This window comes from Chrysemys picta, chromosome 24 (genome assembly GCF_011386835.1).
Source record: "Chrysemys picta bellii isolate R12L10 chromosome 24, ASM1138683v2, whole genome shotgun sequence".
Lineage (NCBI taxonomy): Eukaryota > Metazoa > Chordata > Testudines > Emydidae > Chrysemys > Chrysemys picta.
The window spans coordinates 7,673,174-7,811,136 of NC_088814.1; the positions used below are offsets into that span (position 1 = coordinate 7,673,174).

The 137,963-nt window shown below is 58.0% G+C and overlaps 6 protein-coding genes across 18 annotated transcripts in view; 2 read left to right on the top strand and 4 right to left on the bottom strand.

Moving 5' to 3' along the window:
* Nucleotides 1-1,470: 1,470 nt before the first annotated feature.
* On the top strand, nt 1,471-9,621 carry NAGS (N-acetylglutamate synthase). Its single transcript, XM_065578055.1, is given in 8 exon segments — nt 1,471-1,866; nt 5,669-5,943; nt 6,022-6,226; nt 6,812-6,992; nt 7,180-7,313; nt 7,315-7,352; nt 7,993-8,175; nt 8,909-9,621. Coding segments are annotated over 8 exon segments (1,500 nt in total). The 5' UTR covers nt 1,471-1,518; the 3' UTR covers nt 9,045-9,621.
* Nucleotides 9,622-11,151: 1,530 nt separating this feature from the next.
* TMEM101 (transmembrane protein 101) lies at nt 11,152-19,220 on the bottom strand. 2 transcript variants are annotated; one of them, XM_005301946.4, is made up of 4 exons: nt 19,012-19,220; nt 16,693-16,873; nt 15,843-15,989; nt 11,152-13,027 (listed from the first exon to the last, which is right to left on the bottom strand). In XM_005301946.4, the coding sequence occupies exons 1-4, from the start codon at nt 19,146-19,148 to the stop codon at nt 12,719-12,721; spliced, it is 774 nt and encodes a 257-aa protein (XP_005302003.1). In that variant the 5' UTR covers nt 19,149-19,220; the 3' UTR covers nt 11,152-12,718. The 2 variants fall into 2 exon arrangements, with proteins under 2 accessions (XP_005302003.1, XP_065434128.1); XM_065578056.1 differs by lacking the exon at nt 19,012-19,220 and adding an exon at nt 18,288-18,310.
* A 3,073-nt stretch (nt 19,221-22,293) lies between these two features.
* Nucleotides 22,294-26,789, bottom strand: LOC112058847 (slit homolog 2 protein-like). Of its 2 annotated transcripts, none has more exons than XM_024100792.3 (2): nt 26,656-26,789; nt 22,294-25,446 (listed from the first exon to the last, which is right to left on the bottom strand). In XM_024100792.3, the coding sequence occupies exon 2, from the start codon at nt 25,086-25,088 to the stop codon at nt 24,030-24,032; it is 1,059 nt and encodes a 352-aa protein (XP_023956560.1). In that variant the 5' UTR covers nt 25,089-25,446; nt 26,656-26,789; the 3' UTR covers nt 22,294-24,029. The 2 variants fall into 2 exon arrangements, with proteins under 2 accessions (XP_023956560.1, XP_023956559.1); XM_024100791.3 differs by having other exon boundaries at nt 22,294-25,449; nt 26,656-26,752.
* Nucleotides 26,790-34,685: 7,896 nt separating this feature from the next.
* LSM12 (LSM12 homolog) lies at nt 34,686-52,392 on the bottom strand. Its single transcript, XM_005301948.5, has 5 exons — nt 52,173-52,392; nt 49,308-49,441; nt 39,044-39,153; nt 37,140-37,266; nt 34,686-36,340 (listed from the first exon to the last, which is right to left on the bottom strand). Exons 1-5 carry the CDS (start codon nt 52,291-52,293, stop codon nt 36,248-36,250), a joined length of 585 nt encoding a protein of 194 aa, XP_005302005.1. The 5' UTR covers nt 52,294-52,392; the 3' UTR covers nt 34,686-36,247.
* Nucleotides 52,393-56,878: 4,486 nt separating this feature from the next.
* G6PC3 (glucose-6-phosphatase catalytic subunit 3) lies at nt 56,879-68,501 on the top strand. Of its 3 annotated transcripts, none has more exons than XM_008162652.4 (7): nt 56,879-57,049; nt 57,687-57,914; nt 59,599-59,705; nt 61,763-61,853; nt 63,479-63,597; nt 64,309-64,450; nt 65,484-68,501. In XM_008162652.4, exons 2-7 carry the CDS (start codon nt 57,697-57,699, stop codon nt 65,842-65,844), a joined length of 1,038 nt encoding a protein of 345 aa, XP_008160874.2. In that variant the 5' UTR covers nt 56,879-57,049; nt 57,687-57,696; the 3' UTR covers nt 65,845-68,501. The 3 variants fall into 3 exon arrangements, with proteins under 3 accessions (XP_008160874.2, XP_023956504.2, XP_065433636.1); XM_024100736.3 differs by lacking the exon at nt 56,879-57,049 and adding an exon at nt 57,122-57,190; XM_065577564.1 differs by lacking the exon at nt 56,879-57,049 and having other exon boundaries at nt 57,550-57,914.
* Nucleotides 68,502-75,538: 7,037 nt separating this feature from the next.
* Nucleotides 75,539-137,963, bottom strand: part of HDAC5 (histone deacetylase 5) — a 101,070-nt gene continuing 38,645 nt past the window's right edge. For 6 of the 9 annotated variants that reach the window (XM_042857123.2, XM_008162650.4, XM_008162649.4 and 3 more), the window contains 24 exons: nt 113,201-113,472; nt 110,748-110,892; nt 110,049-110,163; nt 108,433-108,563; nt 107,278-107,409; nt 102,851-102,963; nt 101,211-101,342; nt 97,606-97,828; nt 96,411-96,625; nt 95,921-96,202; nt 93,776-93,941; nt 92,230-92,363; nt 90,838-90,958; nt 89,804-89,853; nt 89,600-89,707; nt 87,651-87,706; nt 86,189-86,276; nt 83,662-83,781; nt 82,967-83,064; nt 81,949-82,067; nt 80,734-80,867; nt 78,906-78,990; nt 78,172-78,325; nt 75,539-75,724 (listed from right to left, as the gene is read on the bottom strand). In XM_042857123.2, the coding sequence (XP_042713057.1) occupies nt 75,685-75,724; nt 78,172-78,325; nt 78,906-78,990; nt 80,734-80,867; nt 81,949-82,067; nt 82,967-83,064; nt 83,662-83,781; nt 86,189-86,276; nt 87,651-87,706; nt 89,600-89,707; nt 89,804-89,853; nt 90,838-90,958; nt 92,230-92,363; nt 93,776-93,941; nt 95,921-96,202; nt 96,411-96,625; nt 97,606-97,828; nt 101,211-101,342; nt 102,851-102,963; nt 107,278-107,409; nt 108,433-108,563; nt 110,049-110,163; nt 110,748-110,892; nt 113,201-113,440 (3,201 nt within the window). In that variant the 5' untranslated portion in view covers nt 113,441-113,472 and the 3' untranslated portion in view covers nt 75,539-75,684. Of the gene's footprint in view, nt 75,725-78,171; nt 78,326-78,905; nt 78,991-80,733; nt 80,868-81,948; nt 82,068-82,966; nt 83,065-83,661; nt 83,782-86,188; nt 86,277-87,650; nt 87,707-89,599; nt 89,708-89,803; nt 89,978-90,837; nt 90,959-92,229; nt 92,364-93,775; nt 93,942-95,920; nt 96,203-96,410; nt 96,626-97,605; nt 97,829-101,210; nt 101,343-102,850; nt 102,964-107,277; nt 107,410-108,432; nt 108,564-110,048; nt 110,164-110,747; nt 110,893-113,200; nt 113,473-137,963 lie in introns of all 9 variants that reach the window. The other 3 variants (XR_010594757.1, XR_010594756.1, XM_008162648.4) reach the window with 3 other exon arrangements.

Below are 137,963 nucleotides of genomic sequence, written 5' to 3' on the forward strand. Positions count from 1 at the left end.
TTAGAGAAGTTGGGAGGGGAGGTGGATTCAAGGAGACAACACAGGACTTGGCTTCAGGACTCCTGGGTTCTGTTCCTGACTTTGCTACCAGGACGCCCTGAGAACACTGCTCTGTACCTCAGTTTCCCATAATGAGTGAAGTAGACAAGATCTGCTGAAAAGCGTCCAGAGTATTGGCGGGGTGGAATCTCTCTCTTACAACGTGGACAGTTGGCAAAGCTCTGTAAAATGGCTGTGACCTTTTATTTTTTCCTTTTGTGGTTTGTTGCACATTCCTACGACCCCGGCTCGTTTGGGGTGGAAGAAAGACAGACGGACAGACCCAAAACTCCAACCCGCTCGTCTCTCAGCAATACAGCACGTTCGCTTTCTCGCAACGACACTTCAACATGGAACCGTTGCAGAAAGGCAGCAGAGATGGAAGTGATTTCGATCCTTTTCAATGCATATAACTAACGGCTTCACTTACCCAGGTTCACCTGGACAGACTCCAATTATCACTAATTACTAGCCGTGATTGTTATAAGACCATTTATCAAAGCTTCCAGAATCAGTCTCATGCATCAATGTCTACTGCTGTCTTTAGGACTAAGCACTACCATTTATAACACACACACCCCCGACAGTAACTGGCACGTTCCTCCCCACAACGGTCTTTGCTGCTGCTCGTGTGCCTGACCTCTTCACCAGTCTGGTCACAGCAAAGGACTGGTCCTGATTCCCAGTCACGCTCTAACCGCTGGACCCTATTCCAAGGTCTGGGGAAAGAGAAGATCCAATATTTAGAGCAGGACTGAGAATCAGAACTGCTAAGTGGGAGAGAATAGGGTCTAGCGGTTAGAGCAGGCGGACTGGGAGTCAGGACTCCTGGGTTCCATTCCCTGTTCGGCTACTGACTCCCTGTGCAACCTGGAGCAGGTTAGTGATTCAAGCCCAGATCCATTTCGGTGCCGAACTCCCACCCATTATGGCCTTAAACTGTAATTTTCAACAGCAGCCCCTGATTTGGGGGGTCCCAACTGGAGAGGCCTGCGGCCTGGCATCCCCACCCCCCACACGGCTCTCAGCCGCTCTCACTGCAGCCGGCAGGTCAGGCCCCCTCTGCCAAGCTGGCCCCGGGACTCTCAGGTCAGGCCTGGGGGAGGTTGGCACACACCAGCCCAGCCCGGGGCAGAAGCAGTGGAAAGGGAAAGCGCCCGGGCAGCCTTAGCAGGTGGGAGCTGGCACAAGCCCCCCCAGCCCCAGTAGGGGTGGGACAGGCTCTGATCTGTGCAGGGAGCGGGATGTCCCAACCCCCGGAGCACCTGGCTCCCAGCCCCCGGCCCGGCAGCACGCGCTGGGCTTGCTCAAGCCGCTGTTTGCACAGCCCCGGGTCGGCCAGGGGCCAGCGCCCAGGAGGGGAGGCACCTCGGGAGCTGGGCGCTGATTTGCTTGGAGGGGCCTGGAGTGAAGGGGCGGGGACCGGGGGAGGCCTCGGGTGTCGCCCTCGCCCCACTGCAGCCTGCCCGCAGCATCGCCATGGGCTCGCTCAGCGCCGGCTCCGCGGCGGCCTCAGCCGGCCGCCTGCTGTGCGCGCCCGTCCCGCGGGTGCTGAGCGGCCGCGGCCCCCAGCGCCCCGGCGCCGCCGAGCCCCGCAGCTGCGGCAGGGGCGGCCGGCGGCGGGAGAGCCCCAGCGGGCTGGCGGGCGCCCGGCTGGAGCTGGTCGGGGCGGCGGCCGGCGGCGGGGCGGTGCCCGCGCCCGTGGTGCGGCGGGACATCCAGGCCTTTCTCCGGGAGTGCGGCGGCAGCCCCGGCGAGGCGCGGCACTGGCTGGCGCAGTTCCAGGCGCTCGGCCACGCCGGCGGCCGCCCCTTCGCCGTCATCGAGGTGAGGGGGGCTCCGGGCCCACGGCTGGGGGGGGGGAGTCACGGCCCCAGGGGGCGCCGGACCCACAGCTCGGGGGGGGGGGGACACACAGCTGCGGTGGGACGGCCGGGGGGGGGGGGGGGTTGTGGCAGGGACGGCCGGGGGCACTGGACTCACAGCTTGGGGGGGGGGGTCACGGCCACGAGCACTGGACCCACAGCTGGGTAGGGAGCAGGCACTGCTGGGGGCTCTGGACCCACAGCTGGGCGGGGGGTCACCAGACCGACAGCTGCGGGGGGGGGGGGGAGTTACTGGACCCACAGCAGCGGTGGGATGGCCAACAGGGGGCGGGCACAGCCAGGGGCACTGGACTCACAGCTGGGGGGTGGGGGTCATGGCCAGGGGCACCGTACCCACAGCTGGGGGGTGGGGGGTCATGGCCAGGGGCACCGTACCCACAGCTGGGGGGGGGGAGTTATGGCCCAGGGGGCACCAGACCCACAGCTGCAATGGGGCGGCCATCGGGGGGGGGCAGGCACAGCTGGGTGGGGTGGACACAGCCAGGGGGCACCAGACTCAGGGGGGTTGTGGGTGGGAGGGGCAAGCGGTGGGTGGATACAGCCCCAAAGCCCCGGGGGGCTGCAGAGTGGGGGCAAAAGGGGTGGAAGCCTGGGAGATGCTGGGGATGGCACTGCAGCGATTGTAAAAATCTATGAATCTGGGCTGTCTCCATCATTTCTGACCCACCCAAGCACTTACACACAGTATTTTACAAGACAGATCAGGATTAAGGTTCTCTCCCCAACCCCCTCTCCCCCAAAAATGAATATGATACTTTAGGTTGAAAAAAAATGTGCTTCACAAGTAGCTGGTTATAAACCAGTTAATAACTAAAAGGGGAACCGGAATTAAAAAGGCAGTCAAGTCAAACGAGAGGAAAGAAAACAGAGTTGGAAGCACCATGGGATTAACCTGTGGAACTCTCTGCCTCAGGATGTTATCGAGCAGGGGTGGGCAAACTATGGCCCACAGGCCATATCCGGCCCATCAGACCATTTAATCTGGCCCTTAGCTCCCGCCGGGGAGCGGGGTCGGGGGTTTGCCCCGCTCCACGCGGCTCCCAGGAAGCAGCTGGCATGACCCCCCTCCATAATACGTGGAGGCATGGCCAGGCAGCTCTGCGTGCTGCCCCGTCCACAGGCACTGCCCCCGCAGCTCCCATTGGCTGCAGTTCCCAGCCAATGGGGGCTGCAGTTCCCAGCCAATGGGGGCTGCAGTTCCCAGCCAATGGGGGCTGCAGTTCCCAGCCAATGGGGGCTGCAGGGGTGGCGCCTGCGAACGGGGCAGCACGCAGAGCCGCCTGGCCGTGCCTCAGAGCCGGAGTGGGGACATGCTTCCGGGAGTTGCTTGCGGTAAGCCCCACCCAGAGCCTGCACCCCTGAGCCCCCCTGCACCCCAATCCCCTGCCACAGCCCTGATCCCCCTCCAAACCTCTCAATCCCAGCCCAGCCCCTCTTGTACCCCAAGCCCCTCATCCCCAGCTCCACCCCAGAGCCCACAACCCCAGCCAGAGCCCTCACACCCCTCCCCCATATCCCAACCCCCTGCCCCCATCCCTAATTCCCCCCCCCCCTCCAAACCCCTCGGTCCCAGCCTGGAGCCCCCCTCCTGCACCCCAAACCCCTCATTTCTGGCCCCACCCTGGAGCCCTCACCCCCTCCCGCACCCCTACCCCCAATTTCATGAGCATTCATGGCCCGCCATACAATTTCCATACCCCGATGTGGCCCTCGGGCCAAAAAGTTTGCCCTCCCCTGTTATAGAGGCAAACACCACAAGATGGGGTATTGAACTAGATTGTCCTGCTACAGGCAGGCTACCGCCCTCGCTAGACTAGTGGGCTAGGGAAGGGTGCCCCTGCCTAGGGCTGTAGCCTAGGACTTGGGAGATCTACATCCAATTATCTGCTCTGCCACAGACTTCCTATGTGACCCAGGGCATGTCACTTAGACACCGAAATAGCTTTGAGGATCTAACTCCTGTTGCTTTCAATGGGAGATAGGTCCCGAAAAGCCTTTGAGAAGCTGGATTTAGCCCCGCTGGGCCGTGGCTCCCTGCTAGGGTGCCCAGACAGCAAGTGTGAAAAATCGGGACGGGGATGGGGGGTAATAGGAGCCTATAGAAGAAAAAAAACCCAAAATTGGGACTGTCCCTATAAATTTGGGACATCTGGTCACCCTACTCCTGCCTGTGCTGTGGGATCACAGGCCTGCCTCACAGGTGCTGGGAGGAGAAATCTGTCAAAGCCGGGAGGGGGCCGGATCAGTACTGCGGCTAGATTTCACTGGGTCACATGGCTAGGGCCCATTTAAGGCTCCTAACTTCCACTAAAAGAACAGGACTTGTGACACCTTAGAGACTAACAAATTGATTTCAGCATAAGCTGTCGTGGGCTGCAGCCCACTTCATCAGATGCATCTCCTTCCACTGACATCGATGGGAGTTAGGAGCCTCAGGCTCTGGGTCCAGATGACCCCCTGGGTCTCCTTTGTGATGCCGGATTAGAGGGACCCGATAGCCGGGCCCAGATGGGCCCATTTGTCTGCTCCGATATCACAGGAGGGGAGCAGGTTGGGCTTTAGGGATGGATGGCTGACTGGCACACGGGGTCGGGGGTTAATGGCCCAGCCAGTACAGCGGGGCCCAGAGCGCAACCTCTGCTGGTTCTCCACCACTTCCTCCCTTCCCCGCCCCATACACACCTGGCGGGAGGGAGGGCAGCAGTCTTTGGCCAAGCCTTGGCCACAAGTCCTCGTAAACATTCCTCCAGTGAAGAGCAGGGCTGGATCAGCCCAGCTGTGCCTGATAGCAAGGGTCCAGATAAGGGCCGCTGATAACAGCGTTTGCTAGGGACAAAGGGCACCAAGCATTACAGGGATTGGGGTGGGGATGGGTTGATGGGGGAGGGGAGGGAATGGGTTGATAAGAGAGGAGAGGGGGTGATAGCTGTAGTGTGGCGGGGAGGGGCTGGGTGGCATGAGGAGGGGAGGGGCAATAGCTGTAGTGGGAGGGGCTGGGAGGGGCGGTGGTAGGGTGATAACTGTAGTGGGGAGGGGAGGAGTGATAGCTGTAATGGGGAGGGGTCGGGAGGGGAGGGGCAATAGCTGTAGTGTGGTGGGGAGGGGTGATAGCTGTAGTGCGGAGGGGAAGGACAATAGCTGTAGTGGGGAGGAGCTGGGAGGGGAGGGGTAGGGCGATAACTGTAGTGGGGAGGGGCTGGGAGGGGAGGGGAAGGGTGATAACTGTAGTGGGGAGGGGAGGAGTGATAGCTGTAATGGGGAGGGGTCGGGAGGGGAGGGGCAATAGCTGTAGTGTGGTGGGGAGGGGTGATAGCTGTAGTGGGGAGGGGAAGGACAATAGCTGTAGTGGGGAGGAGCTGGGAGGGGAGGGGTAGGGCGATAACTGTAGTGGGGAGGGGAGTGATAGTTGTAGTGGGGAGAGGCTGGTAGGGAAGGGCAATAGCTGTAGTGGGGGAGGGGAGAGAACAGTCTATTAGGGGAGGCAGGGAGGGGAATTTTTGGCTGCAGCAGGGCCCTGATCTCCCCAGCCACATCACCCCCCACCCCAGGGCTCTGCATGGCCCTGCCAGGCCCCGAGCTCACAGCCACCCAGCGCCCGCAGGTGCTCGCAGGGCAATAGGCGCGGCTCTGCCACGGGCTAACGCGGAGCCCGGGCTGCCCCCCAGGCTCTCGGTGCCCCAGGGCAGCGCCTGCCCAGCCTCCCGGGGCCCTGACACGCGGCTCCCTTGTTCTCCCCTGGGCAGGTGGACGAGGCCGTCTCCCGCTGCAAGGAGACCGTGACCAGCCTGGCCTTCAGCTTGGCCTTCCTGCAGCGCATGGACATGAAGCCCCTGCTGGTGCTGGGGTTGCCGTCCCGGAGCTCCCTGAGTGACACCCTCACCTTCCGGGATACCAAGGCGCTGCTGACCCAGAACTGCAAGGCCCTGACGGACGCCCTGCGCCAGAACTCCGCTGCCACCATGCCCTTCTTCGGGGCCGGCGCCGTGCTAGGAGCGGAGCAGTCGCCCGCCAACTCCAGGTCAGCCGCTGAGCCTGCAGGCCTGGCTCTCCTTACCGGCCCGAGGGCTCCCGTTAACGCCCCTCTCTCTGTTCCCAGCGGGATCTCCGTGGACAGCGACCTGCTGCAGTGGTGCCTGGAGTCCGGGAACATCCCCATCATCTGCCCCGTCGGGGAGACCCGCGGCCGCCAGTCCCTGCTGCTGGACTCCGTCGAGGTCACCGCCGCCATTTCCAGGACGCTGCTGCCCACCAAGATCATCTTCCTGAACATGACGGGGGGGATCAGGAACTCCGGGCAGAAGGTGGGTAAGGGCAGCGCAGGGTCTGGCACAGGAGACGCCGACTCACGCACCCTCTGCTGCTAATGCTGGGCTAGACACGTGCCTCCCGCTCCGCGTGCCGGGACATGGGCTCCCATCCCGCCCCTTCCAGGATACACTCCCACACCCCGACTGCCTCCTGGGGCCCCCCACCCTTCTCTTCACCCCTCCCCAGCTCCTGGTCACCTCCTCCCATGCATGGACCAGGGAGCCAGGAGACGGCGCTGAGGAGCGTTGTACACAAGTGGGGCGAGGCTGGAGGGCAGGCACGTACACGTGGGGAGGGGCCGCAGAGGCCTACAGCTGCTACTGGGTTTGCCCATCAGCTGGGAGAAGGTCAAAGCAGCCCCCTGCACTGCGCCCCTCTACCGGGGCTGACCACGGCGGGAGCAAGAGCTAACCTTCCCTACCACGCCCCATGCTTGCATTGTTCTCCTTCACTTGGGCTCAGCAGCTGGGCTGGGCCCATTCCAGGAGGCAGCCGGCATGGAGCAGGGGACGGGCAGAAGGGCCTAACCCATGGAGACCTCGCCCATCCCCTTGCTGAGCCCCCCCCCGGCCTTGCAGGTGCTGGGGAACGTGAACCTGCCCGCCGACCTGGACCTAGTGACCAAAGCCCAGTGGATGGGCCACAAGGAGCAGCAGCAGGTCAGGCTGATCATCGACCTGCTGAGCCGCTTGCCCTACGAGGCCTCCGCCGTCATCGCCTCTGCCGGCACGCTGCTCGCCGAGATCTTCAGCAACAAAGGTGAGCGTGGCCTCCCGGGGCCTGCCCCTGCCCCGATGGGCTCAGCCGCTGCCTCGCTCTCTCGGGACGGGGGAGCTGAGTTCGGCTGGAGAATTAGCGCCGGCGAGTGGAGCAGGAAGCAAAGCGCTGCTGCTCTGCGGGAGACCGTCCGAGTGAGCAAAGCCCTGGCTCTTCCCTTTGGCTCCAGGCTCGGGGACCCTGTTCAGGAACGCTGAGCGTATGCTGCGGGCCGAGAGGCTGGAGGAGCTGGACCAGCAGCGCCTGGTCTCCTTGATCAACACGTCCTTCGGGAAGACCCTCCGAGGGGACTATCTGGCTTCCCCTACGGCCCAGGCTGCACTCGATCTACTTCTCAGAGGGGTAAGGAGGCCCCCGGCGCGTCTCTGCTGGGCCCAGGAGCTCTAGGAGCAGGCAGGCAGCGGGATATTTAAGAAGGGGAGAGATCCCTATTCAGCCACTTCTAGGGGCAGCCCCTGGGGTACAGAGTGACCCTAACATCTGGCTGAAGGCCGTTAGTTCTGGGGATTGTCTTGTATCCCAGAGATCTGAAAACCTTCCCTGCCCCCCTTTCTCCGCCTGGTCTGTTTAGACAGGAAACTCTTGGGGGCAGGGGTTGTCTCTCCTTACGTGCAGCACCTCACACCGGGGGCCAGCGAAGGCCTCTAGCCTCACACGCAACAGGAGACAGGCCTGCAAAGGGCACGCTCCAGCCTTCCCAACTGGCTCCTGTTGTAGAGTACGGACCCAAACCCCAGAGCCTCTGAACCGGGGGCCATGCAAAAGCCAGGCACAAAGTGATTATTTCCTGTAGTGCCTGAGAGCTACCACAAGCGAACAGCTGGGGTAACCCTTGTCGTAGCTGCATGGGCCCAGGGGAGCGAGGGAGGGAGAACAGAAGGTGCAAAATCTCCTCCCTTCCTCTTGGAAGCCTTCCCTGCCAAGCAGAGTCTGCTCGTGCCGCTCCCAGGCCATGCCGCTCACCCTACCCTTTGTCACCCAGCTACAACGCAGCAGCCATCATCACGAAGGAGCCGGTCCTGGGCGGCATGCCGTACTTGGACAAGTTTGTGGTCAGCTCCACCAAGAAAAGCCAAGGCTCCGGCCAGATGCTGTGGGAGTGCATACGGCAGGACCTCAGGACCCTCTTCTGGAGGTCTCGCGTCACCAACCCCATTAACCCCTGGTAGGTGGAAAGGAGACCATTGGGAATGCCACCCTCCTGGTGGACACCGACACAGATGCACATCTGTTCTGGGCTCAAGTTTTAAACGCACTAATGGTTCTCCTGCTATTCCAGCCTGGGCTCCCCACACACAGCTCTGCCAATTCCCCGCAACCCTGCCCTGCAGCCCCCCAGCTAATCCAGCCCTGGCTACCCACACACAGCTCTGCCAATGCCTCTTACCCTTACCTGTGCCCCCCGGCTATTCCAGCCCTGGGCTCCCCACACACAGCTCTGCCAATGCCTCTTACCCTTACCTGCGGCTCTGCTCCCCACACACACCCAGCTCTGGCAGTGCATCTCAATCCTGAGTGCAACACCCCTGCTACACCAGGGCTGGGCCCCTCCACCGCTCTGCTGGTGCGTCTGTACTCTGATCCACGCCACCCCTTACTATACCAGGCCTAGGTTTCCCACGCCACCCTGCTAATGCCCCTTAACCCTGACCTGTAACCCCCTCCCACTCACTCTGGACCTCCCCATCAGTAAAACAGAATTACCACTACGATGCTACTTACAGAGGTGCTGCAAGGATGCAACCACTGATATCTAGGAGGGACTCAGATACTCTTAGATACAGCGGGTGGCAAGTCTGACCCAGTATTATCCCTGTAATTGTATCCATTGACGCTCTTGTTGCTCTATGGGATGCAGATACTGCTCTGGGAGTAAGCGTTCGTTTTGTTCCCATCAGGTATTTCAAGCACAGTGATGGCAGCTTCACCAACCACCAATGGATCTTCTTCTGGTTTGGCCTGTCCGACATCCGGGATTCCTACGAGCTGGTGAACCACGCAATATCCATTCCAGACTCGTTCTGCAAACCATAGGGTGATCTTTCTAGGGCAGAGTGAGAGCGGAGCAGGTTGGGCTTGGGAGGAGTCAGGCCTTCGTACATCAAGACCGGATAAGAAGAACCAGAGCTCAGAACGGCCAGCCATGCACAGAGCCCCAGGGGTATTTCCTGCACCCAGAGGAATGATCGGCACAAAGAACCCTCTTCGCCAATTCAGCACCCAGCTTTTCCCTAATAAAGTGCTAGCGAAGCCTGTGTTGTGCGGACTGTTGTCAAGAGAAGTTAGAGCGAGGAGGTCGGGACTCTTGGGTTCAAGTCTCATCTCTGCCACTGACTCACCGTGGAACCTCGGCAAAGTCACTTCCCCTCTCTGTGCCTCACTTTCCCGACCTATAAAATGGGACCGCTATTAACGAACGTGTAAAAAGAGCAGCGGCATCTTTCCTTACAATCCTGTGGAACAGCAAGTAGGAGTCACACACACACAAAGCTTATATTTATAGGAGCCGGCAGCCTGGCTGTGGAGTTCCACATACAACGTGTACAGCAGAAACCAGACAAGAGTAGCTGGAAAGCGTCGACTTTTAATGTGATTTTGGCTTCTTTTTCAAGGTGTCTCGCCTTTCTTTAGCTATCCCAACAGTGCGATGTTAGGGTCTTACTGCTTTCTCCTTAACCAGTGCATAACCAGAACTGATTGACAAATGTCAGCTGGGAACTTCAGAGCAGCCAAAGGGCCGCAGACACCAAACCACCAGTGAAATTCTAGCTAGTGCCTTTGAAAACCCCCACACGTAAACGGGGTAAAATTGTCAAAGTCCCACATTTGTAAAAGTCTTTAGGCGTTGATGCACTCGGCATTGCGACACCTAACTGATTTAGGAACCTAAACCTCATTTTAAGAGCCTAAATCCTACTGACGCTCAATGGGATTTTGGCACCTAAATCCCTTTTGAAAATGATGTTGGTTCCTAAATCAATTAGGTTTCACTGAGCACGGCAATGCCTAAATACTTTTCCAAATCTGGGCCTAAGTGACTTAGCAGCCTATGGCCCATTTTCAAAAGTGACTTAGAAATCTAAATCTTATTGGCAGTGGGACTTAGGCGCCCGAGCAACTTTTGAAAACGACAGGTTCCTAAGTCCCCCGGGCACTTTTGAACATTTCACCCTGATCACAAACCTACTCGTCGTCCATCACCAGCATCCCTGGCAGTGAAACATTTAAACGTCCAATTGCGAGATAGTTGCCATGAATCTACCGTGAACGCTTGCTAGTCAGCCAGGAAAGCACCAGGAAGTCTGAAATGATCTGTTTAAGAACTGGCATCACCAATGGCAGGGTTAAAGGAGAGCCTGTCTGGTTAAGTGCCATGAACCTGCAATGAACTCTTAACATGCCAGCACTACCCACGTAGAAGCCAGAATTTTTTAACCTAAAGATGGGAGACATTGTTCAGGCAGGAGAGGAACTGGGCAGCAGGACTCAAGACTTCGGCTCTGTTCCCAACTCTGCCACAGATTTCTTGCATGACTTTGGGCAAGGCAGTTCATCCTCAGTTCCCCATCTGTACAATGGGGATAACAACACTGCTGTGCCTCAGAGGGGTGGTGGAGGACAAATCCGTAAGTATCTGGGAGGTACTATGTACTCCAATGACGCCCAACACCTCTCAAAGTCGGCCTGCTTATTTAGGTGTCTAACTTTAGGTTAAAAAATTCTGGCTTATACGTCTCTCCTGCCAGCATCTCTGTTGGTGGCTTAAGTAAGATCTGACTTGGCTCTGGAGCAGAAAGGCAGCTGAAGTTTCCTCTGTTCACGTGCCTGTGATTAGGGGGAAGACAGGAAGGATGGCCCAGTGGTTAGGGCACAAGCCTGGATTCGGAAGACACAGGGGCTGTTCCCTGCATAGCCACCGACACCCTGGATTACTGTGGGCCTCTGAGTCTCAGTTCCCCATCTGTAACATGGGGTTAATAGACATGGCTCGGGGCAGGGGGGAAGAGATGTGTGTGGGATGAACATAGTAAAGCTTGTGAGGTGCTCAGATAACAGTAACGAGGACGGAGAAGTACCGTAGGGTTTGGCTTGACTTGATTAAAGCCAAACAATGTTCCGGTAAGAAATAAAACTCAAGGGGTGGAGTTAAAAGCCTTTTCTCATTTAATCATCAGAAATACATGATGGGGAAAGTGGTTTAGAAAATAGGGAAGACGCAACAGCAGCTCCAAGTGGACGGCTTGATCTAGGCAGTTGAGACAATGACCGTGTTTGAGAGCTCTCCTTAGGCGGGCAGGGCACTAGAGCTGGAGAGATCCTGCATGCCAGCTGGCCCCGCAGCAAAGGGCAAACCAAACCTGGGGGCAGGAGGCCCTCAGGGGGCAAAGGAAAGTTGTCTCTGGGCAGCATGTCACCTTATAACATGGAGCGCAGTCTCCCAACCCATCCCTGTCTCTGACAACCCTGACCAGAGTTGTAAGACATGGGATCCTCAGAGGGTTGGGAACTGGACTTTTCCCCCCTTTCAAGCTTCCCTTCCTCACTCAGTCACTCCAACCCAGCACTCTGGAAATTCCACCTCTCTTGGGGGGACGGGTAGCGGCTCCCCTCTCTACTGTTCATTTCTCCAGGCTTTGGCAGGCAGGATTGTCCGGTTGTAAAGCAGTTTCCATCTGCTCCCTCCATCGGGCTGTGCTAGGAGACAAGCCAATGCACAACTGATTCACATGCATGCTCCATTGATGGATGGGAGGCAGCATGGACGGATGCACACAGAGCGGGAGCGGGGCAAGAGGCAAAATTATTCCCTTCTCATCTCCGAAGCAGCTTCCTTTTCCCTCTCAAGAGCATTGAGGGCTGTTCCCCTTTGAAATCGCTCCTCTCCACAGCACTGCATCCTTTCGGGGAGCAGGGTTCCTTTGTAACCCCCATGAAATTCCGCAGGCAGTAGTTAGAAGCACAGTGAGAACCAGCTTAAGTAACGAATGGAGGACGGTTACTCTGGCTTGGACATTGGCCTGCTGGGTGATCTTGGGCAAGTCACGTCCCCGCTCTGTGCCTCGGTTTCCCCATCTGTACAATGGGGATGATGACACTGACCTCCTTTGTAAAGCGCTTTGAGATCTACTGATGCAAAGCACTAAATAAGAGCTAGATTATTACTACCGTTGTCCCCACCCACCACACACACACACAATGGTCCCCACACACCACACATTGCAACCAATGTGCAGAGCTCACCACAGACGATGAAGGGGTGGCTTTGAAGTCCCCCATTCAGTTCATTGTTGGCGTCTTTCCAGTAACCCATCATCTGGCTCCCCAAGGGGGACTCCCAAGCTTCCAGGATCCACTCCTCCTTTCAGCAGCGGAATTACGCTGCTCACACACCCACTGAGCTAGTCTGACCCTGTGGGCAGCTGTTCTACAATGTCCCCTTTGCTGCTACACAGAGCCAGAAGAGTGAGGTGCTATAGGGCTGTGCTTAAAACACCCGTCAAAGTGCAATGAAGGACTAACGTGCTCAAGAAAGGCAGCCACTGAGTCCCCTGGCCCGTCAATGGGAAAAAATCAACTAGGAATTTTTTAAAAGTAGTAAAAAAAGAATAAATAATGGTGATTTAAAAAAAAAAACCTACTCCCATCCCCTCCCCCGAACTGCAGAGCCCTCCCCCAGGCCTGTCCTATCTGCCCCCACTTGTCCCATCTCAACCATCCGTGGCCAAGATGATGACAGCCCCGAAGATACCAACGTTCTGCCCGATGAGTTTCATCTGGTTCCAGAACTCGACGCGCCGGGAGTCATGCCAGTAGCCGAGGTTCCCATCAATGAACAGGATGACCAGGGGCAGGATCACCGAGAGGATCTGGGCGGCCGTGCTGATGTAATAACCGGACAGGAATGACAGGGCCAGCACCCCATAGAGGATGAAGAGTAGCTGCAGGGTGATCTCGCCACCTAGGATGTGGTTGAGGTAAGCCAGACGATCCTCTTTGCTGTGCTGGAGGGAATAGGCCTGTAGGGCACAGTGGAACAGTAAACCAAGAGGTAGGAGCAAATTCATACACACTGAATATGTCTGTACTGCAATCAGGATGTGTGACTACAGCACGGCTAGACATACCCACGCTAGCTTTGATCTAGCCCTGCCCGGCCAGGACCCTGGGTACATACACCAGGGGCCCCCTGCCCAGTTGCATACATACAAAATGGGACATGACCGCCTAGGAAGGAGTACTGCGAAAAGGGATCTGGGGGGTCATAGTGGATCACAAACTAAATATGAGTCAATAGTGTAGCCCTGTTGCAAAAAAAGCAAACATCATTCTGGGATATATTAGCAGGAGTATTGTACGCAAGACACAAGAAGTCATTCTTCCGCTCTACTCGGGCTTCAACTGGAGTATTGTGTCCAGTTCTGGGCGCCACATTTCAGGAAAGACGTGGACAAATTGGAGAAATAAATAAATAAAATTAATGGAGATATCCCATCTCCTAGAACTGGAAGGGACCTTGAAAGGTCATTGAGTCCAGCCTCCTGCCTTCACTAGCAAGTACTGATTTTGCCCCAGATCCCTAAGTGGCCCTCTCAAGGATTGAACTCACAACCCTGGGTTTAGCAGGCCAATGCTCAAACCACTGAGCTATCCCCCCCCCCCCCCCCCAAAGTCCAGAAAGTCCAGAGAAGAGCAACAAAAATGATTAAAGGTCCAGAACACATGACCTATGAGGGAAGATTGAAAAAATTGGCTTTGTTTAGTCTGGAGAAGAGAAGACTGAGAGGGGACATGATAACAGTTTTCAAGTACATAAAAGGTTGTTACAAGGAGGAGGGAGAAGAATTGTTCTTCTTAACCTCTGAGGATAGGACGAGAAGCAATGGGCTTAAATTGCAGCAAGGGAGGTTTAGGTTGGACATTAGGAAAAATTTCCTAACTGTCAGGGTGGTTAAGCACTGGAATAAATTGTCTAGGGAGGTTGTGGAATCTCCATCACTGGAGATTTTTAAGAGCAGGTTGGACAAACACCTGTCAGGGATGGTCTAGACAATACTTAGTCCTGCCTTGAGTGCAGGGGACTGGACTAGATGACCTCTCGAGGTCCCTTCCAGTTCTATGATTCTATGTTGCTGCAGCTTCACTGCTGTCATTACTGAAGCTAGCTCAGGTATGTCGACATGTAGTGCAATCACCCCCCCCAAATGCAGTGTAGACGTAGCCACAGCCTTTCCTCCCAAAAGGCTTTGGGGATTGTGTGCGCGACGGCAGCTGCTTCACTGCACGCACCCAATCACTACACAGCAGCGTAGGGGTGCAGGAGACCAGCTGAAACGGACGGAGGCCCAATGCAATTCAGAGAGCGTAGGCCAAAAGGGACCATCAGGATCATCTAGTCCGACCTCCGGCATAGCCTATCAGGACGTCCCGGAATTAATTCCTGCTTTGAGTCGGCTGGTGGTTGACCTAGAGTGGATCTTTTAGAAAAAACAGCCAACCTTGATTGAAAAATTTTCTAGCGATGGAGAATCCGCCACAACCTTCAGCAAATTGTTCCAGTGGTTAATTACCCTCGCTGTTAAAAATTCATGGCTTATTTCCAGTCTGAATTTGTCCAGCTTCAACTTCCAGACACTGAATCTTTGTCTGCTAGATTGAAGAGCCCATTATCAAGTGTTTGTTCCCCTTGTAGGTACTTCCAGACTGTGGTCAGGTACCCCCTTAATCTTCTCTTTGTTAAGCTAAATAGACTGAACTCCTTGAGTCTCTCACCATAAGGCAGGTTTTCTAACCCTTTAATCATTCTCATGGCTCTTCTCTGACCCCGCTCCAATTTATCAACATCCTTCTTGCATTGTGGGCACCAGAACTGGACACAGTATTCCAGCAGCGGTCACATCAGTGCCAAATACCGAGGTCAAATAACCTCCCAACTCCTACTCGAGATTTGCCAGTTTATTACTAGTCTGAATGTATCTAGCGTCAACTTCTAGCCGTTGGATCTCATTATAGTTTAATCATCAGGCTGGAATTTGGCCAGGAGACTAAGGTTAATAGCTGACTTTTGCACGAAGCCCCATGGGATCAGGATGCCAGTTTTCCATCCCCTCTGAAAGGCAGTGGCACAGTGCCCCCTGCTGTCATGCTGGGGGTTCTGGTTTAATACAGCCTCAGCAGGAAGGAACAGCGCCTGCTACTCAATCACATAATAGCCACAAAGACTAAGGGTATAACTGGTACCAAAATACTATCTTCATTTCTCTGCCTCCTCCACCCTGCAGGGCTGGTCTTAGGGGATCATGGAAGCTGATGCTCCTCCCACCGATCCAATCCACTGCCTCTGTTTCTGTCCAGCCATATGCAAATAGTGCTATGGCTTTCTAAACGCCCCAGAATCCTTTGCAGTAGGCTGCAGGGGTGTCCAAAGGAGGTGCAAAGAATTCTAGAACCAATGTGACACCCAAAGGCACCTTCAGGCAGAGTAAGTAGGTCAGGGCTGGCCAGTAACCATGGCAGCTGGGGTGTTCCTCTGGCAACAACCCCTTTTAGTCCAAGGAGCACCCTAAGTGGCCATCTGTGCCCCACAGAGAATCCCCCCCTTGTCTGATCTCTCCCCAGCTGTGATACAAGCTGCTCCAACACCCGCACTTTCCCCAATTGCGGCCACAGCCACATGACAAAGTGCTGAATCCCAGTTTCTTTCTGATCACCCCCGCTTAGTCCCCGTGCTCTGGTGATTTCATTGCAAGCCAACGCACGCTGGCTAGCAACGGCAGAGCTGTGCATGGAAGTCCACCATGGCACCAGCCCGCTCCTGCCCCGCTGGGTACATACCACGCAGATGAGGTAGATGCCGAGGAAGACCTGCCCGGTGGACTGCAGAGACCTGCTCCGTGGCTTCTGACGATAGATCTCACCAGCCCCACTCGCCAAGATCAGGAACCCACCAATGATAGCTATGGTTCGTGAGTACATCCTCACCTGCAGGGGGAATCACACAGTGTGTACATCAGTTAGGGACTGGGAAATAAAAAGGAGCCCCATAAACTTAAAAGAAATAAAAGCACGAGGCATTTAGATACACGCAAACAACATCTGCAGGGGCATTACACTGGATACAGACCTCTCATCTTCACATTTCAGGGCACAAGCTGATCATCAGCTGAGGTCAGGAAGAAAGTGTGTAGGCTTGTAGCCAGGTGCGCGATGCAATCTCGCTGAAGCAGCTGCTTTGGCCATGAGATAGCGGACTAGCAGGATCAAAATGGGGGCGGAGGTGGAGAGGGAAGAGAAGGGGAAGGAAAGGGCGATGGGGATAATTCTTGCTCTCACTGAAATACTAACATGGAGACTGAAGCCTTCTTCTAGTCACAAAGCAGATGCAACCCAGGCATTACAGGGCAAGTTTCCCCTTACATCGTCCTGATCTCAAGGAGCGAGGGAGCGATTCAGTCTCTATGGCCTCTTAATTCCTTGCCCTCTCTGCTGAAAGAGCGAATAAGGAGGCTCAATGAGGATACTAGCTTCACTTGGATGTTAGTGCCAGGGGGCCTGGACCGAGATCTACACTCATTTCAGATAGGCCAAACAGTCCAGGGTTACTAAGCGAGGCTGGCATGGGAACGGACGAGGCAGCTGCCCCCTAGCCGATCAGCCACCCAGGGAACTCCAATGAACCCCTCACCTTCAACCAGTCACCGTAGTGCACATAGCCCCCGATATACGCCGCGTACGTGCTGACTGCTAGCTGAAGAGCAGCTCCCAGTGCAAACCACCTGCGCTTCACCCCGAAGGACATGAAGCTGGCACACAATACCGCTGCCCCCATGTCCAAGTACAGATACGGGACGGGGATGTCAGGTTTCCTAGGGGGAGACAAGGAAGGAGTTTCAATCCAGTTGGACATCTGAGGAACCGAGTCATACCACGTAAGCAGGACAAAGCAGCCACATGTGAGCCCAGGGTGCCCAACTATGTTCGGGCACTGCCTTAGGAAGAACTCTGCTTTCAGGCTGGAGATATTACAAACCTGAGCTCTCTCGCTCACATAACCTGTGAATAAGTGTCCAAGGGACAGCCCTGGACACGGAGGTCCTGTATTTATCCTGGAGTATGTAAGGGCCAAATAGTGGCAAGGCAAGTTTCCCCAGGTCATCCCATCAGCATGCCTCAACCGCAGCCTTCTCCAACAATAATCCCTAGCTTTTATACAGCCCTTTTCTTCCACAGATCTCAAAGCACTTTCCAAAGGGCAGTATCATTATCCCCATATTACAGAAGGGGAAAACTGAGGCACAGAGAGGGGAAGCAAATCCACTCAAAAAATAAGATATAGTAAGTTCTCCAAGGCAAGGACTGTCTATTATTGTATTTGTACAGCACCTAGCACAACAGAGGCCCATCTTGGTTGGCCCGTAGGCACTACCATAATAAACATGAGTAATAATAATAAGCAAAATACCCAAGGTCACCCAGCAGGGCACTGGCAAAGCCAGGAATAGAACACACATCTCCTGAGCCCTAGTCTAGTGATCTATCCACTAGGCAACACTGCCTCCCCAATGCCTACTATGAATGGAGAGGGAGGCCACTCAAATTATCCAAGCTTGCCGTTCCACGTGTTATGAAAATAAGCTAAAGGCCACTCACAGTGCCTCTCTGGGTGACCCAGCACCATCAGAAAAGCTCCACCTCTAACTCCCCAAAGGCACATGCAGTGCTACAGGGTTTCCAATCCAGCATTAGCTGCATCTAGGTATTGCAATCCAAATAGGGTTGCCACCTTTCTAATTGCCGGTAATGGGCCCTGCCCCACCTTTTTCCCCTAAGGCCCCACCCCTGCTCCACCTCTTCCCTTGAGTTCCCTCCCCCTTCTCCACCTCTTCCCTAGGCTCCACTCCCTTTTCCGCCTCTTCCCCCAAGGATCCACCCCGTCACACACGCCTCTCCCTTCCTTGCTGGCTGGATCCACTCCACCTTTTCCGCCCCCAGCTGGGTTCCCTCTGCTGTTCCAGGGCTGGGACAGGAGCTGCTGCAGGCTAACAAGGAGCCTGTGGGCAGGTAGGAGGCGGCCCCCAGCTGAGCAGGGGCTGGGTTAATGACCAGGCACCTCCTCCCACCTCACAGTAACTGAACTTTAGAAAACCGGACACTTGGCAACTCTAACCACCACCAGTCTGGCACCTCGCGTAAGCAAGAGCTAAGCACCATGAGATATGGTAAGAAGGAGTTAAAGCCTGAGCTAGGGTCCCCGGGCTTAAGGCAGAGCCTTGATGTTACCTTAGCACCAGCAGAAACAAGGCCATTAACCAGCCCCTGCCTAGGAACAGCGTGTAGCACAGGCAGCTGCTGGCCTCAGGGGACCAATTCTCATCCTGCCCTTAACTCTGCCCTTCCCCATGACCCCAAACACTCCCCCCCCCAGCCATCCTCACTCCCACCCCCAACCCTCTCCTCCTCCCCCACCACCCATGATCCTGACTCCATCGATCCTAATGTCTACTCCCTCCTCCCCATTCCTCTCCTCCCCTTCTAACCCCTTCTCCTGCCCCTGCCCATCCCTCCTGACTCCTCCCCATCCCTGACTGCTCCCCCTCCCCCTCTCTCTTGGCCCCTCCCCAACACTCCTGACTCCACCCCACCCCCGACTCCCCCCCTCCTTCTTGGCCCCTCCCCCACCCCCCCCTGACTCTACCCTACCCCCGACTCCTCCTCTCTCTTGGCCCCTCCCCCATCCCGCCTGACTCCACCCCACCCCCGACTCCTCCCCCTCTCTCTTGGCCCCTCCCCCATCCCTTCTGGTTCCTCCCCACCCTTGACTGCTCCCCTCCCCCATCCCTCCTGCCTCCACCCCACCCGTCTCCTCTGCACCCCTGACTGCTCCCCCAAATCCTCCTGGCTCCTCCCCACCCCCGACTCCTCCCCTGCCCCTCCCCCATCCCTCCTGACTCCTCCTCTGACTGCCCCTCCCCCATCCATGCTGCCCCGCCCCGCCCCGCCCCACCTGCGGGCGTCGGCCCGCTCCGCGAAGAGCATGAGGGCGCTGAGGCAGTTCCAGAAGGGGAAGCGCGTGAGCAGCACCGAGCCGAGCTGCATCAGCAGCCGCAGCAACCGCCGCCGCCGAGCCCCGGCCGCCGCCATCTTAGTGCGGGGCAGCCCGGCCGGTCCGGTAGCGCGCTTCCGCTGGCGTCCGTCCCCACACCTGCCCGGCCGGAAACGCGCCCCGCCAGCAGGGGGGTTCCGGCCACGGGAGGTTCCTCTGGGAGATGAGCGGGCGGGCGCAGGCTCCTTCCAGCCCCGCTGGAGTCGATGGGCTTCCCCTCGCCCAGCACTGCCCTGCGGGGGGGGGGGGGTGTCCTCGCTACAGGCCCCCCCCCCGTACCAGCCAGCCGCCTCAGGACGGGGGGAGAGAACCCAGGAGTTCTGCTCCCCTCCTCCCCCCCGCTGGGAACAGAACCCAGGAGTCCTGCCTCCCCTCCCCCCCCCGCCCATCCCTCCTGGTTCCAACCCTGTACCCCTTTCCCTGCCAAGGGCTGGGAACAGAACCCAGGAGTCCTGCATCCCCTCCCCCCCCCCATCCCTCCTGGTTCCAACTCTGTACCCCTTTCCCTGCCAAGGGCTGGGAACAGAACCCAGGAGTCCTGCCTCCCCTCCACCCCCCATCCCTCCTGGTTCCAACCCTGTACCCCTTTCCCTGCCAAGGGCTGGGAACAGAACCCAGGAGTCCTGCCTCCCCTCCCCCCCCCCCCATCCCTCCTGGTTCCAACTCTGTACCCCTTTCCCTGCCAAGGGCTGGGAACAGAACCCAGGAGTCCTGCCTCCCACTCCCCACCCCCTAGACCCCAGCCCCTTCCAAGAGGGGCTCAGACGCCAGGAGTCACAGCTCTCAGTCCCCCACCCAGCTGTAACGCTCCTCTCCCCGTCCTTCAGTGCTGCCCTGGAGCGCTCCCCGTATTTCTAGCTGATAGTCGGTTAATAAAACCCGGCCCTGGGCTCTCACGTGTCAGCCTGGTGCCTGCAGCTTTGACCATCATTTTAGATGGTTCCGTGGGAGAATTCACCTCTCTGTCTCCCTTCGCAGTCTGGGGGACCCCAGAGGGACCGAAACAGAGCAGAGGCCTGCCAAGAACACGTTACATTTTGCTCCTACAGCTGGTGAATGCCAGAGTGATGGGGATTAATTAAAAAGGGGGATTATGGGATGCTGGCTTCCTGCCCTTAGTGTGTGGTTTCTGCAAACGCAGTAAATCCACCTTTAGGACACAGAGTTTGCTGCGATGCCAGCCGATAATATCTGAGCTCGCTTAGATTGGGGATGAGGGGGTAGAGGGATGGGGGAACCAATGATCTTCTGTTCAGTCCTCCTGGGGCTGGTCCACGTAACAGCCCTCACCTGGGCACCGAAATAAGCATTAGATTTGCAGAAGGGAGGCTTACAGCTGGGTTTTCCAAGCAGCCCAGCGCGCAACACGTACGGCTCTTTGGAAAAACCTAGCTACTTACCTTGCGGCCTGAGCCGCAAGCGCGCGTACGCAGGCGCGTAACTTTACACGCAGGAGTAGTTCTGCTGAGTTCAATACTCTCCTTGCTAACAAGTGGAGTCCCCCAGGGGCTCCATACGGAGCCTGTTCTTACGGCCCAAGCTCCAGCCAGGACATTTTCAAAGGGCAGATGGTTTAGAGAATTAGGGTTGCCTAACTTTGACTTGTACTTGAACTCATTCTGGGTGTCTTACCAGTTCTCAGTTCCCGTTGCCATTGGGGGCGGGGGGTGCCCTGTGCAGGGCATTCAGACTGTACTCCACAAAGGACAGGGGTGTCCCAACAAGGAGCGAACCGGCGAGGGACTGGCTAGAGCAGGGGTGAGAAAACTTTTTGGCCCAAGGGCCACACTGGGGTTGCGCAACTGTATGGAGGGCCAGGTAGGGAAGGCTGTGCCTCCCCAAACAGCCTGGTCCCCACCCCACTTCCCACCTCCTGACTGCCCCCTCAGAGCCCCCGACCCTTGTCCCCTGACCGCCCCTTCCTGGGACCCCCGCCCCCATCCAACCCCCCTGCTCCCTGTCTGCCCTGACCCCTATCCACACCCCCAACTCCTGACAGCCCCCCTGGGACTCCCACCCCCTATCCAACTGCCCTCTGCTCCTCGTCCCCCACCCATAACGTCCCCTTGGAGCCCACCCCCTTATCCAACCCACCTGCTCCGTCTGCCCTCCCGACCCCATCCACGTCCCGCCCCCCCTAACAGGCCCCCTCGGGACTCCATTCCCAACCCTCCCTGTTCCCCATCCCCTTGACTGCCCCCCAGAAGCTCCACCTTGACTGCCCCCCAGGACTCCCCGCTCCCTTACCCAACCCCCCACTCCCCACCCCCTTACCAGCAGCAGGAGCTCACAGCCGCGACCCCCAGCCAGAGCCAGCTGCGCTCCCCACGCTGCCCAGGGGGAGCAGCGGACCAGAGGGCAGCCCCATGCAGCGGGGTGGCTGTGGGGTAGGGGGGACAGCAGGGGATGGGCCTGGGAGGGGCCTGGGACTAGGCTCCCTGGCCGAGCAGGATGGTCCCGCGGGCCATAGTTTGCCCACGTCTGTGCTAGAGGAAGGCTGGGCTTGTGGAGATGGCGCTGGGCTGGAAAATCTGGGTTCACAGCCCAGCTGGGTCACAAATTTCCTGCATGACCTTGGTCAGGCTTTCAAGAGGTCACCACCCATAACTGTGGTCAGGTTTTTAGAAGCACAGAGGCATGGGGACGCGTGTGTCCAACACCCATCCTGTTGAGTGCGTTGGAAAATGTGGCCCTTGCCTTCAGTTTCCTGTCTGTAAAATGGGGATAAGATTTCACCTGGCCATGCTGGAGATAATCCCAAACCACTTAAGAGGTGCTCAGATAACAATACCTAGACCTTTCCAAAAATAGGTCTCACAGCCTTTTAGAAAGGAAGCCAGGGCCATTACCCCCATTTTACAGATAGGGAAACTGAGCAAGAGAGGGAAAGTGCCCCAATAGGCCAGAAGCAGAGCAGGGAACAGAACGCAGGTCTCAGTCACCACGCTGCATGCTGAGCCATGCTGCCTTTCTGTTCCTACCCTGGTGGGGGACCAAGAGGCAAGAGAGTTTGGCGAGACCAGTGGAAAACGCTGCCAACCAACGTCCCTGAGCCTGGAAGCTCCCTGGGGCAGGGCTGTCTTTCCGTGCTCGGTGCTGTACACACAGAACGAGGGGGCCCTGCTCCAGCATTGGGGGGCCTTGGCCTAGTGCGATACACACAGTAAATAACGCACACGCACTCAGGAAAACCAGATTTTATTTCTTTTCCACGACAGGATTCTGCAGCCTGGCGGCCGTACAAGGCTGCCATCGGGAGAGCAGCGTTAATTATCTTAGCAGCCAGGAAACCCTTGACACACAGGTTTCCCAGTAGATGACTTCACAGGGGATTTGCCCCTGCCCCAGCTCGAAGAGCTGCTGGCAGACATGAGCTTTGGGACCGGATCAAAACACAGCACTGCTCTCTGGTTGTGTTTAATAGGGGCCTGACGGGAAAGCGATTCAGGGCCTGATCCTGTAAGATGCAGAGGCCCCCTCATTGCGGGAAGCCCCAGGCAGGCAGCACCTCGCAGGATCGGGCCCTTAGCTGGGATAAACCACTGAACGTTCTCAGGTCTCACAATCCCTCCTCCAGCCTGCCTCCCCATCCTGTCCTGCTGCTCCCACGTTCCCTGCCAAATCATTCATGCCCCACAAATTGTAAAATCCCGTGGCCAAAGGACCTGCCCCCCCCAGGAGAGCCGCCTGGCCCATCTGTGACACCAAACCTGACCTAATCCCCACTCTCCTTCTCCCTCCAAAAGGCGCTCGGGCCTCCTGGCGGGCTGGACGCAGCCCCACTCTCCAGGCGCTCGCCCCCCGGCTGGTTAATCCAGAGCTGCGGCCTTTTCCGGAGCTGCGCGGCTGGGTGCGGGACTGGCCGAGGGGGTGAATGCACAGCGAGGGCCTCGTGTTTGGGAGCGTGGCTCGTAGCACCGCTGGGCCAGGTGGGAGGAGGGCTGAGGGCTAGGCAGAGCAGCTTCCCCCAGGCCGCCCTGGCCTCTGGATCCATGTGGAGCAGGCGGGTGGAATCTTATGGTTCCTCGCGGCCACTGAGTCAAGGGCCCCCCACCAGCCCAAGAGGTTTCACTCACGGAGCAGACAACCAGCTCCGCCTAGCAGCTCCCCACCCACTGCACTGGCCTCTGGAGGGAGCAGCCACGGAAAGCCCCAGCCGCCCCTAAACCAGCTCTTCCCACAAGGCAACACTGCCCCCAAACTCCAACAGGCCAGCTCAGAGCAAAGGAGGGGCTGAGAACGGCGGGATCGAGCGTCAGGACCCCCACCTTCCATTCCCAGCTCGCTGCACTGACCTTGACTGAAGCGCCGTGCCTCAGTTTCCCCAGCTGTAAGGGAGGGGTAATCCCTGCCTCGTAGGGGAGGGCTGCGAGGGCTCACGGAGCCAGAACTGCTGAGTTGAGGGGCAAAACCAGAGCACTGTTCCCTTTTCCCTCCCATCAGCGGAGGGGGGGTGGTGGTTGAGATTCCCTCCCTCCCCATCTTCACCACGTTCCAGTTGGCTACATCTGTGCAATCACCCCACAGGCCAGCAGGGGGCAGGAGAGGCGTCCCTGAGGGCAGCTGTTAAAGGCCCGCCTGTGTGGGGCGGGGGTGGGCCCGAGGGAGGGTTTGAAGGCCGGGGAGGTGGGTGCAGGGGCGTGGCAGGGCAGCCGTTGGCTCACAGAACCTGGTGGCGATGAGCAGGTGAAAGGAAAGGGGACCTGGCCCAAGATGGGACCGAGCGGGAGCCCCCTGGGGTCAGTGCAGCAGCACGTCTCTGGGCACGGCCACTCTGGTCCCCACCCCAGGCATCCGGGCTTGGGTCCCGAGGAGCTAGGAATAGGGCCAGTCAGCGCGGATCCAGGAGAGCTCAAAGGCAGAGGGAAAGGAAGCGGCTGCTTCTCACGCACCAGACGCCAGCTTTCCCACCCCTCGTCTCACTTCTCCTGCGGGTCGAAGGGGCCGTCCGACTCGTTCCAGTTCTTCTCCTGGCTCCTCTTCCTGTTCCTCTCCGCCATGACGATGGCGGCAACGACCGTCACCAGGACGGTGACCGTGATCACCAGGACGGTGGCCGTCTCGGCCACACACAGCTGGGCATCCACAGAAACCAGAGGCAAGCCGGCCAGCTGCCAGGGACTGGCACAGGTGATATTGGCGTAGTCTTCCACGTGGAGGTGGCGGACGCTCAGGATCTTGCTGAAGACCCGCTGGAGGTCACAGTCGCAGGCCCAGGGGTTGCCGGCGAGCTGGAGGTGGGTGCTAGGCGTCTGGATGTTCAGGAAGGTCTTGAATTTGAGGTGGAGGAGCTGGTTGCCGGTCAAAGCCAGGAGGTTCACGTTGTGCAGGGAGGTGAAGGCCTCCAGCTCGATGGCGCTGATGTTGTTGGTGCCAAGGAAGAGGACTTCCAGGTTCTGGAGCATGGAGAAGAAGCCGTTGTGGACAATCCCCAGACGGTTGGACTGGAGGTAGAGGTAGCGAAGCCTAGACAGGCCCCGAAAGGCCCCCTTCTCAATGGAAGCCACTTGGTTGTAGCTCAGGTCCAGCTTCTCCAGGCTCTCCAGGTGCTGCAGGCTCTCATAGCCCACGGCCGACAGCCGGTTGTAGGCCGCCTTGAGCTCCTTCAGGGAGGCCAGTTCATCGGAGAAGTCAGGAGGCAACTGGGCCAGGAGGTTGTGGCTGAGGTCTATCTTCTCCAGGAAGCCCAGGCACGCGAAGGCCTTGGGCCAGAGCTGGCCGATGGAGTTGTGGGCCAGGAGCAAGATCTTCATAGACCACAGGGCGTCGAAGGAGCCCGCCTCCAGGCTGGTCAGGTTGTTGTGCCTCAGATCCAAGAGCCACGTGCTGTGCGGGACGCTGCGGGGGACGTGGGCCAGGCGCCGGCCACGGCAGTCCACGAAATCTGAGGATTCGTAGCAGACGCACAGGTGAGGACAGGCCTTGGCGGCTCCTGCCGCCTGCCCCCAAAGCAGGAGAGCCAGGAAGAAGGGCGGCATCACGGAGGCAGACTGGCCCACATAGAGCAGAGCCCCGGCGCCGACGGAAGGAGAGAGGGCCCAGCCGAGCCAGTGGCCCCGTCCGGATCGCTTTCCACCCCAGGGACGGGGAGGGAGGTCAGGTTTCCTTGGAGGAGGCTGTAACAAAGAGTCCTTTGTTGAGTGACGAGTCCAGAGCTTTCTTGGCCTCTCTCCTTCCAGGACAAAGCAGGAGACGGACCCTGAACGATCCAGCGGGGAGGGAACGGCTCGGATAGGTGCTCGGGCTGGGGGAGGACCTCCCGGGCTCTTCTTTCCAGCACTGCCGGCCAGCCCCTCGCTTCGCCCGCGGGGCCGCAGCTTTTGCCTTGCGCTAGATCTGCTGGGCAGAGGAGGGGCAAGAGCAGCTGTTAAGGGGTTACCCAAGCTGCCCCCAGGGCTCCCGTTCCAGCCAGCAGAGAGACAGACAGACAGACAGACATGCTCCTGTCTCGGGACAGCGGCAGGTGCGGGGCCGTGGCAGGAAGGGGGCAGGAGCGTGAAGGCCACCTGTGCCCTGGCTGAATTCAGGGGTGAAGCAGATCCCGGTGTCAATCAGACTGCTCCCCAGCATGCCCCAGCCTGAAATCTCGGTGTGGAGTGCTCCCTCCTGCCCCCACCGCCCCGGCATGCCCCCTACACTGGGGCTTGCAGTGGGGGCAGTTTAGGGCTGGTGGCATCAGCTGCTGCCCTGGGGAAATGCCCGTGTGCGCTGGCAGCAGCGGGGGCGCAGGGTGACCAGATAGCAACTGTGAAATAACGGGACAGCGGGTGGGGGGTAATAGGCGCCTATATAAGAAAAAATCCCCAAAAACGTGACTGTCCCTATAAAAACGGGACATCTGGTCGCCCTAGCGGGGCAGGGGATGAGCATGCCAGGATCTGGGGGTGGAAATCTGGTCTGCACTGGTGGGGGGGGGCACTTCCCACCCCAGCTCCGGTTCACAACCAACTTCCCATCCGGCCTGTGTCCTCCTCTTGACAGGTGTTCTCCCCACGGCTCGGCACTGCCCCCTGGCCCCTGCCCACCAGGAGGTCTCACAGCCAGGCCAGTTGCCCTAGGGCAGCCCAGCCCTCCTGCTTTTAGCAGCAGCAGATAGGCAGCAATTACACCCAGCCAGCCAGCTGCCGGTTCAAAGCGTTACCCTGTTTGGGACACATCCCAGAGACTGGGGGAAGACGGACTGGTCCCCCATCGGCAGGGGCTGGAGTCCTAGTCCCTGAGTGCCGTGCAGGCTGGGGACGGGACCAGGCCCTACTCCGGGCTGGGTTCTAGACCCCTGGGTTCCAGGTCTGCAAGGCTAGAGAGGCATGCTCCGGGCAGAGCCACAGACGTGTTTCATGGGGATGGAGGTGGCTAGCTCTCCCCTGGCACCCAGAGGCAGCAAGGAGGGTGCCCAAAGCCCTGCATCTGCACAGCCTGCCTGGGGGCTTGTGGGGAGGGACAAAAAACTAGCCCTGCCCCCATCCCTCTAGCCACACGGAGGAATAACCCTCCCCTGCCACCTTCCGTCTACCCCTGTGGCCAACTAGCGTAATTAATCCTTACCTCAAGCGGCAGAGTTCTGTGGTCCTGGATTCAAATCCTGCAGCCAGTGCTGGAGAACGTGCATTATAGAGGCCCACACTTTGGTTTTTCCTTCTTAAAAAACAAGGAAATTACATACCAAAAAAAACAAAAAATCCTACATTATGGGAATGTCATTCAGGTCGCAAAGTCAAGCACTCGGACCGTTTGGCAAAAGCAGCATTAAGGTTCCCCTTGCAACCGTCCACCCTGTGCACTGAATGGTCCAGTGGGGAAAAAAGTAACCACGTGGTCCTGTAGCTATAGCCCGTGTCATAACTAGAGCTGGGGCAAAAATTTTGGGCCAAGACTTCTGCCGAAAAAGGCAGATTCAGGGCGACTGAAACATTTCACGAATTTGGGGCAAGGTGGAACGGTTTCAGCCAAAACGAAAACAGATGTTTCCACAGGTCCAAAGGGTTCGTTTCGACGTCATCAAAACGAAACGTTTCCGTTCGTCAGCCTAGATTCGCCAGACAGGAGCTGGGGCGGTGCCACCACCCTAGGGTGACCAGACAGCAAATGTGAAAAATCAGGATGGGGGTGGGGGGCAATAGGAGCCTATATAAGAAAAAGACCCAAAAATCGGCACTGTCCCTATAAAATCGGGACATCTGGTCACCCTACACCGCCCCCATTTTAATCCTTAGCCCAGCAGCTGGGGCACTCACTCAGGGCACAGGAGACCCAGGTTTGAATCCCCAAGGTGGAGCTGGGGCTGGAACTCAGAGAACACCCACGTCTGAGAGGGAGGCCACAAGCCCTGGGCTAGAGAATCGCACCCCATCGCTATTTTGATTGCCAGGAATAATGGAGGCAGGGGGGGTGGGGGGGGTGTCAGACAGTCCTTATGTAATGACAACAGACCTTGAGATTCCAGCTTTGTAACCCTTCAAACACAAACTAGCAGCAGCACACAGCAATAGACCAGGGGAATAGCCGGAAAAGCAAACTCTAAGGCGGCCCCAAGCCGCATTTTTCTCACTCTGCCTCTCTGGGCGTTTTGATTCTTAGCCATAGAAATAGATTTCCGCCGGCTTGTGCGCGCCCAGCGAAACGGACATTTATCCACGTTTCCTGGTTTAAAAAAACAAAAATCAAACCCTCCCCAGCCTGGTCCTAAGGAAGGTGGTGGCAGCAGAGCAGCGGGTGTGAATCTACCGCTTCCTTCCCTTGGCTTTGATTACAAACACCCCCATGAGATGTCTCACTGTGTTTTCCGTCCCCCCCACTCCCCCCCCCATTTTTCAGTGCTGCCAGCAACTGAAAAATTCCTTATTTGCCATCTCGACTCAAAACCACCTGCCCGAGGGTCCAGAGCAACCTCAATTCTAGCCCGGCCTCCCTTGGAAGCACACTCCCCCTGCGTCGCTCAGAGGTGCCCCAGCCCCCCGCAGTCCGTGGGGTGAGGGACAGTCCCAGCTGATCCTATCACACGGATCCCTGCTCCATGGCGTTCACCTGCTAAGCATGAGCCAAAGAAGGTGGGGCATTGAGATCCACACTTCTAACCCAGCTGTACCCCCAGCATGGCCTTTGGGGGTTCACAGTGAGGGGCAGCCCCTCCCTAGAGGAAGCAAAGATCGGTCTGTCCAGGCAGCCCCGGGGAGGCGGGGAAGGGGACACGGACACACACACACACACACCCCAATCGCTACAGCCTGGACAGGGCAGACAGAGTGAAGGGGTGAGCAGCTGGCCGACTCGAAAGGCAGCAAATGCCAGAGACGCTCGCCCCCAGCCGCCCCGACGGCCAGGGACCTCGACGTACCTTGGAAGTCAGGCCCGACCCGACCGCAGCCTGGGGCCCAGCCCCCCGCGTCCTGGTCCCTTGGGCAGGCAGAGCGCTGGCTGACAGCTGCCGGGGCTGGCAGGAGGGGATTGCCTTCCCAGGAGCGAGCGGAATCTAATCTGGGCTCGGGATTACTGACAGTGCCTGGCTCGGTGCCACCCCGCCCGCATCCTCACCCTGCCCCTAGCGCATCGCCATACCCCGCAGGAGCCGCCACGGCGGGAGAGCCCAGGATATCAGAAGCCAGCCGGGTGTGTGTAGGGGGCACCGCTGGCTTATGCCCTTAGGCAGGCTGGAAAGACGGGGGGTTCATCCTGCCACTCTCCTCTGGCCTCTTCAATTGGGGGGCTGGCTCGGCCCCTCCCCAAAGTCCCCTCTACCCCCCACCCCCAAGAGGGGCCCTGTCTCCATGCCTATAGGAGCCCCCAGGGTCTGCCCTTCTTACCCTAGAGGGAGCATGAGCTAGTGGTTAGAGAAGCACGCCGCAGGGGGCCTGGATTCTGTTCCTGGCTCTGGGAAGGGACTATGGGACTGGCCCGTGGAGCAGTGGACGGGGAGTCAGGGGGCCTGGGGCCCTGCCACCCACTTGCCGTGCAAGCTAGGACAAGTCACCGACAGTATCAAAAGCCGTCCCAGGTTTTAGGAGCTTCCATTGTTGGGTGCAAAGCGCCAGGCACCCAGGTGCCTGCTGGCTTCACCTGGCACTTTCAGGGGCCACCCCGAGGCATCCCCCACCCCAGACAGCCAAATGGCAGGAGCCGCTTTTAGACAATGGTGGCCTCTGCGTCTCTGGGGAGCGGCGTCACAGCCCAGCTGTTGAAGGAGGAGAACGCCACTGAGCAACCCGACCCCTGGGGCGGGAGAGCGCCTGGGGGTCAGCCCAAAGTCAGGCACAGGATTGGAACCAGCATCACTGGGACCCAGCACCCCTGCTCAGAACAAGTGACAGGGCCTGCCGGGTGCCCGGGGGTTCTCTTTACATCCCCACCTCCCTCAATCTCCCCCTTTGTCCTGGCAGTTGGATCCTTCTTTGCCCCTTGTCCTAAATGCCTGCAGTACGTTGCTGTGTGCTGTGAAACACCTGCTGCACTCCACCCCAGAGCTGGCTGCCTTTCAGTGGCAAGCAGAGCGCTCCAGGTCTGCATGAAGACGTTTTGGGCGAGACACACAGGGACAATCAGGCTGCTCCTTTGCATGGTCCTGGACTCTTAGCATAGGTCCTTCTTCTCCCCACCCCCCCCCAAACCCACTTCCCTTTCTCCCCCTGCAGTGAGATTTCAGCTCTCCAGCCAGGAGCCCCAGCAAAGCCCCAGGGCCTGGTAGCGCGGAGTCTCCCGTTTCACTCCCTCAGCACCCAAGCACCTGAGCCGGCCATGCAAAATTTATCACCCTCACGTCTCATCCATAATTCAACGGCCATCCCCATGCGCAGCAGCTAATCAAGGCTAGTGTCCAATAAACACATACAAACCCAGCGCTCCCGGCCTGGCCGGATACCTGACACGGTGGGACGGGAGGGTATGTTCCATCTGTTGCCCACACACCTGGGGGAGGGATGGCCACTGGTATCCCAGCTCCCTCCGCACAGCCACCGCCCCCCTCCCTTCGGACAGCTGTAGCTAATCTACCCCCGACTCCTCCTGGAGAGAAGCTAGGACTGCACTCCCCCCTACGGCACCTCCTGCTGGGAGAGGCTGGGACTGGAGTGGCTGGGAGCTCCCCCACAGCCAGCCCTCCTGCCCTGCTCTCTACAGCGCCCCCTGCTGGGAGTGGCTGGGAGCTCCTCCTACAGCCAATGCTCCTGCCCCATTCCATATAGCGCCCCCTGCTGGGAGCTCCCCCACAGCCAGCCCTCCTGCCCTGCTCTCTACAGCGCCCCCTGCTGGGAGTAGCTGGGAGCTCCTCCTACAGCCAGCGCTCCTGCCCCATTCCATATAGCGCCCCCTGCTGGGAGCTCCCCCACAGCCAGCCCTCCTGCCCTGCTCTCTACAGCGCCCCCTGCTGGGAGTAGCTGGGAGCTCCTCCTACAGCCAGCGCTCCTGCCCCATTCCATATAGCGCCCCCTGCTGGGAGCTCCCCCACAGCCAGCCCTCCTGCCCTGCTCTCTACAGCGCCCCCTGCTGGGAGTAGCTGGGAGCTCCTCCTACAGCCAGCGCTCCTGCCCCATTCCATATAGCGCCCCCTGCTGGGAGCTCCCCCACAGCCAGCCCTCCTGCCCTGCTCTCTACAGCGCCCCCTGCTGAGAGTGGCTGGGAGCTCCTCCTACAGCCAGCGCTCCTGCCCCATTCCATTCAGCGCCCCCTGCTGGGTGCTCCCCCTCACAGCCAGTGCTCCTGCCCCATTCCATTCAGCGCCCCCTGCTGGGAGAGGCTGGGACTGCAGTAGCTGGGAGCTCCCCCCAACAGCTAATGCTCCCGCCCACTTTAAGGCCTGTGGCAGAGACACACTCAGCCGACTCTGCCACAAGGAGCAGACCGTCTAACAGCAAATGACGCCCCAACCCCTTCCCGCATCCCACAGCTTTTGCCAAGCAACGATGCCAACACAACCCCAGCAGGTGGCGCTCTCAGACCATGCAACATGCCGAAGGCGTTGTGCTCAGCTCTAGGGCAGGACTGCACCGAAAAGGGAAGTGGCCCCTGCTCCATCGCTGAGGGGGGTGTGCAAAACCCACCCCCGTGAGCCAGGTAGTGACTAGGGTGACCAGACAGCAAATGTGAAAAATCAGGACGGGGGTGGGGGGGTAATAGGAGCCTATATAAGAAAAAGTCCCAAAAATTGGGACTGTCCCTATAAAATCAGGACATTTGGTCACCCTAGTAGTGACACCCACCGAACCCCGGGAAGGTGGATTAACTCCCGTCGCGATGGTGAGCGTCTCCACTCAAACGCTGCAGCTGGCCCACCACAGTGCTACGGGCAGCCGTAGCCCCAGAGGTCCAGCAAGAGGAGCGGGACTCGCTGGGCACGAACCTACCGCTCCTGGGCCCTTCACAAACAAGGCCACGCGTGTCTTTTGCTAAGCGCTGGCCCGCCTGGCTGGGGGCCCGAGATCTGCTGCACTCTCCCCACCAGTTGCTCCTGGTGGGTGAGGCTGCGGCTGCCAGGGAAGAGCTCCCAAGCCAACGTGACACCCATGGAAAGGCCCAGGGAGGCCAATGCTCCAGGGCTGGCCTGGAACGTTCAAGACGCAAGAGGAGACGTACCGGAGCCCCAGGTATCAGATCAGAGCAGGGGCTGGCCCACATGGGACACAGATCCAGGACACTGCCTGGACCACCAAGCAAAGGGAGTCTGTAGGCCCCAGTAGATAGGAATGGGCGACAGGGGATGGATCATTTGCTGATTACCTGTTCTGTTCATTCCCTCTGGGGCACCTGGCATTGGCCACTGCCGGAAGACAGGACACTGGGCCAGATGGACCTTGGTCTGACCCGGTCTGGCCGTTCTTATATAGGCCCTTGCAGATGGCACGATTTGCTAAGTCACATCCTTGGGGCGGCATGATTAGAATCTTCCTGCCAAGCAGCCAACAATTCCCAGAGGCAACAAGAACCCTAACCCCCGTCACACTGCATGCAAGGGGAGGGGGCATTGCTCTGTGCCAGCCACCCCCGCAAGCATGCACTCCCCCCCGCCCCAAGTGACATCTGCCTCCACACAAGTTGGCATTGAAGGAGGCTGACAAGCTTAGGACAGGGCTCTGAGTTCAATGCTGCTTGCAGAGCGCTTGGAGATCCTGGAGCAGAACACACACTTCTCTTGCACTTTAACAGTCTCTTTCCGCAGCTTGGCCACAGTGCACGTGCTGTATTAATCGCAAGAACGTGGGGCTCCAGCCAGTCCGAGGAAGGGGCAAGAAACCCCAGGTCAGGAAATTCTGGGCTAGCCTATCCCAGAGAAGTTTCTACCAAACCCCGCTCATCAATCAGCCTGGAAGCATCCGTTTACAGCCCATGTTAATGCAACTGTGGCTGCCCTGAGCCATCTAAATCCTTTTCTGAATCCTACCAAGCTCTTGGCTTCGAGGCTATCTTGTGGCAGTGAGTTCCACCGGTTAATGCTCTGGCCCGAATGGAGCCCGCCGTTACATATCACTCCTACAGACCGTTTATCTCAGACACCCTTCTTGCAGTTACAGTAGTTTTCCATCTAGCGTCGGAAGCATAATTCCCCTGTATTCCAGCAGAGGCCAGCTGTGCACAGCTAGGGAGAGCAACGTTTCTCCAAGCAGCTGGGAGGAGCGAAATCCCCCCTTGGGAATGATTTTGATTTCAGTGCCAACCCCGCAGAAGGCAGCCATGAGCCTCGCAGAGCACGAGGGAAGTCTCCCCCTCAGCCCGCAGCTTCAAGCCACCAGGGCGGAGCCTTTTAAGCAGCTCTGATCTTTGCCAAGAGACAAGCTCGTCAGGTGCTTTGGCCTTAGGGGAGTTTGTCCCACTCCCCCCATCCACGTCGGAACTGCTCACAGCAGCCAGAACAGGCATGTGACCCTGCTGGACAGAAAACCGAGACAGCAAAGCTGCGTTTAAGCCCATGGGAGAACGCGCTGCCCTGCTCGCCATGGCACGTTAACGGAAGCCCTGCCACATAGGCTCAGGGTCGACTTCCGTAAGCAGCCAGCGCTGGAGGTGGGACCCCCGGGAACACGAGAGGGGGTCCCACATCTCCCACACCTGAGGAGCTGCTCGAAAGCTTCTCTCTCACCTGCGGTTGGGCCAATACAAGGTATCATCCTCCCCCACCGTGCGCCCCTAGCACATGTTCATGTGTTAGCCTGTGCCCGAGATCCTCAGCACTTTCCAGATCTCCGCTTCCCTCGGGGAGGCTGGTCACCACCAGGGCCCAGAGAAGGGAGACAGCCTTGTTATGGGGCAGGGTCAGGAAGAGAGCCCGGGACCCCACCGATGCTTCAGCCACTGTGCCCTTGCCCTGTGCAGCATTATCCGGGGGGGTGGGGTGGGAAGAAGGGTGTCTTATTGACGGTGTGTAACCTGGAGAACATTAACCAACAGCGAAAGGGCTGGAGCATTGGGTGTGAGCTCAGCACAGTCCCTGTACTACTCTCCCCCGGGGCACATGAAGGCAGAGTACTTCTGAGAGTAACAGCCCCCTTCCATGCAGGCTACACGAAGGAACAATCCCAGGCCCCTTTGTTTGGAGACAGCCAGACCCATGGAAAACTACCCCCCAAGACCAGTCCGGGCAGCGGCTGGGCCAAGCGGGGGGCGGATGCAGTTCTCTCCCTAGACCCAAAGGGGATGGATCTGAGAGAGCTTCTGGGCCAAACAGCACCATGGCTTTCCAAGCATCGCCCTCACCAGCAGCCTCTGCTCTCGAGCGCCCGGCAGAGAGGTGGGAAGTGTCCACACGGCTGCAGGGGAGCCCAAGGGCTCAAAGCACAGTTAGCCAGCCAGGGGGACAGGTTGCTAGGTCTCTGTGGGACAATTCCCCTCTCCTCTCCCTGCTGGAGACGGGGTCAAGCACCATCAATTGGTTCAGTAACAGGATCCTGGAGCCTCTCACCTCTAGGCTGAACCTGATCGGTTCTGGCAAAACTCCCACCGAGCCATGGCTGGCCAGTGGCCTGGAGTGAGCTCAGGGAAGGTCTCCATTCAGAACCCACAGCACCTGCTTCCCAATAGCAGCAGCCCTGCACTGGTTAAGAGCTGGATGGGTCCGGCTGAGGTTTGCATTGGGCCCCACATGCTGTACGTGGTCTGCGGCCTGATGCCGTTCTCCTCCAGGGCTGTTTTTTTCCATCTGCGCTACAGTTAGTTCATTAAGAAAGTTGTGGCCGCTGGGGATCAAGGAGGTGTGACCCCCTCCTACCCACTGGGCACATAGAGGCAGAGCCCATCTCTGTCACCTGCCCGAGACTGCACAAATGTGCCCATTCAACGCAGTGCCAAGCCGTTACCCCCCCATCCCTCCCCACAGTCTCTGCTCTGTGCTTCACCTGGCCCTGCGTCAGTACCTACGCCGGGGACACTGTTCAAGTCCTGCGCCCCGTTCTCCGGAGGCCTAGTCCCCTCCCCACAGGCTGCTGCGGGGGGGGGCTTGCCTTTCCAACAGAACAGCAAGGCAAGGCAGTCAATCGAAGGCCAGGGCAGTCCAACCCACAGAGGAGGGTCCTGTATGCTCGAGCCTGCACGCGCCCCTGCTCCGGCTCATTGCCGGGCACGAGGCTGCAGGCAAAGAAACCCACCACTGCAGACGCTTTGGATGGTTAAAAAATTTTTGGGTTTTATTGTTTTGCTAAACAATACTAAAAAAATTTCCATTTTTATTTTTTAAAGGCAGGGCTTGAATTATTTAATTTTGATCCATTTATTTAAAAAAAAGGGGAAGGGGGAAGATCATGGCAAAAAAAAAAAGGATAATAATAAGAGACACTCCTGTAGCTTAGCCGCACCCCTGCCTAGCTTGGGAGGAAGCCAGTTTCACAGGCTCCATAATCTGGCTTGCCACAGAGCCGATGGCTGCAGTCACCCATGCAGCGTGGATCACCGCGGGACTGCCAGCTGGGTGGGGTACAGGACAGGGGAAGGGTTGGGTTTGACAGAAGCCCACGTGCTCTCTTAGCAAACGGAGCACAGTACAGCACTGCTGGGCCAGACCCCAGAGCTCTCTGCACGGGCACTCGGACGTATACAAACGGTGTCCCAGCTTGTAATGATCCCAGGCGCACGCATCTCTGGAGCGGAAAGGGGATGAAGCACAAACGGGCTGCTATCCAAGATCATTTGGATAATTTTAACCTTGAAAAAGACAGAAGCCTACACACGATCTAACACGCACGGTACTCGGTGGCGTGAGCCAACGCGACGCAAGAGAAAGCCACCGTGTCGCCGGATCGGCCAGCCCACCGCGGACGAGAGACGGCTGTGCGGTACCGTCCCGTGGGAGGCAGGGAAGAGTAAATTAGCAGCACCATCCTGTGTTATTCCTAGCGCCTGTGTCTTCCCAGAGCGGGCCAGCTGGCCTTCAGCACAGGACAGTAAGAAAGCAGTCAGAAGAGGTTTACGATTTAGGGAGCACCACCACCTCCTGGGGCTCTCCTGCCCTCCCAAATCCCCAGTCTTAACGGGTGCGAACTCTCCCGAATGTCACCTGCAAAGCCACCAACTCTACCAGGGCTGATTAGGGGTGGGGAGGGTGGTTTGCTTTTTCTTTTTTTGCCATGATCCCGGGGAAGAGAACTGCTAGAAGCAGAAAATATTTAAAGAACATTTTAATATATATATTCATATATATATTTAAAGATAAGAAAAATAAGACTAATTCAAGCCTTGCCCTGTGCAAACAAAATTAAAACGGGACCATGCCGGTGGCAGAAAGGCCCCGATTCAGTTAACACAGTCAGATTGTTATTTTTATTTTTATCAGGGTGTTGGGGGAAGAGCAGATTCTCCTACGTCAAAGGAGGGAGGGGAGAATGGTGGATCCCCCCCTTTACAAAAATAAAAGGGGGGGGTGTTGTGTGGGGTGGCGGAAGAAGAAAGGAAGTCAAAAATAAAACTAACAAAGTCTGACTGTCCTAGGAGAAAACATGGCGGACAAAAAGAAAGGTTGTTAGTCAAGTAATGGATGATCTTTTAAATTATTCTCTTTTTTTGTTTTAAAGTCTAAAGTTTGGAAGTGGTGAGCTCCCCGTTAAAGAGCCCCCGGGAAATAAAATATAACCCTGGCCCTCCCCCGCCCCGGTCTCCTTTGAAGAAATCATGTCGGCTTCTGCTGGATCTTGGAAGAGTGCCCCTGGTGATCAGAAGGGGGCAGGGCTCAGGATGACAGGGTGGCGTCCTTCTGTGTTTGCTGTGCTTGTGAACCTTGCATTACCTTTTGGCTTTCCACATCTCTAAAATGTTTCTCAACCTGGCCAAGGGGAAGAGAAAAAAGGAAAAGATGGCTCAACGTTGCTGGGTTTTAACTGTACAATTTCACATGGCGTATAAAAAGGGGTGATCGGGTCTCGTGAGTGCCACCAGACGGGGAGGGTGCAGGGCACATGCGCGAAAGTGGTCCCTGGTGACCAGAAGCAATCGTTGTGACCAGCATTGTGGGATTTGCAACAGCTGGGATGGGGATTATGGGCACGTGCTCCATCTCCTCCAGCCTGGTAGATGGAGACGGCCAAACTCAATAGCTGCATTTGTCCTACACGTTGGTCTGCAAGGAGACAGACTCAGGCACAGGCAGTATGGGAGGGCAAGGCCAAGTCTTAGACTCTTCCCCAGAGAATGGTCTATGGGGCCTGGGGACAAGTGCCAGGGAGATCACATCTCCCCAGTGGCTAAAACTTTAATATCAAACCCTTAATTCCTTCCCCAGCCTGACTGCTCCGGCAGTAAAACCGGGACGGGGACCGGAGAGCAGAGTCCAGCCTTGGAAGCGGCTTGGCTCCATAGTGAGGGGTTCCACAGGAAGTGGGAACAGGAGACACCAGGCCCCGTCAGTGGACCATAAGGAGTCACCTTTTAAACGATTGCCTGCTTGATTCAAAACCCCACTGCAGGCACTGACGAGAACAGTAGTTGCAACTACTGTTCGGCCATAATGCACCATTCCTCGTTGGGAGCGGACAGCGCGGAGCGGGGGAAAGGGGCCTTCCACGGGACCATAGTGGGGTCCCACAGGTACCTACGTCCCACAGGTACACCCTCCCTCTACTCACTATTTTGCGTACGTGACTCAGGGCACTTCCCTCCTTGCCTTTACAGTTTTCCACTTGGTACGGAGGAGCGATAACGACGTCTTCCATCACCACTATGTTCTTCTCTTGCCATTTACAGTCTTTAATGCTGCGAGAGGCAGAAACAGGGCAGGATTTTACTAATACACCTCTACCCAGACAAAAAAAGTCTCACCGCGTTATAGGTGAGACAGCGTTATATCGAACTTGCTTTGGCCCCCCCTGTTCCTTGTTCCCTGACTGCCCCCTCCAGAGAGCCCTGTCCCTAATCACCCCCAGGATCCCACCCCCTACCCAGCCCCCCTGCTCCCTGTCCCCTAACTGCTCCCACCCCTATCCACACACCCCGCCCCCTGACAGACACTCACCGGCAGCGGCGGGAAACGGAGCAACGCGGCCCCAGCCTGCTCCACTCCGCCACATCCCAGCCGCGGTGCTCCACTTCCCGCCGCCGGCGAGTGCGGGGAGGTTGGGGAAAAGGATGCCCCCCATACTCACCTGCGGTGGGAAGCGGAGCGCCGCGGCTGGGAGCTGGCGGAGTGGAGCGGGCTGGGGCTGCGTTGCTCCGTTTCCCGCCGCCGGTGAGTGCGGGGGGATCCCTTCCCCCAAGCCTCCTCCCCAGAGCGACACGGCTGGGGCCGGGGAAGCAGAGTGGGCTGCTCCCGGCCCCCCGCTAATCCCTCGGGCCACTCTGGGACTGCGGGGCCCCCAAAATTGCCCCTCCACAGCTCCTGCCTCCTAGACCCGGGGGGGGGCCCTGACCGCCCCTGAGACCCTCTGCTCCTTATCCAACCCCTGAGCCCCGGCCCGGCACCCTTAACACGCTGCTCAGAGCTTTACTGCGTTGTATGCGAACCCATGTTCTATCGGGTCGCGTTATATCAGGGCAGAGGTGCACTGCCGTGCACTCACCCCATCCACTACTGCCCAGCAGCTCCAGAGCCCTAAGTCGCCCCCTCCCACCGCCAACCTCCCATCTCACGTGGGTTTCAAAAGGGCCCTGTCAGTTCCCAACACTGGTTGTAGCAGCTCTGAAACCAGATCACTGCAGACAGGAGTGAGCCACTGCCCTGCCCCAATAAACCAGCCTTGGGGGCGTGGTTGGGCCAGCAGCCAGGACATCACTGAAGGCACAGCCGGCACCTCCAGGGAAGGATTACGGGAAGTGGCGTCCTGATGAGAGATCCGTCTAGCGGCAAGAGGCGTACATCACTCAGAGCCGTTGTTGTGGGCTTGGAGTTACAACGTCGCCTCTCAGTGACAAGTCGCTCTGCCGGGTTGATGTGCAAAGCCCTCCCGGAAGGGAGCGCGCACTGAGGAACTGCAGATCCGATTGCGTTCCGAAGCGCGGGAGCTCTCCCATGTACCTGTAACACTAGACTGGGCTTTGGGCTGGCACATCGGCGACTCAAACCCCTTGCACTGCAGCCCAATCGCTCACAAGGCCACAGGCTGCCAGCGTGAGGGTTGAAATGGCACAGCTCCAAGCGGTTATCAGCTCCAGCTGTAATTTAAGGAGGCTAGGCAGGGTTGAGACTCTCAGTCCCACGGGGCCATTTCCACCTACACTACATAGTGAGATGACGTGCAGCCTAGAAGAGCAGTTGGCAGCTTGGCCAGTCCATCGGCAGCAGACCAGAGTCCATGGAAGGCCAGACAGCACACAGGGCAATGGGAGAGGGCAGCAACCGCAGACGTGGGGCCAGCCCAGAGGAGCCTGGAGGTCCTGTTACACGACTAGACGGAGACCACCAGCGAGAGGGAGGCTCTCGGAATCCGTCCTGGGAAGAGTTACCCCGCCCGCTAGAGAACACAGGCGCATGCACGTACCCGAGGGTGAAGGAAACAACAAAGACCTCCCAGCCACCCCCCAGCAGCCAACTTACGTCTTATGTATAGTCTGGAAAAGCTGCTGTCCCTCCAGAGAGACACCAGCACTAATTGCATATGCCTGGCTCATCTTCTCTTCCTTCTCCGTCCGCGCTTTGTTGGCAAGCTGGAGGGAGGGAAACAAAGACCCGGAGCGTTATTGATTTTTGACCACAAACAGCAGAGTCCCGAGTGGGAGAGGCAAAGCGAAATTAAGACTGGCCGGCCTGCATTTGACAGAGGTGAATCCTGCCGGTGAAACTGTTTGCATAAAGGCAACCAGTCACAGAAATAAAACCTGGTACATGCCTTACCGAAGTAAACACAGGGGAAATTAAATGCAGTAACAGCAGGGCTCCAGCAGAAAGACTTCAGGACCATGCTAGTGCAAGCAACAATGCTCTAGCCCAGAGTTCAGATAGGCACTGGGCTCCTGACTGGTCCAAGTATAAAGCTCCCTTAGATTGTAAGCTCTCTGGGGCAGGGACCGTCTCCTCTCATGTGGCTGGCACATCTGAAGCTCCATGCATTCCTCCCTGGATTCAGCCCCACTACACATAGTTCTGACTATTCAAAGGAGATGTAGTCCTAGTCTCATCGCTTACATTCTGTTTTACAGCTCACATTATCCACTCCGCCACGGCAGCCGTAAATCCAATCAGCTGCAGTCAGGGAGCTATAAACAAGCTTTATGCTGCCCGACCTTAGATCATTTAAGTAACTGCCAGGTTTGTGAGACGGTGCCACGCGGGCATCTCTGAAGAATCAAGACCTCTGGCCACCTTCGACTGTCACCTTTATGGGGCAAGGCCCATCTTTTGTTGCGTGTTCGCACGGCGTGTTGGGGGCCTGGTCCAGGACTGTCCCTTCCAGGCACGACAGTAACACAGATAATACACACTTGCCCGCTCCCTGAGCCAAGCTGGGCTTTTTGGGGGCAGATGAGTAAGATACAAGTTATTTTCACTGTGAGTTGTCCTGGTAACAGCAAGATGAGTTTTATTATCATAGTGCCCGGAGGCTGCAGCCAGGATCGGGGTCCCATTGGGCCGGGCACTATGCAGAGCTAATGTAAGAGTCCCTGCCTCACGGTGCTCACAGTCTAGTAGCTTCTGTGCTGGGGAAAAAAAACATTTTCATGATCATTTTGCAAGCCCGAGTTACAGGTTCCCAGACACTGCCGGCCATCAGTACCTCTCAGGCCTGACGGGGAACCTCCAAGGGCAAGTCTTCCAGCCCATTCAGTGCTTGGCCTCTCAGAGGAGATGGCCAACAAGCCCCACCCAAAACCGTGACACAGATGTCTACCAACTAGGTATGGGACAGACTGCCAACTCGCTTGATGCAAGTCACAGAACAGCCAGGTGGTAGCAGCTTGTTTGATCAGGGCTGGATTTGGACTAGTGAGACAAGCAAGAGGCCGTTTCCATCACACAGAGAAAGCCTCCTGGGAAAAAGTGTATGATGCCCGCTTGCATCAGGTACTGCACTGGACGTTAAGTACTTTAAATGCTCCTGCTATGCATGTTTCCCACACGTTAAAAATGCATCTCTGCACTTTATGGTTTAGATCACAGGTTAAGTTAGTTTGATGGTAGCAAAAAGGAGAGGATGCAAACAGGCCTTTGCCCTTCTCATCCAAAGATCTTAAAGACCCTTATGTAGCTGTGTATCTGCTTACCCTGCACTAGCCCAGACAGGGTTAAGCCCATGTTATTGACAGCGGAAGTCCCGCCTCCCTGACAAGACTGGGCATGCTCCAAGTGCTCTAGTAGTATAAAGGGAGGGAGCCCAGCTCATTCTGGGCTGGCAGCCGCAGGGGAAGGACCTGCCTGGGAAGCTCCTGCAGAGGGCCAGGTGGATGGCTTCAATTCCCGGTGCAATCTGCACCCCAGCGACTGGAGAAACCCTTGGAGACGACTGGCCCAGCCAAACACAGAGGACCAGACATCTCATGGGAAACCCCAGCACAGACTCTGGTAGGAAGTGAGCCAGGGAGGGTGACGGAGTGGTATCTCCCACCCGGGGAAACTCAGCGTGTTTTGGTAGGACCCCCCGCTGAGTCAGTGGCAAGCCGTTACGCCACTGTTAGGGCCCTGGGTCAGGGTCCAGTGGAGTCGGGTGGGCCCGGGCCCCCCTACCAGGGCTGCCACACCCCATAAGGGGCTCCCCAATGCTATAGACTCTGGCCATTAGGCAGCGCTGCCCTGCGCCAAAGGGTTGCTTTATGGACTCCAGCCGTTAGGCCCCGCCGCCCTGCATCAAAGGATGGCTCTATAGACTAACCGCTAGGCCATGCTGACCTGAACGGAAGGGCTGCTTTATAGACTGTGACCGATAGGCCACGCTGCCCTGACCCTAGGGGCGTGGACCATCACATGATGTAAGTTTTTAAAACAAAAGTCAGTCTAGTGTTTTTAAGGTGGTTTTTAGTAACCCCTCTGCCCTGGAGTCCCCCGACAACTTTAGGGCTTTACAGTCACGTTTTCCTATTTTGTGCCCCTCACTTCTGTGCAAAGCGCACACACGCAGGAGAAATAGATTATATATATACACTGTGCTGTCAAATACACAGCAGCAGAACTGCCCGTCTCCTAATCTCAGAATCGTGGTCATTTCAGGGACAGGTCTGTCGCATCTTAGGCGCATTTAACATGTGCGATTTCAGCTTTACACAGTCGGCAAAAACAAAAAGAAAAATAATTGAAATACTGTTTCTGTAGTGCGGGCGATTCCGCCCGCCATTACACTCAATGTAATTTTGACTATACGCGATTTTCGCTTTAGGCGCTGACTGCGGAATGTAACCCCAGCGTAAGAAGAGACAGACCTGTATTAACAGCAGGTGAGTTATTGGGGTTATGAGGGCTTGTCTACACAGGGAACCAGACCAGTAACTATTCCAACATAGCTACTTCAGGACTCACAACCCCCCACACCCTCTGTGGACTCTATTCTAGAATAAGAGCAATTTCATTCTGGAATAGTTACGCCACTCGCAAGGCAGAGTAATTATTCCAGAATACAGTGCCCACGTAGGGGGGTTTACTCCAGAGGAGCTAAGTTATACCAGAATAGTTATGGACGAATAGTTTTTCCCACAATAATTCTGCTGGTCAATTTCCCCATGTAGACAAGGCCTTAATGCTTGTGGAGAGATGGAAACCATCAAGTATTTCCTGCACTCTCTGCTCAGAAGTGGGGAGCTGGTCACAAAGCAGGACTATCCTCCCTCCGCTCAGGGTCATTCCCTTTTTTTAAAAAAAGGGAAACTGACCTCCAGCCCCATAGTCAACCCATGGGACCCTAACCAATCAGAGGTTACTTTGATACAAGGCCTTTTACAATGGCCAACTGCAATCAGCAATAACCCACTGCTATACTACCCAACTGTGTAGGGCATCGGCGTAGTGTAAGCCCTGCAAAACTCAAAGCCAACAGCTCTGACTAGAAGAGATCACTGCAGCGTTAGATGTGTGACCTAAAAGCTGCTCAATGTTTCTATGGAAAATGTGGTCATGGGGGGGTATTTTAAGAAACAAACAGCAATGCAGTTTTAATCAGTTATGAGGAAAAAAAAACTGACAAGAGGAAGTTTCCTTCCCTCTACGTCAAACTTCAGTTTCAGAGTCAGAGGAGATCTGCAGAGCACAAAGCAGGCCACCCACCCACCCCCGCTCATCCTAGGGCTTGAATGAGTCCCTTTATCAGGTCCAGTTAAACCAGTAAACTAGGATACTTATGAAAGGTTTCAGAGTAGCAGCCGTATATGCATCCGAAGAAGTGGGCTATAGTCCACGAAAGCTTATGCTCTAATAAATTTGTTAGTCTCTAAGGTGCCACAAGTCCTCCTGTTCTTCTTTTTAGGATACTTATGACCTCTCTAAAGCACGCTACAGCAGTGGTTCTCAACCAGGGGTCTGGGGCCCGTGGGGGTCCACCAAGCAGGGCCAGTGTTAGACTCGCTGCAGCCCAGGGCAGAAAGCTGAATCCCTATCGCATGGGGCTGATGCCCAGGGTCCTGAGCAACTTAGTTCTGCGCGCGCCCCTGTGGCATGGGGCCCCAGGCAATTGCCCTGTTTGCTACCCCTAATGCCAGTCCTGGCTTTTATATGCCAAAAACTAGTTGTGGCACAGGTGGGCCATGGAGTTTTTATAGCATGGGGGGGGGGCCTGAAAGAAAAAGGTTGAGAACCCCTGTGCTACAGCACAACACATGCGGATAAAGCAAGTCAACAGCCCGCTGAGAGGGATCCATGGAGGGATTCCCAACGCATAGAAGAGGGATGAAAGGGGGAAAGTTAACAGACTGTCAGCAGAATGCAGTTGCTTCTTTGCCATAAAGGAGAAAGCATCTCATGCCAGCTGATCCCTAGAAAGCATCTTCTATAGATACAAAGCCAACTTGCAAACCAGCCCGTCTTCCCAAAGGCTCACCCCCACTATCCCAAGGAAAGTCACCGCGGAGGAGCTAGAAATGGCACATTTCACACAGCTATGAGATGCATCATCAAGATTCTCTGCCCCCCTCTTCCCAGTGTGAAAATCCTAAGCCCCACACAGCAGGGGAACTTTGCTCCAATTCTCAACACTAGCAAATGATCGATTTTTTCCCCCCTCCCACCCACGGAGGGAGAAAATATCTAGCCAAAAGATAGCCGGTTGTGTCTTGTTTTGGTGCTTAGATGAATGAGACTCATGGGGACAGTGTTCAGATTCCTTCTCATGTGCCCCTAATGCCTTTTACTGAAGAACTGTGAAGCTGTAACACCAAGAGAGGGTGGGGGGAATCCTCTTGCTCATTAGCAATCCTTCTGGCTGCTGATTGGTGGTTTAGTTGATCACTCAGAATCAGGCTACCAAGCGAGATTAGTTAAGAGACTCATTTCAACCTAGTTTTCCCGTAACTTACATCTAAGCAACAACCACGTTTCTATATGGCTGCTGGAAAACAGTTTCCCTGACTAGTGGAAGCAGAGATTTTTTGCCTGAGAAGTGTTGCTTTAATGAGTTTCTTTAGCAAAGTGTGGTTGGTTCACCTCATAGTCAGCAGAGAGAATGCCCCGGCGATCGTGGTTCTAGAAGCCGCTTACCCGCCTCATTTAAACAGGATGGTAGCTTGCATGGCCTCGCTCCAGGTGAAGGCTGGACCTGTAATACATCCCCCTCTGTAGCGGAGAGACTGGGCAGCCAACGAAGAGTTCGTTCTTATTGCACACAAGCAGCAGTTTATTCCCGGCTTCTTGTGTTCGACAAGACACTGCGAAGCATTTAGCAGAAGAATCCTCTGCACTGAGAGAGCTGGATGCTCAGACAGGCTCTTTGTCCATTCGGGAGCTGACAGCTCAAAACAATGGCTACGTTGGATAAACGTTCCCTGTCCATTGGCCTGGCATGCAAGAGCACATGCAGGAGAGACCAGTCAGGTCTTAGCGGGGACCCTGCCTTTGCAAGAAAGGTAGCAACAATTACGCTGTAGGGAGCAAATCTCCTCAGTGAGGGACTGCTACAATGCATCCTACACAGCAGCACGCAGCGTCAGAACCCAGTGGCCAGTCACACGCACTGCCAGACTGATTGAGGGAATGCCTCTGCTGGCGGAGAGCTCATATCCCTGTCTTCACACAACTAGACCCCCAGCCTGGAACACAAACACGGTGAATCAAAGCAAAGCACGTCTGAGACTTGTAGACAACATCCAAAGAATGCTTCAGGGATTCCTCCCCGCTGACTTAAACAGCGCTTTAGTCCACCTACAAATAAGGAGGGATCAAGGGGAAACACCTAGAACTCCAGCCCTCAGCTTGACCAGAACAATGGACTTAGTCACCCGCCGAAGAATGAAACTAAGGGCAACAAACTCATTTACTGGTGTTCATTAATCCCACATATCAAGCGCCTAATCTGAAGGGCCCTTACAGAACAAGCATACGAGCTCATAGGATGTGCTTCATTACTTATCACTGCTAGCGACGGAAGAGAAAAATGAATTGCATCTGCAAAAGCCTCATTTACACGGTTTCCAATTCAAGCATTCAAAGCGGTTTCACTGTCAAATATGCTCTGCTGTTCCAGCTCCCCCAGTCTCCAAAGAGCATCTGAACTTGCTACTATGAGCCTATTCAGCTATACACCTTGTGCAATAATTCTGTGAATGGATGAGTCACTTCCCTTCCCTAGTCACGTATGTATGAATGATACGAATACGTGCAAGACTAGAAGAAAGCCACTGAGTTCCAATAAGCTGCCTGGTCACATTCCTCAGTCGTTGTCCCCCGAGACTCCTCCTCCCCCCCCAGTACTAAATGGCAACTAAGTTAATTAGACAAACAGACCTGTTGCCGTCTTCTCTCAAGAGGACCACTCCCAGTTCAGAGCTATACAGATGCAGAGTGACATCTCATTGCACAGGCTGACCAAGCTCACGTTAGTAATGGTGTCAGTATAAACCAGCGGTCTAGTTACAACAGGCGAGGCTAGCCTTTCACGGAAACGGACTTCGCTGTTTGCAGCCACGTCTCGGCCCCAGGAGCACGCTGAGCCACTGCGCCAGTCCCTGGGGCATCCGCTCTGCAGAGCTGTGCGGCCAGGGAAAAGGATTCTAGGAGGCATCTGAGGTTATACTGGTTGTATGCGGCTGAACACAGGAATCACAACAACAAAGTCCCAAACCATCTATTTTAAAGCCTCCCTTCACACCACTGTGTTAGTTTCTAGTGGAAATGCTACCTCCAATAAGTCTCCATCCAGGCCATGCACAGCCCATCTTGTGGCTACCTTCAAGCGTTATTCTAGCTCAGGGGTAGGCAACCTATGGCACGCGTGCCAAAGGCAGCACGTGAGCTGATTTTCAGTGGCACTCATGCTGCCGGGGTCCTGGCCACCGGTCCAGGGGGGCTCTGCATTTAAATTTAATTTTAAAATGTTTAAGAAGCTTCATTTCAAAACCTTATTTACTTTACATACAACAATAGTTTAGTTATATATTATAGACTTATAGAAAGAGACCTTCTAAAAACGTTAAAATGTGTGACTGGCACGCGAAACCTTACATTAGAGTGAATAAATGAAGACTCGGCACACCACTTCTGAAAGGTTGCCGACCCCTGTTCTAGCTCTTTAAACTCATTCCTCAAGCCTTCAGCTTCCCAAGTGGACTGCCACCTCCTGGCTTGAACACACCAGCGAAATTAACACTAAATCAGTCAAAGGACGACATCGCACCCGGAGTAATAATGTTTTGTTTCACAGTTCTCCTTTCTCTAGTTCCTTTTCTTTGCTCCCAAGGCCATAGATTGAAGAGTCCTCAATTCAGATCCCTTCCAGAACATCTCCCTGGTTTGCCCACCACTGCAACCACAAAATTGTCTTTGTTCAGCCACATCTTGACCAAACATCCTCATCATCTACCCATCTTAATTCCTGGCAATTCCCTTTTATAATATTTTACAGGCCAGTCCTGTGGGCATCCCAAACACCACAGCTAGACTTTCACTGCAGGAAGCATAAGCATATCACCCTCTCTCCATCCTGCCTTCTAGCAGCATATCCATTTACCAATCCTATTCACAGTTCCTGCCTGGTTTTCAAGTTTCATCTTAAAGTTTTTTCTCCACTTTCCCTGCCTGCTCATCTCAGCTCCCCTTCCCAGAGCAGAGCTCTTTCATTTGTGCTGTATCCAGGATTTCTTCTCCACGCTGCCTTAGACTTCCCCCTGCAACTGATACTCCAACATCCATTCCCCTGTCCCTCATTCTTCCATTCACACCTGGGCCTGGTGTAGACGAATACTTTCTTTGCTGTTTTAAATGGCAGCTCTCTATTTCCATCTTCATACATCATTCCCCCTCTTCCTATATGAAATCTGTACTCAGTTGAGATCTTCTAGTAGCAGGATTTCCTTCCTCTGACACTACAGCTATCAGTTTGCACTATTTTCCAGTCCTGAAGCATCCAGACAACACCCTACACACCATCCTTTGGAAGAGGAGTTTTGTAAATGCAAGAGGTATGAAATGCTGCAGTTGTCTCAATCAGGCAAAGTTTTTTTATTATTATTATTATGGGAATACAGACAGATTTCTGGGTACTTGAAATGGCCAGTGGAAGTACAATTTGATTTGGGTTTCTTGCACTGAAGAATGATACACCTTCCCCACACCGCTCTGTTTTCCCAGCCCAGTTGGCTGGGGCATTTAGCACAAGACATCCAACTCATTTGACTGCACAAGATAATTTCCCTTTCCGTTTCTCAGACAGCACCTCCCAAAAGCCAGAAATGATCTATTTTAGAGGGGAAGTTACATTCAAGCTACACAGAGATCCCTGAAATACAACTGACCACTCCATGTCTTCCAAGGCTTCGGTGTCTTCCCACCATAGGAACTCTGACCTGCTCACAAGAGCAGGATGGGAATCCATTGGAGACGGACTAAAGCAAGGGCACACGGCAAACATGGGCTGGAAGGGTGACAGCTTAAGTGTTAACCTGCCTGTAGCCACTTCTATCCATTAGCATCACCTCCAAAATAAGAAGCAAATACAAGCTGTTTTGACCTGTGATTTTGTAGCCAATATCAGTTCTTGATTACACCGCCTGCCAAAGAAAACCTGGGTGCTGCAGGGAGCAGTGATGGGAGACTCAGCGGATGGCAAGCTCTGTGAGCAATGAATGCACAACCCTATATTAGCACTGCAAGGAGACAGCACTATCAAGCAAGTTATTTTTTGGCTGAGAGATCCTGACTGCTTGTGGTCACTGGAGAGCCTGTTGCACTTTATATAAGACTATAGGTGTTAGCCCTAGTGTCCTGGCTAAATTCCAGCTCAGGTGATTGTAATCTAGCTACCTAGATTTCCACTGCACTTAAGACACAGGAAAGTTACTCTTCACTTCCTGCTTTGTTGCAAGGGCAGCATTGTGTCATTTTCTACTGCTGAAATACCAGGGCTTCATCAGGAAGCAGAGGGATCTACACAGCTGCAGTTTTTCTAGAAGAGATGCTAACAGAACAGTAAAACATTAGTCACTGAGGTACTGAATGCAGGAAGCCTTCGCTCACTGCCACTTCACACACCTTTAATATTCAGATGCCATCTTGCCGTTATTAGGTCTGGTCTACACTTAAAAGTTACGTAGATGTAGTTCCAGCACTCAGGATCTGAAAAATCCACACCCAAACACCGTAGCTATGCAGACCTAACCCCCAGCATAGATGCAGCTAGGTGGATGGTAAGAATGCTTCTGTCAACATAGCTACAATTGCTCAGGGAGGTGGCACTCCTACAGCAACAGAAAAACCTCTTCCGCACAGTTGGAAAGGTCTACACCATAGGTGGTACAGTGCTGCAGCTATGCCCCTGTGGTATCCATAATGTAGACAGGGCTTTAGGATCATAGGTCCGTGTAGCCTATAAGCCATGCTTGAGTCCAGTCACAACACAGTAAAACCCTGACAGAGTGGGGTCTTATGGTGCAGAGTGGCCTACACCGTGGTCCCAAATTGCACCTACAGCACTTTAGACGCCAAGGCTGTGGCACACTTCAGGATGATTAAGCCACAGAGCCAGTCTCCATGACAAGGCCATGTTGAAATCAGGTCCAAAAGCCCCCTGGATTTTGACAACGTCAACAGGACCAAAAAGTGTACACCTCTACAGTACTAACAGTCAACTACCGTCCAGCAACCTAGACAAGCCTGGTGATCAGCACTAAAATCATGGATGCCTTGGCTGAACAGCAAGTTGGACCCAAGACTTAAAAGAAGTTGGTCTCATCAGTTTCCTTGTAAAATACATTAAGCAGAAGAAATGGACAAGAATACATTCCTCCTCTAGCTCCATTCAGCCAGGTTTGCTCCATACTATGCTTTGGCAAAACACATGCAGCTAATTAAGCATGGCCACAAGATTCCAGACCATCACATTTTCATCTGCACAATGAAGAACTCACTTGTCCATGGACTAGTTAACTTGGAAAAAAAACCCTCCACATTCTCTACTTTAGGCCTGAATGATGATCACTAAGTATAAAGATGGCCAGACTGCCCATTAACATAGAAACTTAAATGCACATCTAAGTGCTTCACAGTATACGGGGAACCAGAATAGCACCATGCACATGAATATTCTGATTTAAATTCATAAAAGCAATGTCAGCTAAGCAAACATCGTGCAAAGCAGGGTATTTTAACAGTAAGAAATGCAACTGATTTTCAGCTCTTCCTGTCAATCAAATCAAGTGTAAACCCATGAGCACACAAAAGGATAAAGGGTCCTTACCTTGCTAACATTGAGTGAAGCTAAAGGAGGAGGGGTTTCCGTGCGGTCATTAATTATTTCCACTTCTGAAACATACTGTAAGTTTACGAGCAGGATATCTGCGTGGTTGGGCTTTCCACTGGAAGAGGGACATTCTGGAGGAAAACAGCATTAAGGAAAACAAATCCAGGCAGACATACTTAACAAGTCTAAAAAGACGACGGGTAAGGAGGGCTATTTGATGGAGTTTAGAGAACAAGTCAATAGAAGAGTTAGATTTTCAGCAGATAAGTTCTTCTACCACACTAAACCCTATAACAATGAAACGATTGGTCAGCAGTAAAAACCAGAAACAGTGCTAGCAACAACTATTTAAACTCAGCTGCTGCTAGCATGGTTTCCCTGACCATGGGACAGGATCTACATTGTAGACAACCTAGGATGCTGTGTGATCTACAGCATGCTTTTCAGGGGTACATACAACCTTGCCCATTCTAGTCAAGGAAACTTAGAGGGGTTCATGTCATGGTTTCGACTGTGATGGGGACAAGGCTTTGCTGATCAGCATGGATATCAGTCAATAAACCTTTGCTTATCTACATGGAGAAGCTGACCAAAATAAGGCTGTGGCTACACTTGAAACTCCAAAGCGCTCCCGCGGCAGCGCTTTGAAGTGCGAGTGTGGTCGCGCGCAAGCGCTGGGAGAGCGCTCTCCCAGCGCTGCAGGTACTCCACCTCCACGAGGGGATTAGCTCCCAGCGCTGGGGCACTATTTACACTGGCGCTTTATAGCGCTGTAACTTGCTGCGCTCGGGGGGGTGTTTTTTCACCCCCCGAGCGAGAAAGTTGCAGCGCTGTAAAACACCAGTGTAGCCCTAGCAGAATAAACTACTCCAGAACAGCTCTGTGTGGGCACTCGTTCTGGAATAAGAAAGTGGGCACGGATAGTTATTGCAGGATAGCTATTGCCCTTTAATTTCATACCCTACCTTATTCCAGAATTACTTCCTCATGTAGACAAACCTTAACAGACACATACTAGGTTTAGAGTCTCTACCAAGAGCATTCCCTTACTGCAAATGCCACCTGATGCAACCTGAACATAAGTTACTCTATTAATGCTTTCACCTAGATAATAATCGGGTGACAAGCTCTCCAGATTCATATAAGAGACTTTCCCATTCATTACCACATTTTCAATAACATAAACCTTACATGCATTTGAGGTACTCTGACACTTCTAGAATGACAGAAAAGTGTAAATTAGACACCAGTTTACCACCCCCAGAAAAACCTTTATAGAACTGACATTAATTCCTGCGCAATCTGTTCCTGATGAAGAGGGATAGTTAGTCCTCCTCTCCTTCATCTGTCTGCTGGAGTAAGCAGAGAAGCACATATCAAGGCAGAGAGAGATGGTGGGTTTATTAGTGTGAGGAGACTGCATTAGACATATGGCTCTCCACTGCCTCTCCACTCCTAGGAGGGGAGGGAGACTGGCCTCATCCATATAAATGAGACACCTGCAGCTTAAGAGCAAAGAACAATCAGATCTCCCTCCCACCAGACTAAGTTAATACTACAGCTGATATGAAACCCTCACCTGCAGAAACTCACCTAAAAAGGGGAGAAACTTAGGAGAGAGAAAACTGGGGAAAGTACATCACTCCCCAGAGCACTGTGTCCAGATCACATCCTTTTCTCTGGAAAAGGATCAAAACCTGGCCCACAAGCTAGAGCATCTGACCCTACTTCTCAACCTCCCTTTGCTGTTCAAATCCACATTCTCATCAAACCCGGATAGCACTGCCTCCTCCATAAAACCAGAAAGGGAGAAACCATTGTAACATCCCACAAAGCAATCTACTCAGACTGCCTGCTCTTCCTTTTGAAGGGTTCAACACAGCACTCCCAAGGCCAGCTCAGACGCTGTCCTGACATTGGCTAGCAGCACCCAAAGGTGGGGAGGTTGGAGACAGAGCTCGCACAGGCAGTGATATGGACTTTGATTCTGGAGTTTCTCTCTCTCTCCCAGACCTGAGGAGCCTGAGCACACCGACCTTTGGGGCAGCTTGCAAAGCCTTTCCTAAGCATGTGGCGAGAGGCCTGCCTGGCCTGTTTTAGGCTAACTTTTTAAGTGTGTCCAGAGCCGAACGACGGGCTCACGTATTGCCAGGGTCTCCATTCCCCGCTTCTACCTCTACATAGCCAGCAGTGGGCCACACAGAGAAGCAAGCACATATCCCTCTTTCTCCAAGCAATCTACCCAGAGCATCTACCTCTTGCCCTTAAATCTCCCCCCCACACACACACACAAACACGTGTCCCAAGGCAAGATCAGACTCAACCTCCCCCACCCAGCAGCTCCATTTTCCCTCCAAAGCCGGCCAGCATTGCCCCCCCCCCAGCCTCTTCTCTCCCCCCACTAGAGTGCCCCAGGTAGATCAGACACAACACCCCCCCCATGCAATCCCATGGGTAGATCACAGCCCCCTCCCCCACCCCAAAAAATCAGACACCCCCCTCCCCACACACCAGCCCCCCCACGCTGCTCTCCCCGCTCCGCCAGGCAACTCCCAGGCCGCAGCAGAGCCACGGGGGCCCCCACCTGAGCAGGTCCCCCCCCTCCCCGCCCCCATCTAGGCCCGCTCCCAGCCGCGGGCTCTCCCCTCCCCACCCCGGCCCGGCCCCCCTGGGCGCCGCAGGGCACCTGGCCCGGCAGCCCCGCTCCAGCTCCCCCCGGCCCGGTTCTCCCCTCCGGGCCTCGCTCCCCCCAGCCCGGTTCTCCTCTCCGGGCCTTCCCCGGCCCCGCTCGGCCCGGTTCTCCCCCGGCCCCGCTCCGGCTTCCCCCCGGCCCGGCTCTCCCCTCCAGGCCCGGTCGGATACTGAGCGCCAGCATCTTGCTGGGGTAGTCGAAGGCCACCACCTCGCCCTGCAGCCGCTGCTCCTGGCAGGTCCGGCACGACACCTGGCTGCCCACACTGAAGTACTCGCCCGGGGCCGCCATCTTGTCTCAGCAGCGGCCGCCGCGGCTCGGCTCGGCTCAGCCACCCAGCCACAGGGAGCCCCACGCCAGGCACGAGGGGGCGGGGCCACGGCCGGGGAAGGGAGGGGGGGGCGCTGCCGCGTCGCCCCGCGCAGGCGTCTGGCGTCACGACGCAAGGAGGCGGGGCCGGGGATAGGAAGAGGGTGGGGCCTGAGCGGCAGGGGAGGGGGAGGGGCGGAGCCGGCTAGGCGAGGTGGAAATGTGACCTGTGGAGGGCGCGGCCAGGATAAGTGGGTGGGGCCATCTGGAGGGAGGAGGCGTGGCCAGCCATGCAAGGTGGGATTGTGTGACCTTGGGAAGGGATTTCTCTGTAGGCTGCAGCAAAGGTTCCATACTCATCCACCCTATATATACACACACACACACACACACACACATACCTCTCTTACAGAAATGCATATATTATATATATACACACACACACCCTTACAGAAATGCATGTATATTATACACACACACACACCCTTACAGAAATGCATGTATATTATACACACACACACACACACCCTTACAGAAATGCATGTATATTATACACACACACACCCCCTTACAGAAATGCATGTATATTATACACACACACACACACACCCTTACAGAAATGCATGTATATTATACACACACACACACCCTTACAGAAATGCATGTATATTATACACACACACACACACCCTTACAGAAATGCATGTATATTATACACACACACACACACACACCCTTACAGAAATGCATGTATATTATACACACACACACCCCCTTACAGAAATGCATGTATATTATACACACACACACACACATCTTACAGAAATGCATGTATATTATACACACACACACCCTTACAGAAATGCATGTATATTATATATATACACACACCCTTACAGAAATGCATGTATATTATACACACACACACACACACACTTACAGAAACTTCTTCGGATGTAGCCCATGAAAGCTTATGCTCAAATAAATTTGTAAAAAGCAACAGAGGGTCCTGTGGCACCTTTGAGACTAGCAGAAGTATTGGGAGCATAAGCTTTCGTGGGTAAGAACCTCACTTCTTCAGATGCAAGAAGTGAGGTTCTTACCCACGAAAGCTTATGCTCCCAATACTTCTATTAGTCTCAAAGGTGCCACAGGACCCTCTGTTGCTTTTTACAGATTCAGACTAACACGGCTACCCCTCTGATACTCAAATAAATTTGTTAGTTTCTAAGGTGCCACAAGTAGTCCTGTTCTTTTTGCGGATACAGACTAACACGGCTGCTACTCCGAAACTCCCACACAGTTTCCTTATCCCTGGTGAAGCACTTTGTACGTCATCATTCCAAAGTAGCCAAGTCTGCAGAAATCTGGGAGAAGCATGACAGGATGGATCCCAAACTCAATTGTTTTCTAGATTCTTGTGAAAGTCCCTTGAGGAAACACCAGGCATCTTCCTTACTTTTCCGTAAAGGGTCAAGAAAGGGTTTTATATTCTCCCTTTGTATGCAGCAGTTTAGCAAAAAGAGGATTAGTTTGTTAACACCGATGAAATTAAAGATGACCTACAAAGAATGTTTTGTTTTAAATCGGGTGTGTGCTCCTTTTTGCTTCTTAATCATGGAGAAAGGCAGCCAAAAAGGGTGGAAGGTTTACTCCCCTACCACCCCCCTCCCCGTTTCGCGATATCAAATCTTGTCTAGTTCTTCAGTCATCCACTTACATTTTTAACATAAAGAAGCAGCTGGGAGGACTTTTTTTGTGTGTGTGTAAAAAGAGGTGGATCTCCCCCCGCCCCATAAAAACTTCTTAAACATCCCAGTCCAGAGCAGCAAACAATGGCATAAACCTACTTCCCTCCCACCCCTTTGCAGGTCACCTTTAAGAGTAAACTTCCCATTGGGGCTACTATGCAGTATAGCGATACATAAATAAGAGCATAGACATTCACTTCACACAAGGTTTCTAGGATCTCCCAGCGGTTTTACAGGTTTCAGAGTGGTAGCCATGTTAGTCTGTATCAGCAAAAACAACGGAGTCGTCCTTGGGGCACCTCAGAGACTAACAAATTTATTTGGAACAAGAACAGGAGTACTTGTGGCACCTTAGAGACTAACACATTTATTTCAGCATAAGCTTTCGTGGGCTACAGCTCACTTCATCAGACGCATAGAGTGAAACACACAGACAGAAGATATTTATACATACAGAGAACATGAAAAGGTGGAAGTACGCATACCAATTGTAAGAGGCCAATCGATTGAGATGAGCTATCAGTAGCAGCAGAAGAAAAAACTTTGAAGTGATAATCGAGATGACCCATAGAAGGTGTGAGGAGAACTTAACATGTGGGGAAAAAAATTCAATTAGTGTAATGACCCAACCATTCCCAGTCGCTGTTTAGGCCTAAGTTAATTGTGTCTAATTTGCATATTAATTCGAGTTCAGCAGTCTCTCTTTGGAGTCTGTTTTTGAAGTATTCTTGTTGCAAAACTGACATCTTCAAGTCTGTCACTGAGTGATTAGAGAGGTTGAAGTGTTCTCCCACTGTTTTTTGAATGTTATGATTCCTGATGTGTCCATTTATTCTTTTGCATAGAGACTGTCCAGTTTGGCCAATATACATGGCAGAGGGGCATTGCTGGCACATGATGGCATATATCACGTTGGTAGATGTGCAGGTGAATGAGTCCCTGATGGTATGGCTGATGTGGTTAGGTCCTATGATGGTGTCACTTTAATAGATATGTGGACATAGCTGGCATCGGGCTTTGTTGCAAGGATAGGTTCCTGGGTTAGTGTTTTTGTTGTATGGTGTGCGGTTGCTGGTGAGTATTTGCTTAAGGTTGGGAGGCTGTCTGTAAGCGAGGACTGGTCTGTCTCCCAAGATCTGTGAGAGTGAGAGATCGTCTTTCAGGATAGGTTGTAGATCTTTGATGATGCGAAGGAGAGGTTTCAGTTGGGGGCTGAAGGTGGCGGCTAGTGTAGGGTTACCATATCTAGCAAATAAAAAAAGAGGACCCTCCACGGGCCTTGGCCCCGCCCATTTCCCCACCCCCACCCCACCCCACCTCCGCCCCTTCCCCGCCCTAACTCCGCCCCTCCTCCCTCCCACTCCCAGCCACGCGGAAAGGGCTGCCCGAGCGCTACCAGCGTCACGGTTTGCCGGGCAGCCCCCAGACCCTGCGCCCCCGGCTGGCGCTTCCCCAGCACAGCTGGAGCACGGGAGGGGAAGCGCCCAGCCCGGGGCGCAGGGTCTGGAGGCTGCCCGGCAAACCGTGAAGCCGGTAGCGCTTGGGCTTCGGGCAGCCCCCTTGCCTCCGGACCCTGCGCCCCCAGCCGGGCACTTCCCCTCCCGGGCTCCGGTGGCGCAGGGTCTGGAGGCATGGGGGCTGCCCGAAGCCGGTAGCGCTCGGGCAGCCCGGCTCTTAAACAGAGCCGAAGAGTCAGGGGAGGAGCAGAGCCGCCATTTTCCCGGACATGTTCGGCTTTTTGGCAATTCCCCCCTGACGGGGGTTTGAGTGCCGAAAAGCCGGACATGTCCGGGAAAAAGAGGACGTATGGTAACCCTAGGCTAGTGGCGTTCTGTTATTTTCTTTGTTGGGCATGTCCTAGTAGGTGGCTTCTGGGTACTCTTCTGGCTTTGTCAATCTGTTTTTTCACTTCAGCAAGTGGGTATTGTCGTTTTAAGAATGCTTGATAGAGATCTTGCAGGTGTTTATCTCTGTCCGAGGGATTGGAGCAAATGCGGTTGTATCTTAGAGCTTGGCTGTAGACAATGGATCGTGTGGTGTGTCCTGGATGGAAGTGTGGTGTGTCTTGTTTAGATTTAATCTACTGTTTTACTGGGTTTGAACCAGGGGTCAGCAATGTGTCCGTGGTAATGTTTCAAGAAACGCTGAATAACATAACCCCCCCTCCCCCCGCAATGTCCGTCTCTAAGTATGGTAATTTTGTCAAGATGCCGACCCCTGGTTTGAACAAGGTGAAACTGAAGGCACATAGACTCAGGCATGGGAGTAACTAGAGTGACCGGATGTCCCAATTTTATAGGAACAGTCCGATTTTTGGGTCTTTTTCTTATATAGGCTCCTATTGCCCCCCACCCCCGTCCCGATTTTTTCACATTTGCTGTCTGGTCACCCTAGGAGTAACAGCAGGATATATGGGATTGAGGGCCCAGATTAGAACATGAGATTACAAGTGCAGGAGGTGCATGGTGTGGGATTGGAGGTACGGGAGAAGAGGGAGGATGGGAGTGGGGCACAGGAGGGATATAGGGGCAGGGTTGGGGTGTAGGGAGGGAGAGTGGGTGGAGAGGGGTGAGATTTGGGATACAGGTAGGAATGGGGTAGAGGAGAAAGAGGTCTGCGGGATCTGTGCCAGTTTAGGGGCTGTATCTGGAAGGAGAGGCGGCTACAGGGTGGGATGAGTGCATGGGGGCTGGAACTGGTAGAGGGGGCAGGAGTTGGATTTGGGGCCAGCAGCTGACTTAGGAGGCGTGGGACGGGACATCGGGGGCACAGGAGACGAGGACGGGGCGTGGCGAGGGGAAGCAGCCACGCCCCGCTGAGCTGGGGCGAGGCCGGCCCCACAGCCGGGCCCTGGGGGGGCAGAAAGCGCGCGTGGCGCACCGGTTTGTCCCCGCCTCCTCCCCGTAGGGCCCGCCGGCCGCTGAGGCCTCTGGGAAATGTAGGCGGAGGGGAGGGAGGAAGGGAGCGTCATCATCCGGGAGCTGCCGGTAACGGGGCGGCGGGGAAGGACTCAATGGAGGGGAGGGGGGGTGGCGGCGGCGCGCGCGCGGGCCGAGGGAAGGAGGAAGAGGAGGGGGAAGCTGCGCGGGCCGAGGGAAGGAGGAGGGGGAAGCTGCGCGGGCAGAGCGGTAGAATGGCCCCGTGGTTGGAGCATGAGCCGGGGGGGGGCTCGGGAGAGCCGGGTTCGAGTCCTGCGCCAGCCTCACGCTGCCGGGGGGGGGCAGGCCCAGTGAGCCCCTTAAAGGGGAAAATGCATGAAAGGGGAAGTCTTGGGAGAGGGATCAGTGATGGGGGGGGGGCTTCCCTGGCTCTCAGGTGCCCCCTGCATTAAAGGGGCAGTCTCGAGGGGAGGGAGAGGGATCAGTGATGGGGGGGGGTATCAGGCTTCCCTGCCTCTCAGGGGGCACCTGTTTTTTCATCAGCCCGGCCTCTTGTTCTGCCTCAGCCCAGACACACACACACACACACACACACACTTCACTCACAGCGTCACACAAACTCTATGCACAATGGGGGGGGGGGGGGGGTTAAAGTTGTGCTCGATGCCACGGCAGGTGCAGCCTTGCAGCTCCCGCGCCTGGTCGCGGGTCCGGGCCCTGCTAACGCTCTCCCCTGTCCTTTCAGCCTGGCCGCCATGGATGCCTTGTACAGCGGCGGAGTTCTGTTTGCCGAGATGCTGCAGGCCGGTCCGCCCTGGCTGGAGCGGTTCTGGCTTTCGGTGACCTTCCTGGCCGATCCCAAATGTATCTTCATCATCTTTTTCCCGCTGGCTTATTTTCTGGACCGGAAGGTTGGGGTGGCAGTGCTGTGGAGCGGTTTAGTCTCCGAGTGGCTCAATATAGTGGCTAAATGGTGAGAAAAGGTCTCTTCCGAGACATTCCGATAGACACGTACACAGCTCAGGGGCTGAATCCCCTGCACTCCCCGAGGTAGCAGACTCACTGGACCAAGAAACCCATGTGCTCAGGCTGTTATTCCTAATGAAACCCATCTTCCCAGTGATCTGTTTTTATGGTGTTCAGCAAGGCACACGCTGGCTTGCCCAGCCTCAGCGCCTTTACGTGACGCATGAGTCACTACTCCTGCAATAAGGAAGCAGAGTGAGACAAGGCCACTCCCTCCCGCATCATGTGCTTCCCCTTAAAAAATAAAATCTGCTCCCTGCATGGTTTCTTCTGAAGCATCCAGAATTGGCCGCCCTCCGAGGGGGGCAACTGAGCCAGATGGATCCACCAGTCTGATCCGTTGTAGCAGTTCCTACACGCCTATGTTCTATTGACACGTAAAAGTACCCACTCCCATTAGCCCAGCTGTGGGAGAGCGAGCCCGGAGCCTGTTTCTGCCTCACGCCAGATGCATCAGCTAAATCCCAGCCATGGGCTCTTTATTACTCGCGACCATGGCAGAGGCAGAAAGATCCCAGCGTGACTCCAGATCCCAGGTGGAAAGTGCTGCAGCAGCAGCTAGAAAAGTCATCGTGATTACAGGGCCCTGCTCCTGCCACCTGACCCCGCTTTAATACTCGTGGACAGGTGTGTGCTAGCCAAGGAGCAAAGAGTGGGGGGGATCCAACAGGCTCAGGACTTCAGTGGCACCCGGCGCTGCCCAGAGCCATGGAAGGTCTGAAGCAGTGTATGCTCCTCCCCACTTTATACATGCTCTTAGAACTGACTCAAAGCCCATAGGAGGCTTCCGTTGACTCTGCCGGGCCCAAACCTATGCCCATCAAAGTCAATGAGACACTCCATTGACTTCAGTGGGCAATGGGTCAGACCCACACAGCCCATAAATGCACCTCTACCCTGATATAACGCGACCTGATAGAACACGAATTCGGCTATAACGCAGTAAAGCAGCGCTCCGGGGGGGTGGGGCTGCGCACTCCGGCGGATCAAAGCAAGTTTGATATAACGCGGTTTCACCTATAACGCAGTAAGATTTTTTGGCTCCCGAGGACAGCGTTCTATCGGGGTAGAGGTGTATCACCTAGCTCGCCTCTACTTCCCTGCGTTCCTCTTTTCTGCTCTCTCTCTTTCTGCCTCTTCGTCTGCTCGTCTCCCCTCTCCCTACTCCTCTTCTTCTTGAACCTTCAGGCGTTCGCTTAATAACCCAGCAAATAGCAATCGCAGGCACGCCAAGCCAGATCCTGATCTTGGTTACACGGGTGCAGACCGAGCGTCGCACCGCTGCCGTGTGGGGAGTTACTCAGGTGTCACTCGGAGCAGACTGGCTCACGTGCTGGACCGTGTGCTGCTGGGAGATCCCTGTGCAGTGGTCACAGGCCCGCTGACTGGGCAGTCTTAGCAAAACCAGGAACCAGAATCAGCTGACCCACTTCCTCAGCCCTCTAGGGAGAAAAGGACCTGGCTGGCACTGAGGTCACATGTCAGCCCTGATGCACCCTAAGTCATGGATCAGGCCTTGCCCTCAACTGCGTCCCACGGGACTATTGGCTCCAGAGAGGATGTGGCTTCTGGGAGACTTGGGCTTTTTGTTTTTAAGCCTTCACAGCTCTGTCTCCTCTTTCTGCCCCTAGGCTCTTGTTTGGTGAACGGCCATTCTGGTGGGTCTATGAATCTGGACTCTCCAGCAAGGAAGAAGTCCTGCTTCGCCAGTTCCCTGTCTCCTGTGAAACAGGGCCAGGTTGGTTATTACGATGGCTAAAGTTTCAGCTTGTATGTCTCCGGAAAGTACCACTGCTCTAAAACAGCGGTGGCCCATAGTCCCATAGCACCTTCCTCCCAAAGGATCGCAAAGGGCTCTTCAGCACGTGCACATACACAGGAATCACGTTACCAACCACTGACGTTCAGTGGCGGCTGATTAACATTGCATAGCATTGCTACATAAGAGTTCAGGAATGGAAGTGAAGCATGTGGTACTGAATTGAAACTGCAGGAGGAGTTTAGGGAAGCAGAAGGCAACACTCAGCATAGGAATTTGGCCAGGACAGCTGACTGACACTCCGGTACCATCACTGGAAGCCGAGTCCCCACATTACAGAAGGCTTGCCCACTTAAGCTCCTGGTGTGTCAGTTTCCCCATGTGTAAAATGGCCGTGAGGATTCCTACTCTCCTTTTGTAAAGTGCCTTGAGATCCACAGATGAAGAGGGCAATAGATGAGGTCATTGTTGTTGATGGTTTTGTAACAAGAAGAACAAAGAACAGGAGTACTTGTGGCACCTTAGAGACTAACAAATTTATTAGAGCATAAGCTTTCGTGGACTACAGCCCACTTCTTCGGATGCAAAATTCTTCGGTTTTGTAACAGGCAGCCCTAAAAGGAGGCCAGAGGGGATTTCAAATGGGACATTCACAAGCTCCTTCCCTTCTGGTCTCTCGGGTGGCTAGTTACACAAAGGCAGCCTCAGATCCACCTTGATTTCTAAGGACTAAGCAGAAATGGGCTCTCGGGGCCCGGTGCGACTCCCACTTGTCATCAGAGGGAAGTGGCCTGATGCCGTCCGGGAGGAGGATGTTGCCAGGCCCTGGGCGTTTATAGAATGTGGCCGTCTGCAGGCCCTGTCTGCACTGCTGGACTGACTGTGCTCAGCCCACATGGTCCGGGCCTTTGGGATGGGACAGCGCGGACAGTGCCTCAGCCTTAAGTAACCAGTCAGCTGGGGTCATGGCGCGGGAGGGACAGAGCTCAGCTGTAACGGTGGGAACGGTGGGAAGTGAAATCTGTGCCACCGACATTGGCAAGTAATAAATATCCCTGCCTGCTTCTAGGCCAGGAAATCCCCGGGAAGGTCGGCCTGCCGACAGCAGGCAGTGGGATGAAGGGGAAGCTTGCTTGGCCTTTCCAGCCCGGCTTCCCCCTGGCCCTGAAAGTCCAGCCTCCAGCTCCTTTTCCTGGGATCACCATTCCTTCCCCTCCGCCCCGTGACGCCCCAGTCTCCTGCCCCGGTGGCTGAGTGCCAGCCCACGAGGGCAGATGGCTCCAAGGAAGGTTCTGTTTCCTCTCCCTGCATCTGGGGTGTGGATACTCATGCAGTGAGTGCCAGCAACCAGAAGAGCGGGCGCCCCGAGGCCATTCTTGACCACTCCTCTCCCATGATATTATAGTGAGGGGGGCGCAGGGTAATGCACAAGCCACAGAACCCAGCAGTCCGCCCAGATTGAGGTCATAGAAACAAGGCAACATGAATGCAGCATCTTCTAGGACCGTAATCTTGATACTGCCACCCTTCTCTGGGCTCAGTTCCCCTCTCATGCCAGGGTAACGCTAGCCACTGAGGGCCAGCCCCTCTATTGGGGAGCTACTCCAGTAGGTACTCATACTCCACTGAGGATCTGGCCAGGAGTCCCTAGCAGGAGTGGTTTCTGCCCAGGCTGATGGGTTTTACTGGGGGCCAGACTGGCTGTGTGACTTTTGGTTACAAACACTCTTGCCAAACAGGTCAGTAACCCTTCCTTCCAAGCAGCCAACTAACACTTAGCTCTTTCCTGGCCCATGTCATCAGTAGATCTCACAGCGCCTTACAAAGGAGATCAGTGTCATTCTCTCTTGTTTCATAGATGGGGAAACTGGTCCACCGTGGTCCCCCTGCAGGCCGGTGGCAGAGCTGGAAACAGAATCCAGATCTCCTGGTTCTCAGTGCCCTACCCGCTAGGCCATGCCACCTCCAGATCCTAACTATCCTCTCACAGAGACAGGCAGGAAAAATATTTAACCCCTCGTGTTCCCTTTACGCAGGTAGCCCCTCCGGCCATTGCATGATCACAGGGGCAGCCTTGTGGCCTATCGTCACTGCTCTCACGGCATTGGCATCCCGACACTCCACTAGGTAGGTACCGCAGGGGCCCTGGGGCGGACAGTTCCCCGACACCCCATTATTGGTGGGGTGGGCATTTGCATGGAGGGTGTCGTAACACAGCTGAGCCACGCTGCACATATCTAGCCTGCGGCATGTCCTATTCCAATGGGTACAACTATTACCCTATCGGTTATACTTCTAATTAGTGTTATTGTAGTGCCCTGAGACCCCCGATCAGGATCGGGCCCCAGGACCTGAGTTTTCATTGCCCCCAATGTTGTGTCATCCTTTACATAGAAGGGCAAAGCAGGTAGAAAGCACGGCCATTCAGACATGTGAGATGCTACCAGCTTGTTCTGTGCAGGCCAGTGAAGAATCAGCCCCCGGGGTGTCTAAAAACGCGATTGCTGGGGTGAGCGATGCAATGCGTTGGAAGCACAGAACGTTCAAAGACGATTCTATTGAGATGGGACAGATGGAATATTCCGAAACTATCGTGTATCTTTATCGGCTGCCTAGCGATTGTTTTCCTGGCCTCATGGGAGAGCGATGGTGCTATATTCCATGCTTCCGAAGCATTGCGTCTCTCACAGCTAGTCATAGTCAAACCCAACACGTCTGAAAGGTGTTAAACCCTGTCTTCACTAGGTGCTAGGAGGGGCTTAATACCATGTTAGCTAATTGTATTATTCAACTAAACCCCGATTCAGCAGGTGGTCCCTAGTCAAGGAAGCATTTATACATGTGCCTAGCTGTTCACTGAGCACTTCAATCTACTTAAATGTGTATCTACAGATAAGCATGTGCATAAGAGCTTTGCTGAGCAGGGACGGACTTAACCAAGGGCTTAAGGCCCAGATATTTAACGGTATTTAGGCATTGCTGCGCTCAGTGGTGCGACGCCCAACTGATTTAGGAGCCTCACGCCTGGGCAAAGTACCTAGACCCCCCTGAAAGCGAGACTTAAGGCTCCTAAATCAATTGGGCATCGCAGCACTGAGCGCAGCATCACCGAAATCCCTTCCAAAGCTGGGCCTTCATGTTTTGCTGGCGTGGGGCCCAAGACAGGGTTTTAGTGAGCGACTGGGAAGCCCCTGGCAAAAATGGGCAGGGTCCCATCTAAATGGGACAGTTTCCAGGAAATGTAGCGCTTGGACTTTGGCCACGGGCCCTTTTCCCGCTGTGAGCAACTATTGCAAAAAAAGGAAACAATCCTCTGAAAAAAATTGGGAGAAGTTCCCACAAACCCAAGAACAATCTCTGCAAAAAAAATTCACCCTGTTCTGTTGCAGTTTTCGGCTCCCCTTCGACTATCTTTTTTTGCCTCGCGTCTAAGCGGTTTTGCCCCAGTTCTCCAGCGCCCTGTACCTCCCCCGGTCACTCCCGGCAGCACAGAGTGTTTAGACCGGCGGTCACAGTGCAAGTGACTGCTCACGGTGCGGGGCAAAGGGGATCAGACTCGCTGGTGACCAGGACTGAGCCGTGCAGTGCTCAGGTACCCCGGTGGTACGTACCTGGACGGATCAGTAGGGTGGGGTGGCTGGACTGGTAACGCTGAGGTGACAGAGCTGCCCCTTGTGCATGGCAGGCAGGAGGGCTTGTGTCTTTTCCCACCCAGCTATATAACTCCTATTCCTTTCCTCCGCCCCTAACAGCCGGCTGGTGAAGCTAACCCCCTTCACGGTCTACTTTCTCCTCCTGCTGGCTGTGGGGCTCTCGCGCATCTTCATCCTGGCGCACTTCCCCCACCAGGTGCTGGGCGGCATTGTGGCTGGTTAGTAGATCTGGGGGAGGCTGGCGGGCCTGGCAGGCAGAGGGAGGAGGCTGTCTGGCTGTCACCCAGAGGAAAGGAGGTGGTGACTGCGTTCAGACACTGGTCCCATCTGGGCTGCGGGCTGTGCTAGCCGAGCCGCCTGGCAGGCCATCGTGGCTGGCCCAGGTCCCAGCACGGCTTCTATACTCGGTTTCCATGTGATCTGGTCCCGGTCGCGCTGGCCTGGCCAAGTTAGCCTGCAGCTTTGCCGTGAGCCTGCGTTAAGCCCCAGGGTGGAGGGTAGCCACCGGGGTCTCATGGGAGGGGAGGCAGCCCAGGTGGGAGACTTGTGTCTCTCCCGCTGGGGCGCATCCATCTGCCATCAGGCTCGGGTAGGTCACTGCAATCATCCGCTTGGGGCTGGTGGGCCCTAAGTGTCCGCTAACCCTCCCCTCTCCGAGCCCACCCTCTGTGGCCAGCACAGCTCCCCTTGCCAGGCAGATGCCAGGCAGTGGGTTACGCTGACCCCAGCTGACCCAGGCAGTGGGAATCCACTCCTCAGGACCTGCTCCGCTGGTGGCGTCTGAGCCCTCTTCCCGCCCTGTGGCCAGCACCCTCCTCCCTCACTGCCGGGCAGCATCTAGCTACAGCCCCTTCCTCACCCTCCCAGTCCCCAGGCTGCTGCCTGCCAAGACTCCCTGCCCCTCTGCCCTGTGTCTCTTTGCTGCCTAGGAGCCGCCCTGGGCTGGATGCTGGAGGCCTGCGTCCCAGCAGAGAGGAAGCTGAGTTTCTACCTTGCCACTTCACTGGCCCTGCTGCTGAGCGCCATTGGGCTGCACTGGAGCATGGTCGCCCTTGGCGTGGACATCGACTGGTGAGCGTCTCAGGGGAAGAGGGTCCCTTGGCACGGCTTCCGATCGGAGACGCCCAGGCCCAGCATGGCCTGACCGGCTGCAGGACCTGAGCAGACAAACGCTCCGGGTTCTCCCGCCTCAGGTTACCGGCAACTTCCCGTCCGGTGGCATCTTCCTTCCCCTGGGGCTTTATGCACAGGAATCCCGCCCTTCCTCTGGGTGGGACACTGCAGATTCTCCAGTCACTCCGGCTGAGGGGGGCAGAATTGCCCAAGAGAGAACACGCCCAGGGACCGGGATAACACCCCCACTCTTGGAAAGTGCCTTGGGGAGCGGCGACAAGGGGCCCCTGCCCGGGCGCACCACCGGTGTGTCTGCCTCAGCATCCCCTTGGGCCAGGTCTGAGACGAGCACAGCTCTCTCCTGGCCCAGTTCAAGGAGCCACCTCTGGGCATCATTTATTCAGAACACAGACCGACAGCTCTGGCTCTTCAGGGCAGCAGGGTCGTTCAGCTAGCCACTCCGCTGATCTCCTAGCCCTCAGCCCCCTGGCACTGGCTCTGCCGCTCAGGAAGGTCAGCTGGGGGCCCCGCACCTGGTCTCAGCAATTTCTCCCTAGTCCCGGGAACGGCTGGCAGAGCTTTCCGCTCTCTGCAGCTTCCCTGTCTCTCCCGGGCAGCTCTCCCTTGACCCTTGACCCTGCTCTTCCCTGGCAGCTCTGACTCTCCAGAGCTCCACCCTCTGGGGCCCAGGCACCCCCTTTTAAGCCCATGTGGGAGGCAGCTAATCAGTCATAGGTTCACAGAACCCTGCACCCTCTTAAAGGGCTGGTTACCCTCTGGACCTTTTATGACCCCAGAGCCCCTCCCTAGCACTGTCCTAAGGCCCGGGTTCAATGTGGACTCCAGCGGTCCCCCTGAATCGCTCACAGGAGGGCTGGCCCGTTCCTCAGGGCTGACAAGCTCAGAGCTGGGGCGGCAGGGCCGCTCAGTGACTGCCACGGCTCTTCGTGAAGAGCTGTTGGGTGCTGACGTTTCTCCACCGCTCGTCTAGGTCGATTCACCTGGCCACTAAGTGGTGCTTGAACCCGGAGTGGATCCGCGTAGACACGAGGCCCTTCGCGTCGCTGTGCCGAGACACAGCCTCTGCCGCGGGCCTGGGGCTGGCCACCCACTCCTCCCTCTACACCCAGCTGAGGCAGGAGAGACCCGGCTGGAAGCAGCGAGCCATGGGCGCTGGCCTGGCCCTCGCCGCCCTTCAGGGCCTGAACAACGTGGGGCAGCCGGAGAACATCGTCCTGTGGTACGGCCTGAACTTTCTGAAATACGCCAGCTTCCCGTGGGTGGTGGTGGCGCTTGTTCCGTGGCTGGTGCGGTCGCTCCCTCTCACGCAGACCCGGCCACACTCCGAGTAGCACGTCCAGTGCATCAGTGAGCCAGACAGATGGCAGGTCACTCACCCTAGGGGGCATGGCTGGAACTACCCGCGTACACGTAAACTAAATCTCCCAGCAAGTAGCAGCATCCATCCTCCCAGCTTCCAACGTCACCAGTTGCAACACAGGCCAAAATCTGTTCTCCCGTCTGCTGGTCCAGCCCCCTGCGCGTCAGTGCGGCTGTGCGTGAGAGCAGCTGGCTCTGGGCTAGAGGAGGATTGCATTGGCTAGAACGCCTTGCTGAAAAGCAGTTACTTAGCCCTGCGTTGGCTAACGCAGGTTCTCCTCTGGCTTAGACAGGGGGCCTCACGCTAGAAGGATCCAAATAACCCAGTGGCTTGCGTCTGTCCCCTTGAGCATTAGCACCAAGGAGGTTTATCTGTGCTGGGAACAAGGGCTCTTGGGTAAGCTCCGGACACAAGGCAGTGTGTTGCAAGGCGGGCTGTTTGGAGGACCAGCTGGACCCCTGTAGCTCCAACATTGGTAGCTTCCGGTCCGGATTGCAGAGAAACTGTTCTGACTGGTACTGAAGACCGTGTCCTGGGCATCACACCATCCCAATGCTTGGGACAGTTGTGTGTGGATGCAGTGGGTGCATCTGCACTAGAAAATGTGGTACTCTATTCTCCAGCTGCACTGCTACTCCCATAGGCTCATAGAAATGTGGGTCTGGAAGGGACCTCGGGAGGTCATCTAGTCCAGTATTTCTCAGCCTTTTTGATACCAGGGACCATCTTGCTGCCATCCTAAAGGCAGGGAGCTCGCAGGGACTGGCACCAGTCCATGGACCCGGGCATTGAGAGACACTGATTCTAGTCCAGCCACGTGTGTTCAGAGAGGACCAAGCACATCTAGACCATCTCTGACAGGCATTTGTCCAACCTGTTCTTAAAAACCTCCAGTGATGGGGGCTCCACAACCTCCCTTGGAAGCCTGTTCCAGAGCTTCACTACCCTGAGAGTTCGAAAGCTTTTCCTAATATCTAACGATCTCCCTGGCTGCAGATCAAGCCCATCGCTTCTTGTCCTACCTTCAGTGGACACGGAGAACAATGGATTCCCATCCTCTTTGTAACAGGCCTTAACATAGTTGCAGACGGTTATCAGGTCCCCCCCAGTCTTCTTTTCTCAAGACTAAACGTGCCCGGTTGTTTTTTTTTTACCCTTTCCTCACAGGTCAGGTTTTCTAACCTTTGATCATTTTTGTTGCTCTCCTCTGGATTCTGTGCTGTTTGACCACATCTTTCTTAAAGCGTGGCACCCAAAACGGGACGCAGGGCTCCAGCTGAGACCTCGTCAGCGCTGAGTAGAGCAGGACAGTTACCTCCCGTGTCTTACGTACGACTCTCCTGTTACTACAGCCCAGAATATTGTCGCCTTTTTCACAGCTGCAGCAGATGGTCGCTTCATATTCAATTTGTGATTCGCTACAGATCCCAGGTGCTTTGCAGCAGTACGACCACCTAGCCAGCTGCTCCCCATTTTGTACTTGTGCCCTGGCTTTTTGTCGTCCTAAGTGAAGTACTTTGCACTTCTCTTTATTGAATTTCGGCTTGTTGAGTTCAGCTCAAGGGCACTGATTTAACAAGGTCCTTTTGAATTCTAAGCCTGTCCTCCAGTGTGATTGTTTAATACGTGGCGTCTTTCCAGCCATAGTCTTTAGACTAACATCTAGCGCAGGGGTCGGCAACCTTTCAGAAGTGGGGTGCCGAGTCTTCATTTATTCACTCTAATTTAAGGTTTTGCGGGCTAGTCATACAGTTTAACGTTTTTAGAAGGTCTCTTTCTATAAGTCTTTAATGTAGAACTAAACTATGGTTGTATGTAAAGTAAATAAGGTTTTTAAAATGTTTAAGAAGCTTCATTTAAAATGAAATTAAAATGCAGAGCCCCCCAGACCAGTGGTCAGGACCCGGGCACTGTGAGTGCCGCTGAAAATCAGCTCGTGTGCGGCCTTCGGCACGGGTGCCATAGGTTGCCTACCCCTGATCTAGCGCTTTGCTAGAGCGTTTTATAAAAGGCCAAGTCATCATCCCCATTTTTCGAGCTAGGGAAACTGAGGCCCGGAGCCATGAAGTGACTTGCCCAAGATAACCCAGCAGACTAGTGGCAGGGCTGGGAATGGAACCCAGGGCTCCTGAATCTCCAGTCACTCTCTAGCCACTAGGCCACACTGCCAGGAAACGAGCAACGTTGTAAGTGCTGGTGCAGACTAGCTGGATACCAGGGATCAGTCGTGCTGGCGGAGACAAGGCCAAGGTGTTGGACAAGGTCACGGTGACCCAAGCAACGTCTCATCACTTAGGCGTGACAGGGCCAAAGGCCTTGAGTGACAAGGCCACAGGCCAGCCTCCCTCTGGTGGTAGCGGCACTCCCAGGCTGTAGCTAAAATGCTTCTGTTCACGTACGTTGTCCATGTCATTGCAAATCCTCTGTGACTTGAAACACTGGGGGGAGGGGAGGAAGATTGTGTGTGGGGAGGGGGGAGTGATTCAGCCATGTGTTTGTCCAGCACCTAGCACAACAAGGGCCTGGTCCGTGACTGGGGCGCCCAGGTGCTACAGGGTAATGGCCAAGTGCTGGTGGCGTGTATTTATTCCTGGTGTTGAGACCCAAATAAAGGATCCTGCAACTGCCTGTGTGACTCCCGGCACCTCATTCAAAGTGAGCCGCCCTTCATCCTCCCCACCGCTGGGCGGGGATTTGAAGGGGCGGGGAGCGTCGCCCCGTCTGGAGGAACTGGCCGTGATGAGGGGCAAAAGCTCCCCGCTACCCCACCGGAACAGGCAGTGCACATGGAATTCCCCAGCCAGTGCAAAGGGGGCTGGTTTTCTGCTAGCAACGCATCCCATTTCCGGGCCTGGCTCGTTCTCTACAAAACCCTTCTAAAGAACCAGCCCTGGACCATCATGCAGTTCAGCCCCCTGCCAGAGGGGTGGCCCCTCCCATCGAGAACTGGAAACACTTTTAAAGCCTTTCCAGGGCGAGGCATTTGTGGGTGTGGCTTTGGCACTTCGAAGGCTGCCATCCCTGTAGTGCCTCTACTCATTAACCAAGCCCCAACCCCTGTGGGAGCGAGGGCAATATCAGGTGGGAAACTGAGGCCCAGCCAGTTGAAGCGACGTGCCCCAGTCCACACGGCATCTGGGGCAGAGCTGGGACGAGCACCCAGGTGGCTGGAGTGCCTTCCAGTGTCCTACCGACTAGACCAGCCTTCCGACCCAGCGAGTTGCCCCACCGCCTTTTTCTGCCAACGTAAAAGGCCGTCATATCCCCTTTATGCTACGGGAAACCTCTGAAAATCAGGCCAGTAATCAAAATCCAAGGGTGGCCCCCAACTTCGCTGCGGGAACCCTAACGGAAGTGAACCTCAGGGCTGGTCCGTTCGGGCCCTGGCAGGGTAGGCAGAAAGGTACAACCCCAAACAAACCCACGCATGCCAGCGCCACCACCGGGTATTGCCAGAAACAGTTTTATTTACACAAGGACAAACATTGTAACAGATTACAAAATACTCAACTGAAAACCATAGCGAGAGCGAGACAGAGAGCAGGGCAAAAAAACCAGAAAACCAAAACCAAACCCTCAGACAGAAACAGTTCCCACCCCGGAGGGGGGGGGTGGCATCTTGCAGCGTCCAGGGGACAGGAACAACAAAAACGGCACAGACCACCCCCAACAACGTAATACTGCCGAGACGGTGTGAAACTCAGAAACGAGACCATGGGACACAATCCACCCATGGACAAACACTTACAGGTGTCCAATGGAGTCATGGCTTTTTTTGCAAATGAATGAAGAACAGTGCCCTGGCAGAAACTTGACACCCCCATACTGCAACCGAGACAGACTGCAAAGGGGGGGGAGGTGGCTCACTGCCTTCCCCCCCCAAAATAAAGAAACTCATTACCATGATGAGGAACAATGTGACCAAGGGGAAAATGCTTTTCTTCTCTCGGTTTCTTTAAGACTGGAGGGTTTTACGAGCAGAAAGGCGAAACCTTCCCCCCACTCTCTAGGATCAGTGTTGGATTCCAACACAGTTGAGAACAGAGTTTGGCTTTACTTGGGCAGAGAGGGCTCAGCTGTATTCAGGTGCTGAGATCGGACGGGCCCGACTCCCCCGTGCCAGTCGTTTGCACGAGTGCACTGAGGGTGTGAAACAGGCCTGGTCTGATCCGGTAGCGTTTTACACCCAGATGACTGTGCGAGGTGCAGGGGGAGGGTGAACAGGGCGCTCTGGTTACTGGTACATCAGAAAGTCGAAGGGTCCCACTCATACAGCCATGTCCGGGTGACAGTTCCAGACGGCTCGTCCCTGGGCCGGCAACACCGGGACTGCGTTGCGGAGCGGAGACGGGTTTCGGCCAGCGTTTTGGAACTGGGTTAGAACGATGCCATAGCGCGGCTAGAAAACAAGCCTGAGGTCCCGTCTACACTCCGGAACGAAACAGGGTTGTAACCGTGGGGGGGGGGGGGTAGTTGTATCTCTAGAGCAGACAAGGCAGATGAAGGGAACTGTGCTACCATCATGGCAAGATCAGGGCAACATTTAGCCAAGGTGGGTCGGAGGGGAGGTTCCCCACCCAAAGAAGAGGCAGGAGCAATTGCTGTTGTTGGCCCGTGGGGTCTCCACTGAGTGGGGGATGGCTCCCGGGGGCAGCCTGGTTTGGGGGGGGCAATTAAGAACCAGCTTGAGCCTTTCAAGGGGCTCAGCTCCCGTGATAGTGCCGTGTTCGGGGCCTGCCACTTGGGAGCCAGCTGTGGTGGCCGAGCTGAGGGCGCCTTGCTTGGTATTGCAAGCGGTTGGGATTAGAGCAGAGAACTTGGGCTCTGCCTGCCCGGCGGGCAAGCCACGGCCAAGCCGTCCCAGGGAAGCGGGGCTCACATTTGGACAGGGGTTCTTGGCAGAACGGACCTAGCGTGGCTTCTAGGTGGGCCTTTAATCAGGAGAGCTAAACCTTGTAAACCACCCTGCTCCCGGATATGCCCTCTGGAAACCTGGCAACAACCTCCGTGCTGGTCTGGGAAGGGGATCTGGGAGCTCAGTGGAGACAGGGCCTCGAAGGGACCACCCGTGGCTTCGAGTGACCCATCGGGGCCCTTCCTCCAGTGGGTTTGCCCAGCGAGGGGCGAGCAGAGGGCTGAGAGCCCTGTTCCAACTCCCTGAGTGCTGAGACAAGCTATACTAGACCCTTCTGTGCCGAACGTCTCCCTGCCTCCGGGCGAGAGCCCAGCCGAGAGCAGCGAGCCCGTAGTCTGGGAAGCCCTGCCGGGGTTTCCACATCTCCTGCCTTGCCAAGAGGAACTGAGCATGGGCAAGTTTCCGCAGGGCCAGCTCTGCCCTGAAGGGGGCCACCCTGGCAGGGCAAAGGGGAATTCAGTCCTGGACGTCTCTACCAAGACAGAGGAGTGGCGCCAGGTGGGAAGGTGGGTTTTGTCACATGGGCAAAATCCACCCCCCGTATTGGCCCCCCGGGGCCGTGCTCGGAGACCCTGTCTCACTGCACGCCCGCCCGCCCGACTGGGCGACGTCTCTACTAAGGGTGGGCAGCTCAGAACCGAACGGAGCCTTCCAACGTACAGCACCTGCTCGCTTTGTATGTCACGCCTCAGCGCTGCTCGGTGCCAGGCCAGGAGGGCGAAAGGCAGAGGTGAAGATCCGAGCCAGGACCCTGGATGACCTGCCCAAAAGGTATTTAGAGACGAATCTGACATCCAGGCCCCGCAGCTAAACCTCCATCACCGGGGCCCTACCGAGCACGGCTCCGCCGCGGTGCATCACCGGGACCCTACCGAGCACGGCTCCGCCGCGGTGCGTCACCGGGACCCTACCGAGCACGGCTCCGCCGCGGTGCGTCACCGGGACCCTACTGAGCACGGCTCCACCGCGGTGCGTCACCGGGACCCTACTGAGCACGGCTCCGCCGCGGTGAGTCACCGGGGGCCCAACGAGCACGGCTCCGCCGCGGTGCGTCACCGGGGCCCTACCGAGCACGGCTACGCTGCGGTGCGTCACCGGGACCCTACCGAGCACGGCTACGCTGCGGTGCGTCACTGGGACCCTACCGAGTATGTCTACGCTCCATTGCAAACGCGGGTCTGTGGGACCCAAGGCTTGTGGACTCAAGCCCGTGCTTGTGTGTCCACACTGCGTGGTAAACCTGGGTTTACAAGTGCTGGACCTGGGGCTCACAGCCATGCTAAAGGGGCCCACACTGCACTGGGCAGGACTTCTCACTCGCGGCTGCAGCTTGAACTGCATCCGCACTGCAAAACGACAGGGCTTGGACCCGAATCGCAGTGGCACTCCGGCTCCCACTCCTCCCCCAACTGCCCCAGGTAGGTCCTAGGACCAGGGTCCTGAGTGCTTGCTGACCCACCTCAGACTGATTTGTGTGTGGATGGGCCCAAATGTGAATCTGAGCCTGGGTTTACAGTCCAGTGTAGACAGACCCATAGTCACTGCCAACCTGAGCTGCATGTGAACCGACAACCAAAGGGACACGCGTTGTACCCTAGAGTCACTGCTACACGGACCCTGCCACCGCTGCAGGTTTCCTCAAGAAGCCACCAGGGAGAAGCTACTCAGCTACCAATAAACCAACCCCTCTTGTTTCTACCCCTGCTCCTTCTGCCTTTAACTGCTCCGCAAGAGTCTGACTAGACCATCCGACCTTCGCCACCAAAGCTAATGGCCAGCACCGTGCTGGAGAGAAGGGCTGGGACAGGGAGCCGGATAAGAAGATCAACCCGCATAAGTCTCCCCACCACCATCCCATGCTAGGGAAGATCAATGACCCATCTCTCTTTGTTTCACCTGAGTAAACTCCACAGCTCTCTCTAGGGCACTGGTTTTCGGAACAAGAGAGCTGGGTTTCTTACTCACACGTAGCCAGGCCTGGAGTCCGGCCTACAAGTGAGGTGAGCTGGCCAGGCGCTGCCCTTGGCAGGTTTAGCCACACGCCAAACGGCACGGCCCCGGCTAAGGAGCTGTTGCGATCTCGCCAATGGAGCAGCACTGGAGAGGCCTCTGCAATGGGCCAGGATCGGAAATGCCCGGCAGCTTGAATGGCAAGGCAGCTCGGCCCTAACACGCCCGTCCTTGGGACAAAGCTATCCGAGCACGGAGCTCTTGGGTAACCAGCGCTGTTTGGCTAGGTCTTGCTTTGCTACCCGTCTGCCAGAAGCTGCTGGGGATCCCAGGGGAACTCTCTTCAGAGCCAGCCAGGCGGAGGCCAAGGTACATAGATCCTTCTCCCCTCGAAGGGTGATCGAGTTGCCCTACAGGGGAAGAACCAGTTTAGCACCTGGCGGTACTGAGGGTGATATGTGCAGAGCTCTAGGGAGCAGACCACCATCTAGTGTTCACAAGTATGTATTGCACTAACTCGCCCCAGCTCCGCTCAGTTAGTGTTGGGCACAAGAGACAAGTGGCTGGCTTGCCTCTCTGTTTCAGGGGCAGGGTGCCACAGCTGGGCAGCAGGCGGGGAGCCTCGTGCCCTGAGAGCGCTTCGACGCTCCCTCTCCTCCGCACACCCTTGCGCTGGCCTGGGCTCGTGCCGTTGGGCCTGACGGCTACGAAACAGTTTGGGGGAGGGAGGCAAGTAAGGCCGTGAAAGGGGCCCAGCGCTCAGCCAGCCACTCGGGGACGCAGGGGCAAAGTCTGATCCCCACACGCAGGCTGGAAGGGGCTTGCACTGGGCTGTGGGAGCCTTGTAGGGGAGGCCACAAAGGGCCTGAAAATCACTGCAACCTGCAAAGGGGGGGTGACGTGTCCCAGGGGTATCTCTGGGAGGGGCAATTGGCCCTGTCTGCTGTCAGGGCTTGAACCCCAGCGTAGACAGGGCCTTCGTGAGGGGAGTTCAACACAGCTACTCCCACCGCGGTGTCGGGGAGAAGGGATCTGAGCCAGGGAGAGGAAGACAACTGACGACAAAGAAGGGGCCTCTGGCAGTGGGACAGTCCACCCCAAAGCACTCAGGTTTGCCTCATCAGAGGGGCCAGCAATTGTCTCTGGGGCTGTTTGGATCTGGGTCTATTACTGAGAACCCGACGGGAGGGGCAAACAGCAGCTCCCGCAACAGCCAAGGGTTCTAGATCCACCCTGCCGCTTCCCAGAATGCCTCGCACAGCGGCGAGCGGCACGGAATCCTCCCGCATCACTTCCTGTAGGCCGGGGTGAAATTCACCCCCCCTGCCAATGCAACATGTCAGCCCCTTGCCGCCCTGCGCGGGGGCCCAGCACCAGACCTAAGCACCACTACAGTCTCCGGTCAGCCGACGGTCATCGTCCTATGCCTCCACACCAGGACAAACCTAACCCCCCCCCGCCTCCCCCCAATGACTTGTATCTCCCTGCTACACAGCCAGGACACGGGGGTGTCTACGAACAGGGCAGAACAGAAAGGTGGATCCGAATGCTGAGATGCTCAAAGAGGCCATTCCACAGGGAGCCCCTGGGAGCAATAAACCCAAAGGGAACGGTGACCCCGACAGACCTCATCAGAGGTTTCAACCGAAGAGAAAAACCACACGACACGCAGGCTGACATCACCCGAAACTTAGAAATCCCGCCGCCGAAGAATCATTTAAAACAAAACCACCCAGCTCTGTCCTTGGTGCAAATCTCCGGCCCCCCCACCACCCGACTTTCCAAAGGAAAAGCATGTGCGGTGCATTTAAAAAAATACTATTAAATAATACATCTGTAATAAAATTATATACCTTTGTTTTTTTTTTTCCTCTTTTAAAGCTAAAATCCTTCTAAGTTCTCTTAGGCTGGTGAAGTAACAGGAAAAGAAAAATATTTTTTTTTTTCCTTTTTTTTCGGTTTTTTTTGTTTTTGGTTTTTTTTTACGAATGGACAACGGTTTTTGTGCACACGAGACAAGAAATCAAATTATTTACAGCGAGACGAGGCTTTGTGAAAACAAAACCAAAAGAACTTCCAGAAAGCGTTGGTCGTGAACACGGATGCACAATGGCTCTCTTAATTACAATGGGATTAATTACACAGTGTGTGTGGTAGGAGAAGGGAGGGTTGGTTGGGGAGGGAGGGGGTGATTGAGAATCAAACAAAAAGTGTGACTCTCTTCCCCTGTCCCGTATTTATATATGTATAGCTCCCTCTGAAACGGTAACTCAAAAGAGCAAAATGAAAATCACAGGGAAATTAAGGCATTAAAAAAAATGACTTAATTAAAGGCACGAATATTTCCTTTCTCCTCCCCCAGAGACCGTCTTCAGTTAGCATTCAGAGTCACTTATGTCTCAGAAACACTTCAACACAATTGACAGAAAGATGAATTCAGGTGTGAAGGTTTTAAAAAAAGAAAGCACGCAAGTCACAGAGCTTGGATTTCGGTGTGAGCGAACCAGGGGAACGAGAAAAGAAGAGAGAGGGAGAGAAATCAGGACGGTGTTGCCGTTTGGATTTGAAATCAGCCGGGTCGTCTCCTCTCTCCTGAGCACAGAGCGTAAAGGACCCCAGAGTGAAACAGTTTCTTGTTTCGCTGCTACCGTGTGTCGCCAAAGGGAAGAACGACAGAGAAGTAAGACAGGAGAGGAGGAAATCAAAACCAACCAAACCCCTGAATCCCAAAGGTGCGGGGACAAGACTGAGATGCCGGTGGGGTCAGCTGCTTGGAGACGGACACAATCACACACACGGCTTTGTTGTGGAGTCGAGTGTGAGTTTTTTTTTTCTCTCCTCTTTTTAATAGAAAAAAAAATTCCTTTTGGAGGGGGGGGGGGGAACGAAATCACAAATGACCAAAAAACCCACAAAAAAGTGACAGCTACACGACGGCTTGGCACTTCACAAAACAGGCTCCGCCTCCATCGGTTCATCCACTTGTCTAGGGGCAAAGAGAGAGACACCAGCTGTTAATATGGGGCGGGCTTGATCTTAGGCAGAAGGTTGTGTTCCAGGGACGGATGGTCCCCGGCATTCAGCGCACGCAATTGGAGCCCGGACCGTCCGAAGAACCCAGCTCCCATTTAGGTACCTAAATAAAGGCCTGATTCTCAAAAGGCCTCATCACCCTGTAACTCCAGGGGTGACGCAGATGACTGGGTCTTCCGAATAGCTCTGCCCCCAGCATGCTGGAAAATGTGTCCCTCTTGCAAAGGAGTGAGGCTGGGGATAAGTGTCTGTATTTGCTGACTGTCCATGTGTCTGTCTGGTCTTAGCGACTGTATGCTCTTTGGGGACAGGGATGGGCTGTGTACTATATGTGTACAGCAGGGGTGAAAGTAACTTAAGGGACTTACCAGTACACAGGGCCGGGGTCCTGAGCAGGGGGGCGGGGCCTCAACCGAAAGGGGCAGGGCCTTAAAGCCGCCGGAGCCCTGGGGCTCGCAGCCACTACCCCAGGGCTCCGACAGCAGGGCGCTGGCTGCTGCCCAGAGCCCTTTTAAATCGCCAGCCTGGGGAAGCTGCCCCCGCCAGTACGGTCGGCTGTGTACTGGCTCTTGCCGGTACGCCGGACCAGACCGGACCGCCTTACTTTCACCTCTGGTGTACAGCGCCTAGCGCCACAGGCTCGTAGGTGCTACAGGAACACAAATAAAAAGGAGACGTGCCAGGCGCAGGGAGACTGCACACACTGGGGATTAGCTCCGGATTTCACCAGAGTCTGGCCAAATGCAGCCAAGGATAGCTGAGTTTTTCGGCCCTCGAGCTGACCCCAGGCCAAAGCTCCGCCAGCATCAATCCCAGCCCTGCCTCTGTGCCTGGGGGTCTGCACGGTGACTGAAACTGGGGCTGATTCTCCCTCTAGACCAGGCCAGGAGTCTGAACCCCCTGCCTGCTCGCTCCCTTCCGCACCAGGCGGGTGGGGGGAGAAAAGGGGCAGAGAATGGGTGTGTTGGAACATGAACCTCGCCATGGTACCGCTTCGCTTCCTGCTACCTTCTGTCCTGCGAGCGGGCAGGGGAACATGGCCCATGATCCCCTGTCCTCCCCGTCTCCCCCAGCACTTAGTCCAGACACGCCGCAGCAGATCAGACCCCGCAGTGTTTGGTTGCTGGGACATGTTTCCCACCGTCCCGGCTCCGCCAAAGTCCGGAGGAGTTTTGCTTGTGGTTTTGGGGCACTGGGGTCTTTCCTCTGTGGCGTGTTATTGGTCACTAGCAATGTGAGCGGGCAGGAGCTCAGCCTGAATCCACGGCAGGAGGACAACGGACCCCACGGATTCACTTTTCCAAGGGGCCTCAAACCAGCCACAGCTCCCCTGGGCCATAGGTGCTGACTCCGTGGGTGCTCTGGGGCTGGAGCCCCCACGGGGAAAAATTAGTGGGTGCTCTGCACCCACTGGCAGCCAAGCTCCCCTCCCCCCCGGCCCCTCCTCCTCCTCTGAGCGTGCCGCGTCCCCGCTCCTCCGCCTACCTCCCAGCGTTTCCCGCCTGGCCGCCGCCAAACAGCTGTTTGGCGGCGTTAGCACGCTCCAGGAGGGAGGGGGAGGAGCGGAACGTGGCACGCTCAGGGAAGGAGGCGGGGCTGGGGCGGGGATTGGGGAAGAAGTTGGAATAGAGGCAGGGAGGAGGCGGAGACTCTGGGGAAGGGGTTGGAATGGGGGCGGGGCAAGGGTGGGAAGAGGCAGGGCAGGGGCGGGGCCTCATGGAAGGTGTGGAGTGGGGGGGGGCGGGGGCACAGGGGGCGCGTCGAGCACCCAGGGGAAAGCGGGAAAGTCAGTGCCTATGCCCTGGGCCGAGACTTGTCCAGGTGGTGTAAGTGGGCGAGTAAAAGGTGGTGGAGGGGTCGAGCTGTGTCACAAGCCAGGGTGTGCAAAGGAGAAATGGCCCCTCCCCTAAGCCCCCCCACTCTGAGGTGCCAGCGGGAGACACTGTCCCAGTGACACACTGCCCAGGGTGAATTTCACCTGCAAACAGAAATCCCTCGGCACGCGCCGAGCTGGGCAGCGAGTCGGCCGGATTGATCAGTTCTGCACCACTGCCCTCTACTGGATGGGTGCAGAACGGATCAATTCTGTGTCATAGGCCCTGTACAGATATGGGCTAATGGAGATTGTCCTTTAGCTCAAGGGCCTGTTGTTTGGATGCAGGAGGCTTGGAGCTCTATCCCCCGGCCACTGTGAAGCTTAGAGCCAGATTGAGACAAGTACACCTCCAACAAAAATGCTATCAGAGCCTGGCTCAAGGAGCCAGCCGAGGACCGCGCTCGGGCCCGCATTGCGGGGCTACAAGCCAGCAGGCTAATCCGAACCGTAAGCAACAAGGTACAATACATCCAGGATGCCGAGGACGCACAAAGGCCGAGGGTGCCGCGGGGGGGTGGCCGTACCTGGGGCTGCAGTCTGTGCTTCCTTGTTCGGCATCGACGGAGAGCGATGCCATGGCACTTACTGTCTCTGCCTCCTCGGCTTCTCCCTTCTGCGCCTCCAGCAAGGAACAGCTGACCACCGAGGCACAGCGCTTCACAGAGCTCCAGTGCTTGCCTGCAGGCCCCGGGAGGGAGTTATTAGGGGCGCCTGACAACCCCACTTGGCCCTGCCCCACCCCCTACAGCGCCCCCTGCTGGGAGAGGCTGTGGCTGGCGTAGCTGGGAGCTTCCCCCACAGCCAGTGCTCCTGCCCCACCTCCTACAGCGCCCCCTGCTGGGAGAGGTGGGGACTGGAGTAGCTGGGAGCTCCCCCCACAGCCAGTGCTCCTGCCCCGCCCCCTGCTGGGAGAGGCTGGGGCTGGCGTAGCTGGGAGCTCCCCCCACAGCCAGCGCTCCTGCCCCACCTCCTACAGCGCCCCCTGCTGGGAGAGACGGGGACTGGAGTAACTGGGAGCTCCCCCCACAGCCAGCGCTCCTGCCCCACCTCCTACAGCGCCCCGTGCTGGAAGAACAACTAAAGCCTCCTCATCCTATGACCCTTCGCCCACCCCCAGCACATCCAGGACTCGCTTTTCCTATCCCCATCTGAACTTTTGCCCGGAGGTGAAACCAAAGGGCATCAACTGAAGGGATTCCCCCAACCCCTCCCCAGACCCAGCGCCCTGAGCTGCCCCCTCCCCCCCCGCCCCACTTACTCTGGATTTCAATAACCTTCTCCAGCGTGGCCACGGCATTTACATTTGGCTTTTGCTGCAGGAGAGCTTGATCCAGGGGGTCCAGCTGGGAGAGAGGGGGGTGGGGAGAGAAGAGAGTCTCAGAGCGAGTCGGGGGCATGTTCTGCATCCTCCCCCTCTGCCCACCCTTGCGTCCTTCAATTCTATTTCCCCCGAGGGGATCCCCCCTTCCCGCATCATTATTATACAGTGACATCATCATATAAAAGCTACAACAGTCATAAGATGGGCCCCACCCCCGGGACTGGGATGGGCCCTCCATCCACCATGGCCTCCCCTAGGGAGGGCTTTTCCGATTGGCCTCAGTTTGCTCCTGTTGAACTCAATGGGCCTTTTACCAGCAACTTTGCTGGGAGCGGAGTGTGGCCCAGGCTGAGCACTTCTGAAAACCTCGCCCCTTGATCGGGCGGCGGGGGCGGGGGGGGGCAAGGGCTTCTTAGAGGCAGATGGGACCCGCCTGTGCACTTCAACTGCAGGATCAGGACCATAATTCCTTTATTTTTAAAAGCAAGTGCCCTTCCCAAATGCCCCCTTCCCCTGGTAACACACTGGGAGGGTTTATAGTTCCAGTCTCCTGGCTGGTTCTACTGTCTGTTCTCTTTTTCCTACTTCCCTCCAGATCCATGGTGATCGTCAGTTTCACGCTTGTTTCTAGTCAGTTTCACGGTTCCTGCTCTGTTACCTGGCGGAGCTGGGATCAGAGGTTTTATGGCCAGTCTGGAACCAACCTGACCTGCGGCACAGCCCCGGCCCTTATCTTTCACCCAGACTCCCCTGTATTAAGACTTTCGTTAGATCAAATCCACCCTCGCGAGGCTAAACTCTTAGGTGCCAACAGCAGGCAGGGAACTGGAGAGACCTCCGGGGCCGCCGATGGCAGGGAACTGATCAGGTGAGGGACACCCAGAGGATCCCAGCCCGTAATCCACACCCCGCGCTGCAGAGAGAGGTGAACCCCCCTCAAGTCCCTGCCAATCTGAGCAGCGGGGAAATCCTTCCTGGCCCCAAATCTGGTGATCCTCAGCATGTGCGCAAAACACCCCAGACAGGCATCTAGGAAGAGGATTCTCTGTCCCCCCTGCTCCAGTTCAGTGTCATGTCTCTGATGCTTCAGAGAAAGGCAGAAAAGAATCCCAAAGCACCCAGGGTACATCCAGCCGGTTGTCAGACACGGCAGGATTCGATTGTAATCAATAAAGGTCGATCGGCGCTGATTTCAGCTCCCATTCAGCCGCGCACTTAAGCGCGCGATGAAATCCGTCTCCGGTCAGGACAGCACTTAAGCACGTCTGTGCAGCGCCTAGCACTCGGCCCACTGGGGGCTCACAGGAGCCCCTGTAATACCAACGAGAAGCTATTCGGCGCACGGGCCGAAGTCCTGCTGAGTGAGGTGGGTGAAATCTCACGCCAGAATTTCACCAGGGGATTGAAGCACCTGTCCTGAAGAGAGATGCTTTCCTGAACGGGGGCTGTCGGGCCCAGTCTGGGGCCCACTTTCCCCTCTATTGCAGTCAGTTCTTTGGGGGCAGCGACGGTCTCTTTGTTTTGTGTTTGCACAATGGAGGCCCTGCGACTGGGGCTCCTAGACGCGGTTGTCATGCAGATACTAAATGATCTTGATTAATAATAATATTTATTGTCTGTATCACATTAGCCCACCCCAGCCCAGGTGCTGCACAGATACAGTAAGACCCAGTCCCAGCCCAGAAGGCTAAACAGCAGGTGGGAGGGGAAACTGAGGCCCAGAGATGAGCCCGTGTGGGCTGCGCCGGGGGGGAACTCCACTGACCTCCACGCCAAGCAGGGCGGAGACACAGGCTTCTGAGGCGTCGCAAATGGCTGTCAGGTCGTGACCTCCCTCCAAAGCCAGCACCACGCGCCCGCCGGCCAGCTTCATCAGCTGCTTGGTCAGGTGTCCGAAACCTACAGGGAGGGGGAGAAACTGCCGTGGTCAGTGTGGGACAAGACCCTCCCCTAGCAGAGTCCTGCAGCACCCAGGGGCACTGGGATAACAGGGGCCAGTGAGAGAGAGGCGTATGGATGGGGATAAAGAGACAGACAGATGGACAGACAGGTATGCCTGTATGCATGGAGCTAGACAGACTAACCGTTGCTCACAACTTGGGGATTGCAAAGTGCTTTGTCAGTAGATTAAACCCCCATTTCACAGATGGGGAAACCGAGGCACGGAGCAGGGCAGAGACTCTCCCCCTGTCACCCAGGAAAGCCAGGTGGGAGCGCAGTCAGGGGTACAGCCCGGGGAACCCCACCCTGCGGTGCGTTAAACCATTGGGCCCACGGTGCCTAGAGCACTTCTCTCTGTATTAGCACCACTGCTACGGGGGCCTGCAGGGAGCGCAGGAGAACCAGGTGCAGCCCAGCTCAGAGACCCTGGAGCGGCTGGATCCTAGCAAGTAGAGACACCCAGGGCTAACCCAGCAAGGGAAGAGCCTGACCTGGGTTGGCTCCCGCCCCCACCTGGCTCCAACATCCCTCCCCAGGCCAGGCCTGGGAATCAGAGCTCCCACTTCAGCGCTCAGGGTCCCCCAAGCCACCGAACCTGGAAGATGAAGTGGGAGCGAGTGGCGCCCGGACCCTGTGTCAACCCTCTGCCCGGGGGCATTTCACCCTCCAGGGGCTTTCCCGCCCGGGGAACCAGCACTTGGATCGTGGACAAATGGGCTGGCGAGAGGCGCTGTGGGGACCCAGCCCCGGCCCAGGCTGGGCGCAGCCTGACGCGTTTCCCTCCGCCTGCAATTTTCACGGTTCTCGTGTCTCTGCTCCAAGCCACGACCCCAAACGCAGGCCCTTGCCCCAAGCCCCATGGGGCAACCCAGCCGGCTCCCAAAAGCAGGCCCTCGACCCCCACGGGGCAGACCTGCCTGCCTCCAAACGCAGGCTGTTGCCCCGATCCCCACGGGGCAGCCCCACTAGCCCCCAAACGCCGGCCCTCGACCCCCCTGGGGCAGCCCCACTGGCCCCCAAACGCCGGCCCCGCTCTCACATTTCGCCGTGACGGAGTAGCCACCCAGGGGAGACAGATGTCCCTCGACTGCATCGAAGCCGGCAGAGACCAGGACCACGTCCGGGGAGAACTCGTTGGCTATCGGCATCACCACCGTCCTGGGGGAGGGGAGACCGCGAGTGAGGCCCCCGGCAGAGCACGCCAGCCTCGAGCAACCCTCGGCTGAGTCCCCCGGGGCTGGGAGACCGGCTCCCTGGCCAGCGAGAGGGCACAGAACATCTCAGCAACTGCGGGAGAGCGTGGCCTGTCCCGGGCAACCCTCCCCCTGCCCCCCTCCTGCCCCAAGCTCCTGGGAACCCCTGTCTCTGCCCCCCCTTCTGCTCTGGGATTCCCCCCCCACCCCGCCTGGCTCCCCACAGCAAAACAAAAGCACTTTCTGGGTCCCAAGAGATTAAGCATTCCCCAGCCCTCTCCCCCAGCCCCAGGGAGGGCTCTCTGCAGGCCCCCTTCCCCACAACAGGGGCTCACGCCCCACGGAGTCCTACGCATCCATGGCACACGGAGATGCTGCAGCCAGAACAGGTAGGAGGGCAACAGGATGGGCAGGCAGGACTCCTGGGTTCTAGTCCCAGCTCTGACACTGGCCTGCGGGCTGACCTCGAGCAAGTCACTTCCCTGCTCCGGGCCTCAGTTTCCCTCTCTGTGAAGTGGGGATAATGCTGCTCGAAGGGCAGAGACACACCACCGCTGCTGCTAGCGCTGTCCACTGGGGCTGCGGTCATCCTGGCCTGGCCCAACTGGGGTCAGTGTCACTCCAGTCCTATTAGCCCCAAACCTCTTCTCAGCACCAGCCCCCTCGGCCAACCCCTCCTGGATGCCCCTCCCCCCGCCCCAGATGGATGGAGACCAAGTGACTGGCCCAAGGACACCCAGAGAGTCAGTGGCAGGTCCCCTGTCTCTCCTTCCTCTCGGCCGAAGCTACGGCGCTACCTGCCAGCAGGGCGCTGAGGCTAAGGCCGTGGAGAGGAGCTGGCGGTGCCACCTGGGGGAGCCCTACCTGAACGCGACCAGGTACTCCACGTCTCCGATGGGGGGGTCCACTCCGCCCGTCCAGGCTATGTTGACGTTGTACCCCACCCCCATCCCGCTGCCAACCTGCAACAGAGGAGACCTGCATAGGACGTGCCTGGATCCGTGGGCCAAACCACGAGCAGGGGCCCAGCCTTCACCGCCCCTGTGGAAGAGTATGGCACAGGGCGGGGGGGGCCCTTCCGGCTCAGGGCTCTGCCGTCCCAGCCGCTCTGATCATGCCCCTTCTCCGTTAGATATTTGGGGCGCGGACAGGGGATCACGGAGGGAGCTTTACAAGGGGATTCAGGACCCTCCCCCGTCCCCCAGCACTGTATAACCGCCAAGCAGGGAATGCCCTTGGGTCAGATCCTTGGCAGCTGTCACATCCCAGCGCCACACCCGATGGCGGAAGGGGCCCACAGCCGCCCCACACTCCATAGGTCCTGCCTCAGATCCCGCCGCTCTGCAACCCCCACCCTGATGCCTCCATCTGCCTTGGGACGGGCTCCCTCGCTGGGGCCCACCGGCCCTCGGACAAGAAACCCGGCTCCTGCACTGAGCCCCGTCACCTCCCAGCAAGACGCCGCCCAGATCGCACGCACTGGGCCTCCCTGGCCAGAGACCCCGCCGCCCCGCGGGCAGCTCTGTATGGCCCCGTGTGGCTCCCGGGCCCGCACTCACCTCCTCGGGGGCCCCGCTGCCTGGGAAAAAGTTGCCGTTGTCGTAGCGGTGCAGGGAGATGTACAGCACGTTGGGGTCGCTGTAGAAGGCTTGCTGGGTGCCGTTGCCATGGTGAATGTCCTGCAGGGAGCACGGACGGTTAGGGGGCTCCCCTGCTGATGGGGGCAGGGGGACTGGTCGGGTCTGGCCAAAGGCCTCCCTGCGCTGATGCAGAGACCGGTAGATACAAACAAGCCTCCATCAGGACTGGGGCTGACTGGATCCCAGCGGCCACCCTCCCTCCAGCCCTTTTCAGCTCACCCTTTATGGCAGAGGTGCCCAATGCCCCACTGGCAAGCTCTGAACCTGTTTCCATGGGAAACAGCGAGCGACTTTCCAGCCCTTAAACCCTTCCCGATGAGGCCAGGGTGTAGGGCAGCGGCCGTGACCAGAGACCCCTTTTGTCTCCGTGGGGCGTTAACTCTGGAGGCTAATGATGGCAGCAACCGGGCACACAAACGCAGCCGCACGTGCACTGGCTGCAGCCGCCCTTGGGAACGGTCGGTGACCTCGGCGCAGCGACTCACTCCTGCAACCTGCGTTCTTAGCCCTCCCCACAAACATGTTTGTACCAGGAGGGGGGAGCTGACGGGGGCCAGAGGAGGGGGTTTTGGTGGATAGAGAAAGCCGCTACAGGGATTCTTTTGCCACATACTTTGCTTTCCACGTCAGTGTAGTGCAGCGAACCTCCTGGGTTTATTTAGCTGAGGGCCTCGCGGGTGTGATGGCTATGTCAGTTAGGGTAACGAGGTGTCTGGTTTTCGCCCGGAACACCCAGTCGAAAAGGGATCCTGGCGGGTCCGGTCAGCACTGCCGACCGGCCCGTTAAAAGTCCAGTCGGCGGTGCTGTGGAGCTAAGGCAGGCTAGTCCCTACCTGTCCTGGGGCACCGCGTTGCGCCCCAGAAGCAGCCAGCAGGTCCGGCTCCTAGGCAGGGGGGCCACTGGGCTCCGCGCGTTGCCCCCGCCCCGAGCACCGGCTCCGCACTCCCATTGGCCACGAACTCGCCAATGGGAGCTGGGGGGGCGGTGCCTGAGGTCGAGAGCAGCGTGCGCCGCGGAGCCTCCTGCCTAGAAGCCTTCCGGGGCACAGCGCGGTGACCCAGGACAGGCAGGCAGCCTGCTTTAGCCCCCGTGCTGCACCACTGACTGGGGGCCGCCAGAGGTAAGCCTGCACCCCAACCCGCTGTCCCAGCCCTGAGCCCCACAAACCTGGAGTCCCCCCACACCCCAAAGCCTCCTCCCCGGCTCCACCCCAGAGCCTGCACCCCCAGCCCAGAGCCCTCACCCCTCCCACACCCCAACCTGCAGTCCCCTCCCACATTCCGAATCCCTCGGCCCCCAGGGCTCCCAGCCTGGAGCCCCCTCCTGCACCCCAAACCCCTCATCCCCATTGTGTGTGGGGGGGAGGGGAAAGTATCGCTGGTGCGAGTGGTACAGAGAACGGGTAGCTGGCTGTCACCACCTGCAAAGGGAAAGCCACATACTGGGGTTTGGGGACTTTAGCTTGTGAACAGAGAAAGCCGGGGGGGGGGGGAGGGGTTCTGCTTGCGTTTTGAATGAGTAACTCAGCTCGTCTCGCGCAGGACAGTGTCTGGCCGCCTGGAGACAGGGAGCCTGGCTGGCCTGAGAGGAGGCGGGGTTTTATAGCCAGGGTTTGAACCAAACCAGGGCTTGAGATGTGCCTAGAGCAGCACAAGGGCGCTTTAACCCCTTGAGAGAAAAGTTCTTAGTTAGGGACTCGGACGCCCCATCCTGTCCACACGCCTACGGGCTCGTCTGCACACAGCAGTCGTGCGGCTTTAGCCGGGGTAGAGGGTGAGGTGCAGGCCCCCGAGCGTGGGCACACTGCTGCCGGTACAGCTAGTCCCGTAGGAGCACCGTTATACCGACCGAACTGCACCCACGCTAGGGGCTGCTCTGGTATCCCCGTGTCAGGACAAAAAAAAAAAATCACACACGAATGGACAGAGCTGGCTGTGGGACCAGGTCAGGGGCTGGGTCTTCACTGCAAAGCCAGGTGCGGTTCCACCCCGAGATGCTAACTCGATCCCAGGCACCCTAGCTCTGACCTCGGGGTAGCTAGTCAAGGTGAACCCCAGGGATCGGGGAGAGGACCGACCGGATCTAGCCATGGCCGGGTCTGCACTAAACCCCTCTGCTGGCGTAACTGCGGCAATCAGGGGCGTGAAGAGGTGTGAAGCCCGATTGACAGAGCTGTGCTGGCTAGAGACCCTAGTGTAGACGCAGCTATACCGGCAAAACTGCAAGGATAAGTTACGCTGGCCACAGCTTTGCCAGCATTACTGCATCCACACTGTCAACCCCCCAACCTCCTTCGTTCTCCGTCACGCGGGGCAAAGGCAAGCCAAAGGCGGGGGGGGGGGGTATTTTCTCTTGCAGGGCTGGCTGGAGAGAGAAGGACCCAGCCCCTGCAAGGGGAGCAGGAATCCGGAGGTACGTTCTGGCTGGCCTGGCCGCCTTCCTTACCCAGTCCACAATGAGGATCTTGCCGACGCTGAGCTTCTGTTGGAGCAGTTTGGCAGCGATAGCGACGGAGTTGAAGAAGCAGAAGCCCCTGAGGAGGCAGGAGAGGAGAGAGATGTGGCTACCGCCGTCCCAGCCAGCGTGAGCGCCAGGGCAGCGGGGAACTGGCTCCACTGATCTGCCGGCATCTACGCTAGGGTTCCTCTGCTGTGTGCCCCCCACCGCTCCGCCAACACAGCGCCACGCCACTGGGGCAGCTCTGGCGCCCGGAGAGCCCCAAGCGTCGTTTCATCCTGCTCCGGGCAGAGCGACGGGGCATGGTGGGTAAAAGCCGGCAGCAGGGCGGCGCTCCGGGAATGATGGCCGGGGGAGACAGGCACCTCAAGATTCACGTCACAGAACCGCTCTGGCAACCATCTAGGGGGTTGGGGTCTGGGTGTGCCGGGCAGGGGGAGGGTCGGTGACGTGCTGGGCTGGGCCAGGCCCCAGAACATACTCCTTGCCTGCACTGGGCAGAGAAAGCGGCCTAGAGCCCCGGCTGCTAGAACTAGAGATGGGGCCAGAGCCGAGCCCTGATTCTTTTCTGCGCCAACATCCCTCAGCTCAGTGCAGGGGGCCAGTTTCACCTCCAGGGTTTCCTGGGTGCCTCTGCACTGGTCGCCGTCTCTTGCCATCACTTAGAGCAGCTCACGGGCTGCTCTAACGTATACCAGCTGGCGAAGTGTCCGGGATCGTATGCCAAGTCTGAATCAGCGGCTGCTCCACCCTATCCCCTGTGCCAGCTGATGGGCCCTCACCCCACGGGAATTCTCAGTGGGCCAGTGAGGGCCAAGAGTCCACTGCTTTGTGCCACGCGAATGGGACAAATTGGCCTGCACAGGACTGAATCCAGACCCAGATTTGTAGCTTGAGCCCCCACCTCTCGTTTAAACACAGCTGCTGCTACCCCAGGTTCATCCATCACCCAGACAAGGCCTGGACGGCTTCTACCGTGACACTGGCAGGGGTCCCTTCTTATTCCTGCACCCCGGTCCCGAGGGAGGGGCATGCCCTCCACTAGCCAGGCCAGCCGCCACCCCCCCCGGGACAATCCCCCGCAGATCCCCCGGGACAGAACGGATCTAGCCTGGCTGGTGGAGAGGAAATCAAATCAGGTCCTAGCCCCTTTGCTGAATCATGCTGGAGCCGGGCAAAGAGGGATTCTGAGTGTGCAGCTCAGGACACCTTCAAAGGGGCTGGCAGTCAGAGGGCCGGTGCCCAGCACTTCCTGAGTACCAGGCCCCTTGGGGACATCTCAAGCGGGGCACCCCAAATCTCATCCCAGGGCTGGCGTGGGACTGATCTCGGTTAGGACCTGATAGCCCCCCAGCCACGTGACGGGGCGAGAACTCCAGGCTGGAACTGGGCAGACGCCAGCCCTTCTGGGTCACTTTGCCATTCTCCCCTTTCCCCTGCCCTTACTTACATGGCCGTGGATTCCTCCGCGTGGTGCCCCGGGGGCCGGATGACAGCAAATCCATTCTGCACAGAGAACCAGAGAGGCAGGGGGGTTAAACGAGTGAGCCAGGTTCGAAGCTCCCTCACCCCGTTTTAACGGCGCTCAGGAAAGGCAGGGCCAGACCCGGGGACGGCCGGAAACGTCAGGAGGGGACATGAGATCAGAAATGCTATTTTCACTTAGCTTGTAAGAGCCGGGGGGCAGGGACTGACTTTTTGTCCTGTGTTGAGAATGTGCCCAGCGCCTGGGTCTATCACTGGGGCTCCCAGCCCAATACAGATAATAAACGACAACAGAACAAGTCACTGCCAAGCAGAAGGGTGACCCACAACAGTCCCTCGAGCGACACTGCAGGTGCTCCCCCCGCAGGGAAGCCGCCGTTCCTGTTAGCCCAGCTGCCAGTCTACCCTGCCTCTTCCATCAGCGTCATTATCCTCAGCTGGATTCCAGCGGCAGAGTCTTGCTCACGGAAGAGGCTGGATGCCGGAAACGGCAGCGCCTTTCACGGGAGGAGATCGGCGCCTCGGAAGCGGTAAAGGGACTCGCTCGAGGCCACACGGCTAATCCGCGGCAGAGCTGGGAATAGAACCCAGGAGTCCTGCCGCCTGCTCTCTTGCGCTAAGGACAAGACTACACGCCTCGTTCCGAAGCTGAGACGAGCCCCCGGGCGGGCTGCTGCCCTGCTCCTCCCTGCTCTAACCCCTAGACGATACTGTGATCCCCGGAGGCCGGTCACGGGGCTGCGACTCCTCTTCATTTCCAGTAGCTAAATAGCATTAAAAGAAGCTCCGAAGACCACGCGGGGCCTGATTTTCCCAGGCGCCTCGTCCTGGAATTCCTTTCCCAGTTGCTGCCCCGGGCGGGTTCCGTGATCGCAGACAGGAGATGTCCCTGCGTGCTCCGTGCCATGGGAATATTGGACACCTCCCGTCCCAGGCTGCGTCTCATCTATTGGTTCCCGGGGGAAAGGGGAACTCAGCAGCAGCCGGCTGATAGAGACAACCTCTGATCAAACCCGCTGTGTTTGAGCTGGACGGGACTGAACCCTGGGGCACCACTTTGACGCCGCCCCGGCCCTGATTCTCCCTGACTCCCGGCGATGAATAATCCTGTGCCGGCAGGCCGGGGGTAAATACACGAGCGACTGCGTTCGAGGGAGCCTGTCCTTTGCTGCCCCGTTTCTCCACTGCCACCACAGCCAGAATCCCAAGGGCAGGACCAGCAGGGTCACGGGGGCAGGTTGGCCAGATCCCAGCGGCATCAGCAAGACCACGCGGGCGACTCCGACGCAGGCATGGCCACTTGCTGTATGGTTCCTCTGACATGGCAACTGGCCCTGGAGTGTTCTCCCCATGGGTGACCCCAGCAACATCTGCAACCTACCCCGGTGGAGCCCCAAGGGGAAATGGGCAGAGCAGGGGTTAAAGCAGGTTGGGACAGGGATGGGGAGCTCTCTGCCGCAGTCAAGGAGGAGGGAGAGTGTTGGGGGAGTGCTCTGCTCCCCCCTTAACGCCTTCTGATGGCCCCCTACACGGATCAGTGAGGACCCATCTCCACAGCATAGCTCTCTTCCCGGAGAGCTGAGGGAGAACTCCCTGAGTTGCTAGCAGCAGTAGGTTGTTATCCTCTATGTGAACCAGCGCCATGTGAATCGGGACCTCCAGCACCAAAAATCACAATCCCCTACACCCTGAGCTAAAGGGACAACCCCCCCCCAGCTACGGCAAGGCCCTGGGGACAGGGAGAGTCTTTTTGTTCTGCGTGCGTACAGCGCCTAGCACCATGACTTGGGCCCCTAGGTGCTAAAGTATGGCAAATAACAGACAGCAGCAGGCCGTCGCAGTGGCCATGCTCCGCCACTAGAGGGAGACGTGATGGAGAGCCCCCAAACCCCTGGCTGCGCGCGGGGGACTCACCTTGAGCTCTCCCGAGGCCACCTTGAAGGCTAACTCCACCAAGCAGCCCACAGCCATGCGGACGGCGCTGGACGAGTGCATCTCGTTCCACACCGTGTCGCTGTCCACCTGCCCAGAAAGCAAGCCGGGTCGTTACCGGGGCCGCCCTGGGGGCGTGGCACAGAGCCCGCGAGCCCCTAGCCCCGCCTCCGAGGAGCTACTCACCCCGATGCCGCCACAGGGCAGGACCGCATACATCTTCTGGCTGATGGGACCTGGGCAGAGCAGAGGGAGCAGTGACAGACAGCCAAGAGCCCACGCCCCTGCCTGGGGAGGGCACGGTCCCCCTCACCCCGCCCCTCGAGATCTGGACTGGGAAGAGGTAAAAATGGGGGGGATCTGGACACAGGGGCGTAGGAGTTGCCATGACACATCTCCCCACTGGGCTCACTGAGATTGTGTCCCAGCTGCTGCCGTAGGAACGGACTGGACCAACATCCAATCGCTCACCGTAGCAGAAAGGGTCCCCAGTCCCCACTCTGCCCCCCAGGTCACCCTCCCTTTCAGAGCCAGAAAAAGAACCCAATGCCCCTGCTCTAACCCATAGGGAACACTCCCCTCCCAGACCCAGGAAAAGAACCCAGTCCCCCTGACTCCCAGTCCCCCCCGCTCTAACCACTACGATGCACTCCCCTCCCTGAGTCAGCGATAGAACCCAGGAGTCCTGACTCCCAGTCCCCCGTCCCGCCGCCCTAACCAACAGGCCTCACTCCCTTCCCAGAGCCAGGAAAAGAACCCAGGAGTCCTGACTCCCTGTGTCCCCGGCTCTAACCAACAGGCCTCATTCCCTTCCCAGAGCCAGGAAAAGAACCCAGGAGTCCTGACTCCCTGTGTCCCCGGCTCTAACCAACAGGCCTCATTCCCTTCCCAGAGCCAGGAAAAGAACCCAGGAGTCCTGACTCCCTGTCCCCGGCTCTAACCAACAGGCCTCATTCCCTTCCCAGAGCCAGGAAAAGAACCCAGGAGTCCTGACTCCTTGGTCCCTGCTCAAACCATTAGGCAGTGCTGCCTCTGCTCGATTAAAAAAAACCACGCAGCCACCGTGAAGAAAACGTTGCCCCCGCCACGCACACTAGGCAGGGAGCATGAACAACCCCATCCGCCTCCCGCCGTAGCCAACAGCTAAACGCCCAGGGACTGGGTGGGAGCAGGCAGGGCTCTAAGTTGCCCTCAGACGGGGCACAGCCGGGGCCACCTACCTAGCAGCTTCTTGCTGTCAAGTTTCTGCCGGTTGAGGGGGCTGGTTCCGTAGAGCAACGTGTGATGCTCCGAATGGACTGTCTGGATTTCGTCCAGCGTCGCTTTCCTGCCCCGGATCCGCTAGCAGAGAGAGAGAGAGCGCGGGGTGAGGGGGGCTGTGCCTGGCCAGATGGTCCCAGGATCGTCGCTTTATGGAGGTGGCTGGGCTGGGAAACCTGTCTGGGTGCTCGGGGCACACGGGCAGCCGCCCACTTCGAGGGGCTCAGGATGAGCCCGGGGGTCCTGGGGTTGTCACTCAGAGGTGACAACCCTGGTTCTGAAGTGAGTGAGCTGCCGCCAGGAGGTGGCTGGATCATGGATGCTTCAGCCAGGAGACATTTACCTCTGGTGTTGGGGACCAGTCAGCCCCGTGGGGATCCACGCAGCAGACCGGGGTCCGTTCCCATGGGGCAGGGCTGCAGTGGGTGTGCTCCCTGTATTCGGAGGCCGTGCAGAGCCCTCTCCAGCCCCTGCGGTAATTCGGAGCCACCCCAGAGCTGCTTTAACCTATACTGCACTTCCTATCGCCCCCTACAGGCAGCAGAGAAGAGCAGCCACACAGAACACTCCAGCCACACCCCCACCCCGCCATACCCCTAGGCTGGGAGGGGCGGGGGTTTTTCAGTGGGTTATTGCCAACCCCTTTGCAGGGCTGGCTGCTCCACGCGGGGGGAATCCGATCTCACTGACACCTCTAGCAGGCAGCTGGCCTGGCTGGATGAAGCTGGGGAGGGTCCCCCCCGCCCCAAGTCTCCTGCGCTAGGAAGGACTACGTCTGCACTGCACAGTGAATCCGGGCTCTCACCCCGCCCCCGTCCACACCCCAAACCCTCTCGCGCTGATTTGGTGGGGCTTCCAACCCCAGCGGGCTGGCACAGCTGGGGCTCGGAGCCCAGGTGCTGCCTTCACTCGGGCTGGTAACCTCACTTCGCAGCGAGAACGCAGTCCTTTGCGCGCCGAGTCCTCCAGCCGTCCCCCACGGGCCCAGATGGACAGACGGGTTCTCCCACAAGGCACCGGGGAAGAATCACAGAGCGGCTCCGTGGAGGGCAGCCCCAAGAACCAGGGACTGTGCCCCCAGAAGTCCCAGCGACACACCCGGGGGAACGCAGCGCCAGCAAGGGCCCCGTGACTTGGCCGGGGCACTGCCCCGAGGCCGATCACCGGGCTACCTCTGCAGTGGAGACGTAGGAGATGGTGCTGGGGCGCCGCGGTCGCCATCTCTGAGGTGGGACAATAAACCAAGGTCCAAGCCACTCATGGTCCCTTGACACTTTCTGCGTGAGGTTCAACCCCTGATAGCTGCCTCCTGAGCCCCCACGTTCCCCCAGCCTCCTCCCTCGGATCCTCACCTCGCACTTGCTCAGCAAGCCGGTCTCCTGGAGCCTGGACCAGATGCTCTGGATTCTCCCAGCATGCTCTGGGTGAATGTTAGTGTTCCCGCACATACACTGGTGCTTTAGCATGAACGTGTCGTAGATCACGCCTGGGGGAGAGACAAGGGAAGGGACAGGAAGTACGGGCTGGATGGCAGGAACCCTATGGCAGCAAGACCCCCTCTGGCTGTGGGGCAGCCCGGGGCCTGGGGCACGGCCCTGGAGGCTTTCCTGGGGGCAGCGAGCGGGCGTGCCCCGCCCTACTCAGCGTGGTGGCTGGGAGCAGACATAGGTTGCTGCGTTTGGCTAATGGAGCTGGGCCGTATCCCCACGTGCTTTCGGAACCAGAGGCCCTGGGGTTCATTTCCCGCCATAGGCGCCAACTTTCCCCGGCGCCCCCCCGCCCCGACTCCACCCTTTTCCCACCCCCATTCCAACCCCTTCCCCAAAGTGCCTGCCCCAACTCCACCCCCTCCCTGCCCCTATTGGACCCCTTCCCCAAATCCCCGCCCCGGCCCCGCCTCTTCCCCGACCGCGCCGCGTTCTCCCTCCGCCCCCTCCCTCCCAGCCGAGCGAAACACCTGTTTCGCGGCGCAAGCGCTGGGAGCTGGGGGAAAAAGCAGGCACGCGGCGCACTCAGGGGAGGAGGCGGAGGTGAGCTGGGGCGGGGATTTTTCCCCGTGGGTGCTCCAGCCCCAGAGCACCCACGGAGTCGGCACCTACGTTCCCCGCTGCTGCCCCACGGAGACGGGCTGCGTCATCTAATCACCTTCTCTGGGTACCGCTACGCTGCAGTAAAAGACCCGCCGCGCGGCCAAGGCTGGTCCAGGCTTGCAGGGCTATAAAATTGTAGTGTAGATGTGTCGGCTTTTCCCGGGCTCCGAGACCTGCGAGCGGGGAGCGTCCCAGAGCCCAGGCTCCAGCCCGGGCCTGAACCTCAACACTGTAATTTTATACTCGCCACCTGAGCCAGCTACCCCGGACTCTGTGACTTGGTGCCGTGGATTTTTTATTGCAGCGTGGTCCTGGGTCATCAATAGAGCAAGTGGACGTCTCTTTTCTACGGCAGATGGTCTGGAAAAGCCAAGAGAACTGGCCTGCCTCGGCCAATCTAGGCTCCTCCTGCCAGATCCTGCCCCCGAATCTGAAATTTTCATTTTCTCAATCATTTAAAAGTTTCTAGGCCTGATGGCTGCAAAAGAAACCGTCCAAAGCGGACCCGGGCGTGAGCCACACCCCGACGTCCGCCTGAGTCTGCAGACAAGCACCCGAAGAAGGCATGAGCCGCCTCATTCAGCTCGGCAGGACGTTCACTCTGAAGTCTAACAACGACGGTTTGCATTAGCGGTTCCCCGGCTGATCAAAGCACCCACGAAAGGAGAGGGATGATGACGAGACGCGGTTCTGCCCAGGTTACTGTGAGTGGCGCCCCACTTTGGCATTGTGAGGGTGGAGCGTGGGCTGTGGGCGTGGCTTGGGCTGTTTTTCCCCCCAGGGGACCTCGGGGCACATGACTTCTTACCAGTAGTGAACAGGTGTTTGACCGGGGGTTCAGCCGCTGTGTTCTTGATGCCTGTGGCGGCGGGCGAGGACTGGGTCCGGCTCAGCGCTTGGTGAGGCAAGGTGGTGATGGTCAGGGAAGCTGGGAAGAGCTGGATGGGCTGCAGCGGCTGAGGATCGGGGAACACCTGCGCGGAGAGGGGATGTACACAGGGCGGGAAATTCACCCACGGCCGAGCCCTCCACAGGCAGCCCGGGCCAGCGGCAGGCAACAAGCTGGGACGCAGGTTCTGTTCCCGGCTCTGCCACTGACCCGCCCTGTCCCCGCTCTGTGCCTCAGTTTCCCCTCCCACCCTTTATCCGCTCTGCCTATTAGGACTGTACATTCTGTAGGGCAGGGCCAGGGTCCGTGCGGTGCCCAGTGCAGCGGGGCCCTGAGCCTCTAGTGCCACTGCAATATAAGGAATTATTCAGTGCAGAGGCACGACCGGCTGGCAGGGGGCCCAGCGCACAGGGCGAGTGGGCGCCTTGAGTCCCTCTGAGCCAGCTCTGGGCACCCACACGTATCCGAATCTGCCCCATCCCGCCTCCCGCTGAAGCATCCGTTTGGCTTTCGATGCCCCACAACACCCAGGCTGCAGCATCCGCGCTCGCCCGGCGGCCAGGCTCCCCCGACCCCTTTCCTCGGCGCTGTGTCTATACCCCTGCAGGACCCCAGCCTGCAATGCCCCAGGCACCCCGGTGATGAGGTTAAGAGCGTGGGCTGGCAGTTCCCAGGTCTCTCCCTACCCTCGTGCTGGGGCCCCGACAGCACCACAGCGCGGCGTTGGCACTGCAGAGACGCCAGCGGCTTCCCACCCGCCCGCTCTCCTTTTACGAACCCCGTCCCGTCCGGGGAAAGAGACTCATCCCGCCTCGCCGTGCGTCCCCACGCGCCCCCGCCAGCGCAGTGATCAAATATTCAGCAGCCGGGATGCGAGAGGCTTTGGATGAGTCATGCCCCGGAAGCCGCGGCAGCTGGGTACGATGTGTGTGTGTGTGGGGGCCGGAAGCGGGGAGCAAAGAGGGCGATGCGGGGGGGTGTGGATGAGTCACTCGTCCCTCAGAGCCGTCTCTGATGAATGGGGAGCCGGCTTGGCAGGCTGCAGACGCGACAGAGGCGGAGTTGAAAGCCGCAGAGAGCGGGGAGGAGCTGGGTTGAATGTCTGGAGCTGGGCAGGGTGGGAAGCGGGCGCCGGGGCCGTGCCAAAGGGCGCAGGGCTTTGGGAGGGTGTGATCAGGCGTGAGAACGCCCCGGGGGCGCGTGCGGCTGGGCACGCAACGTGGGCATGCGCCCCAGAGCGCAGCCGGGCATGCAAGCGGGCTGGTACTGCGGCCGGGTCTTTGTCCCTCCGCCGGCTGCGGCTCTGTTCACGCCCCCAGCCCCACGACCGGGGCCACTTGCCACTGCCGGCCCGGGGCTTTCGTCAGGAGCCAGCACTAGCCGTCTCCCAGGTGCCCGATGATCTCACTAGCCCGTTTCTGTATAAGCTGGACCCAGCTGGCTGGCGCGAGCGCCTGCTTCCCTGCCCCGCCACTGCTGGCTGGCCGGGGCGAGCACCCCACCTCCCAGCCCCCCCCTCCCGGCTCTCCGAGCAGCCCGGTGGGGAGCCCCCTCCCCATCAGCTGTAAGGGTGACGAGTCCCCAGCGCAGCCCGCCATGGGGGATGGGGAAAGCTGGGATCCGGACCCACACGGTGCTGGGCCAAGGATACACGCCTGGACCAAGGCGGGCTGGAGGGATCTCCAGGGCAGACAGCTGCCCCATCCCTGGCTGGAACGGCGTGACCCCGGCAGCCACACCATGCGGGTGCTACAAGTAGAGTCAACATTTGGGGCGAGCATCTCCCACTGCTGCTCCCTCCTCCCAGGGGTCACACCTGTGGTGGCACATCCCCCGCTAGCACAGGGTCGCCCTCTGGTGGCTGGGGTGCAGAATAGGATAAGAGCCTACTACAGGTGCCAGCTGGGGGAGTCACTCCTTTAGACCAAACAGTAGAGGCACAAGGCCTTAGCCCTGGGTTCGAATCCGCCTGTCAGCCTAAGGAGAGGGGCTGTTCTCCTGGCAGATGGTGAGTAAGGTAGAGGAGACCCTGGTTCATTTAGGGGAGCAGTGGGAGGGGCTCACCTGCTTGTAAGCCACGCCCAGCTCCTCCACCTCCGGCGAGTCGATGTGCTCGTCTTCGTCCCCGCTCGCGCCCCCCTCGTCCTTCACCGGCTCGCCGCCCTCGTCCTCCTCCAGCTCGTCCTGCGTGCTCTCGCTCTCCGGCGAGCCGTCCACCACGAAGGCCACCGGCCCCAGGGGCACCGTGTCCTCCAGCAGCACCTCCTGCTGCTCCGTCAGCTCCTCCTCCGTCTCCTCTGGGTGCGTGGTGGGCTGGCGGGGCAGCTCGCCCGTCTTGGTGATGATCTTTAAAGAGAGGGGCAAGGGGTCTTTGGGGCATCTAGGGGCACAGGGGGGTGGCACCCGGGCCACGTACAGCAGATGATGCGCCCCTCTCCCTCCCCCTCCCCCGCAGGTGGCACAAGGGGAGGGGGGTTTCTCTGGTGATTGACAGGTTCAATCCACCCATGCCCTGCAAGCCACCCGCCCTGCCCGCCCCATTCCCCCTGCCCACCTTGCCAAGCTGAATTTGCTGCTGTTGCTTCTGCTTCTCTAGGAACTGCTGGTGCTGCTGCTGCATGACCAGCTGCTGCAGGGCCTGGGGGCTCTGGGGCAGCGGGGACGACTGGGTGCGGCTCAGCGGGCGGTGCCGGGGCAGCTTGTTGACCGTCCGCATGTTGGTGGAGATGCGCTCGCCCGTCACCAGCGGGGACTGGCCGTGGAGCGGCACTGGAAGGAGAGAGCAGCCGGGCTAGCGCAGGAAGCCTGATCCAGCGGTAGGGGGGCTGCTGGTCAAGGCACTGGAACGGGAGTCAGGACTCCTGGGTTCTCTCCCCAGCTCCGGTCACTGCGTAGGTCTGGGGCTTACGTTTCCCCTTCTGCGCAGCGCGGAGAGCCACGCCGACAGGGGTGTAGCTAAACACGCCAAGGGCTATTCCAGGCAGCAGGACGGTGGCGCAGCCGGGAACAGAACCCTCCGCCCCAGCCCCCTGCTGCAACCTCACGGCAGCCTCCCTTCCCAACAGGCTATCCATCCCACGAGCCCACTGGCCTGCCTCAAGCTTGGCCCTCCCAGCCTGGCGATTTTTTCACAGAGGGGCGTTGTCTAGTGGTTAGAGCCGGGGACCGGGCGTCCGAGCGCCGGGCTCTGCCCCTAACTCAGGCCTAGTGGTTAGAGCTGGGGACCGGGCGTCCGAGCGCCGGGCTCTGTCCCTAGCTCGGGCCTAGTGGTTAGAGCCGGGGACCGGGCGTCCGAGCGCCGGGCTCTGTCCCCAGCTCGGGCCTAGTGGTTAGAGCCGGGGACCGGGCATCCGAGCGCCGGGCTCTGTCCCCAGCTCAGGCCTAGTGGTTAGAGCCGGGGACCGGGCGTCCGAGCGCCGGGCTCTGTCCCTAGCTCGGGCCTAGTGGTTAGAGCCGGGGACCGGGCGTCCGAGCGCCGGGCTCTGTCCCTAGCTCGGGCCTAGTGGTTAGAGCCGGGGACCGGGCGTCCGAGCGCCGGGCTCTGTCCCCAGCTCGGGCCTAGTGGTTAGAGCCGGGGACTGGGCGTCCGAGCACCGGGCTCTGTCCCTAGCTCAGGCCTAGTGGTTAGAGCCGGGGACCGGGCGTCTGATCAATACCGAGCCCCATCTCAGGGCAGCTGTTTCCAGGGTCCCTCGGTGATGGCCCCCTGCCCTACCCCAGCATGGCCTGGGCCCCCCGCCCGCACTCACCGGCGATCAGCGTGTTCTGCTGGCGGGCCTGCTCCAGGAGCAGCACGTGCTGCAGCAGGGAGGCGTGCCCATGGCTGTTGGTCTCGCCCTCCAGGGCGACCCCCAGCAGGCAGCCGGGGATGGACGAGGTGCTCATGAACTTCCCCGTGAGCGCCCCGCCCTGGCGCAGCGACTGGATGGCCTGGCGCTCCGCCTCCTGCTGGGTGGAGAGCTTCGGGGAAGCCTGCGGGTGGAGGAGAGAGAACAGAGAGTGTCTGGGGGGGGGCCTGCTCCTCTGTATCCTCTGAATGCTGGCCAGGGATGGGGGGGCACGATCACGTCCCCTTCCGCCCCCCACAAACACACCTCTGGCTGCCAGGACAGTGGGCAGCAGGGTCTCCTGTGGACCACAAACCCGCTGGGGTTACCAATGGGGAAGGGGGGTATTAGGACCATGAATGAAGTAACCCCCCCCCGGCCACATCTGGCTCTGTCCCCAGCTCTGCCCTGTCCCCAGATGGCCGCAAGGCCCCGCCCCAGCGAAGGTGGAGCCGACAAAGATGAGTTACTCAGGGGCTCAGTGCCAGGATGTGTCCCATGCCCTGCGCACCTTGGCTGGTGGCAGCACGCCCGCCCACGGCTGCCATGGGCCTGCAGGCACGCCCGGCCCTAGATCCATCTGGAACCGTCCGCGTTATCGAGAGTTAAGCCCTTGGGCTGACACCCCCAGCCAGAGCTGAAGGGCACGCTCTGCCGACCGGCGTCACAACCACTAACACCGCCAGGGAGGCCCCCGCCACCTCAGAGCCATGCCTGGCCTACCCACGCTGCTGCCCGCCTGAAATCTGGCCTCTCGACGGTCCACCCCGGGCGTTTTCAGCCTTTCTCCATGTGGCCCCCTCTGGAAATCTTAAACATGGTCTGGGCCCTCAGGCCTCCACGGACCCCAGGTTGAAAACCCCTGTTCTAGACAGACCCTGGCTGGACTCGGCTCAGTTACTCTGGAGTGACCAGCGGCCTCTTGGCTCCAGCTCCAGGAGCTGGCTTTATCTCCGGGCCAGATGAATCCCCCTCCCGCCAAGCCCCTTCCCATCCGAACAGCTGCTCGGTCCCTCGGCTCACGGGGACAAGATCTCCACATGGAAGCAAAGGGTGTGGGACGCACGCAGCAAACTCTGCCAGTGCACCTTCCCACCAGTCTCCGATGCTTCCACATGCCCCTCCGCACACACCGCTTTGCCCACGCACCCGAACCCCGCCCCGCAGCCCCCCGCCCCGCGGCTCTGCTCTCTCCCGGGAGCCGCCCGAGCACGGGAGAATTGGAGCTGTGGGCCGACCCCTGCTAGAAACGAGACAGCGACTGCCCCTCTCCTCCCAGCTGTGAGCCCAGGACCCCTTCCGCAGCCAGGCCCTGGGCCCACCCTAAAGCCAGGCTGTTGTGTTTTCGGGGACCAGTCCATTTCTTTAGTATTATTCTTTGCTCGGATTTGCTAATTACGGTTTAAAACCAACAGCGCCACCAGCAGCTAAGGAAAGACAAAGGTGACGGACGCCCCCGTCTGTTTGATGGGCTGCAGACAGTAACAACGAGAAGCAGGGGGCTGGCTGGAAGGATAATCACTTCCAAACCAGGTGGGGGGTTTAATCAGGCCATACGAGGCACAGTTAGGGATCTTTGGGCCAGACACAGATCTCCAGCCAGGAGAACCCCGCTGCCAGGAATCGGAGCAGGTCTGGGGTTCACAGAGCCGCCAGAGGAGACCATCGGATCATCTGTACAGCCTGGGCCGGAGAGTTTTACCCGCTTACCCCCCGACTGAGCCCAATGATCTTAGGGCCCTAAATACCACCGAGACGTAGGCTCCAAAGCGCCAGGTTTGCAAAGGCCTTTCCGCGCCGGGTTCTTCAATAGCACCTGTGTGGGATGGCGGGTGTTTGGTGAGGGCAGCGTGATGGGTGGGACGTGACGGCTGGGTGTGTGTGTGGGTGTGTGAGACAGAGAGAGAGATGAATGTTTGTGTGTGTGATGGACCTGTGTGTGTGTGTCTGTCTGATGGACGTGTGTGTGTGTGTGTGTGATGAACTGGTGTGGGTGTGTGTAGGATGGACCTGTGTGTGTGTGTATGATGGACCTGTATGTGTGATGGACCTGTGTGTGGGTGTGTGTATGATGGACCTGTGTGTGTGTGTGATGGACCTGTATGTGTGATGGACCTGTGTGTGTATGTGTCTGTCTGATGGACATGTCTGCGTGTGTGTGTGTGTGTGTGTGTGTGTGTGTGTGTGTGTGTGTGTGTGTGTCTGATGGACGTGTGTGTGATGGACGTGTGCGTGTGTGTGTGATGAACCGGTGTGGGAGTGTGTATGATGGACCTGTGTGTGTGTGTGTCTGATGGACATGTCTGTCTGTGTATGTGTATGTGTGTGTCTCTAATGGACATGTGTGTGCGTGTGTGTGTGTGATGGGGGCCATCGGGGGGGTGGTGAACACTCCTCAGCCTCCCCGGCACAGCTACATTTGGTTTGACCCGCTGTCGGAGGCAGCACCCCAGCGAGGGGAGCCGGTGGGACCAGGCCAAGGGGGATGGCGCAGGCTCCGGCCGGTACCAGCACCACAGAACTGAAGTCGGCCCCTCGGCCCAGGGCGTGCGCAGGATCAGAACCGGGTCCCCGAAGCAGCTTGGCCTGTCTGGATAAAGTGCCTCCCTCCCTGGGGGATGGAAGCAGCCTGACCCCCCGGTGGGACAGTGGGGTCCCAGCGAGACGCTGGGCTTTGCACAGCAGCCAGACGCGGCCAGTCGCAAGGGGCTTCTCTGTCTGGAGCCCAGCTCATCCCTGAGGGCACATCCCCAGGCCAGGCGAACAGCCCCACACCTCCCTCTGGCTGCACGGGGCTGGGTCAAGCCCATGTTGTGAGCTCACCCCTAGCAGGTTCCCAGACCCATTCGCGGGCGGCGGTAGGCGATCAGAAAACTCCCCACCCTGACTGGGCTGGAAGTCCCCACACCTCGGCCCGCTGGCCCCACGTGCCCCCAAACTACGGTCCCAGTTCCAGGCTGCACTGAGAAGCCAGGGCTTGCAGCTCTGCTGTGGGAACAGGGCGGGGCCTGGCCGTGCATGTCTGTCTGACCGCACAGGCCGGCGGAGGGCCGGGTGGCAGATACAGAGACAATCGCTTCATAATCACCCCCAACAACGAGAAGAATACGCAAATTAAAAGATTTCAGGGTCCATTCAAAAGCATCCGGCGGTCCGGATTTGACCCCCGGTCTGCCTATTAACGACCCCCACTGCAAGGTCAAGCTTATCTCTAGTGGGGCGGGGGCCCGGACTCCTGGGTTCCTTGCCGGGCTTCCCCACCGTCCTTTACCTCCGTGCTAAGTGGGTGCGAAACGACTCAGACTGGCGACACGCTGCCCCCGCCCCGTGCCGGCGCACGGGCCGACACAGCCCTGGTGAGCCCCGAGGATGCACCCCCCCCCGGCACGGGCACGGTCTGCCTTGCTCTCCCCAGCGCCAGGCACTGCCGTCCTGTACAGAGCGCTGCTCCTGGTCCCCCTGCTGCCTCCATCCTCGCTTGGGGCCGGGGAGGGGGCGGGTGGCCGCACGTGCGCGCCCGTACTCACGTTGAGGTGCGAGTTGGTCACGGTGACCGTTGCCTGCAGTCCGAGGGAGATGTTGGGCAGGGACGGGGAGGTATAGAGGCTGAGCTGGCTAGCGGACCCGTCCATGGCCAGGGCTCTGTGCTGGGGGAGCAGCTGGAAGAGAAAGGAAGGAAGGAAGGAGGGAGGGATGGAGGGAAAGAAAGAGACAAGGGTAAGAAGCTACGTAAGCGGGAGAGGAGGACGTGGCAGCAGCTCAGGTGTGGCTGGTCAGCCCCAGCCCGCCAGGAACAGGACTTGCTAGGACAGCACTAGCCAGCAGGGGGCGCTCTCTTCTACCGCAGGCGTCAAACAAGCGGATCAGCCCAAAGCTCGGTCCTGGCAAGGGGCTTGGGGGGTGTGGGGGAAGCAGCGTGTGGCAGGCGACTGATGGTCCCTACGGTCTCGGCTCTGCGGCTATTAGGGGCCACGGAGGACAGGATCCCACAGGATGGAGCAGCCGAGGGGCAGAGACGCTGCCCACGCTAATGACTGTTGCTCTGGGCCCCTGCCCCGAGGAGCTGGCTGACCCCCATCGCAGCCCCACAGCCTGGCACCTCTCAAGCTCCTGTCCTTGGATTGCTTGGGATCCACCCCCCAACTCCCACTACTGAATTCAGATACGGTGGGTAACACGTCAGCTCCAGCACGCCGGGGAGAACCGGCCCGGCCCTGGCACCCCAGGAGGGCGCATGCCTCGCCCCTAGCACCCCAGAAGAACCTCCCCCTATTGCCACCCGCCCAGCACACACATGGGGGGGCCCAGCTCGGCCGCCCCAGGATGGCCTCTTTAACTATTTAAATCAGGGCCTTCAATCTACATGCGGCGACTGCACCGGGGACCTGCCCACCGAAAATGCCTCGGAGCAGGAAGGGTAACTGACCAGCTTCCAGCTGAAGGAAATGGAACAAGTAAACAAAGGGCAGCAACTGGGGAATGAGATTTAAACGACCTCCCGACTTTACCGAGCTCATGTCACTCGGGTCCCGAGGAAGGTATCTGGGGGGGGTAGTTTGGTCATTGGCTGTTTTGTTTTGTTTTATTTTTTAGGCAACATATGTTTTGTTTTCTCCAATGGCAGCATCCCAACTGCAGAGGAAGAAAAAGCCCCAGACCCTCTCCCAGCCCCAGCTAAAAATAACCTCAAAATCCCCCAATCTCTTTTCCCCCAGCCCTGTGGGAGTCACCCGAGCAAGAGAATCGGCGCCGTTTCCACTAGAAATTCCATCGTCCCGCTAGCATCCACCCAGACACACGCCTCGCACGCGCGTGTGCTTCGCTCGTGGAACGCGCCAGCGATGTGAAGCCCCCAGCGACCCCCACCCACAATATTAACCCTTTCCTCCTGGAACACTGCAGCCCTCCTGTAGCCAAAGAAAAGGTTTAGAGACAAGACAGAAGAGAGGAAAACGTCGTTGACGTTACAATAGCCACAAGATTTGCCTGGAGATTGCGGATAAAAAGGAAAGGGCCCAGCACGTGTCAGAGCAGCGTTGATGGAGACGGGGCAGTTCCACTAAGGAGATGAGTTTTCAGCTCTTTGGTCAGGGCTCGTGCTGAAGAAAGCAAGCGAGGACTGGGGTGGGGGGGGCCCAGCGCCCCCCCGGGGGGGGGGCTCCCTTACCTCGGTGTGGATGTTGGGAGCGGAGCCTGTGAAGCCATTCTCGGCGATGGCGCTGTTGGAGCTGTTCGGGGAGCTGGGACCGGACCCCGGGGCGCTGTTACACACGGAGGAGACTGCAAGAGAAAGGGAGAATTGCACACACGGCCCAGACGCCCGTTCCCCGCAATGCTCCCGATGGCCAGGCCGATCCAGACGTCGTTCCCATGGGCCAGGAGCAACCTGCAACCTTCACTGCCCTTCCCAAGTGGGCTCGCCCTGCCCTGGGCATCCAGCATGGACCCGAACCAGCCTTGAGGGCCAGGCTGGCAAAGGCATCGATCTGCACCAGCAAATTTGGCACAGACGTCTGCACGACTGACCTGCCGAGGGTCTGGGAGGAAGGGATGCTGCCTTTCCCCAGCATCAGAGCACTCCTGCCACAGTGGGAGAGGGGTGCAAGAGTGTCGTCTAGTGGTTAGACAGGAGACGCCGCAGGAGTTCTAGTCCCTGCTTGGGGAGCATTCAAGTCACTGCCCGCCTCAGTTTCCCCAACCGTTGTTTCTCCTCGCGGGGGTAGGGCTGCAGGGGCTACATTCTGTAGTGTTCGTCAAGCACTTTGCAAGCCATGAGTGGAAGGAGTTGGAAAGGATGAAATGTAATTACTATCAGCTCACCCCCATTCTTGGGCCCAAAGGATGGGCACAGAGCTGGGCTCAGGGCGTGCGAAATCCCTGACCCAGGACTCATTACAGCGAAGGCGGCTTGACAAGTGTTTGCTAGTACCATCGCTCTGCCCGGCTCCCTGCGTGGGCCGGGATCGGGGGGCTGGCCACACAAGCGGTTGAGACCGCGAGCTCTGTGGTCCCGCACAGCTGGAACGAGATCACCTTCCCTACACAGGCATGGCCCGGATCCCCCGCGGCTGTGCCCTCGTGGGCCCCAGTGTGAAGCAGGGATAAGCCGGTAGCGGTCGGAGTCAGTAGCGTCTGGAGCGAATGATTGCGCGGGGGAAGACGGCGGGATTTTAACACAACCCCAGATGCAATGCACCAAAAAGAAAAAAATCCCATCTTCCCACATGGCAGGGTGGGCCTGCCCCCCCCTCACGAGTCTCCCCGTTCCCCGGCTGTGACTGCCCCAGGCCATCGGGCACCCTAGGTTAGAAATCCAGGTCAGCACAAACCCCCATCCAGACAGGTACGAAAACAACCGCGGGCTTCACGTCCCCGTTCCCAGCCTGCTCTGCACCGCCCCCAGCCACCGGCACTAGATGGGCGGAAGCGGTTCGCCCAGCACCACCTACATGCCAGGGTCAGCAGACAGGGGGCAGATCCTCCATTGACTTCAATGGGATACTGATTTACATCCGCTGGGATCTGGCCCGTGGCCATCAATGGACTTGCCCCGGCTGCGGATCTGGCCCATTGACGCTCTGCGGATGGACCCCACCCTGTATCTCAGGCAGGCAAGTACCTGCCGCTGCCCTTGACGGCTGCCACTGTCACGGCTCCAGAACACGTTGGACGTTATGTAACAGCAGCTCAGAGGCGGCTGCTGTATCTGCCCCCGCCCCCTCCCCTGCAAAACATTTCCTTAGAGAGCAACAACAGATGCTCCTGGATTATCCACACACACACACACACACACACACACACACAAAATGGCCCCGCACAGATTATAGGGCTTCTGGATTAATTTCTTAATTCGATATGAACACTTGGTTGCATAGCAGCGAGCGGGCTGCAGCCCCGCCAGAGGAGCTGGGGCGACTGGCTCATCCCTCGTGGAGCTGGGATCCCGTCGCCGGGGGCAGGCCGGCCTGGGTTTCAGAGGAAATGGACGGGCAGGTGTCAATCAGGGCAACGCTGCCTGCGTCTGTGCAGACTCCAGTGGGCCGGGCACAATATTCAATCCGACCAGGAAATCAAATGCAAGAGGGGAAGCAGCAGCCGAGCCCACAAACCCCAGCCCTTCTGCAGAGACCATCCCTAAAAATCCCCATCACAGAATCCACGCCCCCCGCCCGCCCACCGTTCACCGCAGCCCAGGCGAACGGGCTTTGCAGCATGCCGTGACGGTCCCCAGATTTAGGCTATTTCCAACCAGGGATGGGAATTTCAACCTCCAGGGGATGCCCTGTCAGCCTCTCCCTCTCTCATAAACCTCGGGGGGGTCAGTTCGCCCACCACGGCTGGTGGCAGGCGGCCTCGGACAGACAGATTCCACGCCACGCAGGGGACAGATTTTCACAAGAGCTCCGGGCCACATTTGTAAGTCAGCAACAGCCACATGCAGGGCCAGAGCTCAGTTCTCGCTTGGGTGCTGACATCAGAACCAGGGCCCAGCACCCAGCACTTCCCATTGTCACTCAACCGGCATCTGACGTGCTTTGGAAAATCCAAGCTCAACGCCAACATCAGGACACCAAGGCAGCCCGTCCGGGCCCCAGAGCCTTGCTACCCTCAAGACTCTCCACTTCACAAGCGGGGTTTCCATCTTCGCTCTCCAAATGGAAATTCGCCGCCATGCTCTGGTCTGCAGGGAAACAGGCAGGCGGGGGCTGGATCGGTCGCCGGCTCAGGGCCAGACATTTACCCTGCGAGTTGCAAACCCGAGTAGCAAACGACAGACGCACACGCACGGTCAAAGGGATCGACGCAGCCTATAATCCGTCCTCAGATCTACCAGCGTCACCCAGGGAAGTTTCTTTGCTATAAACTAAGACCTGGTCTACTCTTAAAATGTAGAGCGACCCAATGCCGTCGCTCGGGGGTGTGATAAAATTCACCCCCCTGAATGCCGTAGTTAAGCCGACCTAGCTGCCGGGGCACGGGGAGGTGGATTTCACCTCCATCAATGAAAACCCCCTTCCGTCGATGTAGGAAGCGTCTGCGCTACAGCGCCATCAGCCACTGCAGGCAGTGGTAGTGACCGTAGCGAAGCTGTAACCTAAAGTTGTACAGGTACAACCCCCGTGGGGACAATCTTATTCCAGCATAAGAGGATCACGTAGGGAACCACGCTAAGAAAAACCACTCAGGGCTGAGAAGGTCCATAGAGGGATGATACTGGTATAACTAGACCTGTACGATAGATATCGGTATAACTGGGAAAACGTACCCACGGAGACCAGCCTCCTGCAGGCCTGCTCTACTCTGGAAAGTTTCACTAGCGTTCACAACCGACAGAGCCTTGCCAGCACCAGCCCTAGTGTGGACACGGGCAAAACCGTCCAGCCAAAGAGTCCCGCGACTGGTTTAAGCAACTCCGGCAAAAGAACTCTCTTGCTGTGTCTCCGCTAGGGAAGTTTGCACTACAGGGCTCTCCCTTAAGGGAGCACCAGCTAGCTTGCTCCCATCCATGCCCCAGGAGCTAACGGGACGCTCCCAAGGCAGAGCCAACTGCGCACACAACACCCACCACCGCGCACGCCAACCAGAGGTTTCTCTATTTAGCCTCTCCGGGGCTCCAGGCAGAGACCAGCAACTCTAACGGAAACACCCCCCCCACACACACATCCCGAAGCTCAACAAGGCGAAATGACACCGGAGAGCCCCCCCTTCCCAAGCAAAAGGAGCACGCACACAACTGCGGCTTAGCGGCTGTTTGCACGCACACTCACGGGATTTGCGCGTGCATTCCTGACGACTGCGTGTTCAAATCAGGCGCGTGGTTGTGCACACAAGCAGTCGGCGATCTCGCTGGACGCAGGGCAGCGGGATGATATTCAGAGACCCACAGCGGGCCGTGATTCCCCCGCTGGGAGCCGTGCTCCACCCACTTGATGTTTGTGGGTAAAGCAATGAAAGGACACAGTCTATGTACTTCTCTCTGCTTAGGATCTTCCCTGTCCTGTCTGAGCCCCACCCAGAAATTCAAGGTCACCATGTGGGTCTAATCAAAGGCGATCTCTCCCTGCCCAACCATTCCTTTCTGCACGTCACGTTCTCACTCCTTTGGGGTTCAGGTTTCTTGCAAAGTAACAATGGTCTGGAGCCCCGGCTGCGAGCACCCCCGGCCCCCAAAGACTTGTTCCGCACGCTGGCTGTTTGCCATGCGTCCAAAGAACGGTTCGGCCGGAGAACACGCTGCACACCAATTAGTGATACTTCTATGCTGCAGCCGTTTTCAGCCACTGACCCCCGAGTGTTTTACAAAGAGAGGCGGCGGCAGCAGCACCCCCCCACCCATGGGGAAACTGGGGTATGGAGAGGGGAAGTGACTCACCGCTAGAGTAAATCAGTGGCACGGCTGGGGTTAGAACCCAAGAGTCTGGGCTCCCAGCCAGGTGCTCAAGCCACCGCTCAACGCCGTCCCCTCTCCCCTCTCTAGACCACACCAGACACAACTTCCGTTTAATCACAATCAAAGCCCCGTGCTGAATGATCAAGGGGATCCCGCGTGCCGACGGGCAGCCCCCGCGAGTCGGTCCCACAGGCCTCGCTCACCCGTGATCTCGATGGCTCTCTTTTTGAACGTGCTGATGACGGTCCCGTCTTTCCTCCGCAACAAGGGGCTGCTCCTGCGCTCGGCCACCTTCTGTTTTAACCGCGAGCGCACTTTTAAGTTGGGTTCCGAGGCTGGAAGGGGAAAGGAAAAGCACCATGAAGGGGGCTCACCCGGACTCGCTGCCCCAGGCCCGCCTCCCACTGCCTCCCAGCCCCCCGCTGGCAGCTCCGGGCCACTGCCCTGCCCCTGTGGCTACAAGCTAGAGGGGCTGTGGCTGAGATGACAGCAGCTCGCCTCCCCCCCATCCCACATTCCTGCCAGAGCCTGGAATATCCTTCCTCCCCCTCCGCCCGTCACACTGACCCTTTCCCCAGCAGGACCCCGGGGTGTCCGTTGCGCCCCCCAGTCCTCAGGGGCCTTCTCCATCCACAACAGCGGGCCAGCCCCTTCTAGACACCAGCTGTTTGGACTGGATTGGGGCATGCAAGCGACTTTGCCTCTGGGCGGGCGGGTCAAATCCAGCCTGGGGCAGTAGTGAGCACCAATCGCTGCCCTCTGATGGCTGTTTGGTGGGTCTCTGGGGCCGGGGTCTGGTCCGTAAAGCACTTAGCGTCCTACCCTAAGGGCTTTGCAAAGAGCTCAGGGCCAGGTTTGCCAGGGCCAGATTTCCAGACGAGCTCAGCTCCCAAGGTGCACCCCGCCTGCTGGACTCTGATGAAAATTTGGCCTCCGATTCTGGTGCCTAAATGAGAACTGGGCTCTCGTGAATATTAGGTCCTATATTGATAATTACAGCCCTCCACAGGCTAGGATGAAGCTGTGCTAGCTACAAGCACAGACCCTCCCCACCTCCCTCCGAGGGCATCAGTCTCCATGGCTTAGTTCAGACCTTGACCTCTCTTCTGACAAGGGGGCCAATTATGATGGTCATTTTTGTGACACTGGCCCAGTGGGAACTGTCCTGAGATCCGCCCAGCTCATTTCACTCAGACTCCCAAACAGCCAGCAGGTGGCAACGTGCTGCAGTCGGCTACCGCCCTGGGTTGGATTCGAACCCGTGGCCCGGAGGCAAAGCCGCGCCCGTTCCCCCGATCCAGCCAGCCAGCCCCACCGAGGCAGAGTGTACGTTTCCCTTCCCCTCCAGCGGCACTGACCGGTTTTCCGGAGCGGAAAGTCGTCTCTGCTGTCGTATGTGCCGAGTAGGGGTAGTTTGTAGGAGGGCGGTGTTCCCGGGCTGCCTGTCTGGGGAGGGGAACTCTGGTCCAACGAGGTATGATGGGCTCCCCTGCGGAGACAGGCCGAGAAGCAAAGCTGTTAGAGACCCACCCCTTTGGCTGGTACCTGTGCACCCAACTGGCCAGAGAAAGACAGGCAGCCCCGCGCCCCAGCCCGAGTGCAAACTCTCTCTGATCCAGCCTCTGTCCGTCCTACCCATGCAGGGAGACGGGTTTATTTGAGCCTACCCATGACCCCGCTCTCTCCGCCGAGCCGGGAATGCCCTCCAGGTGACACACAGCGGAACTCAGGCCCCATCAACCCTAGTGGGGGACCTAAGTGACAACCCGACCCCCTCCCCGGGGCTGAGAAAAAATATATATATAGAGAGAGAGATAGACCTATTTCATAGAGCTGGAAGGGACCCTGAAAGGTCATTGAGTCCAGCCCCCTGCCTTCACTAGCAGGACCAAGTACTGATTTTGCCCCAGATCCCTAAGTGGCCCCCTCAAGGATTGAACTCACAACCCCGGGTTTAGCAGGCCAATGCTCAAACCACTGAGCTATCCCTCCCCCCTGCCTGGATGGGACTGAGGCATGTCTCCCCTGGGCTCTATATCCTTAGGCCGAGCAGGGGGGCCCCAGCGTCTAGACAGACCGCGCTCTCTCCAGCCAAGGGTGGGACAGGGACACAATTCAAACCCAGCCCGGTCCCGGCTCCGCTCGAAGACCCAACCACGTTCTAACCAGGGGGACAATTGGGCTGTGACGGGGTGGCAGAGCTCGGGAGAGGATCAGGAGAAAAGTGGGGGGGGGTTAACAATCTCTGTGGGATCCCGAAGGTCCCTGGGCAATACTGGGCCAGGGTGTGAGGACCCTAGTGAAAACACAAAATGTTACTGGTAAGCAGGAAGGAAGTGCGGGGGAGGGGGATGGCCAATCAGGGACCTGTTTTTAGCCGGCTAAGTGGATTTATCCCCTAAGCATCCCTGGACTCAGGAAGTGGAGTAGGTCACTGCGATGCAATTAGCCGCCACGCGTGCCAGCCCCTTTTTAAAGCCAGAGGCGAAGAGAGACGTCACAGCCACCTCCCAGCCTCGGGGCCGGACGGGGTCCCTCCGCGGGACCCAGAACGGGGCCGTTTTGGTTTGACTGGATTCGTGTTAACCGCTCACGTCCCTCAGTGATGCCCTGGCCTCCTGGGGAAGCCTGGCGCATCCACACGCCACCCTTAGACTCCCCATTGGGATGTTACGCTGTACATGCCCCATTACCCACCCCAGGGCTCCGACAAAGACACGCCGCAGGAAACAAGGGCGGGGGGAGCGTGTGGCTTAGCAGCTACAGGGCCTGCGAACCCGGGCTTGCGTGGCCCACCAGACCACAGCACAGGAGAGAACCCCGGAGTCCTGACGCCCAGCTCTAACCACTACACCACACTCCCGCCCAGGGCAGAGCGCAGAACCCAGGAGTCCGGGATCTCAGTCTTCTAAGAGAGGCCCCAGCCAGTTCACCCGGCCCTCCCCTGCTCCGCCGGGCCCGCCGGCCAACCTACCAGCATTTGGGGTGCTGTGGGAGGGAATGGTTGAAGCCACCTGCGGTCAGCTCTTTTGATTTGCTGAGTAGGAACTCCTGGAGTTTTAGCTTCACTTCCGTGCTGGCGATCGCACCTGCAGACAGAAGGGACACGGTCCACGGGGGAGGCACAGGCCAACCACGCGACCGAGAGCACGGCTGGGGAGAAGGATCCCCCGAGCCCTACGGGCTCATGCGTCCCGGGCCGGGTGACCTCTGGACTTGGGCGCTGAGCGGGGCGGCACCAATGCCACCAACAGGCCCGCACCAAGACTGGCAGACAAGGGGTTTGGGTCTTTTATTCAGGACCGAAAGCTCAGACCAGACCCGACACGAGTCTCAGGGGCTTGGGCCTCCTCCGTGGTCCCTGGCGCAGTTCTGGTTCCGGGTCACATGCAAAGTGGGCCCCTGCCGTGGGCCACATGCCCCCTGCAAAGTTCTACCCTGTGTCCCTACGGCCCCCTGGAGACAACGTCCCCCAGCATGCACTGCTCTCTCTTGAGCCACACTCCCAGCATGCACCGCTCCGCCTCGCCAGACGGCGCATGGCTGGGATCTGCGCTCTCCCCGGGCCGAGCCCAACCAGCCCATGAGGCTTTCAGTCCCCTAGGCCCCCGGGCCAGGCTTTGCCCCAGCTGGGCCCAGGCTCCGCAGGGCCCCCCCCCCGCCGGGCTCTTACTTTCTTTGCTCTTCTCCTTGTTCCGGAGGATGAGGAGCTGCTGCTCCAGCCGCTGCTTCTCCAGCTCCTCCTGCCGCAGCTGCTCCTGCTTGCGTTGATGCTCCAGCTCCTGCTGCCGCTTTGCTGCCAGCATCTCCTGCTGCTGCTGCCAGGCAGAGGGGGACGGGGTTAGCGGGCAGAGGGGGCAGAAACCGGCGGGGGGGTAAGAGCGGGGCGGGGGGGGGGAGAGACGAGGCAGGGGGGAAACCAAGTGAGAGCCGGAGAGGGGACTCAGGAGGGGAGGGGACACCAGGTGTGAATGGGGGGGGACAGGTGAGCGGGGGAGGGAGGGTGAACCCAGGTGGCAGAGGAGACCCTCGTTTGAGGGACCCAGGTTTGCATGGAGGGGCCCCCTGAAAAGCACACGCCCCCTGCCTGCGGGGCCCGGTCGCAGCCCAGGCTGCCGGAGCGCGACTCCCCAGCTCCAGCCCTTGGCGCAGGGCTGGCACGGAGGGGAGAGCCGGCTGGCTTCCCAGAAGGCCCTCTGGTGGCTGGTGCAGTGGGGCTTGTTTCAGCTCAGAGGCCCCCTCCAGCAGGCCGGGGGGCACCTGAGGTGGGGCAAGGAGGCATCAAGCCACTCGCCTGGGGTCAGGCAGCGAGCAAGCGGCTAAGCCGGGATTAAACCCAGGACCTGGCCGGCTCTCGCACGGGCTCCTTGAGGAGAGGGAGCTGCTCAGAGCAGCCCGGCTAGGAGCTGGCAAAGAGGCCCCCACTGGGGCAGCGTGCATGGAAGCCCCCGCACATCCTTCGAGAGCCAGGCCTGCACCACCAGCATCGGGGGGCAGGGGGGAGCTTCAAAGGGGCAATGAGATGGAATAGGGGACGGCTGGGAGACATCGGAGCCCTAGGCAAGGCAGGGAGCCAGCAAGGGATGCTGGGAAAATTTGCACCTGCATCCCTTGCCTTCCGTGGCTATGACAGGCCGGGGGGGCGGAGGGGCTTTGGGTTCTCAGCCTCCGGTCTGAAACCGGGACACTCCTCTCCTACCCACAGTGCAGCTGTGTTGGCTTCAGTGGGTGAACGAGCAGAGAATCAGGCCCCCTGCACCTAAAGTCCACGGGCCGGCCCCGACGACTCAGCCCGCTGCAGTATGTTCCACCCCGTGCAGCGTGCGGGCCCTCTGAACGAGACCTCGGCAAAGCCAGCTCCTGTGGGGAGCAGCAGGGGGTTGCCCTTGTCTCAAATTCTCTTGCCCCTTCCCCGGGCATTGCCACGCTATGTGCAGGTGAGATACCGCCCCAGAGGTGGCCGCATCTCAAGGGCGTGATCCGGGATCCTTCAGGATGAAAGGGGCTATAGAAGCTTGCAGTACTCCACAGGGGAGAGCTCCCTCCTTTACGCAGGGTGGGAGGGGAAAGGAAGGACAATTGTGCATTACTGTGGTTATTGCGCTGTGTTTGTACAGCGCCTAGCACACTGGGGTCCTGGGCCATGACTAGGCCTCCTAGGTGCCATGGTGATACGAATAATAATAATTAGTGGCTGATTTATTTAGCGCCTCTGGACGCCTCCAAAGGTCTCCCACGGGAATGCAACCTCTGCCCACTACTGCAATGCAGCCACTTCTGGGGTGGAATGGGGCCGCCACTCTGTGCTAGCAGCTCAACAGCAGGTTCGGGTGGGAAATGAGGAGGAACACGGCCCGCAGCTAAAGCAAGAGAGGAATCTTGGGCTGGCGAAGTGTAGTCAACCCCCCTCCCCCCAATCAGAATGCGGCAGGACGCCAGGGTCCTCATGAAAAGGGCCAGGGGATTTCAATGATCAGAGCCCCTTTGGCTCTGGGGCTCAGCTGAAAGCCAGAGCCCCCTCGTGACGTGGTAGCAGCAGCCTGGCCAACCCCAGGCCTTCAAAGCTCACCCAGAAGTCTCCCCCCCCGCCCGCTTCAAATGATGAGATTTCATAAAGATAGTAGGGGGGGGTGTTTCTTTTTTTATTCCCTTTCCACTTTTGGAGCCTTTCAGAGTTGGGTCTCCCGGCCTCTCTCCGCAACCCGGGGTGGGGCAAGAACCGTTTGTATTTTTAAATGAAAGCCACGATTCTCAGTCCTCACCTGACTCCAGGAGCTGGGGCTTTCAGAAGAGCACCCAATATCATGAGACACTCTGCCCCGCCCCCCCAACTCAGGATAGGCTGGGCAGGAGCTGGCACCCCTCTACTAGGCCAGCCCCAGCGCTGGAGGAAGAGCAGCCCCTCCCCTGCCAAGTCACTAGAGCAGCGGACCCCAGGTGCAGGGCTGGTTCGACTGACCTTGCGGGTCTCCCCTCCCGGTACCAGCCAGGCTCCAGCCTGCTTAGCTAGGCCAAGGTCTCAGCCTGAGGGGCTATAGGGAAAGCCCTGCTCGCAGGGGGAGCGGGGCAGGGCTCTGCGATGCCCTCCAGGGAGCGCGGCGGTGGCAGCCCCACGGGGCATCTCACCTTGAGGTGCTTCTGCAGCTGGACCTCGTGCTGCCGCGTCAAGTGCTCGTGCTGCTTCTGGAACTCGGCGAAGAGCAGTTGCTTCTGCAACTGCTGCTGCTGCTTCAGGACCAGCAGCTCCTGCTGCAGCTGCTGCTCCCGCACCGCCGGGTCCACGCTGGGCCCGCTGCCCCGGGCGTCTGTCCGCAGGTCCACCGGGCTGCTGCCGCCGCTGCCGCCACCGCCGCAGGAGTTCTGCATGGCCACGGGCAGCACCGGCTTCACGTCTACCGCTGGGGAGCAAACAGAGACAGGCCTTGGCAATCAGCCCCCGCCAGGGACCAGCCAGCGGGGAGGGCAGAGCTCGAGGGCGGGAGGACTCCCCCTCTCAGCTAAAAGCAACGGAGAGTTCCCCTTCCGCTCTCCTGCTGGCTCGCTGGGCACGGGGGCAGGGAGCAGCTGGGGGCCCACTGGGCCCAGCGCCCCAGGAACAGCCGGGGTGCCCTGGTGGGCCCGGCGTCCCGGGACCGGCCATGATGCCCCAGTGGGCCCAGCGTCCCAGGAACGGTCCGGGTGCCCCGGTGGGCCTGGCGTCCTGGGAACGGCCAGGGTGCCCCATTGGGCCCAGCGTCCTGGGAACAGCCACGGTGCCCTGGCATCCCGGGAACGTCCGGGGTGCCCCATTGGGCCCAGTGTCCCAGGAACGGCCGGGGTGCCCCGGTGGGCCCAGCGTCCCGGGAACGGCCTGGGTGCCCCGGTGGGCCTGGCGTCCTGGGAACGGCCAGGGTGCCCCATTGGGCCCAGCATCCCGGGAACAGCCATGGTGCCCTGGCGTCCCGGGAACGTCCGGGGTGCCCCATTGGGCCCAGCGTCCCGAGAACAGCCGGGGTGCCCCGGTGGGCCCAGCATCCCGGGGTGCTTTAGAGAACGGGGCCAAGTCAAATCCATCCAGGTCATGGAATCTCCTGCATTTCCCATTCCCACCCTCCCTCTGTCTGCCCCTGGCCTGGCACTGCCCCCTAGTTAATGGAGCCCCAGAGCTTCCAGCCAGCCCGTCTCGGAGTGTCACACGCTGGCTAACCTGGGGGCTGGGCTGGATCAGGGTTAAACAAGCAGTAGATCGAGCTGGCTATGTCCAGCGTTATCCCCGTCGGCCCCCTCACTCCTGGCAGAGACCCTGCAAGGGGGCCATGGCTGCACACCCACCAGAATGAGGTGAGCTCTCACTCCCTGGACACGATGCGTGGGCATTGGGGAGGCGCCTTCTCCCCTCTCGGCCAGCCCTTCACTCCGCCCGCGCGGGCCAACGTGCGCTGTGGGATCTGAGGGAGACCCTTGCTAGCAGGAAGCGGCCAGCGCTCCAGACCTGATCCTCACAGAGTCACTTCTACTGGGACCCGGACCGGCTGTGCAAAGCCGCTTCCTGGATCCAAGAGCCAAGGCAGAGATCTGAGTCTGGGAGGCAGCTCCCAGCGCGGGCGGCATAGCCAGAGCCCAGGGTAGGAGACGAGGGATATTCCCCATCCCCCTACGACCCTTGGGGCTCGGCAGATCCAGGGTCCAGCTCCCCCAGCCTCGCTGCCCAGCAGGACGCTCCTGTCATCGCCCAGGGCACCATAACCCACCGTGCAGCCCCTTGCGCGCCGTAGGCCCTGTGGGCATGGCTGCGCCAGGCGCCGGGGCTTTGGCAAGCTGTGAATGAGTCGAGAGCCGCGGTGACTCAGTCGCTCACTCCTCTGATTGTCTCCCCGTCTGTCGTAAAACCATGTGCGCTGTCATTAACCCGCACAGTCCCAGGGTGTGTGTTCTTGTGTGTGTGTGTTCGTGTGTGTGTGTGTGCGTGCGTGTGTGCGTGCGTTCATGTGTGTGTTTGTGTGTGCATTCGTGTGTGTTTGTGTGTGCATTTGTGTGTGTTCGGGTGTTCGTGTGTGTTCGTTAGCGGGGCACATGGCAGCGCCGGCTACTCCCACCTCTCCTGCAGCAAGGGGTTTTTCCAGGAAATTATCCCCTTTCTGTGGGTTTATTGTAACGACACCGAGGGGGGGGACAGATCAACACATAGGGCTAAATATAGACAGAGCCAAACAGCAGCTGTTGTGAGCGGGGCGGGGAGGCTGGAGGGTGGAAGCGGGAGGTGCAGGACAGCGCTGAAGAGAGCTGGCACATGAGCGCTGCTGCGAAAGGCAGGAGGGGGAAGAAGCTACAGAAGGAAAGAGAGAGAAAATCGCTGACCGCTGGCCCTTCCCCGTGAGGATCTCAAAGCACCTTCTGAACATTAATGAGTTAAGTTTCACCCACACACACACTGCCCCCCACTATGAGATACTGTGTTATTTATGGGCATGGTCATAGCATCTAGGCGCCCCAATCACAAACCATGAAGCCAATGTGCTAGGAGCGGTACATCTTTATTGCTACTAGATAAATTACAGTAGTGTCTCGCCACTCCAGGCATGGACCAGGCCCCCATGGTGCTAGGAGCTGTACAAACACAGAACAAAAAGAAGGCGCCTGCCCCAAAGAGCTCACAATCTAAGGTAGATCAGTATCATTAACCCAATCCCACAGGCGCGGGGAAACTGAGGCACACTGCTCTAGGTCAGTGGGGGAGAGAACCCCCCAGTTCTCTGGCATCCCTGTCCAGCCACAGCAGCATCCCCCTCCTGGAGGAAGGCAGACAGCCCCGGCAAGCGAACTGCATTTCCAGGGGGTGTTCCCCATGCGCCATACAAACCAGCCATCCCCACGCTGCGACGGCCGGAGAAATACAAAGCGGAGACTGCGGAACGAGCGAGTCACATTTTCACTTTCCAGCCGGAATCATCCCCGCCTGCCCGGGAACACGGTCGCGTGTGTGCAGCGCCCGACACAACAGGGCCCCGAGCCCGACTTGGGCGCTACCGTCACGTCGATATTTCCAGCTACGAACGGTAATACTGTCACATCCCGCAGGTGGAGAGGAAGCAAGGGATTTCCAATCCCCTCTTCCAGCTCTGCACTGCTGGGGGGGGACTAGAAAAAAACCATGGCAACCGTCAGGCAGACTGGGAGTTGAGGCCCTTCGCCCCAGTCTGAATCCACCTGTTGGCCTGTGTCTTATCCTTGGATTGTGGCCCTCTGGGGCAGGGACTGTCATCGTAGTCTGTGTCTGGACAGCGCCTAGCACAACTGGAACTCCCAGGAGCTACTCCAATACAGCTAATAATCAGGGGCAGGCAGAGGAAAGATGCAAGAGGAAACCGGACCGGCGCCCGGGTACTGCAAGGATGGGCACTTTAAAAGTGCCAGAGAGCGGTGCCAGCCCACCTCAGGAGAATCAACCACCGAGCCGAGAACGCCAATCAGGGGACGCGTCTACACAGCTCGGTTTGGTAGCGAAAGGCCGGCCACGGCTCAGCCAGTTTCCCACAACCCCCTGCGCTTCCCCACGGCGAGGCGGGTGGCAAACAGCTCCCGTCTGCTGAATGACACAACACCCCCGCCAACTCCCAGACACACACCACAGCCGAGCCTTTGTGTTCCTTCGCCATGGCAACTCTGCTGACGCGGCGGTGACGCGGTCCCAGCCCGTGCGTAGGGCGAGTGACACACACAGACGACCCTGCTCGGTTCAATAATTTGACATCAAATCAAGAGTGTTTATCCTCTTGTCCCAGCCCCTCTGCGGAGGTGGGCCCTGCCTCGGGCTTTTGATCTGACACTCCCAGCAAATGAGGGAGATTAAATCTTTATAAACCTGGCTGGAGGGGGGCGGGAGGCGGGATTGCTTTAGGGTCGGTTTATACATATCGTTTGGTTGGGAAGCAGTAGGACCGGCTAGACGGTAGGGGCAGGGGCCGTCGGGATCAGTTTCACAGCACAATCTGCCATGCGAGGGAGAATCAGGCAATTCAACCGCTCCCTACGGCACCTGCATGGCCCCCATTACCACAGTGTCTAAGCCCCTTACAATCTTTACTGAGTTTATGCTCAGGGATAGGAGTATCATCCCCCAGGTTACACGTAGGGAACTGAGGCCCCGATCCTCAAAGGTACTGAGGTGCCTAACTCTCCTTGTTTGTACAGCATCTAACACCAGGGGGTTCTGGGTCCCTGCTTGGGGCGCCAAGGAGCTACCGCAAGACAGATCATAAGCAACAACATCCCCGCGCGTCCAGACATGGCACAAAACAGAGAGAAGCCGACTCATCTTGTAGCTGCGACACAAGAATGGGTGCCACCAGGCTGGCGGTCTGTTCCCAGCTCTGCCACTGACCTGCTGGGGGACCGTCAGCAAGTCCCATCACCGCTCCGTGCCTCAGTTTCCCCTCCTGCTCTTTGTTTATTGAGATTGTGAGCTGGGTGTGTGTAAGTAAAACGGGGCCTTGATCACAGCTGAGCCCTTCAGAGAATGTCTACTCTGCACTGTAAACCAAGCTCTGTATTTCAAAGTCCCACACCTTGAGCGTCCACGCTGCACCGTAACCCTGGATCTCTCAGCCGTGCTAATGCGTCCACGCTGCATTGTAACCCTGGATCTCTCAGCCGTGCTAATGCGTCCACGCTGCACCGTAACCCTGGATCTCTCAGCCGTGCTAATGCGTCCACGCTGCATTGTAACCCTGGATCTCTCAGCCGTGCTAATACGTCCACGCTGCACTGTAACCTGGATCTCTCAGCCGTGCTAATGCGTCCACACTGCACTGTAACCCTGGATCTCTCAGCCGTGCTAATGCGTCCACACTGCATTGTAACCTGGATCTCTCAGCCGTGCTAATGCGTCCACGCTGCACTGTAACCCTGGATCTCTCAGCCGTGCTAATGCGTCCACGCTGCACTGTAACCCTGGATCTCTCAGCCGTGCTAATGCGTCCACGCTGCACTGTAACCTGGATCTCTCAGCCGTGCTAATGCGTCCACGCTGCACTGTAACCCTGGATCTCTCAGCCGTGCTAATGCGTCCACGCTGCACTGTAACCCTGGATCTCTCAGCCGTGCTAATGCGTCCACGCTGCACTGTAACCCCGGATCTCTCAGCCGTGCTAATGCGTCCACGCTGCACTGTAACCCTGGATCTCTCAGCCGTGCTAATGCGTCCACGCTGCACTGTAACCCTGGATCTCTCAGCCGTGCTAATGCATCCACGCTGCATTGTAACCCTGGATCTCTCAGCCGTGCTAATGCGTCCACGCTGCACCGTAACCCTGGATCTCTCAGCCGTGCTAATGCGTCCACGCTGCACTGTAACCCTGGATCTCTCAGCCGTGCTAATGCGTCCACGCTGCTTTGTAATCCTGGATCTCACAACCATGCTAACATGTCCACATGGCCCTGTGCAGACCTTTTGACTCAGGTCCGTGGCTTGAGTTGCGTCCACACAGCAAACTGACAGGGCTTAGACCCGAGTCTCTGCAAGACTTGGGCTCTGACCTACCCCTCTAGCAGGGTCCTAGGATCCGGATCCTGAGTGCTTGCTGACCCAAGTCAGACTGATTTGTGTGTGGACGGTAGGAGGGGTTGGGCTCAGACCTGAGTCAGAGCTGGGCTTAGCATGCAAGGCAGACAGACCCTTAGGCGGCACTATCAGAAATGTATGAATGACCGTCCAAGGAGGGAGAGCTTCCCAACAGGAGTGGGGCAAATGACCTGGATTAAGATGGAGCTCGATCAGTGTATGAACAGGAGGATATGACAGGGCTGCCGTGAGATAACAGGGGCCTGGTCTCATAGTCCCAAGGAATCCCCCCCCAGTCCTATGTTATTGAGGAACAGCATGAAATATTATTATACATATGTGACTATATATAGCGTGCGACATACGGGGGGAAGCATGACCTTTCGTTACAGCACCGCACTGGATATCAGAAGAGGTAGAGTCTATTCCCAGCTAAGTCACTGCCTTGCTGTGTGACCTTGGGCAAGTCACTTTCCTCATCGTGTCATGCCTCAGTTTCCCCATCTATAAAAGCAGGGCAATCCTATTTGACCCGGAGGGTTTGACACTTTGTTCTCATCGGTGATCGCCAACGCCATGGGCACGAGCCCCCATCTCTCTCTCCCCCCCCCCACTCCCACGTGCGCCAATCCTCAGCCCTGCGCGACTCAAAGAAGATTGAACCTCTGTCCTTATTCTCTCCTCTGCTCCCCGCAACGTTGCTCTACTGACTGGACGACATTCTCCTCCCCAGCCAGGAACAGAACCCAGGAGTCCTGGCGACGGATCGCACGCGGCCGGCTCTTACCCACACACCACAGCCCTTATGCAGAGAAGTAAGCCGACTGAAGTCAATGGGGCAGGTTGCGTGAGTAAAAGATACTGGATCAACCCCGCCGCGCACCCAAGCGAGTGTCATTCTGAGACTTTTTCAAGGCCTTCTTAGGACTGACCTATATTGGGGTTTGAAAGGATTCCAGAATCCAAGGGTCAGAAGAAAGTTGATCCCAGCCCACGTTCTCCCCTCCCACGGAGCCAGCGGGGCCTACCGGGCAATCCGGGAACGGCAAGGGGGTCAGAGCCCCACCCCCGAGTTGAGAACCCCTGCCCTAGTCCGTCCTCACGAGCGTTGAAAAGACCCACTGCATTCACTGGAAGTTAGCAACCTAAACGCCTTTTAGGCTAGATACCCTCTGGCCTGTATTTTATAAAGCGGCCCATGATTTTGGGGGGTCCAAACTGAGACACCTTATACGTGCCCAGGCCCCCATCAGCTTCTGATGCCTTCAGCCGGAAAACATGGACGCCCGGTCTCGCCTGGAAATCAGACCCCAGGTGCAGCCAGAATCGGGGCCGTGCCTGGAAGCGACGGCCAAGACTTTTAACCAGAGGATCCTAACGTTAAGCGCTTAATTTCACATTCCAGCCCTTGGGGACGTGGTCTGTTCTGCAGAGAGGCCCCCTGCCCCCGCATCTCCTGCAATTCCCTGCGACTTCTATGGGATTTGCGGGCCCCTCGGCCCTTTGCAACAATCAGGTCGTTTATTTAGAAGCCTCCCTGAGGATTTAGGAGCCAAACCTACGTCCAAAAATCTCAGCGTCAGGCCCCAACTGGGAACAGGGGCACCAGCCTTTTGTGCTGTGTCCATCCAGCACCTAGCACCAGGGGGTTCTGGGCTAGGCACGGTGCCTAGGGGCTACTTCAATGCATCATCATCATCACCAGCACCCCAATCATTAATAACTGCTTCCCCTCTCCCCTCCTGTTTCCCAGGAAATCTGCAGCCACCAGGCCACCGGCTCCTTCTCCCTAGTGGGTTCCAAAAAGGGGAAGTGGAGACCCCAAGAGGGTGGCGGGTTTTCCAGTGGTGGACTGCACCGGTGCCCATCATAGCACTGATTCTCCAGTGCCCTGGCGCAGCCATTCCGGAGAACCCTGGTCTCCGATCCGAGCGGTAACCTTTTGCCTGGCTGGAAACGGCCGCCCGTGGTGCAGGGCCATGGGGGATTGGGCCCAGCAGGGCACGTCTAGCACAGACACCTATTGTGAAGCCGTCTTCTCTGCCTTGTGACCGAAGCTCTCCCAGGGCTGTCTTCCCCCTTCATTTACTGTGCTCGCTCCTAGGCCCTGGCACACGGTCACACCCAGGCCGTAGCAAAATTACCCCTTGCTGACAACGGGTGCGGCTGCCCAGGGGATGCCGCTGCGGCTTGGCAGGGCTCGGGGCAGACGGCTAGCGGCAGGTCCGGACTCTGCCCATGCCTGCGCCAAGCGGCACGTAGCCGCTTGTCTGCAGGATGGCCAGGAGGCACCAAGCTGGCTTTGGAAGAGATGGCCGAGGCGGAACCTCACCCGTCTGCCCCGCACCGGAATAGGAAGCTAGGACCATGGGTTTGACTCTTCCCAGCCGTGAAGACACCAAACGCACCGTCAGCTCCCTAACCAGCTGTATGGGAGAACAGCCCGGCCTCCGATCCAGGGGAATCCGTCCACTGACGAGTCTGTGCCCTCCTTCGGCAGGGGTGTGGTCGCCGGCTAGGAGCAGCCGGCTCAGCGGGACCTCCCTCCGGCTTTCCTGACCCGGCCAGTGCATCTCCCTACTTGCCACAAGAGCGTCGGTGTAATGAATCGTCACATTTCCCTCCTTCGCCCGAGGATCCCAAAGCACTTTCCGAGGCTGAGAGTCAGGACTCCTGGGTTCTATCCCTGACTTGGGAGGGCAGCGTGGTCTAGTCAGGAGAGCCAGGGGAGTCAGGACTCCTGGGTTCTATCCCCAGCTCAACCCCGACTTGCGTACTCAAGTCCTGGTATCCCACTTTCCCCAGGCCACCTAAGGGAAGCCCTTTTAAGGTGAACAGCCCGACCTGTGCGCTAAATGTCAGTGCAGACGGCGTAAGCCCCGCGCAGGGCAGAGAAGCCGGCACTGAATTCCCCTCTCCCTTCAGGGCCATAGGCAGGGCTGACCCCACGCTGGTTAAAGGCAGGCCCCAACCTGCAGAGCTGCCGAGGGAAGCAATGTTCCCTGGCACCGACTCCCACGCCAGATGCCAGGGAGTCAAAGGGGCCGCTCAGCCGTGCTGTCCGGTGACGCCACCCGCGCAGTCCTCCGGCACCCAACCGCGACGCTGTGACGATCCAGCCCTTGGCCAAGCCAGGGGCCGAGCCTGCTCTCCGCTGTGCCGTCCAGTCACGCGGCACCAACCCCCTGCCAGGAGCACAGACGATTCCAGCTTTGCTGGGGCAGAAATCTCCGCCGTGTGCCCTGCTGCAGCGAGGGGGGGGAGGGGCAGCACGGAGCGATGGGGGGGGGGTCTTGGAAAAAATGGGGGAAATCAAAACTCACTCACGTTTTGTTCCTCGTTTCATGAGCCAATTGGGCTGGACGTTAGCAGAGAATCCTACCTGGAAGCCACCCGGCATAACCCCCCACCCAGCTGTCTTCAGCAGTGGACCTCAAAGCACATTAAAGTGGAGGTCGGGATCATTATCCCCATATTACAGATGAAGAAACTGAGGCACAGAGAGGCAGAACGAGTTGCCCGAGGTCATCTAGCAGGTCACGGGAATAGAACCCATGTCTCTCCAGTCCAGTACTCTAGGCAACACTGCCTTAAGCATCCATAACTCCCTTATTTGTATGGGCATCGGTACGGGAGGGAGCGCCCTCAGTCAGTTAGGAGGGTGGGGAACGGGAGTCACGACCCCAGTTCTAGGAGCACAGTCCGGCAGCTGGAGCAGCCCTCCGGGAGTCCCCGGTTCTCTTCCCGACCCTGCCCATGACTTGCCATGTGCTCTGAGGCACGTTACTGCTCTGCTCTGTGCCTCAGTGTCCCCTTCCAATGCGGATCCATTCAGAGAGGAGACAGTGAGTGGTAGTAAATCTCCGTGCGATGCTCCGGGCCCTTTCGTGACAGGGCGGCATTTCAACGGCAGCGTGCATCTGACTGTCCGTTATTACTACGACGAGTGTGGCCGTGCTTAAAAGCACCAGCCGAGATCAGGGCCAGTCCGGGCCCTGGCGCGCTCACAAGCGGACAAGGCAAGCCCGGCTGTTCGTTACCCCCACATCATTGACAGGGAACCAAGGGCACAACCAAGGGAGATTAAGGGATCCGCCCAGGGCCGTGCAGGGAGTCGGCGACGGAGCCGAGAACTGACTCGAGCTCACCAGAGCCCCGGTCTGGGTTGCGGGGTCTGCCCCGGAAAACAGCAGCGGCGATGGATGACGGTCACGAAAATCTGACCCAGCTGCCGTAAGAAGGATATTCTGCGCCCCAAGCCCTCAAGAGGCCTCCGTAAAAACGCCCAGCATAGCCCTGCAGGGACGGGAGCCCCCTTTTCCAGACGGGAAAGCCAAGGCGCAGAGAGACGGGAGGCCGCCTCCACTTCTGGAGAGCCAGTGTGGGGACGCCTCTGGCCAGAGCGTTCGCAGCTCCCAGGGACTTTGGCATTCAGAGCCCCTGGAAAACAGGTCTAAAGTTTCGCATCAGATCCCTCAAAAACGACCAGCCACTGCAGCCTTGATCTCCCGCCCAGGGCGGCAGAGTGAGCACAATGCAGAACCCAGGCGCCCGGGCTCCCAGTCCACCCCCACAGCACCAGCCCTCACTGCGTACCACACGTGCTAAGCCCGTATGTCCCGTTGCAATGGGGAGAGAAGGGCCCCGGGCCAGCAGGTGCTCTGCAATGCCCCCTTCGTCTCCCCCCGGAGCCGGGCCCGGCCCGCGCTGCGGATGAATGGAGCTGCATTGCCGCCGCAGTTGTGAGTAACCGCCTTGCAGACGCAACCCCATTTGTATGCGAGCGGAGGGGCCTGCACACTTGAATGAACAACCTGTTCTAATCCAAACAGGAAGTCGGGGGCGGTGGATTGGGGAGGGGAGGGAAGGGAGGATGGCCTGGAATATTAATGCCCCTTTCCCCCCCCCCATCTTAGATCATTCCTCAAGGCGTCCGGACACTGATGGATGGAAGGATGGACGCGGCTCGGATACCACGCAGCCTCCCCCTGCGCCCGCCAGCAGGAGCACTGGCTGATTGGCACGCTGGGCGCATCCGCAGCTCCAGCCCTGGCGCCAGCCCGCCCTTGGCAGAGGGAGGGGCGGGAGGCAGCCGAGCCTGTCCCTCTCGGGAGCGCTGAGCCATCGCGGGGCTGCGGAGACCGCTCGGGCGTCCAGCAGCCGCACAGAATGCTGCGGGGGGGGGGGGGGGGAGTGTTTCCACCGCCCTCGCTTTGCTGCACAACGTGTGTGTGCGCGTATGTGTACTACACGTGTGCGTTCCCGGCAACCCTCGCTTTGCTGCACAACGTGTGTGTGTACTACACGTGTGCATTCCTGGCAACCCTCGCTTTGCTGCACAACGTGTGTGTGTACTACACGTGTGCATTCCCGGCTACCCTCGCTTTGCTGCACAACGTGTGTGTGTACTACACGTGTGCGTTCCCGGCTACCCTCGCTTTGCTGCACAACGTGTGTGTGTACTACACGTGTGCGTTCCCGGCTACCCTCGCTTTGCTGCACAACGTGTGTGTGTACTACACGTGTGCATTCCCGGCAACCCTCGCTTTGCTGCACAACGTGTGTGTGTACTACACGTGTGCATTCCCGGCTACCCTCGCTTTGCTGCACAACGTGTGTGTGTGTACTACACGTGTGCATTCCCGGCTACCCTCGCTTTGCTGCACAACGTGTGTGTGTACTACACGTGTGCGTTCCCGGCTACCCTCGCTTTGCTGCACAACATGTGTGTGTACTACACGTGTGCATTCCCGGCTACCCTCGCTATGCTGCACAATGTGTGTGTGTACTACACGTGTGCATTCCCGGCTACCCTCGCTTTGCTGCACAACGTGTGTGTGCGCGTATGTGTACTACACGTGTGCGTTCCCGGCTACCCTCGGTTTGCTGCACAACATGTGTGTGTGTGTGTACTACAAGTGTGCATTCCAGTCACCTTTGCTTTGCTGCACAACGTGTGTGTGTGTGTGTGTGTGTGTGCATACTACAGGTGCATTCCAGTCACCTTTGCTTTGCCGCACAAGGTGTGTGTACTACACGTGTGCGTTCCAGTCACCTTTGCTTTGCTGCACGTGTGTGTGTGTGTGTGCGCGTTCCCGCCTACCCCCCGCTTGCTGTGCGATGCATGCATGGGGTGTGCACGTTCCCGGCTACCCTCCATTTGCTTCACCCTCTGCATTCAGGGCTGACTGGGAAGAGGGGGGCAGCAGGCTGGTTCCCAAGCCCAGAGGTTACCATGGGCCCAGGGCAATTCTCCAGGTGCTGGGTGCAGGGGGACAGACATACACCATCCCACAGCACCCTCGTCGCCAGGGCGGAAAGGTGAGCCCGGAGCAGCACACTCAGAGCACCTGCAGTTTTGCCAGGCTCCAGCGAAGCCCAGAATCCAGATGGTGCTTTGGTGGCCATGAAGCCTTGTGGCTCCTGAGAAGGGCAGCCCAGAACCAGGGGCAGCAGCATGAAACACCGCTGCGGCTTGGCCCCCCCAAGGAGGACAACTCCCCCTTTATTGCAGCTGAAGCCCATCACAGTCTCCCCGTCCCCTCTGCGCCCACCGTCCCCTCAGCTCCCGCTCCCAGATGCATGCATCCATCCTGGCTCTCTGCTGCCCTACACGCCTGCTCTACTCAACTGCATGAGGGGGTCCCCAAGTGGCCGGCATTTCCAGCCAGGCCGGGTCACGAGGGCTGAGTGGAGTGGAGATTGTGCACCTGGGTGTCGGCTTGCAAGGAAGAGGGGAAGGGGCAGGATGGCTCAGTGGTTAGGGCGGTAGCCGGAGACTCTGGAGCCCGGGGTTTAGCGGGCGGGGAGGATAAACCACCGAGGACACGATGGGAATGGGGGGCAGATACCCTTACACCGTAGTGGCCGAGATCCCACCCCAAGTCGGGGGAGGACTCTCCCTTCTCTCAACAGCACCAGGGCAAGGAGTCTAAAAATAACCCTGACCTTGCAGCAGATGGAAGGGGGCAGCTTGGGCCAGCCCCTGCCAAATGCGCACTGAGACCTGCTTAGAAGTGGCTTTCTCTGGCCAGAGGGTGCACAGCCTGGCTGGCTCCCGCAGGGGGGAAGCTGCAAGGGGTGGCGGCTGGCATCCCACGGCGGGAGGGTGGGCCGGCCAGCAGCAGGGCGTAGGCGGTGGGGAGCCGCCCAGCCCACAGCTCCATCGGACGCTAGCTTGTGGCGGGGAGGCAGAGAGGCTGGCCGGCCCAGTGGGTAGGGCACCACTCTATGACTCCAGAGACAGAGTGATCTGTGAGCTGCTCTGATCTACGGCCAGGGAGCCGTATAACCACCCAGGGTAGACATCCGACACGCTGGCTCCATGGCAGGGCAGACCACGCTGCCCCCTTAACCTCCGCCAGCCGCACAGGGCAGCAAAGGATTCTGGGCGAAAGGACTGACCGCCAAGGGGCTCAAACCAAACCACAGCACAGCCAAGGCCCGGCTGCACTTCAGGAAGGGAAGTCGCTTCCACTCCCAATGCCGCCGTGAGAAAAGTACTTGGCACCTTGCCGACCCGCGCCATGCTCCGACCTCCTCCACTCGGAGCCCCTCTGGAACAGGGCTGGATAGAGACCCCCAGAGCGGGCCAGGCTCCAATGAGCTCTGGGGGGAGCAAGGTGACTAGCTCCGCCTCCCTATACCAATCACAGCGCCTGCTCTTCTAGAGATCCCATCCTGATCCCTAGTCAGTTACTCCCCATCTCCCAGCCCTGGACGGTCCAGTCCCTGCGGGAGCAGCAGCAGGGCTTAATGTGTAATGAAAGAGATGCCGGGGCTCTGAACCGCCCGGCCCAGAGACCGCCGGGGCTCTGAACGGCCAGGCCCAGAGACCGCCGGGGCTCTGAACGGCCAGGCCCAGAGACCGCCGGGGCTCTGAACCGCCTGGCCCAGAGACCGCCGGGGCTCTGAACCGCCTGGCCCAGAGACCGCCGGGGCTCTGAACTACCCGGCCCAGAGACGCCGGGGCTCTGAACCGCCCAGCCCAGAGACTGCCGGGACTCTGAACCGCCAGGGCTCTGAACCGCCCGGCCCAGAGACGCCGGGGCTCTGAACCGCCAGGGCTCTGAACCGCCCGGCCCAGAGACGCCAGGGCTCTGAACCGCCGGGGCTCTGAACCGCCCGGCCCAGGGGCGCTGGGGCTCTGAACCGCCCGGCCCAGAGACGCCGGGGCTCTGAACCGCCGGGGCTCTGAACCGCCTGGCCCAGGGGCATCGGGGCTCAGCCCTGGTACTGTACAAATTAAGCACTGGGCAGCAGGAGTCCTCTGCTGGAGGCGAGTGCATGTATTTGCTGAGATCCAGTGTCCGTCCCTGAGCAAGGCTCCTTGGAAAGCGTTTGCCCCGATACACATGGTGATCGGGTGCTAATCAGAAACAAGTCCTGCCCACACATCACAACATCCGCGCTGCACCTTCATCCCCAGCAAAAACAAACATCCCAGTCGTCGGAAAGTGGGCTGAACCAAAACCCCAGGTCAGAACCTTGGGAACTTTCATCTCAGGCACTCAACTTGGTGACTAGGCATCATCTTTATACCTAAGTACCGCTGCCCCCTACTGGATGAAATAGGACGGTTTATCTGTGTGTCATTAGCCCTATATGGCTAACAGAGAATCTTCAGCTCCAGGGCTTGTGCTTCTGGAGCAGGAGGCTCTGAGTTCTAGCCCCGCTATCCCCAGTGGCCACAGAGCGTGGAACAGTGACAGCTGTAAAGCCCTAGATATCTCCTGATTTACTATCATCCTCCCCTACCACCAGGCAAAGCCTGTGATTTGATGGCTCACAGGGTGCAAAAAGCTCTGAGGCCCTCAGAAGTGGGGTCTGCACATGCTGCCTCTGCTGTCACTGGTGCACCTTTCTGCCTGTCCCACGTGCAGCCGGCAGGAGAGGGGGGACTGACACCCTAAGTAACCCCCCCCCCAGCCTCTCTGCAAAGCAGCCAGGTTGCAGGCTGCACGGGTCCAAGAAATTCATTTGTATACTAGCCCCGCAGCACTTACATGGCATAACCAGCGCTCTAGGGCACGTGTCTGGGATCCTCCCTACACTGGGTACTTGTGGCACAACCCTGGGCACTAGCAGGCTGGCAACCTGGTACAACCACGCAGTCACAAACCACGTTTCGCGTGTAGCTGAGCCCTGCAGAGGGGCCGGCGTCGCAACTGCCTCCATGGCCACTTCCCCCCCCCCCCCCTCAAACGGCTCCGGCGCCCAGGTCAGCGAAGGGCAGGGCCGACCCTCCCCCACTGCCCCCCCAAAAGGGGAAGGGAAATTCCACGGCAAAGCCCCAGGGAGCCGAGAAGGGGCAGGAGCGGCCTCTCTCCCCAATTAGACGCATGTAAAAATACAAGAGCCGGCGTTTGTGGTCGGGGAAGATGATCCACCCAGGTCCGTGCCTCCCACACACACCCAGTCATTTTCCAAGGGTGTGACAGCAAAGCGTGCGCTGCCCTCAACCATCTCCCTCTTTCACTGGGAGGGGAGCGGGGACACCGCAGGGCCAGAGCGCCGAAAGATCCAGGGCCTTCCATCCCTTCCTTCCCGGTATATCTGATGGCAGCACCCAGGGGTGCCCCGGTGCCGGGTGCTGCAGAGACAGAGCCGGCAATAGTCAACACGGGGGGGACACTGAGGGGCGGAGAAATTCCGTGGTTTGCCCACGGTCACACACAGGGAGTCAAGCAGTGGGAGAGGTGGGTGCAAATCTCTGCTCAGTCACAGACCCTGTGATCCTGGGCATGCCACCTAGCCTCTTTGTGCCTCAGTTTCCCATCTGTACAATACAGATAACAGCCCTGCCCTGCCCTGCCTCACAGAGGTGAGTGAAAATAAACACACTGAAGAGCGTGAGGTGCTTGGATATCACAGTAATAGGGGGCCAGCAAAGTACCGAAAACAAGAGTCACCCCAGTCCCTGAGCTGAATTTCAGCTGGGCAAAAACAGATTACCGAACCCCTACCCCGGCGCTCTACCCACTAGGCCATGCTACTGCCGCAAGGGAATGTTCAAAGCCAGACTGAGGGGGGTAGCAAAGCGGGCGGCGGTTTCGTCCTGCATTGAGTCTATTTTCAGGAGTTTTACAACCCACCTCAAAACTCCCCAGCGGCTGGCGTTTGCCAGCCTCTGGTTTTGCTGCCATGACTCTGGGGTCACCAGAAACGCTCTGTGTATTTATAGCCTTTGGGCCCGACTCTCCTCTGCTCCTGGCCGTTTTGCGCCAGTGGAGTGACTCCTGATTGACGCTGCCGGGAGCGAGACTCCGGCTCCAGAGTCATTCAGTGCGGCGCAAAGCGAGCGTCATATGCTGTCCGCTCAGCACGGCCGCGTTTTGCACAGGGGTAAGGTGCAGGGCGACAGAAAATCCAGGCCCGGCGAGTTCAGCTTCGCTCTTATTTTAGAACGGTGTCTCTTTAAAAGAGCCCGGGAAGCTTTGAAGGGGAAGAAAACAGCTTCGTAAACAAACCATGCAATCAAACCACTGCTGTGGCCAGGGACTGCGGTAGCCACGGGTCCAGCTGAGAGTGGAATCTACCTCCCCCGAGCTGGGCCAGTCCCTTCTGGAGACTGCCATCAGAGCCAGGTTGGCAACCTCGGAAAGCAACAATGGTGAGATCATCGTGGTCAAAGGTTGCTGGGTTGTGGAACATCTCAAGGTGATGGATGTACAGGGCAGGGGGTGGGGGGGAAGATCCCGAGGGGTTCCCATGCCCCCCTCGGGAAACCAGTGCAGTTGCTGACACTCCTATAACTCCGAAGCCCTTGGAGATATTTCCCCCGTTTCTTTAAGGGAAAGGAATTCGTCTCCGACCTCAGTCTTGGCGTCTGTATTGATTCAATCCCCCGACCGAGAAAACCCCCCAGCCAGGATAATAATAGATTTGGAATTTTGTCCAAAGGTCTCGAGAGCGCTTTGCAAACGGGAAAGCCCAAGCGGCGCATCGGGGTTACCCCACCCTACTGCCCAGTGGGATTGAGCCACAGAGTGGGGAATGGACTTGCGGGCAAAGCTGGGACGAGAACCCAGGAGTCCTGCTTCCCTGGCACCTGCTCTAAGCAAGAAATAAAACCCGGGTGGGCTGGCTCTCCGGCCCCGGGCTCTAACCCACTAGCCAATCATTGCACCCTGCTTTTGAAATCCAGAGCGCTTCAGGTCCTGCCCCCTAAAAGCGCAAGGAAGAAATCCAGCCTGCAAGAGGCATCAGGTGCAGGATCCCGGTTTTTAAAGAGATCCCCTCTGAACAGCCACCTGCTGAAACCTGCACTATCCCCTACAGCGCCCCCTGCTGGGACAGGCTGGGAGCTCCCCCCATCAGCGCTACCCTCCCTCCCACTGCGCCCCCTGCTGGGGGGAGACAGGGACTGCGAAAGGACGAGTTTACAAAGCTCAGATTTTCTCCAAGGAAGGTGCATTTAAATCCCTCCTGCGTTTCTCCCGCCCAGGTCTGCCCCACCCCGGGGCAGTCAGAGGCGCAGGGAAGTCTCGGCCGCGCCTGGACGCGAGGGACACTCCTCAGGGCTGGCAGGCGCTCTGGGGAGAGGGATTTACGTAGGTAGGAAGCCCCTACAAACAGGCTCCCACCGCTTTAATTGGGACCAAGGGGACCTCGCACCTGACACTTGCAAGCAATTAATTTTCCACTCCAAGGAGATGGTGCAATTCTTCCTGAGCAGCAGGGACAAGAGCCAGGTGCAAGTGCCCAAGGAAGCAGCTCGGAGGATTGCCAAGAGAGGGTCTGCAAGGCCAGGGGAGGGGCTGCTGGCAGGTGCCTCCTCCCCACAGAGCAGGGCGAGGCCCTGCAGGGAGGGCTCAGGGCCAGAACCACGCTGGGCAGGGGAGCGAATGAGGATGCTCCACCCTCCTGAAATGTCCCCCTCCTCTGAAAGAGCTGTGAACATTGCAAACCCGGCAGAGCCTGCTCCAGCCAGGCAGGCCTGGGGGAGGTGGCACGGGGGGGGGGGAGGGGGGAAATGCGGAGCAGATAAGGACACACACAGCATTTCCCCCAAGGACAAAAGCGTGAAAATATTATGCACAGAAAGGGGAAACTAGCCCCAATTGTGGTTGCTGAACACTTAAGAAAATTCTGGCTTGGATGGCCCCGTGCCTCGGTTTCCCCACCTGTAAAACAGAGGTGACACCGTGCAAGGCAGCTGCGAGGTGCTCAGATACTACAGCAGAGAGAGCCAAATTCCTAACCAGACAGCGAGTCTCATGTCGTTCAAACTGACCTGGATGGGAGACGGAGCAGGCCCGGAGAGCCGCTCGGCCATTTTAGCTGCAGCGGGAGCCCCTCCCTGCAGGCCCAGAAGCACAGCTGGGATGCTACGTCAAGCTGCAGATGATCAGGTTCCCACTCAAGAAAGAGGGTTTCTTCCCCGCCCTCGCAGACGGGCCGGCAGCGGGCAAGGCCTGCCATGTGAGCGTTCCCAGCAGCCCCCAGGGCCACCGGCCGAGGTGAGCCACGCAGCCCCATCAACGCTGCGTCCCAAACGCAGGGAGCGAGAGCAGGCTGGGGAGGGACGCCCCGGGGCACGGGGGGAGCCTCTGGTTGGAGGCAACCACCCGGCGCCTGGGCTCCCAACAGCCGCTCAGAGGTCACCCAGCTCCCCAGCCATGTAGATCTCCAAGCACCCACTGCTGGACGCCAGCTTCCCAACACCCCTGTGACGGAGGGGAGTGGACCCATCAGCTTGCCCAAGATCAGGTCCGGTCCAGGGCCCTCTCCTCCCTCACGGCGCCAGTGAGGACTAGGAATCTCACTACAGCCCCAGGGCTGGTGGCCAGGAGCACAGATTCACTGCAGGGCGCGGGGCGACTTTAGCCTCCGCCCGTCTGGGCTCTCCCCGGCCCCGCTGCTCTGCCATTGACATGTCTCCCCCGCTGAGAGAAGGGCCCAAACCAAACGCCTTGGGAGCTTCCCCGGGGCCGAGCCAGAACCCCAGCCCCCTCCGGGCTCTGAGCGAGGCAGCAGGATAGCTCTGCTCCGAGCGGAGCCGACACCGCCAATTGCAGCACCACCCGCGGGGTTTAAAAGGAAATTTTCTCCAGACCACAACGGGCCTTGAGGGGCAGCCGCTGGCTAACACTGGACCTGTCCAGTTCCCTCCCTGGCTAGGTCTGCATTCCCCACCCTTCGCGTCCCCTGCAGCAGCCACGTCTGAGAAACTATCACGCCTTCCCCCTGGGGCCTGGAGCCTTGTTTACACAAAAATCGCAGGATCTTACCGCGTCGAATTGGTTTATAAACTGGTTGGCTAAGCAGGGCTGCCCTGCGTGGGGACATTTCCCTCCGGTGAAGAGCCATGTAGCTAAGGCTGGACGGCAGGGAGGCAGTGCATAAAGCGTGGCTGGCCTTGTGGTTAAAAGCCCTGGCCTCAAATTTGGAAGACGGTGCGTCCTCTCTCTGCCACAGACTCCCTGCGTGTCCTGGGGCGAATCACCTCACCTCTCCGCGCCCCGTACAACGGCTGATCCCTTCTCCCACTGTTTAGATCGTAAATTCCCTAGGGCAGGGGCTGTCTTTTGCCAGGCGTACGTACAGCACCAGGCACCCAGGGGCGTGATCTCGGCTGGGGCGCTAGACGTTACTGCAGTACAGAACACCCCGGGCGAGGACATGGAGGTTAGCGGCCCGGCACGGGCATCCTTGGAGACCGGGTGGGCTCAGGACCTTGGGATGATTAACTGATCTGTGCCTCCCCGGCCTTTACAAAGGGCCAGAGAAATAACCCGTATAGCTAAGGCGGGTGAGACTGCTCTAACTCTCCTTCCCAGCCGGCTGCCTGGCAGGGCCACGGCACAACAGGAGCAAAGCTTCCTTCCCGCAACACACCCAGCTGCCAGGATCCGCAGCGGAGCGGGATTAGAGCAGCGCTTGCTGGAGGGTGTTAAAGCCAAGCTGGCAGCGAAAAGCAGCTTAAAACTCAGCTCTAAAAATACCGGCCCGGTATTCTTAGCCGTTGGCATGCTTTCGACAGCGCCCTACATGATCACGTCGCCACCGGGAATAGCCGGACTGAGAAATCAGAGAGCGGAGCTGCAGCCACCAGAGCGAGCCCACTGCTGCCGCTGGCACCGGCTGCCCACGGAGCCCTGGCGAGGAGCGTAGTATACAAGGCCACAGAGGGCCCACTGAGCTCCACCCAGGCCTCTGGACTCACGCCGGGGTGAGCAACAGGGGAACCAAGCTCAGGGGATCGGTCTTTGCCAATCCCACCCCAACTGCCCCAGGAGTGCTCTTCCTGCCAGCAACAGGGGGGAGTCCGGTGGGATCTGATGTCTGTAAGACACAAGAGGGTGGAAACTCAGGCGAGGAAGGGGGCTTGGGTCTCAGGAGACCTGGTGGCCCTGACCAGGGAGAGGCTGGTGCCAATGAGGATCTCACTAGAGCCCCAGGGCCAGCTCCCCGGCTGGTGGCCAGGAGCACAGATTCACTGCAGGGCACGGGGTGACTTTAGAGTCACACGAGGGTAGATTTTCAAAAGGGCTGGGGCCTCATTCTCCAGAGAACAGTGCCTGCTGGTACCAAAGGTGTCACCGTGGCTGCCGCTGGGGGCTGAGGATTTCTGAAAATCTGGGCCCAATTGTGGGGGGCTGAGTCCTTGAAAACCCAGCCCTCAACCTCTCTGGGCCTCTGTGTCCATAAATCCCTCTCTGCTGTCTGCCCGGTCTCTCTAGACCGTACGCTCCTGGTGGCCGGTGCTCTCACGCTACATCTCTGCAGTCCCTGGCACGCTTTGGGGGGAGGCCCTAGGGGTTGCTTCGGTTCAAACCCCAATGAGAGCTAGTGAAAATCACCACGACGTCTCCGCTGCAGAATGCTCTGAACTTGTCTGGCATAGCCCAGAGACTCCAGCGGAGAGTCCTCAACGAGGACTGGTGCCTTGGGAGTGTTTTGGGGAAAGGCAAGAGGAGCTGTGGCTGGTTTCCATTATAAATCCAAATCTCTCTCTCACTCACACACACACGCTAGACCAGGATAAGTGGGCTGCCCTAGAGACAGCCTGACTTAGACAGGCAAGGACTGTCTCTCATGCCGCGCTTGTACAATGTGGCCCCGATCCCTGATCGGGACCCTGGGGTGGCGCCGAAATATAAATCGTTAACAGGTCAGTGCATAGGCGGTTTTTCTCTCTCCCCCGTCTCTGCTCCTTCAGTCAGTCTCATCTCTGCATTTCTCTCTCTCCTGTTTTTGGATCCATTTCCCCTCCAGCGATTTTCCCCCCTTCCCCTGCTGTCACAGACCCCCTCTTCCCCGCCCCCGAGGACAACGTGAGCCCAGAAACATTCAGGGCGGAGTCACAAGTACCCAGCCTGGGCTGGCTTTGCAATCCAGCACCCCGGGGTGGCCGGTCCCTCGCTCTGACAGCTGTTTGGGGGGAGAAGAGACATTTCAACCTGACTGGCAGCACGGTGAGAATCAGCAAGTGAAAGCGTCCAGGCTCCAGCCTGAAATAAATGAGATACAAGATCATCCCACTCAGGGGAGCCTGCCGAGCTGGTGGGTTATTGATTCAGCATGAGACACACAGATTCCCCAGTTATCACAGCCCCAGCTGGACAGATCTAGGAGTCGCATGACTTTTATCCCAGGAGCACCGCGGTGCCAGTCAAAACCAGGGCCCTCTGTGCTGGGTGCTGCGTAGACACCTGGTGAGAGAGAGCCCTGCCCGGGAGAGCTCCCGCTTGAAAACAGAGTGAGCACAGAGAGGTTAAAGTGACTGGCCCAAGATCACCCAGCAAGTCAGTGGCAGAGGTGGGAATGGAACCGTGGTCTGAGGACCCCAGGTCTGGTTACCCTCCCGCTGACATTCCCACCTTTTCTCCCTTACAGGGCAGGGCTGAACCTTGTGTCCTGCGTCCAGGGGACACACCCAGACAGTCTGCGGAGGGGCTCGGGTTGGCCTGGCCCAGCCCTGAAAAGCAGCGAGGATAACAGCAGACCCGACGGTGTGCCCACCGCAATCCCACAGCTTAGCAGGCTGTGAAACCAGCGCAGGGCTTTTCCCAAGCCAACAGCCCCGCACACATTCAGCAGCGGAAAAGCCAGCCGGGTTTTCACAGCGACGAAAGTCACTGCTGTGCAATGCAGCCCTTGGCTGTGACATGGGAATTTCATCAGCTGGGATGGTGGATCTTTCAGCACCACCCGTTATGGTTTGGTTTTTTTTTCCCCTTTGCATCCACTAGCATCTCAGGTCCCCGGATGCTGGGAGAGAGCGGGCTATCCCAGGATACAAGCTAGTAGCCACCCCTAGATTAACCCTTTGCAGTCTGTGCACACGTCCTAAGTGCATCTGTCTGTCTGTAAATTGCCATTATGAGTTAATTCCCTGCTTGTAAATTTCAATACTTGGCACTTCTCAGCGGCAGAGCTCAGAGCACTTTCGAAGGGTAGCTCAGTACCACTAGCCGCTATCAGGCAGGGGAGAGAGTACAGCCTAGTGGATGGCGTACGTCCGGAGACCCAGGGTCCATTCCCAGCTCTTCCAATGAGCTGATGAGAGACTTCCAACAAGTCACCTCCCCTCCCACCCCACAGCTGTCTTGTCTACTTAGCATATGAACTCTCTGGGGCCGAGGCCACCTTTCGCTGTGTGTTTGTACAGCACCGAGCACAATCACGCCTTTAGGCACTTCTGTAACATAAACGAGAGATGGGGAAACTGAGGCACGGAGAGGCCGAATTACTTGCCCAAGGCCACACAGTGAGTCAGTGGCCAGGAATGGAACCTAGGTCTGCAGGTTTTTAGTGCTACACCCCAGGACCCAGTTCCTGGCCTGCAGTACCTCTTATTGTGCACCATTCCCATCCTCTACCGAGACACTAACCCTGACCGACGAGATGCTCTGCTATCCCAAACCTAGGTCTCGGCCTCGCGTGCTGTCTGCTCCTCCCAAACTAGCCCCGGACTCTGCCAGGAGCAGCCAACACACAGTGTGGACCAAGATTCGGTGGGAGCCCTCAGATCCAATCCCCTTCCGACACTTGTGTGTAGTGTGCCAAGCAGCCTGCTGCCCTCCACCCCAGAGCTGGCCGCATTTTAGCTTTGATCATTTCTGAAGCAGTTTGGAGCAAAAGGCTGTAGAAACGCCGTCTCAGAAGTGCCTCTAGTTTTGGGGGCTTCGGTTCTTGGGTGCCCTGCTTTAAGATTTAAGATACAGAGGGTATGTCTATCCTGCACACTGGGCCCGGGTCTGTAGGACCCGGGTTTGTCTCCTTTGCGTTTCCAACCCTGTGCCGGAGTGTCCACACTGCATGGGTTGGCAGTTGCTGGGTCTCTCAGCCGTGCTAACACGCCCACACTGCACCACACGGACCTTCGGCCTCGGGTGTGACTGAAGCTGCGTGCACCCTGCAAAAGGATGGGGTTGGGACTCGGGCTCTGACAAGCCCCCCTAGCAGGGTTCTAGGCCCCCCCGGGTGCCCACCGATCCAAGTCAGCCTGAGGTGCGTGTGGACGGAAGGGGAGCTTGGACTCAAACCTGAGTCTGGGTTTGGTGTGCAGCAAACGAACCCCAAGGGGGAACCAGGGTTAACTCTTTTGCCATCTTTCCTTTCACCTCCACAATGAAAGGGGAGAGGGGCGGAATATCACTTGAAACGTCCCATGTGGAGTCTCCAGCCTTTCCCCCGGCCGCGTGACGGCCTGTTTATCCCAGAAGGTTACAAGGTTTCTATTTGAAACATGTGTTTACATTCCACATTCCTCCCCCTCTAAAAAAAAAAAAAAAAAAATCCTTTATTAGCAGCCGTGGCATGGGCCGGCGATGCTGTGCGAGCGCCCTCGGAGATGCCAAGCCGGTGAGATGGCCAGAGCGGCCCTGCATTCCCAGCCCTATGGTTTTGCAGACAGGGTGACTCACGGCTGGCGAACGGCGACTCGTGCTCCTTTTAAACATTCCCACTGAGGGGCCGAGGCGCGGGCTTCCCTTGGACACAAGCAGCAAGATGGGGGGTGTCTCCGTGCCGTCCCCCCGCCCCCGGCCAGCGCTGCATGATCAGAGGCACCGTGTCCGTTTCCATGACCAGAGGGAGCCCATCCGGGATACACTTTGTAACGTCACAGCTTAGCAGCGCTCGGAGCCCGAACGCGCCCCGTTCAGCACCTCCCCCGGGTGACACGCGCCGACCAGACCACAATCCAGCGCCCGCAGGCCGCTGTGCTCTGGGGAACCGCAGGCTGAGCGGTTACAGAGCTGGACAAAGGCCGAGGCACAGTGCGTGCGTAAGAAGCTGACTGCTGGAGGCAGCGGTGGGGCAGGGCAAGGCAGGGGACTGGGAGCACAGACCTAGGTTTAATCCCCAGCCCTGCCACTGCCTTGCTGTGTCTCTCTGGGCAAATCACTTTCCCTCCTTCTGTGAATGGGGGAGTAGGGAGCTCTGCCTCTCTTCGAGGCCTGTGGATGGGCAGGGTCAGACCGTATTGACCAGATTCTGTCTAGAGGGCAGCATGAATTAAAGGGCAAACGCTGCTGTACATATGTGAAGGGGGGGGACAATTAAATTGTTTGCTCCGATTTTGTTGTCCCAGGAACGTGCCTAACTGGTGGCTACTAATATTCTGTCCAATAAAGACTCCAGCGGGGACCACCTCCGTTCTTGGGAGAAAACCGGGCACTGTGCGTTACCCGTGAGCCCCCAAGCCGAGCGGCACTGTGACCTGGCGCATGGGGTCGCTGGGCCATTCTGGTTTGGCCCATGCACCCCTCCATAGATGGAGAGGCAGATGGGCCAAACCTGACCCCATGTGCCAGGTCCCAGAGCAAGGAACCGGGCCCAGACTCGTGGGGCAGGAGCTGCCGCTGTGAGGTGAGTGCAGATCAGTTTCGCTCACTTTTCAGCACCCTCCACTACTGTCTTGTGTGTATTGATGGAGCAAAAAACAACATTATTTGGTGACCTTTCTGTGGCTTATTGGTTCCCCCCGCACCTCTGCCATGAACTTTACTAAAACATTCAGTGACAAAGTCTTAGCCTTGCCCAAGATGGATTTCTAGGCACATCTTTGCGTTCGCCTGCAGACCAGAACCGTCCCACTTTGAAAGGACCAGGATCCTACCCATGTCCCTCCCCCAGCCCGTCCTGAGAGCGTCTCCAGGGATAACGGAACACGTGGCCATGGGATCACTGCGTCCGGCCTCTTGCACAACACAAGGCCACGGAAACATCAGAACAGCCACACTGGGTCAAACCAAAGGTCCATCTAGCCCAGTATCCTGTCTTCCGACAGTGGCCAGTGTCAGGTGCCCCAGAGGGAACGAACAGAACAGGGAATCATCCAGTGATCCATCCCCTGTCGCCCATTCCCAGCTTCTGGCAAACAGAGGCTAGGGACACCAT

What these genes read in the sequence shown, in the direction of transcription:
- TMEM101 (XM_005301946.4), bottom strand. Translation starts at nt 19,148, where the DNA reads ATGGCGGCGGCCGGGGCTCGGCGGCGGCGGTTGCTGCGGCTGCTGATG. An exon ending in GAGCGGGCCGACGCCCGCAG is followed by an intron (nt 16,874 to 19,011) that starts GTGGGGCGGGGC and finishes GTCTCCCCCTAG; the next exon opens with GAAACCTGACATCCCCGTCC. An exon ending in ACTACGGTGACTGGTTGAAG is followed by an intron (nt 15,990 to 16,692) that starts GTGAGGGGTTCA and finishes TTCCCCCTGCAG; the next exon opens with GTGAGGATGTACTCACGAAC.
- LOC112058847 (XM_024100792.3), bottom strand. Translation starts at nt 25,088, where the DNA reads ATGCCGCCCTTCTTCCTGGCTCTCCTGCTTTGGGGGCAGGCGGCAGGA.
- LSM12 (XM_005301948.5), bottom strand. Translation starts at nt 52,293, where the DNA reads ATGGCGGCCCCGGGCGAGTACTTCAGTGTGGGCAGCCAGGTGTCGTGC. An exon ending in CTTCACTCAATGTTAGCAAG is followed by an intron (nt 39,154 to 49,307) that starts GTAAGGACCCTT and finishes CCCTCCCTCCAG; the next exon opens with CTTGCCAACAAAGCGCGGAC. An exon ending in TGAGTCACGTACGCAAAATA is followed by an intron (nt 36,341 to 37,139) that starts GTGAGTAGAGGG and finishes CCCCTTGGCCAG; the next exon opens with GTTGAGAAACATTTTAGAGA.
- G6PC3 (XM_065577564.1), top strand. Translation starts at nt 57,565, where the DNA reads ATGCACAATGGGGGGGGGGGGGGGGTTAAAGTTGTGCTCGATGCCACG. An exon ending in GCTGGGCGGCATTGTGGCTG is followed by an intron (nt 63,598 to 64,308) that starts GTTAGTAGATCT and finishes TTTGCTGCCTAG; the next exon opens with GAGCCGCCCTGGGCTGGATG. An exon ending in CTTGGCGTGGACATCGACTG is followed by an intron (nt 64,451 to 65,483) that starts GTGAGCGTCTCA and finishes CCGCTCGTCTAG; the next exon opens with GTCGATTCACCTGGCCACTA.